The sequence below is a fragment of the Barbus barbus genome, assembly GCF_936440315.1.
Source record: "Barbus barbus genome assembly, chromosome: 28".
Taxonomy (NCBI): Eukaryota; Metazoa; Chordata; class Actinopteri; order Cypriniformes; family Cyprinidae; genus Barbus; species Barbus barbus.
In genome coordinates, this window is record NC_136756.1 from 25,902,406 (window position 1) to 26,024,301 (window position 121,896).

Sequence of the window (121,896 nt, forward strand, 5' to 3'; positions counted from 1 at the left end):
AAAATATAAAATATCATATATATATGAATTTTATTTATTTATATGTAATTAATATATTTTAATTTTCCCTGTTCCTAATAAGCACCAATTTCCCCCACACAGACATTTGTATTATTGTATATGTTGTATTTATGATATAATTTATATAGATATGTACAATTTATTATTTATTGAAATATATAGATTCTTTAGGAACAGCCAAAATTGCATTATATTATATTAATATTATATAATTACAGAATAAATAAATACATTGTAAATAAAATGTATTCATTCGTTTTTGTTTTTTTTTTGGTCAGGTGAATTTGTTTTTGACAGGTACCTTTAACCTATTCACCTGGTAGCTTAGCAGGCCTTGCTAACTAAACATATTGCTAAGCCTAGCATATACAGTGCCTAAAGTACCAGTATTTATTTGTGCTATTTATTATTTGTAGCTATTACTGCAAAAGCCTAACCAGAAAGGCTCTTTTAATTACACAGTATGAGTGAAGAAGGAGATCTTAATGGTTTATATTGTGTCCAATTCTAGTGTCATACTGCAAATGGATGTTCAGGACGAGTGCAGTGCATTGTGGTATCTCACTCACTCGCTCTGGTTGTTCATCTGATTGTTTTGTGCATACTGCAAAGAAGTGTGAGTAATACGCTATTCTCTACAAACCCATAATCTCTCAATTTTGGGGAAGTCGTGGCCTAATGGTTAGAGAGTCGGACTTGTAATCCAAAGGTTTCGAGTCTCAGGCCGGCAGGGATTGTAGGTGGGGGGAGTGAATATACAGTGCTCACTCCACCCTCAATTCCACGACTGAGGTGCCCTTCAGCAAGGCACCGAACCCCCAACTGCTCCCCGGGCGCCGCAGCATAAATGGCTGCCCACTGCTCCGGGGGTGTGTTCACAGTGTGTGTGTTCACTGCTGTGTGTGTGCACTTTGGATTGGTAAATGCAGAGCATGAATTCCGAGTATGGGTCACCATACTTGGCCGTATGTCACATCATACGGTGCATTTCCGGCCTAAATACACTCGAATCTGCCGTGTCTGCAATCCTTTAAGCGCCTGATTTATAAATGAAAACAATCACACTTAGAATGATGATGTGTGAAAACACTGGTGCTAGTCATTACTTATGTGTGCAATTACAGTTGGCTGTGTGATTTGTTTATTGTAGGTGTGATCTCCCACCGTGAACCTCTTCCAGTTACTGTCTCTCACTTTGATGTCCACTCCGTAGAGCGCCATCCGCTCAAATAACGTTCAGTGCTTATGAAATAAACAAATTTGTCCTCTGAATCACCTCTCTGCTCCATGTTTGTCTTAACACATCATTTTAAGATAATATTTATCCCAGAATGTTAACACATTCCATTACATTCTTAAAAGGACGGCATCCTTGAAAATGCATGACTTTGCTGTGTCCAGTAATCACAGAGGATATCAAATGAATCAGGAAGCAGTGTGTAACGTTCTGATTGTGGATTTGTGTCTCTGACAGGGCAGTTGAACAGTGGCAGCCCCTCCACCCCCCTCATCTCGGCCCCCCATACCCCCACTGATGGACCGCATGAGGAAGATCAAACGGCAGCTGTCCCTGACACTGCGAGGGGGTAACAGCGGGGACAAGACCTTGAGCGAGACCATCAGCTCTCAGGACACAGGAGCACACAGTGATTCCGGTACGGAAACATTCACTTTCTTGCAATACAATGCGAATACATAGAAGAGTGGCCATTAGGGCTGCACGATTTTGGGGGAAAAAACATTATTTCTGTTTTTCTAATAAAATTGCAATTTAAAATGCAATTTAAAAAATTACAGGGTTGAAAATGTTTAATAAATACAAATTTATATAAATAATGCAAGACAATAATAATAATTCTTAATAATGAAAGTTCCTAAAAATAAATAATAATTATTATTATTATTATCATTGACATTATTATAAAATAAAAAATACTAAATAATAATTAAATAAAAATTGTGATATTTCACTGTAAAATAAAAAAAATAGTATTTAAGAAAATGGTTTAATTTTATTTTACAACTGTAAAATTACAATACTAATAATGGTAATGGCTGTCTTAATTTCTTTCTCTCTTTTTTTATTTTATTTTAAACAATCAAACTTTTATTTCGACAAATTAAACACATGGAGCCCAAAAAGGGATAGTTCAGCCAAAATGAAAATTCTATAATAATTTAATTACTCTCCACCTGTTCCAAATCAGTTTTATTGTCTTTCTTCTGTTAAAAGAAAAAAATGTATATTTTGAAGAATGTTGGTAACCAGACAGTTGACGGTAGCCATTCACTTCCACAGTATTTCTTTCCTCACTATGGAGGTCAGTGGCTACTGTCAACTGTTTGGTTGCCAACATTCTTCAAAATATATATTTTTTTTGTGCTCAACAGAAGGAAGAAACTCATATGAGCTTGGACCACAGAGTGTGTAAATGATCACAGAACTCTTTTTTTTTTTTTTTTTTATAAGCGCTTCTATGTATGTGAAGGTGGTTGGCGGATTGTTAAAGTGACCTAAACTCAACCAGGCTGCTCTGAGATGCTACAAACACCTGTGTATAATGAGCCACTTGCGTGTAAGAATGCAGTGCCTATATTTATGTAGTTAAATATGATTATTTGATAATAGCACTAAGCCATATGGCAGTTTCAGTTTTATTTTGATTAATCGTGCAGCTCTAGTGCATATGGTGATTGCGTTATTAGCTTATCAGTAAACCTGCATGGAATCTGCATCTGCAGAATTCCACAGAACTCAAATGCTTGTCATGCATAAAATTATTTTCTTGCTTGTTTAATAAAAATTTAGGATATAATGCTACATTTAACACAATTTATCATGTTTAACTCCATTCCACAAGTACAATTGATGCAGAAATTGTACAAACTTGGCCGACTTATCTGTTTAATGATGACTAATCAAAGTTAGTGTGATTAAGCATATCTAACAAAACATTACAACATAATTATGTTTCATCTCTAGGTCGTCCCAGTCATTCTTTCTCAATATTGGGACGTGCATGTAATATTTCAGACGCTCATAACCAGAGTGTGTGTGTGTGTGTGTGTGTGTGTGTGTGTGAGAGCATTCTTACCGGAGGGGATAAAAACAGCTCAAATTCAGCGCCATCTGTACAATCTGTTCCAGGGTTTTTATATAATAGCAGCCAGAAAGTTGCCAGAATTGTTGCAAATGACCAGACTTCAAAAAGATCATTTAGTCTGTCAACAGACCACTTTAAGGGCAGTAATTCTCAGCATGTTGCGTGTGAAAGATGTAGTTTTAGTTAAATTGCTAATTTCCTCTTTTTTTTATCGGTTAATGTGAAATCTGTGGCTTTTACTTCAGCTGCTGTAAATTTGGAACAGAGTAGCTATGAATTCTAATACACTTAATTTTCAGCAGTGTTTCCTGTCACTGTTCAGTGGAGGTGCTGTATTTGAATCTACGGCGCCATGGCAAAAGAAATGACATTTTATCAGTTATGACATAAATGACATTTAGTTGTGAGCTTGCCGTCTGAATTGCGATAAGACAAAGACAAAAAAAGTGCATTTTCTATTGTTTTCTTTGCTGACAGCGTGCAACAGAAAATGCAATTCAATTTATAACCAAATGATGTTTATATAACATGTATATTTCAAAGGAGTTTTGTTATAAATGTTGTTTAAGGTAATTCTGAAAAAAAGTCACAAGAATTAGTGTTTTGTTTAGAAAAATGGATTTACAGGCATAAAATCTCTCTTAAAGGGATACTTCACCCTAAAATAAAAGTTCTGTCATAATTTTCTCACCTTGTATGCCTTTTGGTCTGCTGTGGAACACAAGGAAAGATATTTTGAGAACATTTAGTTTTTTCATTTTAGTCCATAATTTAATTTTGTCAATCAGAATTTGATTTGATGAGCTTATTATTATGTCTTCAGAAAATAAGTCGTTGTAGGTGGAAACTGTGCTATATTTAAAAAAATTCTGAAAACAAATTTGTATCTATGAGTAGATTACACTGAAGAGCATACAAGACATTTAAAAAGCAAGTAATTGGGGTTGATTTTTACTTTAAAAGTCCCGATACTCTCTAGAAACAAGTACAAAGCTCAAGGCTGTGCTTTAATCCATGTGGTTTCAAGAAAGTCTTTCAGCCATTCGTCATTGAATGCATATATATTCACCTCTGCCTCTCTTGGTGTTGCCTACCAGTGTGATACGGGTGTGCAGCATTAAAGCATTGCATTAAAACATCGAAATGAGTTTTAAAGCCAGTCTATTCGTTATACCCAAGGACTGGCTATGGCTCTGCGTGCGTTGAGCTAAGCTACTGTCTCCTGCCTGCTGTTACCCCCTCTGACCAATCAGCATGTGTCTTCTAGCATGGCTTCCCATCTCAAGCTAACTGCACTGACAGATCTTGCTTATCTCAGATCCGACAGTTTCAACGAAACAGTTTCAGTTTGACATCTATCTCCATAACCGTTTCACCCAAGTCGATAATATATATATATATGTACGTGTTATATATATTCTAATTACCATATGCAAATACATCATCATATTGACTCTGCAAACCCATCTCATTCTTTTGTAGTGTGTTTTGGCATTTCTCTAAACCCTGCACAAATTTGAAATGCATTTGGCTTTCATATGCTGATGAATCGATGCCCTTGTGTGCCGTTTTAATTGCCGCCACAGTGCAGAGCATCATTAGAAACAATTACCGGCAGCGAGAAAATGAATTTATCAGTGTCGTTGTTTAATAATTGTGACCCTTGTACGTCATTTACTAACACTGAAGATGTTCCTTGTAAATTGACCTCTTTATTTTTTAAATAACAGTTTTGGAAAAATGATTGCATGCTCTAAAATTGGACTTTTTCTGGTTTTAATTTAATATTTCCTCTTTTTTTTTTTTTCTTCTTGTCCTGTGAACCCCCCCCCCCCCCCCCCCCAACCTTGTTTTTCTCCTTTTTCCTTCTTCTCTGTTAATCACAAACACTTGCTACCCAACATTACCATTTCATCCGAACCATATCATTAATTCCCAACCACTTCTTTCCTTTTTATCTCTATAATACACTGTTCTTCTTTATTCACCCCTTTTCATTTCACTTCTGCTCCGTTTTCTTTTCCTTATCCATAACGCTCAAATCCATTATGTGTCCCGCCACATTTACATTCTCCTTCCCGGCTCCTTCTCTGCCCTTCCCCCCCTTCTCCTCGTCCTCATTTCCTCTGTGTCGTCCTCCTCCCCTCTCCTCCCTCCCAGAGGCCATGCCAGTTGGCGGCAGTGGTGGTCTGCGAGGTTCAGTGAGAGGTTCTGGGGGTTCCTTCAGCATGCACTCCCTCCTGCAGTCCTACAGCAGCGCCTTGCGCCGACCACGCAGCCTGGGCCGCAGTCTCAGCTCCTATCTCAACCACACCACGCACCTCGGTACATTCACATGCACGTATACGCATGCACACAGAGGACGAGAGTGTGATGTGTGAGAGGTTGCACAGTAGGGATGGGAATCGCAAAAGGATTTGAACAGTTTTGTTTCCGATTTCATGTTCCTTATCTCTTCAGTTAATGATTATTGCATTCACTTCCCTTGAAGGCCTGTTGTCAAACAATGAGATTTTAGCAGAACAGTAATGACAAAGCAACATCTCTGTATTTATTTGTCTTAAAGGAATAGTTCACCCAAAAATGAAATTCCTGTCCTCATTTACTCACCCTCAAGTTGTTCCAAACCTGTATGAATTTCTGTCGTCTGCTTCAAAAGACGATATATTGAAGAATGTGGGAATGTTGATAGTTGGACAAAAAGATCAGTCTTTAGGGACCAGAAACTGTTTGGTTACTTACATTCTTCAAAATATCATCTTTTGTGTTCAGCAGAAGAAAGAAATTGATACAGGTTTGGAATAACTTGAGGGTGAGTAAATGAGGACAGGAATTTGAATTTTTGGGTGAACTATTCCTTTAAACCCATAGTCATAGGGTTTAGGAGGGATAACGACAGCAAAGGTACAATAATATTAATAGAAATGTGAAAAATGTTCCTATTCAGTAGTTGTTATTAATTTTGCATTTCAGTATTTGGACATTTGTTTAATTTTGTGCTACTCGTGATTCTGGTTTGCCTGGGTCGCTTCTTGATGTCTAATGTAAAATCTGCATCCTGAAGCAAAATCAGTTGAGAACCACTGCACTATTATACATGGATAGACAGGCTGTGTGGGGTGGGGGGGTGGGGGGGTGTGGGAGGTTGTGTTATGGTTTAATGGGGGGGATGGGACAGTGAGTGAATAAATGAGAGTGGAAGATAATGACCTCTATTTTTTTTCCTTTTGTGTGGGTACGAGACGGATCTCCTTTCAGAGCAGCTAAGTAGTTCCTCAGCTGTAGTGTGGTATGAATCTCAGAGTCCTATAAATGCATCAGAGACAGACAGATAAATGTGTAAGAGATGCATTTGGAGAGTGTTGCAGGCTCACAGATGATACATCAGCATTACTTTGGTTTTAAAATAGAATAATGAAGTGGTGGAAAGACGTTTAGAAACATCAAATTTGATTTATTCAATACATTTTACCAGTATCATCTGAATCGTGACGCTGGCAAAGCATGCCAATGTGTGTGTGATTGTGTCTGTAAATGCAGAAATCGTCCATGAGGATGTAAAAATGGGTTCAGATGGAGAAAGCGATCAGGCTTCGGCCACTTCCTCTGATGAGGTGAACAGCCCTGTCCGAGTTCGTCTGAGAAACAACCCTGGTCGCAAAATTTCCACAGAGGTATGTTCACGTTTCTGACCATGCTTTACTTTTTTTCTAGTCAGTATTTTTAGAGTGGTAAACTGAATAATACATGACGTGTTTGGTTATAAAACATGCAATTTTTCATGGCTTAGCTTTGTTTTTGTTTTGTTTGCTTAAATTAAACCGTGTGCCATGTAATAACCATTAGCTTGTTTGTTGCTATTGAAGGTACATCAGTTGCGTGTGACTAATGGTGCATTGTGGGTACTGAAAATGCTCCCTGGCATGGTACCCATCAGTTAGATGACTAGCCTGCGGGCCAGATGGGTTATTACTGTTACGGAGTGTAACGAAAGCTTTAGGCCTTAACTAATAATGGTTTCCCCCCTCCTCCTCCTTCCCTTTCAGGACATAAACAAACGTCTGTCTCTGCCTGCCGATATCAGGCTTCCTGATGGCTACCTGGAGAAATTCAGCCTCAACAGCCCCCTGTTTGACAAACCGCTCAGCCGGAGATTACGCAGAGTATCGCTGGTAATGCCTCTCCGTTGGTTTTCTTTCTGTAAACCTCTTTCCTTTTTTCAGCTTCTGCTTGTGCCCGATTTTCTGCTCAAATCCAATTTGTGAGGTTGTTCACCTTTTCAGTGTGGCCCATGTCATATTAGTCTAAAATATTTCATAACAAAATTTAATATGATATAATGTATCCATAGCTAATCATACAAAGTGAATCCAGTTATAAATGAAAGATAGAACTAGAAATGACCAGAGTGTATATACAAGATGTAGAATTGTTCATATTTATTTAAAGGAGAAAATTACTTAAATTTAGACTTAAATTTTGTATATTTCTTTTAAATATGTTCTTGACTGTAAAACTTGTACAGGAAATGTTTTAACTCCGAGTTAGCATATACATTAATGGCCAAAAAAAAAAAAGTTTTCAGAAAATTTATATATTTTTTTAATATCAAATTGAAAGGTTGTATATTATTATTTGTATTTTTGTATCTGTTTTTATTTCTCTTTGTAAAAAAAAAAAATGCATAAAATAACTTACCAATATCATTACATTATTTTTATTGTAGTATTATTATTATTATTATTATTATTATTATTCTAAATGTTAAGGTTTTATTTAAAAAAAAAATATAGCCCTTGATCCTGGTGTAAAATCAAATAAAGATATTTATTTTATTTATTTAACATTTTAATTTGGACTTGCATTTTTAGACTCATGCCCTCCATTTTCTGTCTTTGTTTTCTTTTGCCACCAGTTCTTTTGCTCGATCTTTCATTCTGTCACTCTCTCTCTTTGAGTGTCTTTTCTCTTCTCCTTGACTTGTCTTGTTTGTTGAGGGGCACATTATCAGTGCTTTGAAATAGTTGTGAACGCACAGACAAGACAAACTTTAACGGCATGTCTCGCTGCTAAAACCTTCTCAAAATATTAGTGTCGCACAGTGTCACAGGAAAATGAGTGAGCCTGGTCAAGAAATGGCCAGGTCATATTTCACCCCAAAAATAAAAAGGAATACACCAACTCTATTTTTTTTTTTAAATAAAACTGAAGCCTAGTTTTATTATTTATTATAGAATTATTAGTTTTTTTGTTTATACATTTTATTTTTACATTATAACATTGTTATTCATGAAAATTAAGCACGTGAAGATATAAGCACATATAGACAGCAATACAAAATACATTAAACTAAATCAATAAATTAAATCACAAAAAAGATTAGGCTTTTAGTCCTTGCTTAATTGAATCATATGGATTTTTTTCCCACATTAATTTAGAATTTGAAAGGGAAATAACTGTAATTTTTCTATAAATAAAGGCACAATGCAAAATAGAGTCCTAAATAAGTCAAACTGAGGTGAGATATGATCCGGACATGTTCTGAACAGTATTCTTGACAAAATGTAAAAATCATGTTTTTAATTCATTATTGTGCTATACTACGAGTTCAGCTGCCCTTGATATGACACACAAACCCAGACCGTGATGTTTATTCAGTGTTGTTGACACATGCTTGATCTGTGATGCGTTTAAACGCTTCATTTGTTACACTTCAGTTGTTCCCTATTTATTTTGGGGAGGGATATTTTAGCTCATGTTGTCTGTGTGTTATATAAACCTCTACGACCAGCCCAGCCGTCTGAAATGGGAGCATTCTAATGAGTTCACATGAATGCCTTTGAAATGTTATGCCCTGTATCCCTGTGTTGTTTTAGTGATGCTTTTTAGGACCATGTTGTGACACTTTTTGTCTTTGTGTGTTTGCAGTCTGAGATTGGATTTGGGAAGTTGGAGACGTATGTAAAACTGGATAAACTAGGAGAGGTAACTTCATAGTCAGTTTATCATAGTACCTCTGTTCCAAAACAGCATTTTAATGCACCATAGTCACGTTACTGTGCATTGTCATCTTTTTCTCTCTCAGGGCACCTACGCTACAGTATATAAAGGCCGCAGTAAGTTGACGGATAACCTGGTGGCTCTGAAGGAGATCCGTTTGGAGCACGAGGAAGGAGCTCCATGCACTGCCATTAGAGAAGGTGAGTTACAAGTATGCCATAGTGGATCAGCTCTAAAAGTAGATCACCAAACTACTGCCCCAAATTTCCCACATGCTTGCGCAGTGACAGACATTTGTACTTCTATATGTAGGATGTTCTAAACTAGCCAGTGAATTTCTAAATGCACTATCGACGGCTTTTGTTACATGGTATTTCAGCTGGGTAAAAGGGTTTTATAATATGGAAAGGAGAGCTTATTTGCAACCAGCCACCCTGCAAACCGTAATTAAGATCATTTACATATCACGTCAGTCTCAAAGGTACAGTAGCAAAAGTCTAAGGTTGATTTTGTGTAGGAAAAAAATATTTTTTGCAGTAACGTTTGCTTCAGGCTAACTTTGTCTAGCTTGTCTTTCGTCCTTGCCATTTAGTGAATATTCATAAAAGTGTGTGAAGCACCAGAGGTCATGTGTTTGAGGAATAATCTGTCTCTTTCTGTGCCTCTCTAGTGTCTCTGCTGAAGGACCTAAAACACGCCAATATTGTGACTCTTCATGACATCATCCACACTCAGAAGTCTCTTACGCTCGTGTTCGAGTACTTGGTGAGTCACTCACATGTGTAGTATTTCACTGCACTCTGTACACTTTTTAACTGTACTTATAATCGCACACACACACGGTCATCTACACATCAGCGTTGGAGAAGCTATTTGGAAACCATAGCTTGCCAAGTTGCATGCCGCTCATAATTTGAATAGTTTGAAGTAGTACAGTCAAATTTCTCTTGTCCAAACAAACGTAGTTAATTAAATTGAAATGATTTATTGATGACATATCTGTCTACATAATAGCTTAAAATTAAGTTATCGAGCAGATTTATCTGGCACAAAAACAAGGATCTTAAAATGACAGCAATGTCATAGCTAAATGAAAAACTAATAAATAAATAAATACAATTCAGAATTAAAATAAAGTAAATCTAAATAAATAAATATTTTTGTTTACCTCCATGTCATGTAACAATTAACCAACATCAGAGAACATGTGAATGTGTTGTTAATTTAAAAAATATCAAGTAAATGTTTTAGGGGGTTTGGCTACAAAAAAAAGTTGCCCACGAGAGTATAAGTTTTATACAAGTTACACAAGTTTTATATAATATAAGTTCTGTTTATTCATCTATTACTCTAATGACTTCCTTTATCTCCTAGGATAAAGACCTGAAACAGTACCTAGATGACTGTGGAAACTGCATTCATATGCACAATGTCAAGGTAAGGCCTCTTTGACAAATGTCTTTCATTTCTGTTTCTCATAATCGTTCTTCTGCACATGGCAATCATAGATGGTGTTTTTTTTTTTTTTTATTATTCACCAGTGTGTTTTTTTTTCCATCTCAGCTGTTCCTGTTTCAGCTGCTGCGAGGTCTGAACTACTGTCACAAACGTAAAGTCCTTCACCGAGACCTCAAACCTCAAAATCTCCTGATCAATGACCGCGGGGAGCTAAAGCTGGCTGACTTTGGTCTGTAACATACAAACCTGCTGTAACTAACTCATCCTTGATCTTCCGATTTTCTCATGGTGTGGGTGGTGTAGCCTAGTGGTTAATGAAAACCAGCTGTCCACTTGAAAAATTAACCTCAGGTTGCTCCACTTGCACTGTCTCTGTAATCATTGTACTGTTGGTTTAGCTAAAAGCATCTAGTGTATTAAACGTCTGGTAGGGCTTAAGTGGATGTGTAATATCTTGTAAAGCTCTACTAAGCTTTCTGAAATAGGTTTTTAAATAATTTGTTTTTTGTTTGGTCTTCAGGTCTGGCACGAGCAAAATCGATTCCCACCAAGACCTACTCCAATGAGGTGGTGACGCTTTGGTACCGCCCCCCTGACATCCTGTTGGGCAGCACAGACTATTCCACTCCGATTGACATGTGGTGAGCATCCACCTGATGATTTATCTTACTTGGTTTATTTGTGGTATCAGTGTTGTTATAGTATTTTGATATACCATTATAGTATTTATTAATAATTTGTTTAGTAATTTTAAGTGCTTTTGTTATTTTTATTTTATATTTCTATTTAGCTTTTAATTAATTTTTTTGTTTTAGTTTTAATACTTCTGCTAAAAGTTTATTTCAGTTCGTTGCTAAAGTAACATTTCTGGTTTCCATCCAAGTATTTTAAGCTCAAGTTTTTCATCTAATGTTTGTTTTTTTTATTTAAACTTTATTTCAATTACTGAAAATGATTTTAATTTTTGTAGTTTTATTTAACAACACTGCTAATTATCACTTTTGAAAGTTTTATTTTTATTTTTTTTTATCAAATTGTTTTTATTTTTTATTTTATGATTTAATTTTTTAAATAGAAAATTCAAGGTTTCTTCAGGTTTTTTTTTATATTGCTATTGCTGCCATGTACGCCATGTTACAGCATGCGTTCTTGCATTCAAAAACAGCTAGATGTAGTGCAGCAGATGTCAAAGAAAACAGTTTGAACTTCTTTTAACTTGACACAGCCTCTGAAGAACGCAACAAGACATGATGCAATGGCCAAAGGCATCCATCTAACACATGACATACATGTCGGCAATAGCAAAATGAATTTTCCATAAAAAAAAAAAAACAATGAACTAACTGACAAGTAACTGAAATAAGTTTAAACTAAATTACTAAAACTGCAACTGAAATAAAAATGAATTAAAGCTAAATAGATCTGTAAAAAGGACAAGCACATAACAAAATTAAGAGTACAATTGTAATAAAAATTCTATTTTTATCTGTACCAAACACTTCTACCTTATTAATTCAGTTCAGACTGCAAGCTCACATCTCTGTAAAATTATTTCTTGTACCATGGTGTTGTGGATTCAAGTAGTGAGCTAATAATTGGACTCTTGTTTCTACTGTGGTAAAATCAGAGCACACTCTTCTTATGTCATAGCTTCTGTGTGGGTGAACTTGAATTGAGTTTTAATGACTCTCATTGCAGGGGTGTCGGCTGTATCTTCTACGAGATGTCTACAGGTCGACCCTTGTTCCCGGGCTCCACAGTGGAGGAGGAGCTGCACTTTATCTTCAAACTGCTCGGTACAGTTCTCTCACCCACACTCTCCTCCTCTCCCACTCTGCTCTCTCTGGCTGTAGATCTGACAGTTTGTCTCCGTGTGTGTCACTGTGATATTTATAAACCCTCCTGCGTCTTTTCATAGGTACGCCCACAGAGGAGACCTGGCCCGGAATAACCTCCAATGAGGAATTCATCTCCTATAACTACCCCCGGTATCGCGCCGACTGTCTCCACAACCACACTCCACGGTAACGACAGCTGTCCTCTGGGCCTGATGCCTGAAACGATCATCGCTCCTCCTGTAAAAAAAAAAAAAAACACGCTGTTGGAGGTCATTTACTGAAGTTGCATTCTTTTTTTTTTCTTGCAGATTGGACAATGATGGAGTTGAACTTCTGTCAAAACTGCTGCAGGTGATTTGTGTGTTATTTAGTCAACTAAAGTCACGTTAACTTATATCGCACTTAATACAGACGGTTCCAAAGCAGCTTCACAGGTAAAAATAACAGAAGCAATGTTTTAAATTTCAAATATGAGACAAATTCTGCTCTAAAGCCGCTGTAAAAAGACAAAAGTGGCATTATTCAGCTCAAGTCTTTTTTATTTAAATAGAAATGTTAAAGATGAAGATAGTCCCAAGCACCTCAAACTCACCCCACTGGTTGGGATGCTTGTGTTTGAGCCACAGAGTTTGCACTTTTCAGGAAATCACACCTATGCCATGCTTCCAGTATGATATCTTCATTAGACAATGATAAGAGGAAGTATTTTAATAATGACATTGAAACAAATGACACTTTTAATATATGAATGTTCTCTTTGCAGAGTTCAGCTGTCTGAATATTTATTTGTCTGTATACGGCGATAAATAGTGATGACAAATGTTTCTTTAAGTCGACATACAATCGAAATTCACTTCAGTACACATTCCTGATTAATTCATCAGCTTGTGCTAAACCAAAAAAAGTATTTGTCTTTGTTTTTGTTATTCAGCAACCAAATAGCTATTAGCATTGTTAGGCTACCATTGTCATTTCATGAATTATAAAAATGTGTTTTGGTAACTTGCCTTATATGGAATGTTTTTTTTTTTTTTTAAGAGAAATCTGTTTATTTTATCAAAATACAGTAAAAATGCTAATATTATGAAATATTTTTACTATTTAAAATAACTGTTTTCTATTTGAATATATGTTAAAATGTCATTTATTCCTGTGATGCAAAGCTGAATTTTCAGCATCATAACGCCAGTCTTCAGTGTCACATGATCCTTCAGAAATCATGCTAGTATGCATGAAACATTTCTTATAATTATCAATGTTGAAAACAGTTGTGCTGCTTAATATTTTTGTGGAAAAATTTTTTTTAAAGAATCTTTGATGAATATAAAGTTAATGAGAACAGATTTATTTGAAATGGAAATCTTTTGTAACAATGTCTTATAAACGTCTTTCACTTTCCCTTTTGATCCATTTTAATGTGCCAAAAAAAAGAAATTGAAATTTTATACTACCCTAAACTTTTGAATAATAGTGTATAATAATATTGTTTTTTAGTCAGTTGTTTAGTTATTTAGCGTTTTGCATATGTGCTTGATTAACACTGAACTTTGTCTTAGTTTGAGGGGAAGAAACGGATCGCCGCAGAGGAAGGCATGAGACACCCATACTTCCACTGCCTGGGAGAGAGAATTCTCACACTGCCAGACAGTGAGTTCACACACACACACACACACACATCTCCTTCTGCTGAGGAGATTTATGATGGTGCCAGATAACAGATTCATGTGCACACACCTCACGCTGACAGATAGAATTATTAAAGTGCCAGACAGAAGTCTCACACATACACACACTTTACTTTGAAAGACATTTAATTCCACCGAGCCGCTATTCTATTCTGTATTTGTATTACTGAATCAAGTCGGTGTGTGCTGAAATAAGCTTGCACAGATTTTCTGACCCTTAACATTATATATCAGCCCTAGTTTTAGTTCAGCGTTTTAACATAACTGTTCAATTTCTCCCTGCCAGCTACATCAATATTTGCACTTCAAGAAGTTCAGCTGGAGAAGGAGCCCGGAATGAGGACGAATTCCCTGTCAGAATCAGGTAAAACCACAAAACGCAAATGACGGATGAATGATGATTCATGATGATAGTTTTGAGCTTCATCCATCAGTGTACCGTGTGTTTCTGACCTCTCTGTATATGGCAGCACGTCAACTGGCATTACTCTCAATCAGTCAGAATTTTTATAGTCTTGTGGAAATTTTGCCGACATTTATCTCAATCTGGCCAAGAACCGTCCAGAGAAAGGCTATAAATTGAACAACCGTGTTTTTTTGGTGTGACATTTGAATGTAATTCTGCAAGATAAATCTGAAATCAGTCAAAGAATATTAACTTTTTGTCTCAAAAACAGCATTAGCATTGTAAGTAGTTGTCACAACTACGGAGTAGTTCTTCATAGCACTGATTTTAGCAGCTGAAGAATGGGAATGAAGGTGTTCAGATGTATCCACCTTGTTTTTTCCATAAGAGTGGGTGTGGCCATTGTAAAGTTAATGTGTCTGGCTTCCAGTGTCATTCGCTTCCAGCTATTTTTAGCTATACAAAACAGCTCGTTTTGCTGCTTGATATTGCAAATTGGTGTGTCTTGCAATGTTATTTTAATGTATCATCTTAATTATGAACACAACACACTGGTTTGTAGTGCAAACAGTTTTGCTGAACCGGATGTCTCGCACATTCACAGAAAATGGCTTACTAGTGCTGTTCAAATGTTTTTTTTTTTTGTTTTTTTTCAAAGAAATTATTACTTTTATTCAGTAAGGATACATTTAACTGATCAAAAGTAAGAGTAAAGACATTAATAATGTTACGAAAGATTTATTTTATTTCTATTTCCATTTCTATAAATGTTGTTCTTGTGAACCATCAGCTCTTTAAATACATTTTTAAATGTTTTGTGAGCAGCAAATCAGCAGATCAAAAAGGTAAAGAAATTCAAATTAATTTGAAATTCAACTGGTCATCAACCAAACTGCTTTTAAGTATAAGTCTGCATATATATATATATATATATATATGGCACGGTTCAAAAAGACATGATTGATTGAGTCAGTGTGGAAGAACTTGACTGGTCTGCAGAAAGCCAAGTCCTGATCCCAGCTGAACACCTCTGGTGTGACTTTATATGCAGACCTTGAGCCAAAAACTCATCACGCTGGTTTACTCCTCTTTCTCTTTCTCTCTCTTTTTTGTTTAATACATCCTTCATCTCTGACTGCCTCACATTGGTTTGGTTTACCCCTGGTATTAAGATCCCCAAAATGGATTTCAATATCATATCTAAACAGGATCTTTTTCTCTTCTTAACATCCATCCTTTTCTCTTTATTCTCTATCTGCAATTCTAAGTTTGTTTCTCATATAGGCTTGTTAAGGCACAGTTGCGATGATGCCGTTACGTTAGAAATTCTCATGAGGAAGTTCTTGTTAAGCTCCATGTATTATGCAGCTCATTCACTGCTAACTTTGTTTTCTCTTTTCGTCTTTCCCATGGTCTCTTTTCTCTCCCTGCCTATTTGTATGTGCTTTGTTTTTTTTTCTTCGATTTACACCACTGCTTCACCGCGCTTCAGAGCTTTTGCAAAGATGTCTAAGGTTCCGGCATACCTTAGGTACATATTTGTCGCCTTCCGCTCAAGGCAGGAGGTCACAAACAACAAAACAATATTGCTTCCCTTGAGTTTCCTGTTCATCTGTACTGTCCAGTTGTACCCTTCAGGAATTCATCACATCTGAATCACAATTCAGATATTTCAAAAAGACATGTTCTCTCTTAAAAGAGTGCGTAGGTAGACTTTAAGATGTAATGGACTCATGCACTGCTTGAAATTAGAAAAACATTATCTTAAATTATGATAGGGGCATCTGTCACATCATCACTGAAGTAAATAAGAACATACAGACAATACATTGCACCAGCAGATTACATCAATACATTAACACTCATAACTCATCTGTCATGTTTTTCCTTTTCTGTGTATGATATGATAAGGTCATTACAATTAAAGCGTGCACAGACTTCCACTGTCTGTTTTGGCAATCCGCATGATGTGCATGTCAAACCCAGGGTTGCCATGTTGGTTTTCAGCAACATTTGCAAAATTAGGGATTTTCATGTTTATTGTTAATTGTAAAATAAACTAAAACCAGAATGTTTTGGTGATCTAAAAATATCGGTAATTCATGGGCTGAGGTTATGTAATTCAGCTGAGAAACATTTAATGAGACATTCATCCTCATTACTCATCTATGTTCAGAGGCAGGTTCTCCTGTGAAAAACTCATCTTCCACTTAGACCTCATATGTATTCATTTCACGAATTGATGAAGCTGTCAGGCCAGAGCTTATAATTATTCAGTGTTTATACAGAGCACTAAAGTCAGTGCTAAATATGAATATTAATCCATGCTCTCAAAGTCTCAGTGTCGAAATCACTGATGAAATGCCAAAGGCTGGTGCCGTCCGATTGAAATCGTTCCACCTGTGTATAATAATACATTACGGTTGAAAAGATTGTTTTTATTGTAAGGAAATTAATATTTTTATTGAGCAAGGATGCATTAAATTGATTAAAAGTCACAGTAGAGACAAAAGATTTCTATTTCCATTCTTTCTATTCATCAAAGAATCTTGAAAAAATCTAAAAAGCTATTTTCAACATTGAAAATAATAAGAAATGTTACTTGTGCACCAAATCAGTTCAAAATGATTTCCGAAGGATCATGTGACACTGAAAATTCAGCTGTGCATCACAAGAATAAATTACATTTTACAATAAATTTAAATAAAAAAAAAAAAAATTTAATTGTAAGAATATTTCACAATATACTGTTAAATGAATAAGATAAGAGACTTGATTATGAGTAGTTCATTCATTATTTCATTAGACAGACTCTGATGTCTGTCTACTAGCAGGAAAAGTGTAGAGAGACATAAATCAGAGCCAGAGAGGGAAATAAAGGGATAGGGGTAATTTCTCTGCAATGGGTTTGCTCATATTTTCTTGAGCTTGACATCAAACAAAATGTCAAAAAGTTTGACTGTAAATCAGTCTTGCAGAGAAGCCATAATATGCAGAAACAGAGGAGAAGAGCTTGCTGTGAGAATACCCCTCTTCCCTCACCAAATAAGAAAACAGCCCTCTCTAGAGCTTTAAACTGAGCATGTGTGGGTGGCTGTGTGTTTGGGTGCACGTTGACGTGTGTTTGGGTTTGGTAATCTCGCCTACACTCATGCCCAGTTCTCTAAATGAAGTGAGCGCTGATTTTCTCTCTCTCTCTCTCCCTCTTGTGACCCTTCATACCCTCTGACGGTCCTTACGAGTGATTTATCGTGCACAATGTTGCATGCACCATTTAGCTGTCCATTTATGTAGCCTAAACTTCCTCTTTTTCTTTTCCTCCAGTCAACAGTATATCTCAACGGCAGAGTCTGCTCTTCTGAGGGCACGTGGGGCGGCTTGGAACGGGGAAGACGGAAAAGATAAACGGGGAGGACGCGTTGAGACGTTTCCTGTCGTGAAGATGAAGGGATCTGTTTTTCGTCATTGGCTAGTCCTGTGGCATGTGTTTAGAAGGAGTCACTGTAGTTGTTTACATGGAGAGGCTGAGGATGTTGATTTTGTGTATTGTTTATTTGTTTGGAATAATGCACTTCCCCTTCCCTGTTCACATTACAGACATGTTCTTCCTGTTTTGCTGTACCTTCTCGACACGGTTGCGTCAATCCAGCCGCTGTACTCAACTAATCAGACGCAGAATGTTATTGGATGACCTGACTCTTCATCCATTGACTGAAACAAATCAGCCTGGTTTCTTTGCAATACTTCTCAATTGTAATGTAAAAGGAAGGCCAGTTTATGAAGGAACGTGTCATGAATGCCGTTAATATCCAGAAGCCAAGTCACTCTAGTCTTCCAGAAAATGGTCCCCTTCATTAGTGTCATCAGCCCTCCCATCCAAAGACGAATATTTAGTACTATGCCAACACAATGGTTCATCGTAATCAAGCATAATGTGTTATTTGTATTCATCAGAACATTGACAACATGCTGTATGTCAACTTTTGTTTTTGTTTGCAAAAGCATTTCACTTTTAAGTTGTTGTTTACATGTTTTTTTGCCATGCAATACAGTTTGATAATCTAGAAAACGGTTTCACCAAAGACCCCCATGCCGTCTCTCTATACTTATTGGTTTGACTTATGAGCTTCCATTTCCATCATCACGTTCAAATGAATCCTCGATCAGCTACACTGTGTCAAGGACGAATTATTTGTGCAAAGCAACTTCGAACGTTTGAGTTGCATTGAGGAAAGCCTCGGATCATCTCGAAGGAGCCTTGTTGATAATTCTTCCATTACTTCAGCTCTTACGCCTGTCACTCTGTTTGAATACCGAGCTGATTTCTATGTCTGTTCAGTCAGAGCAATGAGAACTCATAATGGGATGCCCGGGTGCATGCGGAGAACCGGTCGAATTGTATAGGGCTCAGGTTTCTGTCACTCTGCAGAACAGCTGAGTGCGGTGGATAATGTTCTGCATCTCGGCCCGGTTCATACTCTGCAGGTTTTGGAGCGCATTGGTGTCGCGTAACACCGCAGAGTCAAAACGCTACCGTCCCCTGGCGTGTGAGATTCAGGGCCTCTCTGCACAATGTCTGCGATTTTATACAGTCCCACAAATGTGATAATTGGGTGAATCTCTGAAAGAAAAAAAAAAGTCAAGGTGACATTTCACCCCGAAATTACGAGAAAAATAATACATTTGATTTATTATTAAATAGTGTATTTTGTTTATATTTTTTTTAGGTCTATTAATTTTAATTGTATTTTTTTTTGCATTGTGACATCATCAGCAATTAGTCTCAATTTTTATTCCTGTAATAAAAAAATAATAATATTGAAATAGTATAAAACTTTTGTAAATTACTAAAATACAGTGTATTTAATATATTGTATTTTTTAAAGCATAAATGCATCGTAATATTTGTTATACTCTCTTTGCCGGTGCAAATCATTTTATAGTAACTTTTTCCTGTGATACAGCATAATTTTACTGTATTATGAGAAATAGTCAAAAGTAAAAAAAAATAAAAAAACTTCCAAGTGCATTACAGTAAGTAAGGAGGGAAATTTGCTTAGTATGTAACTGTTTAAAAAATTCACACCATACAAAAAACATTTATTTTAATGTAAAATATAATAATTTTTTGTCTCTTTATTTCTGGGTGGAATGTGACTAGATATTTTTTGCAAGATTCACCCCATTAGAGCTTGAATGCAGAGGCGATTAAGACTTGTTCTCAGTTTCCATCGGTGTTACTAGATGGATGATATTTTAGTAAATATCTAATTTTTTAAATGAATTCAAGCAATCCCAAAACGTTTGGTCTGGTGATGGATTGTGACTTCCCTTCCTCCCTGTTGGAGACGACCTGTGCTGCATATGTGTGTGTGTGAGAGACGCTCTCCACGAGGGCAATGCAGACTTGCATGGCAGTGTTTATATAGTTGAAGACTGTGGTACTTTGTAAATAGCCTTAGAATGTTTTTTGCAGATCAGAAGCGTGGAGAGTGCAATGAGAAGATCCCTCCTAACAATGTATAATTTTTAAAGCAAAGAAGAATATCATTTTTGTTATACTTATCATTCATTGTGTTCTTTTTTTTTCTTCTTTAATGAGATGTAGTAACCAGATGTTACTACCATTGGAGACTCATGTGGTGTAGATATTTGGTTTTGATGTTTGTTAGATGAAAACGGCTCGTCTAATTTAAAGCTTTCATCTGGAATGAGGATGGACTACGGTGAAAGGGCTTCAATGGATAAGCGTGGCCAACTGTTCATTACTGCGCAATAATTGCTAATTTACGCAATAACTTTTTCTTCGAAAACCCTCTTGATTTGAAATGAATTTGGTTCTGATTTTGGCATGCGTTGCATGTCATTAAATACAAAAGACACAAATAATGCCAGAAATTGTCATGCAAAAACTCAAGGCTGTTTTGCCCATTTTCTGTAAAATTTAATAAGTGTGGTTTTGATATGATTGCAGGTGAAATGCTTTTATACACAGACACTTTGAGACTTCATATACGGTTTTCAGTATGTTTCTTTTGTACAACTCGATCTTTTAGAATGGGCATTTTATGCGAAACACAACTTGATCATTGATCAGTACAGTATTATTTTTTTTGCTTTTATTATTTTGCAATTGTATACACTTAAAAAGCCCAAAGTTGCAGGATTTTCAGCCATTTTACTGCTCTTTTCCAGTTGGCGTTTGTCCATACGTGAATGCAAGAAGGGAGCGATGCGGTTTAAACATTAAGCAATACTCGCTGTTAATGTACGTTTCACATCTCATGGATATCTAATGCAGGAAATCCTCTCAGATGGCCATAGTATATTTTCAGTAAAATTAAGTGGTCATTTGTTCTGTTTGAGTTTAGGGATGCTAACCACGAATAACAGTTTGAAAAATGTTTGATTCCTTTTCTTCTGTTTATAATATTTGAGTTCTTGCAATTGCAATAGTCAATCTTTACACCCAAGAATATGTGGATCAGAAGAAGTATGTTGACATGGAGAATCTTACAATACACCAATAAGGCTGACTGTTACTTCCAGTTGCTTGTATGAATGCTGACTTGATCCATCTCTGTTAATTATGAAGCAGGAAGTGGACTCGTTTGAATATTGGCACGAACAAGCTGTAAAACATTCAGGTGGAGCAGAACAAATGTGAATAATATTTGCTGGCAATATAATCAATGTCCCAAACTTGAATTTTGTTCTATTTGTTGTATGTATTGTTTACATTTGGGTAACTCATATTTAAAGGTAATCATATATTTATAATTTTGCATATTCGTTACATATTAAAAATAATTCCCAATGTCTACGTAAACCCAAATCCACACACATTCGGGTCAGTCACCACAGTAACCTGTAAAGATTTGATCATATTGACCACATTACATTAATGACGCTTGCTATAACGAGTGCTTTGTCAGTTTGTGGTTTTAATATATCCAGTTGAGTTGGACTCATTCAGATTGCACTACTAAAGAAGGCTTAATATTGATTTTATAGTCGGAAAACTACAAGATTAATATGCGAATCCAAGAGGTTTAAACAAACATGGGTTTGGAGCAACATCTAAATGTTCCTTTAAGAATCAATAAAAAAAAAAAAAGTTTTGGTATTACAAATTTGTTCGCATTGTCAACACATTTGGACAGACTCCAATATGAAATCTGACCCATCATATCAACATTTACATATAAAACACAAGTTTGGGGAAGATTTATATTTTTAACAGTGAAGCAAATCATATTTTGTATCATACACACACGACTTTGGACACCAGAATGAAGCTGACAGAAGAACTGCTTTTATTTTACATTATTTCAAATCCATAATATTCCACTCATCACGCATTGACTATATTTTTGTGGCATTTTTAGCAGCTATATATTTAACATGAGGATTTCAAACTTGACGTGTTTTCCTTGATACAAATCAATGCGGTTCTTCTAAATATGCTCCTCAACATGTATAATACAGCAGCTTGGTTTGTCGACTGCTTTTCCGCTTTGCTATTGGTCAATGCCAAAGTTATCCGAAGCCTTGCATGGGTTGGTGTTTAATTTTTCCAAGGAATGTTATAATGCTGACACCTTGCTTTGTGTTTCTTACTGAGCCAGAATTACTGTTATGATAAAAAACCTCATACTTATAACCCCAGTATTATTATAACACACATCTTTAAACATGTTATAGAATTCTGTTCATTTATTGTATCAAAGATATACGATTCAATAAAGGTATGTACATTTCTGAATAAGTTGTATCTATCTTCTATGAATATATACAAGAGTATTTAAAAAATGAAAATGTATTTGTAAAATTGTTCTATTTACTATATATTGGGATTATAATGTAGTCATTTTGATCAATTTAATGCATCATATATATATAGTTACAAGTTATATATATATGCGTGTGTGTGTGTGTGTGTATACACACACTTCATACTATATACTTAACATTTTATCAAATATGTAAAAAAATTAAAATTCCCCCAAAAAGTGTACATTTCTGATCCTCGAGTAAGCAAACTCATCCAAAAGATTAGATAAAATCCATAAAATGTTAATGAATATATATTTACATTGCAAAGGCACCTTTCACCTTAAAAGTTAATACTCAAGTCAAGTTAGTTGTTTTTGCGATTTCTGTGATTGATTATTTTTCCTGGTGCATCTTCAGCTCTCGCTGTGAATTCTGTGATCGACTCTTCAGCTCTGTTGGTTTTCAAGATGGCGCCGCTCGCATCTTCCACACGTGAATTGTTTAGTGAAGCAGTTCGGGCTGTTTTGGAAACATGGCCGGTGCTACAAGTTAGTAAATTTAAAACATTATATTCTGAAAAATTTATATTTCGTAGAATAGTGTCATATATATTAAACAAGCTTTAGTTTGAATTCAGAAACCACACTGCTACCTGGTTAGCCAAGTGTAAACATGACGTTAATATACAATAAACAGCCATCTAACTCTTAAAGTTCTGCCTTGTCTTGTCGCGATATGTGTCCAGCTGCACAGCTCGGTTTGATGTTGTGATTTGTAGCTTTGAGTGTTTTCTCGCAGATCGCGGTGGATAATGGGTTCGGAGGCGCGTACAGTCAGCAGAAAGCGGAGTGGATGGTGGACGCGCTGCAGCAGTATTTCATGGATAACGGTCAGAGCCGGTGAATCATTCACTATAGCTGTGTAGATCTTCTGATGTTCACAGCAAACCCGTTTGTGCCTCCTCCTCACAGATGAGCTGCAGCAGGACGAGGTGGAGGGGTTCATCTCTGACCTGATGAACAACGAGTTTGACACGGTGGTGGATGACGGCAGCTTGCCGCAGGTTTGCTTTGTCTTTGAGTAGATATTAATTGGAGGTATTTACAGTTGGCGAGCTGAGTCTGTGTGTGTGTGACTGTCGCTCAGGTGGCGCAGAAGGTGTGTGAGATGTTCCAGCAGTGTCAGCAGGACAGACTGACGGAGGTCGGAGAGCAGATCAAGCAGCTGATTCAGAAGAAGAGCACTGGGAGAGCAAAGGTCACACCTGCTGCTGCTGCTGATGATGATGAGAGTGAAGATGAAGAGGTATAGTATATTAGTGTGTGTGTAATTATTAGTGCTGTCAAATGATTAATCGCATTCCAAAATAAGTTTTTGTTTACATAATATATGTGTGTGTACTGTGTATATTTATGTATGTATAAATAAACATGCATGCATGCATATATTTCAGAAATGTTATTTTTATATATTAAATATATTTAGAAATGTACTTATAAATTATATAAATATATGTAAATATTTAAATAAATATGTAATTAAAGCGACTTATAAAAACATCAATGCTTCCATTGTGCTCATTTGTATTAAATTACATTACAAATTTATATATACATAACAAATATACACAGAACACACACATTATGCAAAGAAAAAAGTTTGACAGCACTAGTATTTATGTATATGCCTGTATATATATGTATTTTTTAAATCAGTATTTAATATTTTAAGCGTTATTTAAATATAGAAATGTAATATAAAAATGTGTATGTATTATTTTTTAATACTTATATATGATATAAAGAAATAATAAAAATAATTATTAAATACAAAAATCCTCTTATGAATTAATGGTACAAAATATTTGTTACTTGTTGGCATGTTATGTTATTATGAATGTTGAAATATTTATATTTAACATTTTAGATAATATTATATAGTATGTAATATTTTTGTATTTTATACACACACACACAAAAGTATTGGAACACTAAAGACAAAATTGCTCTGTTGGCTGTGGAGTCGAGACATTTACAAATATGATTAAAAGATGAATATGAGACAAAACTACAGAATGTCATATTTTATTATTGGGTGATTCAACACATACATGTTTTACCAGCTAAGAAGTTCAGCACTTTTAGAGTTTCATCCCTCTATCTGATGTGAGCATAAGTATTGGAGCAGTTGCCTCACAGGTCTTTCTAAGTGATCAGCTGTGTCCTGTTGCATTAATTCTTCAGATATTAAAAGCAGGGAATGTGTCGTATCAGTTATATCCATTACTTCTGTATTCTGAATCTTGCATTCGATGATGACACACACAGACCAGGATGAAGATGAGGGAGCTGACTTTGAGAGAAAAGCAAGCAATTTAGATGCTAAAAGAAAAGAGGAAGTCAGTTAGAGCTCCAGCAAAAACAAAGGGCATGGAGAAATCAAGAGTTTGGAAACCACCAGCAACCAACAATTACCTGATCGGCTGAGAAAACAACAGTAGTTGATGACAGACAAATCATAAAAGCTGTGAAAATTAACCCTAAAAGACGTGTCTGTAAAATCACCATCAACTTCCAGAAAGCTGGGGTGATGCTCTGACAATCTGCTGTCCTCAGGAGACTTTGACACAGAATTACAGATGCTACACAGCAAGATGCAAACCTCTGACCAGCACCAAAAATAGAAAGGCAAGATTAGAGTTTGCAAAAAAAGCACAAAGGTGAGCCAGAAGAGTTTTGGAACTGTGTTTATGGACCGATGAGACAAAGATGAACCTTTATCTAAGTGATGGGAAAGCAAAAATGTGGAGAAAAAAAGGGAACTGCAAATGATCCCAAGCATACAGCCTCATCTGTAAAACATGGTGGAGGTGGTGTCATGGCATGGGCATGCATGGCTGTCTCTGGAACAGGCCCTCTCAACTTTACTGATGACTTAATGTATGATGACAGTAGCAGAATGAATTTGGAAGGGTACAAAACCATCTTGAACATGAATTTCACCAGCTGGAGAGGAGAGTAAAGGCAGAAACTCCCCAAAACAAGCAACAATTGGAATTGGCTGCATTAAAGGCTGGGAAAGTATTTCAAAGGAAGAGACCAAGAGTCTGGTGATGTCTATGGCTCACAGACTCACTGCTGGGATTGTGTGCAAGGGATCTGCAACTAAATAATAGCTTTTAATCTTTTATATCTGCCTTATGTTCAACTGTCCCAATACTTATGCTCTCATCAATGAGTGGGATGAACTCTAAAAGTGCTGAACTTCTTATTTGGTAAAACATGTAAGTGTTGAAACAGCTAATAATAAAATGTGACATTCTGTAGTTTTGTCTCATATTCATCTTTTAATCATATTTGTAAATGTCTTGACTCCACAGCCAACAGAGCAACTTTGTCTTTACTGTTCCAATACTTATAGAGGGCACTGTATATATTTAAGTAAATATATTCATCTAAAGTCAGTACAAAAAACTATAAAGGTACATATATTTAGGTATTTTCTTCATGTTTATTAATTATTGGTACAAAATATTTGGTACTGGCTGATGTTTTTGAATTTTAACAGTAATATTATGCAGCATTAGAAGCAAATGTCCCCTTTATGAATTCTGTCTGGTTGTTTTTCTCAGGCTATGGAGTGTGATGGAGGTGCAGTCGGAGCTTCTGTCAACGGTGCAGCAGTAAAGGAGCAGCATCTTCCTCCTCGGGCCGCGAATCATGAGGAAGAGGATGATGGCTGGACGGTTGTGCGCAGGAAGAAGTGACTGGACTTGCAGTATTAGGACTGATGAATTTCTTAATTTAAGACATTTTAAGGGCTTCTCTGTCTCTCCAGCTCTGAATACTTCTGTATTCGCAACCGTGACAAACTCATGAAACCCACAGAATGGTGCATCTGGCTAATGTTAAAACAGATGGATCTCCTCACTGGACCTCTTTCATAAATGCTTAGTTTGGAGTACACAGTCTAATGAAATCATCAATATGTGTATGCTTTGTAACTGGTCTGGTCTTTTGTGCATATACAAATATGTATATACATTTTCATGGTCTAGTTGTGGCCTAGCCATGACACTGGTCTTTGACTTCCTGTAACTCATTACTTGTAGGTTAATGCCTGCAATAGTCCTTTATCGCCCTCTTGTGTCACTATAGTGTCACAGCAACAGTAAAATGGTAAAATGCAGTGCTGGATTTTACAATTTAGTATTGTTTTTTTCAAACATAGCGTAAAGGTTTCGCTAGCCTTCTGTAGTCAGTGGAAGAAAAAAATAAAAAGTGCCAGAGTTGTCATAGTTTTTCTCATTATTATTGACAATGTTAAAACAGGCTCCATTGTTACAGTACATTATGGTGACCACATCAAGATTAAAAAAAAAACTCCATTATGACGTTTGTAAGTGATCCTTTATTCTTCCGTACACAGGGTTTAAGAGCTCAAGTCTTTATTGAATTCAGTCAAGTATTCATACAGTCTTCTGTATGTTCACAAACAAGCATTCCTCACACATATTCGCAGACAAATATAAAAAGGTGAGGGGCTTTTTTTTCTTTTTTTTGCAGACGGCATGTCAAGGCACTATTTTAACATAAATATGTGAACCTTCTACACAATTAAATGACCGTACAATGAAAACTTGACAGACTACAGACATATTCTCTCCATCCTGTTCCGAGATCATAGCTTCTTTAAATATATATATATATATAAAAAAACAACAGGTTTGAGGTTCTAGCTAGGTCTGTGCTCAGTCTCCAGTATGTTTTACCTTAGCAGTGAGTTTATGCTCTGAAAGGTGGATGTGTGCACCAAGTGATCAGACGGACCTAAATGACGCAGACCACACAAACGCAGTGAACACAAGGAAAACGGCGTGTTAGGAGTTGATCCAGGGGTGCTGTAGAGACTCGGCGGCTGTGGCGCGGTTCTCCGGGATGAACTCAAGCATGGTGAGCAGGAAGTCACTGAACTGAGCTGCTTGATCCAGTGGCCACTCGTACTTCTCTAGTAACACCTCGAACAGCCCCCACGGCTTCAGGTTGGCGATGTGCCTCAATTCACCTACATACAAATACACACACTCGGTCAAAACATTCTCATGCAAACTCAAGGACAAAACAGCATGCAAATATCAAGGTGGCCTGTTTTCTATGAAAGTAGTCCAGGACTATCTGAAGGAAAGTTGTGAATCCAGGTAAAGAAATTTTGAATAAATAAAATACATTTGTAGCAGTAGCCAACAATACATTGTATGGGTCAAATGATTGATTTTTCTATTGTGCCAAAAATCATTAGGATATTGAGTAAAGATCATGTTCCATGAAGATATTTTGTCAATTTCCTACTGTAAATGTAAAAAAAAAAAATTGATTAGTAATATGCATGGCTAAGAACTTCATTTGGACAACTTTAAAGGCGATTTTCTCAATATTTAGATTTTTTTTAACCCTCAGATTCCAGATTTTCAAATAGTTGCATCTCAGCCAAATATTGTTCTATCCTAACAAACCATACATCAATGGAAAGATTATTTACTCAGCTTTCAGATAGTGTATAAATCTCAGTCAACTTGACCGTTATGACTGGTTTTGTGGTCCATATGGTCACATATATAAGCATCTGCTGCTTTACTTTTCAACAAGTTTTGAAAATTTTATACACACACAAAAACAGATGCTTCCTACTATAGACCACATGGCATTTCAAATATCTTGTTACTGCAGTCATAGTCTCATGAGCATTTTAAGGGATTTTTATCTCAGGTCTAATGAGAGACGGTGGGATTTGTCGTTTTATAGCAGTGGACAAATGGAATTTATTCATTCAATTATACATTCAACACTATAAGAGCAGTCATGCTCTGTTGCTGGAGTTAGGAAACATTAGAGGCTCTCTCAGTGGATTAGAAATCAAGCGGAGCGAACTTTTTGAACGGGTTGATCTTCAGCAAGGATATTCTGAGCTAATAATATCCTGACTATTCATCACACGTCTGTGGAAAACCTTTTCAGAACAAGCACTAAATGAACGAACCTGCAAGTCACAATGATCTGGGGTTTGTCTCTGGGGGTTTGACACAACCTGTATTGTTAAAAGCGCTATATAAATAAAGGTGACTTGACTATGACCTGAATATGACTGAATCTCATCTTAATGGACCATATCCATGATCCCTCTTCATGCAAACCCTTTTTTCTTTTTTTTAAGGGGAAAGTGACTCAGGCTTTATATTCATCCTGACATTCACCTGTAATTTAATCATCCAGATTCACATTTTTTGAAGGAAATTTTTAAGAATAGTGTTTGCTGAGCTCTTACCTCTTCGGCTGAAGTACTCTCTGGAGTATCTGCCTGACAGGGCTAAGTGTGGAGGAATGGGACCCAGCAGCTCAATGATGTGAGCTATGTGATCTGGAAAACAACACAAAAGAATCACACAAACATATTTTTATGGACATTTTTTATTTTTTTGAACTTTTTACACTCACCAAGGCTGCATTTATGCATAAAATGCATTTGCTGCATTTAAATATACACACATACAGTATATATTTTGAAAATATAAAAATAATAGTATTACATATAAATATATTTAATATATAAACAACATATTTTTTCCGAAATATACATAGATGCCTGTGTGTGTATTTACATATACATGAAAAATATACACAGTATACAAACATATATTATATACTCAAAAACCTTTATTTTGGATGCGATTAATCATTTGACAGCACTAGTTTGAATATATTTTAAATACAATTTATTCCTGTGATCAAAGCATGATCCTTCAGAAATCATTCTAATATGCTGATTTGCTGCTCAACAAACATTTCTTTTTATTATCAATGTTGAAAACAGCTGTGCTGCTTCATTTTTTTGTAGAAACAGTGTTAGCTTTTTTTCAGGAGTCTTCGATAAATAGAAAGTTCAACAACTATTTATTTGAAGTGGAAATCTTTTGTAACATTCTAAATGTTTTTACTGTTACTTTTGATCAATTTAATGCATCCTTGCTGAATAAAATATTAATTTCTTAAAAAAATTAAATACAAATCTCAAACTTTTTGATTCATGAACCAAGCCTACAGTTCTGAGACTGATGCAAAGCAAAAAAAAAAAAAAAAAAAAGTATTTGAAAAGAGAAAAATAAGTACAAGTCTGTGTACTTTATTTTAAGAGGCTCATCCCATTAAAACAGTCTTTAAAAAATGACCTATTGTCACTGAATATAAGTAACCTGGGAGGAAGACCAAGAGAACGGACCTTCATCTCGAGTGTAGTCCTCTCCTGAGTGAGGCTCAAACAGATAGTCTCCAGTCGCCAACTCAAACGCCTGTGAAGACACATCATATTACTGCTCTCTCACATGACACACAAGCAGGAAGCTTGTACATCCTGACCATTTTTTTCAACGTCTTCATGGAAAAGTAGATGTTAGATCAACACTGAATGAGTTCATACCATACACGCCGTGCTCCATATGTCAGCAGGGGGTCCGTACTCGGCTCCAATCAGCACCTCCAGAGCTCGGTACTGACGCGTCTGGATGTCCTCGGTAAAGTGCTTGTGCTGATGTGGAGGAGAGGACATCAGTAAACATCACACATCACCAGCTCTTTGTGTTCAAACACCTGATGTGATCCATAATTCACTTTCTGAATGGCTGGAATCGACCCACTGTACTCACCACCCAGCATGCATTGCCTAGGTCTGCAATCTTGATCCGTATTTTATCTGCGTTCTGAGGTTCTAGAGGATTCACTAAGAAATCAGCAGCAGAGTACGCTGTGGGGGAAAAAAAACAGACCATTTTAACATTGATGTGAAATTTTCAGCAACATAATTACAGCCAATCAGAAGATATTTGACACTTAATTTAAGATAAAAAGCCTACAGAGAGCAGCGGTTGGATTCCAGAAGTAAGAATCCCATTTATTTTCTCCACAGGGGAACTGATTTTGAGCGATAACTTAAACAGACCTACTGTGAACTATGAGGTTGTTAATCAATGGTATGTGCTTTGGTTAAAGCCATCAGTCACATTATTTCAACTTTATTTTCAAAAACAGTTTTCAACATGGAATCCAAGTGAAAAAATATATAATATCCATAATTCTGCATCTTAATGATATGTCTCATTTACTAACATCATAAATCTTGAAAAGTTTGAATATTTCCATTTTTAAACTTTAATGCACATTTTTTAACACTACACGTTATATTACATCAAAATTACAAAAAATTTGTGACAGCTGCAGTATGTTTCTAATATAAACAGCTGATGGATTGACAGCTAATTTGACATCTTTCTCTTTTCTGATCACCACAATCAATCTCTCAGTATTTTTTTCTCTCAGTATGCTACTGTTGCAAAAAAAGATGTTGTAGTTTCCGTTCACCACTATAGAAGTTTACCGAACTAAGATGAATTCTCAGAACCTCGTAATGTTAAAAGGGACCTTTATATGATTTAAAATGCTTCTTTCTCTTATTAAACCTGTTAAGTACACAGTTTTACACCTTTGTCTTTTTGTCAGATTTTCAAACATTATTTTGCTTCAAATCAAAGTTTGTAATGCTGATTTAACTTATGGCTGGCTGGTTTTGTTCATGGTTTGTGATTCAAAGACTATAAAACAAAGACTGTATAATCCCTATGGGAATAATGAACGGGCAAAAATACTTCCAGAACCAAGGCCGCTGATAAAGCGGCCGGACACTCTATTTGTTGTTTTCCATCAGCTCAAAGCAGAGTACGTACTGTTGGGAGAGAGCAGTGAGCGCTCAGTGGAGTATCCGGACAGAGTGGACAGAGCCGACTCAGAGGTAGCTGACAGGATGGAGCCAGACATGCCGGACAGGCCCGATCCAGGGCTGGAGAAGCGCAGGGGTCCGAAGCCGTTACAGCCCTCCTCCAACCATGACGAGCCCGATTCTGGACTGTGTTTTTTCAGAGCTCCTATAGAGTGTCCGTTACCGTTCACTGTGACACACATAAAGAGAAAAACCTTCTGAATACTTCAGAGAAAGTCAAGTTTGATTTATTTATACAGCGTTTTCATAATACACGATTTCAAAGCAACTTTACAGAAATTCAGTGTCATGTCCAGAATGATTTGATGCTTTAACAGAACAATTTTTGTGCTGGGTGACATACAATGATTATATCAATTATCCTCTGGATTTAGATCTAGCTGTTATTATTTGTTATTCTGTGTTCAAATGTAATTAAGAGATTTACATATTAGTTTCGTATTAAGCGAGCATCTGTTTGTTCATAATTTAGCACCATGCCAGCTACCATGGTTTTATTAGTGATGAGAAAGAAGTGAAAAATATAACAAGTAAATAAATAAATCATCTATACATACATAAAAAACATTTTCTAAATGTTGCTTTTAAGTTTAGCCTATCTAAAATCTAAAACTTAATCTGGCCTCACTTAGTTAATTAATCTTTTCTTAATATTCTGCTGAATATTAAAGCATCTTGGAGGAGCTAAAACCATCACAGTCCATCAAAATACGCTTCAGACATATTGGACTCTGGATGAAAATATGATTGGTTGCCATAAGCGAAAATATCATTTGCTGAAAGAATTCTGATACAAGTTTTACATTTTTCAAATTTAATCAGCAGTTATTTAAGCAATGATGTTGAATTCAATTACCAACATCTTGTTAATAGATGGGTTTCCATCCAAATGTGAAGAGAATCTTTTCAAAGTTCGCAAAAAAGAAAAAAAAAAGAAAACAACAAAGAAATGCGATTAAAGTGCATTTCTATCAAATTGTTCCAATGGATGGCGGTGGTATTGGTAACCTAGTAACCAACAGTATATAAAACACCATCAGCAGACACATGGGTTTAATGTTCGCTACATCAGAATTTGTTCGGCAAATGCGTTTCCACCTCCCATCGATTTTTTGCAATTCTGAAATTTCAGACATAATTACTATATTGTGATGTCTGTCCTTACTATACTTGAAAATGGCTCATATCCTGGGAAAGACATTGGTAATATCGCCATATGGTCATAAGTTTAATCAGGGAGCTTTTATGAAACTGACTTTATAATGTTAAATCTAGAAGAATCTTAAATTTGTCAATATTTTAATTATAGCTTCATTCAGGAATGTTCTTGTGTTCAAAAACTGTCAGACTCAGCAGAATGAGGCCCGTTTACACTAATGTGTCTTCGTTTTAAAACGGCGTTTTAGAATGAAAACGATACCCGTTTACACTGCCGTTTCAGAAACGATCTCAGTTTACACTACACAACCGAAAACGCATGTCACGTGACCATTCATGCAGGTACAACCATAGATATATATAGGTAGATTCCCTATTATTTAAATGGTGGACGCGTCTGCGTGCTTGGAGCGGTCAAATGGGGGATCTACCCGTACATATCTATGGGTACAATAACGAGCATGTTACTGTTTACACGGTCGTCAAGGATACGCAGAGCGAATGTGGGCAGCCACGCCATCGTTTTCAAAAGTCTCCGTTTTGGTCCGTTTACACTGAAACACAACACCGGATTTTAAGGGATATATTTTGTTTTAACAAAATATATTGACTATAATCTTAAGTCATGACAATTTTCCATCTAGCCACTAAATTTTCAGAGAGCCTATTTTCCACATATACAACTAAAGCTAACTAAAATAAAAAAATAAATAAAATCTGAAGAAAGATTGATTCGGCTTCTGCTTTTTTACATAACTCGCACGTAGCTTCATTCTCTCTAAAATTCATCTTAATGTTCTACATGTCATTTTGCATGTGTAAATGGTTCATTAAGTCAGTTCATTAATTAGATTTCCATTTGATGGCCATTAATGCTGAGTAATACCGTTTACAGAAATGAAAACACTTTGGCACTTGAGTAAAAGATTTGTTGTTCGCTCTGGACATTGGAGTGATGTTTTCTTTACTCAGGAGCAAGAGGAGACGTGCATAATGGATGTCTCATTATTTTCTGCCTTGAAATATGCACAAAAATAAATTGAACTGATTTGACACATTAATCTTGTGTTTTTTCCTACATATATTGTACATAATCTTTCAATAGCTCACAGAATTCCCCACAAGGTATTTTACAAAGCCTCATTTTCGAAGTAATAATATATTTCAGTACCTAAGCTAACAAAGCCCTCCTTTATTTAAGTAAATCAACACTTTTTGCAAATTAGTTTAAAAGAATCATTAAAACATGATTCGAAAGAATGATTCAATTTAATTACATTCTCTTGTGCATGCTGAAAATATACATATAAATGTATCTCACTTTGTGCGTGTTTGTCATCATCCTCTCCATCCTCACTGAGCCTCCAGAGCGCTCGTGTGTTTCCAGAAGCATCCGGCGGCAAAACTCCATCCAAATCCTCCATCCTCTGCAGGTCCAATAGCCTCTCGTCCAACAGGCGCTGCTGCCGTTTGGCTTTCCTCTTCAACTTCTTCTTTTTATTCTTTGATAATTTACCCATCTAGACACAAACACACATGGGCAGAAAGTTAAGTTTACTTAACTTAGTCTACTTTCAAAAACGTCTTCTAAAACAAACATATGGTCTGATGTTAGCCGATCGACCCGTGAAATTATGATTATGTTTGCAAGAGCAAACTAATCGCACACACTTATAATGGTTAATATGTTCTCAAACAAGCAGAATGTGTCATAGTGGTTAATGGAACAGTTCACCCCAAAATGAAAATTCACTGAACATTTGCTCACTATCAGTCCATTTAATATGAAGGTGAGTTTGTTTCTTCATCAAAACAGCATTACATGACTTGCTTAAATGGGTGCCGTCAGAATGAGAGTCCAAACAGCTGATAAAAATATCACAATAATCCACAAGTACTCCATTATTAAGACGTTTTTAACTTCAACCCACTGCTTCTCACTTAAATATGAGTCTATAATCCATAACATTGCTTTTTCCAGTGAACAATTTACATTTTCTGAATCAGGACAGAAATATGCACAGATCAAGCATCATTTACAAGTGAAAACAGTACAAAACAAATATGTCAGAGGATGTGAGAGGACAAAAGTGGATGGACTTTTTCACTGAAGGAAGCATTATTATAGATTATGGACTAGTATTTTGGCCAGAATTACAGTTTGAAGTTAAACGTCTAAATGATGGGTTTGTTTCTTACAAACATGCAGCTTTTCACTTCACAAGACATAAAATGATGGATTGGAGTTGTGTGGATTACTTGTGGATTGTTGTAATGTTTCATACAGCTGTTTGGACTCTCATTCTGACGGCACCCATTCACTGGAGAGGATCCATTGGTCAGCAAGTGATGAAAAGCTAAACCTTTTCCCGATGCAGAAACAAACTCATCTACATCTTGGATGGCCTGAGGGTGAGAATATTTTTGGGTAACCTATTCCTTTAACAAGGTTGCTGGTTCAAACTCAGCAAAAAAGTAAATCACCACTGTGTCCTTGACCTAAACACTTCACCTCAATAAGTCCTTTCATGGCTAGCCAACTTTAGGCACAGTTGTCAGCAATGGCATGCAGAGGGGTTATTTTATTTAGTTACAGAAGCCAAACACTGTGCATTAATCATGATTTTCATGACATGTTGTCCAGGGATCCTTTCTAAACGATTTGCTCATTTTTGATACTCTAAGCTTACACTGATGCAGCATAAAGTGAATTCTGCCACAGGGGATATCTGACACCCCTGCGCCATTTCCAGCTCTGGGACTATTTTGGGATGGCAGCTCTGTTGCCGTGTCTGTTGTCTGGTCGAGCCGTGACACGTCCGCTCTACTGAGCCCAGTCTTACAGGACTGACCCGATGAACCTCTGCGTCTGGCGCTGTCTGTAAAACTACTGCACTTCCTGCTGTAGGTGCAGATATAAATTTATCAGAGGTACTCAAATGTATTCTAGGCCTTACGCTCTGGTTACTGTATAGCAAATAAACTGGGTCACTGTAACCTAAAGGGGTCAGAAAGGTGCATGCAATACCGTCTGTTACGGATACTGCTCACAGTCTGAAGAAATGCTTTCTATAATACAAACAGAGGATTCAATCACTCAGAAGTTACAAACCTTTTAAATCAGTTATGATATTAATTAGCAATTGTTGCACACATCAGAACATTTACAGGTGAAAAGATTAACAAGGTGGTGATGCACAGAAGGAATCACAATGACTAAGATTAACTAAATTAAAATATGCCATAATAAAGAAGGTGAAAAGCAGTTTAGCCGACCTAAAACATGTTGAGTTGAGTCATGCAGTAAAAACACTGGAGATAATTATTTTAGATAATTACTCTTTTTAAAAAGTAATTTCTTTAGGTAGCAGCCATTTATTCAAGAAATCTGTAGTCTAACAAAATGAAAAGGCATAAGAAGATTTTTTTTTTTTATTGTTTATCAATCATTTTCAATATATTTTGTTGTAATAATTAATAACAATAATAATAAGAAACTGAGATGAGACATGCAGAAAAAAATATTGTATTCTTAAACTACTATGTAACAGCCATTTATCAAGAATGAAATCAGTAGCCTAATATTTAAAATAGAGCAAAACAGATAAAAATGCAATCATTTTATTTTATCGCTGGACTGAATATTAGTATTATTATTATTAACAACATTAAAATATTTTTACATATGATACAACAAGAAATAAAACAATAATTAAAAGCCAGTTTGGCATATTGGTCATGGGGCTCTTTTAACATAAAACTCAATATCTGTTTTGGTCTTAATAATATAACACCGTCCCAAGCTAATAATTTTGAGATATCTTATTCTTTTCATCATTTCTTTTCTCATCTCAGCGGTGGAGACAGCCTTGCTTTTCGCCATTCATCTCATTTATATTCAGAAGAGAGGAAAATGTGACAGTAATTTGTGAAATCACTCTCAACCATGCAGAGGTGGTGGCTGAAATAAGAAAAGCAGAATACAGGCAGCGGGAACGCAGCGGATCTCTGTCTGGCTGTCAACACGTGAGAAAAGATAATGCTCCTGTCTGAGAACAGCTTACTGCATTGCTCTTTTCTCACTTCTAAAATAGTCACTTTAACTTTTCTTCTGAAGAATAAAAGAGGAAAATTAATCGAATTGCAGAATGATCAGATGAGGAAAGATAGCTAGCTGGTTTAATGCTCCAGCATGTAAACACCTCTGAAAGGTCTAATATTGTTAGTGAACAGTTAACCGTGTAAAATCAACACATCTGTGGGACGGCAAAGAGCGTCAAGACCAAATCCACTGACTTGGGCAAAAAGAAAGAAATGTTTTCTTCATGCACAGAGCATTTAAACGTATACTCTGTGTGTTTACACTTTTATAAAACCGCCAAAACGGTGCATTCTTTTGGAAATCAGAGCATATTTTGAGCATAGGTTGCATTGCCTTTTCCCAGATCAGTGGATCTGACCCCAGTCATGGAGATTCGCCCCTTTCCCAGAGATTTATGCCCATATATCTACATAGGCAAGGGTGGGTTAGGGTACAGCAGGCAGATTAAAACAGTCATGTGTCACCAGGACAAACTACATCCTCTCTGTATTTCAGCAGGCACAACTCTGAACGTACCTGTTTTTCCCTTGGGGCCGTGCTAACTGCCATCAGAACAGAAGAGGAAAGAGGGAAGGGACAGAAAACCACAATGATAATAATTATAATAATTTAAAATAAAAAGAAAACAGAGAAAGAAAAGATAGGACACCAGTTAGAAACCAAACAGACGACAGAATAAATGAGAAATGATTGGCATATTCACCACAGAAGCAGAGGAGAAATGACGACCAGCATGCAGATCAATTTAACAGCACATTTGTAGTTGATTCAAAGTTAAAAGCACACCCAAATGACTTCCTAATTTGCTTTCTTACCTTTGAAAGCTAAACAAAAAAAATTCACTTGAAAAGTAACCCCTAATTCTATGACCTGGACTCAATTACTGAGGATAAAACAACTGTGCTTCAGCTAAAATCCACAGCAAGGCAAATCTGTTTGAAAAAATACTGACACTCACTGCTATTGTAAAGCTGTATGTAGGGCTACAGCTACTAATCGTTAATAATCAATGATGAAATTCAGTTGTGGCTTGTTTTAAACCTGAAAAAGCAAAGCACAGCTGATCATTAGATGTCAATTAATTGTTAGGTCAAAATCACTGGCAAACAGCAGATTGTGTTGTTATCATTCACTCCAGGGATACTCAAATCATATCACTCATGGGACACTTTTAGAAAATTCAGGGTGTAGAGTGAATAAATAACCAGGCAATCCTTGATATTCATTTGGTCCAAGTATTGACTAAAGTTAAACCAAACCTATGTTAAACCAGCCTCAAATCTTTCATCAAAACTGTCATTAAGGGGAGAGTTCACCCCAAAATTAAAATTACCCAATGATTTACTGACCCTCAAGCCATCCTAGTTGTATATGACTTTCTTAGGGGTGTGCCCGAAGTGTGAATCCATATGCAGAAACACACGGAAAACAAATAACGCGTTCTACAGAGCTACTAAAGGGACATGGTTAGCCGCTTGCTAGCAGCCTGTTACATTACAGTACATGAAAGCTCACTTACCACATACACAGAGTAAGGAGAGATGACTGATAGGACAATGGCGAATGATTTGCAGATACTGAGCACCACTGACAAACATCTAATCTTGTAAAATGTATGGTACTGCTGCGCCGTAGTATGGAGTCCGTGTGATCGTGAATCTCGAAAGTAAAAGTAAAATAAGAGTGTGCATTCGAAAGCTGTTTCAGTTCCCTGCATATTTGTAACGGTTCCCTGATGCCTGCAATTTAGACGCAGTATAATTACCCAACAATATAATTGAGAGGGAAAGTATTTTTATCCTCCTATCTCGTAGGCTATTTATTCCCCTTAGGGATTCCGTTACCATAGTAAACAATTACTTGCGCCGGATTGCGGAAGAGGGGGTGGGGGAGAAGGAATCATCAGGATGCCGGTTCAACATCGTGATGTCTGTCAGTCATCGGCGATGGACGATGCCATCGTCAATCGGCCCAACCCTAGTTTTGTTTTGCTCTCTCCTCTGTGCTTCCACGTTCATCGCTTCTCACCGGAGCTTACACTACACCTACGTCATCCGCTGGAACGCCACTCTCTCATGAACAGTTATGAACAGCATGACAGTTAGCAGAAGCTAGAGATTACAATTGATAAAGTTTTAAATATGGATATGTTGTCGGCACCAATAGCCTCGTGGCAGTGTGCTGACATATAGTGCCATTGCACTTTAGATTTCCTAAGTTCTTTTGTTGCACGAGTTTGCATCCTAACTTGTGGACCTTTCCCGATCTCGCCCCCTCTCTCTCTCCCACTTCGCTTCCTGTCAATTCATGGGCTAATTTTCATTTTTGGGTGTACTATTCCTTTAATACTAGGCTGTCATTAAAAGGCATTTCTTAGCATAATGTCCAATGCCAGTGAATACTATTTTTTTTCTTATTTATGCATAATTATATTGAATGAAATGGATGAAATGTGATGAAATGGAATAAAATGAACAGTTTTTTTCTTCTGTATTGTGTGACATACATTCGAGTGAATTGGATTATCTAAAAAAAAAAAAAAAACTAGAGAAGAGACTTGGCTCTATCCATCGGATGTTGATTGGACACGGATTGTATACAGATCTGTAGGCAGATCTGAATGAGAGCTTGAAGTTGATTGTAAAAAAGGGTCTGGTTTTAAAAGGACTAAATTTCAGACAAGTCTGAGATGCTTCGCCAGACAGAAGCTTAACCAAAATTACAAGGTCAAAAGCATTTAAAAATTAAACATGCAAACAATTCACAGGAATATCAAAAACATCAATTTAGAAAATAGATGAGGTGAACTCTCATTTAATGCTGACTTAATTAAAATAAAATTCATAAATGAGCTTGCAACTATTTAATTCACATGTAAAGATATTCATATCAAATTCACTATAGCTCATGTGTAAAGTCAAGAACTATGCTTATTTTAGATTCAGAGGTTTACAAATACAATGAAACACAGATGAAGGCAAACTCAGTCCGGTGACACATTAAAGAAAACAAAAATATTAATAATAAGCAAATAATTAAAACAATTAATTGTAATCTAAAAGTATGTTTCACACTGTCTAAACTGCAAACAACAAAATGAACTGCATTACAACGATCAAGATTGGAAGAGAGCAGTAGTGAGATAAAACTAGAAAGCTCCCATTAAAAGCGTTCAGACAGCTTGATTATAGTGGGAGTGATGTAGTTTAGTCTGCACAGACACGCAAATGACTTTCTAAATAACTCTGGATTGCAGTGGCGGACCACTCATAAACCCTATTCACACGGGATTAGTATTATGTGGGGACCATGTGTGATTTTGAAATTACCCCCCCACATCTGAATTTCGTGTGGTGCATTCGCACGGGATAAGCGAAGCCTGTGATTTTACTCGAAATTACTGATTTATCTCCCGGATACCCGGATGTCAAGGCTTTGAGAGTCCCGTTCTATGGTCCAATTAGATGGATTAAAAAAAAAGAAACTAATAGTTTTATGCCCCGTGTCATTTACATTTCACCAGGTTAAAGTAATATCTCAAGCTTTATGCTTGATTTATTTGTAACACATTAAACCTTTTCAGCTTTCTCTTTCTGCAAATTGAATGGTGTAGTGATATAACAGCACCCAAAATACTATCAAGCACTCCAACACAGCTCCATTCTTTGCGAAAGATGGATAAAAAGGCACACAGGAAACAAAAACCTTGAAAAATGATATACGACCTGCCAAATGCTGGCCAAATTACAGACATGGCCGATTCGCACAGGATTAAGATCACAGACAACCGCCGCAATCATTACAAATGACTGGAGGTCACCAGGTAATACTAATCCCGTGCGAATAGGGCTATAGTCTCACTGATGTGCAGTAAACCTGACTTTGAGTATCCCTGGTTTATTTCAATGTATGCTGTTCATCATTTTATATGAAGATAATGTATGTTTCTTTATATATTGTCTATTTAATATTGAATGTATTTATTATGCAAGCATTAAATGAGTCATACATGAGTCTGAAGGAAGTGTTATGTAAGTCTCACGTGATACTAAGGTGAGTTTCAGGTGAGTCACACACTTAAAATAAAGAACAGTACCGGAGGAGCCAGAAGGGGGCGGAGCTCCTGCCTTCTGCCATAACGTGGCCTCTGCCGCCAGTCGTCTCACATACAACTCATTCACATCCAGCAGGATATTCTCTGGCTTTATGTCTGTGTGGATGATCTTGCATTTCGTGTGCAAGTAATCCAAGCCCTCGAGAACCTGAAGGAGAGAAATAAGACACGTATGAATCAGTCCCATGCTTTTGATGGAGGTGCAATGTGTATACCGTATACTGGTAAAAACAAGTCTGACCCACCTGTCTAAGAATGCTCTTCACACAGACCATAGGCAAACCCATGTAGTTGGATTTGATGATCCATTTCAACAGCTGGTGACCGAGCACCTCTAGTACCATACACACATCTGAGAGGTCAAGGAGTCAAGGACAGAATCTGTGATTAATAAACCATAAAAAGACAGCTACTGAAATATGATGTCAGCATGTTCTACATGTCCCAAAGCAAGTGAGCGACACAGTTTCGTCTAGCATAGATACTCAATCGGTGGTAATATTCATGGTGTTTTTAGGTGGTGTTTTTCACCATTTCATTTGATAAAAAAAACAATTGTATATACACACAGAAACTCACACTAAACCACCAAAATAAATATTCTTTAACCTGAAGAAATTATGATAGAAATATATCACTATATATAAAAAAGATACATTTTAAAAATACAATTTCTGCTGTACTTCATTTGACAAAAATAATAAACAAAATAATTTATAAAAATACAAATGTTTTGTGTAAAGATATTGATATAGTCACATTTGATTGAATTTTAAAAGATTGATTAAATTGTTAAAGTTGTATTAATTACATTCATTGGACAAGCTTTTTATGATTGAACTTAATGAACCCATTAAAATGGAAATGTAGAAAAAATAAATAATTTGAGCAAAAATAAAATAACATTTTTGGGGAGGAAAATGGGATGGAAATTCAAATTTGAACAACACACAACAGTACCATTCACCTAAAAATAGAGGTGGAGACTTGTTACATTCTGATGAAATATTTTTTAAATCACTAATTGTGCACAATAAGAACAAGAACATGTATTCAAATGTAAATGAGGGTCAACATTGACTTCACAGATGAAACATCAGATGTGACGTATAACAGGTGCAAAAACATGAGCATGTGATGCAAGCAGTAAAGGATACGAACACCATTGACACCAGAAATTTTAAAGTCATCAATGAGCTGAACTATCCTCTCTCGTTTGGGGTCTGTGGGGTCGCTGTCTCGCACCTGAGGAAAAATTCTGTCAGGATATATATATTTGTTTTAAAATTTTAAATCAAAAATGCTAATGTATTCAAGTAGGGCTCGCTGCATCCTGCGGTGGACATCCAACCCCGCCCACATCCAAGTGTGACATCATATTGGTAGGTTTAGGGGTGGAGATGGGTAGGTTTAGGGGTGGAGATGGGGTGGGTTTAGGGATCAGGGCGTGGAGATGGGGTAGGTTTAGGGATCAGGGCGTGGAGATGGGGTAGGTTTAGGGATCAGGGCGTGGAGATGGGTAGGTTTAGGTAAATGTGAGGTGGGAGGAGTTGGATCTGGATCCAACCACGCCCCCTGGACCTTATGGGCTGCAGCGAGACGCTCCTGAATGTAATCAGTCCTCAGACTTACACATCTCAGTAGTTTAATCTCGTCCAGTGCAGTCTCAGTGTAGTGCTGGGCACTTTTAACCACTTTCAGTGCCACAAACCGTTTCCGCCTACAGACAAATGTCATATAATGTTGAATTCATACGGTCCAATCCATACATGATTATCTGGCTGACTATCCATAATCAGCTTACATCTCAATATTTAGAGATTGTGCATCTAGTTCCAGCAGTTTAATCTCAGGGATTAGGATTCATGTACATCGCAGCATGTAAAGTACTCACTGTAGATCCCAGCACAGCCATACAGTGGAGAAATGACCCCATCCCAGTTTCCTGACCACATGATATCTGCCATTAAACAGGTCTCCAATCTTTACTGGATAATACCCTCCTGAAAAAATTTAATATTGTTACCATAACATACATTCAAACAGTCATTATCAGTCACTATTGCTGCATTAATGAAGCATGCAATGCAGCTATTTTACAGCAGCTTCAAATGTAGGTCATCAGATCAGAATTCAGAGACAGAACTATTAGTTTTATAATAACATACTGCTCGTATTTTAATTAAAACTAACACTTTTAAAAACATTTTCGTTAACTGAAATAAATATGAAACAAAATATCACTATTAGATGAAAAATGTAAACTAAAGGAATATATTTAAATGGTGCCTTGCACTGAAATTACTAATTGGAAATAATACTATAAAAATTAAAACTGAAATAAAAATAAATTAAACCAAAATAGTAATACTTAAAAATGACAAAATAATAACAAAATTACTAAAAACTACACTGAAATTAGTAAGATAACTGACAATACAAAATTAAATTCAAAATATTAATACAAGCTATAATAGTTTATAAATAATACTGTTTTGCAGTGATACCAGATGTATTTTTTGTTATGAATAATCTAATTTTTTGTGTCAATAATGTTCTAAATAAAAATCGAAAATTGTGAAATGATATAAAGGGCTTTTCATTTGGAAAGTAGTTAACAGGCATTATAAAACGGTTATGTAATATTTTTAACATTTTATTAATTCTTCAGCAAAATGAACTGTGATGAGATACACATCAATTACTGTGATTTATATCACAGTGTATATATTTTTCCACAGTAAGTATTGGTGATACCGCCTCTTCAAGTTGAACAACTTTATATTAAGGATAAATTAAAATCAGCTATAAAGCAAATATTAACTTAATTTCTTATGATCATAATTATACCTTTACAGTAATCTGATGGATTCTCTTGTTCCTCATCATCTGACCCGAGTAATTCTGCTGGAGGCGGGGAAAAGTCTGGAGGGGGAGGGCTCAGTGCTTGTGGTGGGGTCGTCTGATTGGCCGGGGCCTGTGGAGTGGGAGGAGTCGTGGAGAGATCTAAAGGTAGACCCAGTGAAGGTGCTGTGGAAGTGGAAGGTGTGTCTGGAGACGAGAGGATGCTGGGTGAGGGGACCACTGCGATGGGAATGGAGTGAGGGATGGGGGCCGGAGGCTGCAGGTCTGGAGGGCTCTGGGAGAGGTTTAACGGAGGTGTCGGGGGCGACTCTGGAGGTGTGGCGGATCTGTGGATGGTGAGGATGTGACACAGTTCATCGGAGGAGGGGATCTGGGGTCTGTAGAGCAGTAAATAAAAGAAAAAAAGAGATGTTTAAAAACAACATCTGCTGGTTGACATCCTGTGCGAAAGAACATTCTTCTACAAAACGCCACTTGTCTGTTGTCTATGGCAAATGCAGCTATGTTTAAAGGAGCAGAATGTTACTATTTTTATTCGCTGATGAGCTACTACTTTTCATAAGCAATCTCCAGCTGTGACTTTCATATCTAGGGCTTATGATTTCACTCAAAGCACACAGACTTCAACCATCTTTGCAATTCAAAACATCAATGAACCATCTTAATATAAAGCCGCTCTTGTGTCTCAGTCTATCTAGCTTTTATTAAACGGCCAATAAGTACATCTAAAAGGGATTTGCAACAGTGGCCAACCAATATGGGTTTTTCTTGACGCCGATATCTAGAGAGCAGGGTTGCCAATAGAATGGCTAACATAAACATATAATGTGTTATGCACACTGTAATGCACAAGAACATTCAGACATCTGGGAACACAGAATGCAGTTCATACCGATTGTGATTATATGTGACCCTGGAGCACAAAACCAGTCATAAGCAGCACAGATATATTTGAAGCAATAGCCAACAATACACTGTAAATGCCACTCTTTTATGCCAAAAATCATTAGGATATTAAGTAAAGATCATGTTCCATGAAGATATTTTGTAAATTTCCTTATGTTAAATTTTTGATTAGTAATATGCATTGCTAAGAACTTCATTTGAACAGCTTTAATGGCGATTTTCTCAATATTTTGTCCTATCCTAACAAACCATACATCAATGGAAAGCTTATTTATTCAGCTTTCAGATAGTGTATAAATCTCAATTTCACAAAATTGACCCTTATGACTGGTTTTGTGGTCCATGGTCACATATATAATAATAATATTTTTAAATATATAAAAAAAAAAAAAAAAAATTGGAAAAATTAAATTTTATTATAATGTAATATAAAACAATATAATAGACAATGTTTACATATAAAATGTAAATTTTCATGTTTTTTTCTAATCTAAGGGAAGAAATGATGCGTCATGGTCTGGCCTTAGCAAACAATGCATTTAGTCTCATTTATTTTTTATTATATTTTCTTTCACTAACTGGATTCCTTTGACTCACTATTGATTGAATGCTGCACATTTTACTGACACCTAATAATTTTTGGAAAATAAAAATGCATATTCACACAATATTTACAAAAACATTGTTGCATTTTCCACAAAAAATGGATAGATTGACTCACACAGCTATATCTTAAAATATCGTCTGAAAAATCAATCTGATACTTCTCTATCAGTAAAATAGTATAAAAACAATACATTATTATTCAATACACTAAAAATTTTAGTGCAACATTAAAAGCGTGTCATTTTCTGGCTGTGTTACATGACATAAACAGTAATGAAAGCTGATATTTATGCATGGGATATTTATGTAGGGGAAGCACATACACATCTTCATGCTATTCTGGCCTACTTCTGAAATTTTGTATCGCAGCACTGCTAATGTAATTTAATCACTTGCATTTCTCCTTATTTGACCATATTCGGTTTTTTACTTAAGTGTGGACTAAATGAATAAATGTGGGAAAATCAGAATTTAGGATAATATTTGTTTTTTTTATCCATGATGCAGGTATGTGCAATATGTACCTAATGTGTAGCTACAATTTTAAAATAGGTCCCACATGCATGGCCTGGGAGGGAGGGCCATGAGTCAATATGCTTATCTGGAGAAGTGACTCCCATGGCCACCCTCCTATATATTTTTAGCAGCATCTCACAGAGTAGAAACCCAGATCTGGATCCTGCCCAGTTAGACACACTCACCCCAGCTCCAAACTAGAGATCTCCACTGCTGCTGCTTTGCGGTGCTTCTTGTTTTTCTTCTTCTGCTTTTTGCCGTAGCTGTTCTGGGGAAGGCTGCTGTCGCTGCTGGGTACTGCCATGCATCAGAGAGAATATCATATAGCATAATACATATTAGACATGCTGTTATAGGCACCCCCACCCCCAATTCACTATACATGAGCAACTAATGGAGGACAATCCACCAACAAATCGAGGATTTCACATCGTTAACAGCCTATATGACTCTATGAATGCATTTCTTAATAACCACCCGAATAATTCAATAAATCATTGTGAATCCAAACATAAACGTGCTCACGCTTAGCTTTACCGCTAACACGGGCTCTAACGCTAGTCATCAAAACAAGCGTCATTTTAACCCTCCGACGAGCCGGCATTGTTGTATTTATCCTCAATACACATAATACATCCACAGACACTATCATGTTTAGGACTGTTTGGCTGTTTTTTAATGAAAACACTCTCACCGTTCATTGATATCATCGGGACAGCTGTCACCTCACGCACATTCGCTTCAGTTGTTCTGCGCATGCGCACTCCGACAGCAGCTCATGCGATTGAAACGGGACATTATATTTTATATTTATTAGGCATTAAAGTGTTATCTTATTTCAAATTAGTGAAACACAATACATGCAAATTGTCGTGTTTTATTTTTCATCTGAAGACAGAAATTGACACAATTTTCGTGAAAATTGTTCGGAATTGGAAAAAATTTGTTATTTCTGCTAATATGTCAGCTTGAATTTTTTATTTTCATTTTTGGGTGAACTGCAGCGAGCCTGACAATGTCAAAAAAAATAATAATAATTATAGATGTAGAGGATTTTGTTTCTTCATCAGAACAGATTTAGAGAAAATTATTAGTCTACATCACTTGCTCAACAATTAAGGGCATATCATTAAGTAGGGACACTAGGGACATGTCCCTACCAATATCCAGTGACTACTAAATTGTCTCTAGGAATAATTTTGATCAAACAATTAAATAGGCCTATATATGTAATCATTGTTGTAATTAAGGCCGCATCTGAAATAGGTCATATTACCTGAGAAGTTAAAGAAATATGCTAGAAAACTGTGTGCTTTCAAGAACCGTACATTTATGGGTGGAGTAAGAACTACTGAAGGGGATTAGGGATTACATTTTGAGAAAAAAGTCTAAATAAAAATTTGAGAAACTCATTAAATTACCAGAAAAAAAGTCATTACATTTCGAGGAAAAAAAGTCAAAATAAAAATTTGAGAATCAACTTTTCTAAATTACAAGAGAAAAGTCATTAAATTTTGAGAAAAACTCAAAATGGATACATCCTTGCCACCAGCTTCGGCAGATTTTTGAGTTTTCTCAACTTCTTGTATTCGGTTTATACAGGTAAAAAGTGAAAGTAATTTTTTGAGATAGGAATTTTGGGTTTTCATGAGCTGTATGCCAAAATCATCAATATTAAAACAATAAAAGGCTTGAACTACTTCAGTTGTGTTGTAATGAATCTAAAATATATGAAAGTCTAATGTTTATCAGTACATTACAGAAAATAATGAACTTTATCACAATATGCTAATTTTTTGAGAAGGACCTGTACAACAATAAGCTGCGAAAACTCAACAATCTGCTGAAGCTGATTACCTTATACTTTTAAGTTCTCAACTTTTTTTTTTTTTACAGTGTAGGATAGTTTCCCTTTAAATCAGGGGTGTCCAAACCCGGTCCTGGAGGGCCGGCGTCCTGCAGAGTTTAGCTCCAACCCCAATTAAACCCACCTGAACCAGACAATCAAGTTCTTACTAAGCATACTAGAATCTTTCAGGCAGGTGTGTTGAGGCAGCTGAGAGCTAAACTCTGCAGGACCAGGACCGAGTTTGGACACCTCTTTTTTAGATCAACTTTGAATAAAGAAAAGAGAGGTTTAGAGCCAGATTTTTGTTTGTGGGTGTGAAATTTTGTTCAAAATTGTTATATTTTTCTAGATTCTCTTGTGAATAGTAAAACACACCAAAGAAAACATCTTTAAAACAGAAAGAAAAGTCACAAAATGAGACCTGGATGAACAATAAAAAATATGACCAAAATTTGAATGACATCTACTCACTTTAATATCCGACTTATAATTATGTCCAAGCTTTTTGTGAAATTTGGATTAACTCAATCTGTTGCTTGCCCTCTTCATATTTAAGGAGAGAACTATATATTTAAGTCAGACATGATTTAGTAGGGATGCTATGCCAATCTTCAACGACTACTAAATTGTCCCTAATAATTTTAAACAAATAATTAAATGTCTGTTGTCTGTCGTTATGCCAGAATCACAACTATGCCCTAGGTTCTGAAGCAAAAAACTGTGGTATAATTTTCGTAAAAATGGTTCCGAATTTAAACAAAAATCATCCATTTTTGGTTTTGATGCCAACATGTCAGTGAAAGTTATTCAGACCACAGGAGACGTATCATCAGTTTAATACTCTTCTGGACACTTTTGTTGCGCTGTCTACAAATATACAAAATCTAAAATAGTAAACACGACATCTTCATTGTTAAAATTATAGCTTTATTTTTTCCAGATACAAATTTCCATTTCACTCATTTCAACATTTTGGCTCCCAATTTCTCCTGAATGGAGAGAGTAAGTCTGTTGAAAAACAAAAAAAGAACAAGTCCTCTTCACAATATGTACAGGCACATATACACAATTGTTAGCAAACTATACACAATACAAATACAAAAGAGTAAAGTCTTTAGACTGGGTTTAAGTTCTTTTTTAACCCCAACTTCATTAGAAAATTACCATATATTATATTTTTTTTACCCTTGTATAAAAGTTGTGTAAAACTCGGTGCCGGGCAAGGGCTCCATATACACCAAGAATTCTCTAAACAATGGTCTGAATTGTTTTTCTGCAAAGATACAAAGCCATATTCCACACAACTGGCAAAACAGGAAAATCGCAAGACTGTACAAAAAGAAGGTTTCGCAGGATTCTCTTAGAGAAAACTGTACATAACAGGAGATTCTCCAAAAAACCTCACCGTCATGTACGAAGCGCTACAATTACTTACAAACTCTCATGCATACACACACGCTTTCTTCTGTGTTCTTATGAGAGTCATGCACTCATAACGCAGAACCTCTCATAAAGCACCCCAATCAGAAAATCCAATCAAATCTCAAGCATGCATCAGCCTATAATAATCAAAAAAATACACCAAGAGGCCAAACACATTCAACAACAGGCTAATAAACATACACAGGATGAGCAAACTAATATGTTTCCCATTTTAAAAACACAACTCTGTGCATACATTAGTATGATGAAGCGTAATAGCTCAAAATCACATAAATGAATGCAGGAACAGGGAAGCCTTCAAAAATGCATTTGAGATGTCCAGATAGCATCGAATTCATTATTTTAAGTTCTATACAAAAAAGGGATTGTGTTAAAGCACATGACGTCAGCTTCATAATCAAACTACAAAAAAATGAGACATTGTGGGTGAGCCAAAATATAAACCCAAAGTGCTTCAGGCGAAAAACAAATCATGACCGTTTTGAGAAGCTAAAAAGTAAAAAATACAATTTAATTTACACCATCTTCACCTGTGACAACAATCGCTCCAGGAAATGAGCTGGTGGGGCAAACTAGGAATGATTGAGCTACACATGGATTTATACCGAATCCATTGAGATCGCTGGCTATAATCCTGAGACGCGCTGCAGTCCAGAGCCTAAAAGCCCTGTATGATCTTCACAACGGGCAACAGTTGTGCCGCAGTTCATCTTTTCCTCCATTTGGCAAGTAATGTCAAGCATGTTTACTTAAATCGGTAGACATTATAAAAAGTAACAAAGAAGGCACATTGGCGGTCATGTATAAATAAGCATTATTTACAATATAAGTTAGTTTCTATTCAGTGTCTGATGTACACAACTTTCAATCCGACTGGTGTTTTTCTAATCATTGGGACCAAGCGAATAAAGATGCTATTCTCCATTTGCCAACTCCAAATCCAATGACCCAAACTGTCCCAGTTTTGTGTCAATACCTCCCAAGAGACTGGCCAACCCAGCTGCATTGCGATTCCATTTGAGTCTCAAAACGCTTGAGATTGAATCTTGAATTGGTCTCACTTTTGCAATTAAATACAAAGCAGGCATTAGGAAATCAATGCCATTTACTGTAAGTGTGGGTGAATCTCACAAAGATCTGGCAGGTTTTGAATCAAAAATTAAATTTGAATTGAAAGATGTTGTGCATTACAAAGATTTAAGAAGCAATTCAAAAACCTATTACTGGGAAAAGAAACAAACAATGATATATTAGTTGAAGTTATATTGTGCAAAATATAATTTCTTAATTTTTTTATCTGTTGATTTGGGACTGAAATGTGACCCAGACCCATATTTTATAGGGATCTATCAGGAAGTAGTTAATCAGCTTATCAAATTCAGATGATCACATTTAACAACTAAATTACAGATATTTGAGAAACTATCAACAGCGGAAAACCTGAAAACTGTGACATTTTGTCTTTTTTTGCATGCACACCTAAAGCTACACAATAACGTGCACACAAATATTGTGCACTTATAACTTATGGCACTTGTGTGCATAGACTTACTCTACAGTCCCTGTAAAAGCTTAATACTTGTTTTGATCTGCAATACTAATGTAGAAATGTTAGTATAAAAGGTTAACACCACACAGCCAAGGACAGTCTATGAGTTTGGGCTTTGATTGTGGAGGAGTAGAACATTTCTAAACCTGGAACGAAATACTCCATGTACAGTAGAAGTAAAAAGTAAATGTAGGATTTGTCCGCAGTGCTGACATGACTGTACAGTTTCGTTGAATCAGTTCATGAAACGCCATACAGTGGATGTGATCACTTGAATGGAAAAAGAAATGGTATAAAATGTGTCTCAGCACATCACAATATGTGAGAGCTGCTTCAGTAGTGTAGTATCATTAAAATAGTCTAGTGTCAGAATTTGAATTAGGTAAACTTCATATATACAGCAGAGCCTTTCAGACAAACACATCACAATTAACCATGCACACACACACACACACACACACAAACACACTTCCCATCAGTCAATACTCCAATAATCATTCAGAGCCTCAGTCTGAAAAGCAATCCTTCTCCAATAAAATTCTCATTAAGGTTTTATCGGAAGAAAATGATCATGAGTGTTTGGCGTAGTGGTTGCATTTCATCAGCCGATCACATGAGCTTAGACGACAAGGTGAAAGGTCTAAGCCTAAAGGTCAGTGACTTTATTCTCCACCAGGGCGGCGACCTGCTGAAGCCGATACGCCAGCTGCATCTTCTGACCCGCAGCGTCTTCTTCCAGAGACATGATAATCTGCATACAACACAATATAAAGGAGTATTTTAATTTGCTCTAGCACAAACATCATAAGCTGCTTATATCAATCCCATACTGACCTGATCGTAGTATTTGTTGATATACTTGTACAGCTCATGTAACGCCACCAAACTGTTCATCTCGGATGCAAAGCTCTAAAAACAGACAGTCATCAGAATCTTAAAATAGAAGGTTTAAGTGTCCATGACAAAGAAAAGGAAAAGGAAAACCTTAATAAAAATGCAAAACCTGCATATTTTCCTTATACCTTACATACATGTACAAAAGTAAATATATTTTTCAAGGGAAGACGTTTTTTAATATTTTATAAATATCATGAATTATCAATTCCAAAAATATGCTTAATTCTTGACAATTATTCATTTTAATTGTCATATAACATTGACATGGTGTTTTTTACACTAATATGATTTATGAATTAAAAAAAATGTTTTTTATACTTTGCAATTATTAATTCAACCAGTTGTCATACCACATGACATTTTTTGAAATATAAAAATAAAAAATATACACATTTTACAAATTATTACCTTTAACATTATTTGGAAACCCCGACACAATTACTTTTTAACAAATACAATTAATTATTTATTAAAAATATATATTTAAAATATTTTAAAATGATTAATTAAAAAAAAAAACACGCCACAGGACTTTAATATCATGTACTTTTCGTTAATTCTTTTTTAAAATTTTATAATTAATAATTAAAAAATTGTCCCATGTTTTTTTTTTTTTTTTACAAAAATCATGTACTACTAATTAAATAATTTTTAATAATTTACAATTCAAATTAAAAACGTTACACACCACATTTTATAAACTGATCAATAAATAAATAAATAAAAAAAATTATTCTATTTCAGAAATGAAAAACACTCGTGATGAGGGCTAATCAAGTCGCCGCATGTGTGAATTGCAAATGTATGTTTGAATAAATTAATAAGACAATGAAGGAGTGTCAAGTCGTTGACCCTTGAACTAGACATTCAATCCCAGAATCTCAATGTAGTTAATACTTTTGGGCCCTGCTGTGTGTTAAAACGTAAAATCACAGTTAGAATTTCATTTCGAATAGAATAAATTCAGTCTCACCCCTGACAGCTCTGTGAGGGTTGAATTCATTTCCTGGTAACAGCCAGACACGGCGTTATGAATATCACTGTAGTACCTGCAGGAGAGGAAGAAGCCTTATAGCACTGAATATCATGAACCTCCACTATCCATTTCAGTGCTAATAGATGTGTTTGCAAAAGGCTGCGCTGCTATATAAGGTTCAGATTTTCTCACCTCTCTACCAGCTGCTTGTACCGTGGGATTTCGCGGGCATACAACAGCTTATTCACTGGAGAATCCTGAAGGACAAGACACACGACAATGAGCTCTTTCACTGCTACAGCATCTTTCAGATTTTTCTTATTTCCTTTTCTCCCTTTCCTGCCCTTGTTCATCTTCTTGCTCTACATGCACACTCTCACCATAATGAGGTCACAGCTAGAGAGGTCAAGAGGTTAATTGCTGTACTGACCCGGCCCACTTTGTGCTCAGATGTAGTGCAGGAATCAATGAAGGTCTGTGCGATAACGGAGAGGACGGCATCCACGCTATCCGTCACTTGCACATCAAAGACAAACTGAGGATTCTTCAAGATGTTGACCCAGAAACGCAAAGGTAAACTGTGGGCGGAGGAAAGACAAAAGTGCATTTAAATGAACATTCAATTTAATGAACAGAGAAACTCACACTTTCTGCCCAATGAATTTCCATGAACTTTCCAATCATTAGCAATTACCAAGTAAGGATTTCTAAAAATCAATTCAAATTCAGAATGATTCACTAATGAATCTTTCAGACCAATTTCTGAACCAGTTTGACCAATTGATTGGAGGAAAAAATGTATTTGCTCACTTTTTACACAAAAGCAATGACTAGTCATAGTAATATTACAAAATTGAAAGATGTATAAAAGTATACATTCACTATAGACATTTGCACATTTCACAGATTTCCTTATTTTATTATCTTATTATTATTTATGGTTTTCAAACATTTAATGCATTGAAATTCAGACTGACTGAGTAATGAAGAGTGAACAAGTTCAACCAATTGATTAGGGAAAAATAACTCAGAAGAATGAGTTGCTAGCTTAGTAAGTTTTACACAAGAGCAATAACTAGGATAAGGAAATATTGTCATGACTGTTTCATGACATTTGCAAATATGTGAAACTTTAAAAATCATTCAAATGTAGACAAATTTGGTAATGAATAATTCAGACCAATTTCTGAACCGCTTTGATTCACTGAAAATAAATTATTCAAAAGGAATAATTCACACAAATCAGACATCAATATGTTTCGCGAGAATGGTTTATTCTACAAAAGCAATAATTAACAAATTAAATATTTTAGTTTGCATTTGTACTGTTATTTGTACTGTTAATGACCAATGAATTTCTGTCATTTTATCAGGCATTTAAAAATATACAATATAAAAAAAATACAGAAATACAGCACAAAAAGCAATTCACTTAAAATGTTCTAATAACCTTGTAAAACTTAATTAAAATGCTTCATTAAAAAGTTTTTCAGAACTAAGATATGTGGGAAACAGCACTGACCTGTTTGTTTTCCATATGTGAACGGTCTCTGGGTCGTCAATCCCGTGTTTTTCTGCCATGTCGTCCAGGAAGTCAAAGAAGAATCTGACAGCGATGGGTGGAGGCCGTTTCGTACTCAGTATGGCTACAAAGACATCATCTACAAACTTCTGCAGAGTGCCCTGAAGATACACATTTGTAAACACAGAGCAGCTTTCAATCACACTGACAGTCAGCAGCAGAAGACAAATCTCAAACAAACATGAGAAACGGCAGGATTTGTTTTGATGCGGCGTGTGCTGTATTAAAGATGACATCTCACGTACCTTCATAGAAAGCAGTCGTGTAAGGTAGATCTCAGGAATGGCTTTTGCCCGCTCCCTCTCTCTCATGCTGCTCTTCCTGTGTTTGGGGATCTCGGGGTCCTCGCTCGGCTTCACCAGATGCCATAGGCGAAGACCTTCCTCCTCCTCTCCCTCCAGCATGGGAGTTTCTACAGCAAGACCAGATATCAAGGAGAAATTGATATTTTTTTGCTTTTTAATGGTTAGTAATGAAGTGAATAGAGTGTAAAAATGATGGGCATTTACTTTTGATAGAGCAAAAAGTATTAAACTTACTCTCTCCAGTCTGATAGAACTGATTTACTGCAAGAGAACTCTGGGAACGAGGGATGAGAGCCACAGTGGCCCCATCAGGCACCTGATCAGAGAAAAGAGAGAGAATTAGAGCTAAATCAATCAACCAAACAGTCAATGAATCAACTAACCAACCGACTCACAAAATCAATCTACTGACTCACAAAACGAATAGATTCACAAAATGAACCAAAAAATAATTTCATAAAATCAACCAACTAATCAACTCACAAAAATCAATCAAACAATAAATTCATAAAATCAACAAAACCATAAATCCATCAAATCAACCAATCAACTCCCAAAATCAGCTAACCAACTAACCATGCAATCAATCAACCAACCAACCAACCAGTCAATCTACTAATCAAACCCACAAATCAACTAACCAACCCATCAGTCAACCAATCAATCTGAATGAAATTGCATGCAAAATTGTAGACATAGTAAATGTCCAGCTGTACCTTGTAGTGCTGTAAAGTGTTGATCCGTTTCCAGCGACCCTGAACGATGGCGGTGACATCGTCATCAGAAAGAGTCAGGTGACCCGCCTGGCCCGATCGCCACTCTGAAGGAAAACAATATAAAAAAACAAAGCTTTAACAAAAAACTGTTTTCTTTAAAATTAATGTAGTTGTGACTAGTCTAGATATATCTAGCAAAACCGTACCAAGGTCCAGTGAGTCTGCGGCTGGTCTTTGGGAGTATGGTGCTCCTTTATAAATCTGGTCCAGGATTTTGTCTTTAACCTGAGTGATGGTGTCAGAGTCCAGAACTTTAACAGGACAGGGCTGGACCTCGACACCGCTCTTCACCAGCACAGTCAGAGTCTGAGAGAGAAACAAACACTCTGTCTTGTTAGATTTATTCATTTAGGAGTTGTGTTTTGATAGCATTGAGATGGAAGTATTACAGAGACGCACCACTGAGCAGTAGTCAATGTCCTCTCTGAGCAGGTGGCTGTCGTTGAGAGTGCGTTTGGCTTTTCCCGTCACTACATCCACTGGTCCTTTATCTACCTGGTATTTAATAGCCCTGTACAACTTGTAGAGAGGCTCACCAGCAACCTCCTGGTGAAAATACAGCAAAGATAAATAAATATTTAATCATTTTTAGATTGTTATTTAATTAAAATATTTTTAAGAAAATAATAATAATTATATTATTAAAATATATCTCGCAAATAATAAAATACATGATTGTTTTTCCAAGAAGTAATATATTTTAATTATTTAATTAAAACAATTTAATTAAAATATGTTTATTATGAAAAATATAATAATAATAACTTAAATCTATAAATACAAACACTGATTTATTCTCGTTATTCACTATTGGTCAAAGCAAAAGCATAGAATTGAAGTCATCACATGCTCTGATACCTTAAGAAAAGAGTAGAGACAGATGGACATCCAGTTGGTCAGCATCTTCTCCACAACAGTCTCTGTCCTACAGATGACGACATGTGTGGAATATGACTTCAGATTAGATTTACTATAATCAGATCAGACAGCTGCTTGTTTTTTACACAAACACATGATGCACTCATTTGAAATGTATTTATTTCAGATGAGTTAGAACCTTGTTACATTATTTCTGTCTGGCGTCTTTGAGACCCCAAGTAAAACATCAATAGAAGCAATTCATTTTCATAAGCTAGGAGTTTCTTATTAGTCTGCTTATCATCACTTATTGAACATTATTGAATACTGTGCTCTTGAAAACTACACAAAGTTACAATACAGCATAATTAAATCATATTTCTGAACTACCACCTGCTTTGTGGTAAACTAGAAAGTTAAAGAGTCAAAAATATATGTCTGTATATATGTCTATACAAGTGCTTGAATTAGGTTGTTTTGGGATAAAATAACAATAATAAATGTATGCCAAATAAGTAAAAATTGAATGTAAAATACCTGCGCAGCATGAGTTTGGGGTTTTTGGCCACATATTGCTGCACTAAATCCCCCAGCAGGGTCTTCATGACATCCGTGAAGTATTCCAGCTTATCATGAAGGGCCATCGTGAGAAGAGACGCGACATAACCTCTGTCCCTCTGCGAGAAACTCTGCTGCACCTCCAGAGTATGAATGAACTACAGAAACCCAGAGGAGAGTTTACCTGCATTGGTGCCATTAGATGTTGTCTAAAATCCACTACAAGAGCACACCAGTTTGACCAATTTCAATCAAACAGCTTGAGCTTTCAAAACACAGCAGGTGTAAAACATCTACAAAGCCTTAGACTGCGATGATGGATAAATACTTAAAATGCTGAAGTTTCTGCGCTGCTGCCTGACAGTTTGGCAGTTTAAATGCAGATAAAGCATGAAGAAAGAAGATAGCGACTGAGATTTCTCCAAAAAGGATAATAATAAAAAAAAAACTCACTGCTAAACAGGCATCCAGCTGCACTCAGTGCAAAATGAATATTACATTTGCTTTCTTTTTCATCTTTTGTTTACTCTTTGAGGTGAAATAACAGCTCCAAAAACAGCCACTGACGTGCTGAATACGCCAGCGGCATAAACACAGTAATTACACTTTTCCTCTACATGAAGCTAGTGCCCAACTGACAGCGAAAACAAGGCTCTTCACTGACCCGTATAAGGAAGAGTCTGTTGTTGAGCAGGTTGTTGAGCTGACCCAGGCCCTGCTCCACCGTCTGTCTGCGAGAATCAGGCAAATCCAGATTCTGACTCAGCGGCGCACCCTTCTGGCCGGGGAAGAAAACACGCTCTGCGTATGTGCGGTAATCCAGAAAGGGGATGCCAGGACCACCAACGTCACTGCTCAAATCCATCATCTCTGTCATCAGATCTGGAGGGCGGGAAGAAGTCAGTTTAATGGTGCATGTGATGGATATTGTTAATCGAAAAGTGTCTCTCAATTTGCATGAATAAAAAGTGCATGTCATTAGTGCAAGCTGTCATTTTCTTTTATTCTATTATATTATATCATAGATAGATGATAGATAGACAGAAATGACTGTTTTTTTAATATTCTAAAATATTTTAATATTATTAGACAATTTTAATTAATTTATTATTAGTTATCTATTTTATAATTATCATATAATTATTACATTTATTTTTATATATATGATAAAATAAATATAATAATGTGTGTGTGTGTATACATATACACACACACATATACATATACACACACATATAAACAGTGCCCTCCATAAGTATTGGAACAGTAAAGACAAAATTGCTCTGTTGACTGTGGAGTCAAGACATTAGCAAATATGATTAAAATATGAATATGAGACAAAACTACAGAATGTCACATTTTATTATTGGGTGATTCAACACATAGATGTTTTACCAGCTAAGAAGTTCAGCACACACACAAACACACATGTATACACACACACACACACACACATATACACAGACATTATAACTAACATACACATACATATATATATATATATATATATATATACACACACACAGACATTATAACTACTGTTTATCATGGTATATTATAGTTAAGACAAACTGTATGCATGAACAAAATGTTGCCATACCAGTGAACTCTTTCCTGCACTGGTCTCCAACATTAATCTCCAGAGTCTCCAGCTGCACCAGAACCTTTTTATAGTCTCTCAGAGCTTGTTTACTCTTCCGCCTTTACAAACAGACAGCGAGAGCAAACACAGGGTTAGAGCACTACCCTCCACAAATGGATACCATTAGAATTCTCTCTGAGTGCTAGATGTGAGTTCACGGCTCATCGTCATGACGACAAGCCCAGAAGGGTGAGGAATCTACTGTTTGAATTCACTCTACCTGTACATGAGAATGATAACCAGCACGATGAGAACGACCACTGCGGCCCCCGCTGCCAGGCCAATCTGAGCTGCCAGAGGCACCTGGGAGTGTAAATCATTGTCATACTGCACTGGACCCAAGTCAAACGCCAGGCTTCCCATTAACACCTGAGTGAGAGACACACACACACATAGATGTTAGCATGTGATCGCAAAATGAAGACACTCACAATTCTAAGAAGGTGTGATACAACACAGCACGAAGCAATAAATTACATCTTTTTAAAGAGACGGTTTCCAGGCCACAGTCGGTAGTAAAAACCTAATTTTCACCGCAGAGAAAATGATTTTAGCATAAACCATTCAAGACGGACCTACCATGAGCTCTGAGGCTGTTTAAGAGATGATAAATTCCTCTGAAGAGGACATAAGCCAATGCGATTTTAATTTATTTAAAAGTCATTATTTTCACATGTTATTTGCAATGCTTCATGGAAGGAGTTAGGGATGCACAATATTAAAATTATTTAATTATTTTATAATAATTATTTTCATGTTACTTTAAGGGAATATGGCTCTAATACTGAATCATTTATTTGAAATCCTTGGAAAATCCCTTTTAGTTATAAAAAAAAAAAAAAAAAAAACGTGCCATGTAACAACTAAAGATGACACTGGATTAAGACTGACCGTCAGTCTAGGTAAGTCACTGTCGTCCAGGGTGAGAGGCTGTTCCTCAGGAGGTTCGCAGTACAGGTGTGTGTTATCCAGAGTCTTGACGTCACACTCTTTGTCCCCTAGCCGGGCCACAACTTCCTCTCGGCTCATAGCCAGTGTCAGTCCCTTACCCTTCAGACACAAAACACACATCCTCAGTCACAGCAACCAACCTCTGTTTTTGGTGCACAAGTGGACTTTAAGTGGAACTAAAACTATAAAAATATTTACTAAACTGAAATACAGCTGCAATAAAATAAAATATAACATATATTAATATAATAAAATATAATACAAAAAAATATTAGATGAAAAACTAAATTTAGAAATGTTGCCTTGGCAGCTTAACTGAAATAAGTTTATTCTTTAAATAAACACTGAAATTACTAACTGGAAATAAATAAATATCAAAAAAAAAAAAATTGAAATATTTAATAGTCAAACAAATGGAACTGTCATCTAATGAAGAGTTGATAGCCAGAGATGTACAGTATATGCGTGTTTCAGTTAGGTGCCATTTAGTTTAATATAAAAAATATATAGCGCAACTAACTGGTACAGAAACTAAGTTTCTGTACTTTTTTCTTAGGTTTTGTTGTTCTTTTTTTAAGTTATATTTTCGGCCTTTTTATGCCTTTAATGGACAGGACAGTAGAGAGATGACAGGAAAGCATTGGGAAAAGAGAGGGGAGTGGGATCAGCAAAGGAGACGGGATTTGAACTCGGGTCGCGGTGAGCACAACAGCGCTATATGTCGGCGCACTAACCACAAGGATATCGGTGCCAACAGGTTGTTCTTTTATTATAGGAACTGTTCTTATTAAATAATTTTTGTTTATACAGACTGTAGTTTCTTTTTTTGCAATGGTACATCATCCCAATTGTAGAGAGTATAACAGGAATAGACTACATTGCTATCAACATGACTACATTATATCAACAGTGCAAGGGCATTATAGACAGCTTCATTTGCTGTACATGTGAGCGAAAGTCTTGCATTGAAGCATGCAGCTCACTTGCAGTGATGTGATGCCATTTGCACGTCATATTTAGAAAGAGACGCGGTAGCACTGATTCACTTGCACTGATTTACAGCCTAACAGAAAATTTCATCTGTTTGGATTAATTTACTCATTCAACCTATATGCTGTTTGTGTGAATTTCTATTTCTATGAACATTTATATAATAAAATATTGATACTTGCCATCCACGCTTGATACATTGTCATCAAGCAAAATATTTCGATGCTATGCTGTAGCATGTATATATGTATAAAAATAATACTAAAATTCCACTGGTGGACAATCAACAAAACAGAATTACACAAATGCAAGCACCTCTACTGCAAGGACTCCTCCAGGTTTGAATCGGATGGGTGTTCCTCGCGACTCACTGTTGAGCTGGAATAAGTCTGGATTCGGGTGGTACGTGAACGGCTTTTTCTTGATGGTGGGAAAGTCGATGTGCACATTGTCCATCTCGAACCACACTCGCACTATCCTGGATTTCGGCTCCACCGCTGGGCTCTTGCAAATCATCCTCTCCGAGGTCACGTTGGTGCACAACTCCTGAGTCTGAAGAAAGAAAGAAACATATGCACTACTGCACTGAGAACATTTCCTTTCACGTGCGTGGAGTGTGAACAAGTTCAAATTTAGTCAAGTAAATGATTAAACCGGCTCTGAATAAATATTTGAACCTGTGAGAATGAATCAAATGTATAAGTCCTGTTTGCATTCATTTTGAAAACCAATTCTGTGTTTGATATGTAAAATTGGTCAAAAAATGTGAAATGAGTTTTCTGACTGTTTTACCAAAACTAAGGGATTCCTGACAGGAACGTGGGTGTGTCGACGACTTCTGACTTCTGATCTCTCTCTAGGCTCATAAGAGACTGACATCTTCGGCTGCTGAACGACATTCAGGTTTTGGCCGGTCACGTTTATAAGACGGCCACCCCTAAATTTCAATGGAAATATTAGAGGAACATGATCTCATGATGTAGATAATAGATGAGATAACAATTTACATTTGTACGAGTTTCTTTCTTCTGTTGAACACAAAAGATGATGATTTGAAAAATGTTGGTAACCAAACAGTTGATGGTAGCCATTGACTTACATAGTATTTTTTCATATTATAGAAGTCAATGGCTACCAGTAACTGTTTGGTTACCAACATTTTTCAAAATATCTTCTTTTGTGCTCAAATAAAGAAACTCATACAGGGATGGAACAACATTATGGTGAGTAAATGATGACAGAATTGTCATTTTTAAGTGAACTGAGACTTGAGCGCACATACCCGTAGAAACTCTCCGTAGGTGTAACATCAGTAATCACTGGGTCTTCCATATAGCTGAAAAGAACAGTATCCAAAATCCTCTCTGCTTTTCCAAACACTACTTTCACTGGCACTCTTCCAGTTTGGTTGGAGTGACTGGTGCGACAAATCAGCCGTGTGTCACTCACTTCATTGCTAATAGAAAAAAAAATAATAAGAAAACTTAGACTTTTCAGTGAATTGCATTCACATTTTCTGTCAATAAACAGATGATATCAAGTGCAGCAAGGATGACATTTTTGTCGGCCAAACCCCATAAATTTGTTAACATTTTAGCACTTCCGGTTCCATCGTCAAAGTCAATGGATTTTGGAATAGGCTTTTAGTTAAATGCCTGAAAGAAGTCTGTGGTGAACACAAACTCAAGATATTTTTTTGTTTTATTCTACAACATAAAATACATCTATTATACCACACTTGTGTTTTTTTATAGCTTTAACTTTCTTGAAAAGGGCAGTTGCTAACAAGTGGGTAATTGTAATTGCAAAGTTTGTTGAGGACATTAAGAGTCATAACACTGAACAGGTAACTCATCTACTCACCAGTCCACTTTTACTGCTTTGTGTTTATAATTGCACTCTTGCTAAAAACTCAAATTTTCAGGAAAAATGTTTCAAAAACAGTGTGGTTTGTCTTTAGCATTTTTACGTCTGCCAATTGTATTTAGGCTTCAAAATTCAAAAGTTGTGTTAATTTGTAAAGATAACCATGATTTACAAAACATGTAAAAAAACATTTTCTACAATAATTCAAAATCCAATTGGGTTTTTGTCAAGGGAACCAAGGTGATGCTAACTTCTGGGTTGGCCTATAGAATTACGTCAACACTGCAGTTTTCTATTGACGCTTACATGCGACAGGGCTTTGAGCCCAAGAAGGCCTGCAGGCCAGTGATTTGGTCACTCCTTTGTTCTGTTCGTTGTCCCGTCAGGAGCTGCGACCCGTGGACCGTTAGCATCGTGCCGCCAGCTAAAGGCCCTTTTTCTGGCACAATCCTGCTCAGCTGTGGATTCTGATATGAGAACGTCTGCTGGGACTCTCCTTTCTCTGAACCTCTGACAGTGATGACGACCGGTCCGGCTGTGACATTTGGGCTGGCCTGGAGCTCACACACAATGCTGAAAACAAAACCAGAAATATGCACACATGAAATCTGATGCTAACTTATCTTATTTGGTGCACTAAAACAGTCAATTTAACAGAGCAGTTGTACCTGGTGGAAATGCGATAGGCCTCGGGCAGAGGTGTGCAGGTCACCCCTGCCACTGTCACTCCTGCCTCGATGTCCTGGAAGCTCTGGCCCAGATTCGATCCCTGGATAGTCAGCAGGATGCCGCCCTCCAGTGGCCCAGTCAGCGGCTCGACCTGCCCACAGATAAAAGTTTGAGAAAATGACTCTTTAACATTTAATTGACTGTTTTCTAATACAATCTGGCACATTGAACTTAACACAAATTGTAACATGTACAAAACACACAGAGTTTCTTTTATAAATATGTGTTTGAAGACCAAAATTAGCACCCGCCAAGCGTTGTATGTGACTAATGGTTAGTTTGCAAAGTAAGTGAAATGACCATTTTTCAGTAACAATAATAGGTTTAAATGGCAATGCAATAACAATAGTTTAAGCCTCACAGCTTTTAAATCTTTCAAAAGCTATGCGAGCGAATCAAATCAAAGAGACACTATGCCTAAATTTGTTTTGCAACTCCACACCAGGGATATTAGACCCAGTCTCTCCAGAAAATATCTGTTTGGTCTGATACCCAAAACCAGTTAACCTTGCATTTTGTCTGATACACATAACTGTATTAACTGTCTTATATCAAGTTGGCAGGGAAGAGTAGAAAGCAGGAAACAATATGATAAAAATAAACAGGGGTTAATGAATGATTTCTGTTATGTTTTTTTTTAATCCTTTGTTGGACTTGGCACAAATCGTTGTGTTGTTATATCAAATTGCTTCACATTACTCCATGAAACCCCAAAAAACAAAAATATTCCATTATTTCTAAAAAGAAAAAAATCTTAAGATTAAACGAGCACTGCAACAGAAATGAAAATAATAAATAATATAAAATTTAAAAAGTTATATAAATGTTATATACACATGTGTATATAAAAATGCAATATATAAAACAATAAATGTTGTTATATACATGTGTATAAAAAATACAGTATATAAAATTACAAATGATTTAAATGATCAATTATTTGAATAATTAAATCATTCAATATAAATCATTCAAAAATGGTTGACTATGAATGATAATTAAAGAAAGAAAGCAAATTGAGAAAATAAAATACAAAAGGTATGGTTGTGCATTTGAAGCTGCACACACAGACTGCTACTAAAAACACTCAAACTAGATCCTTCAACACAAACCGTACACTTATGAAAAGATCAGTGACTATTATGACAGCTGTTGCCTTCACACTGACATTGATACATTCGGGAGAAGCTTTTATCCAAAAGTATATGCTTTACCAATTCACGCATTCCCTAGGAATCAAACCCATGACTTTGATGTTTTGTGACAGCTGATACACTGACAGGTTTATGATTATGCAAATTAGAAATTAGCTGTACAGTTTACAACAAATACTCAAGAGAAAAACTAAACTAAATTAATTCTATTGACTTGCCAACAAACTAGATCTTTAAGGAAAAAACACAAAATACGTTTCATGACTGGTGATAAATTTTCTCAATTCACCCACACAATGTAATTTTGGACCATGCATATGTGTACCTCAGTAATTAGAGGAGGAGGACAGGTGTGCATGGTTCCACTGGTGCAGGATTGGTTATACACACAGCCGGGGGTGTCTTCGGCACACCACACACATCCGTAATTGGCCGCAACCGCACGACACTGACTGCAGTCGGACTGTCCCACTGAGCAGTTGTACAGCTGCACTGTTACACAGACACACACAGATCACAGTGAGCTCACAACCAACACAAAACTGTTACTAGCTGCTTCAATGATTCACTTGTTGTTGTGGGTGATTCACTGTTTGCTAGAAATGGTGGAAGTTTATCTGTCTGTCTTTAAAACCAATGACTAGTAAATACATATACATACACACTTTAAAAAAAAGGAAACTAATTATATACATATAGCATAAAAAGTGTTTAAAACAGTAATTTTAGTATTATTTATTTATATATACACCATATATAATTAATAATACTTTATTATATTTTAAATAATTAAATATTTGCTTTATGTTGGGGTCCTGATCATCCTCTGGGGGTTTATTCTGTGATCACAACCAGATGGATGTACATTATCCCTTAGATGTATTTTTTCAAAATATATATTTATTCACCATTTAATTTTTTCTAAATTATATATTTTACATGCATTTAAGTCAAGCAAATTAGTAAGTACATTGATAACAATAAGAGTAAATGTTACGATTTTTGAAGATGCTCACTGGACTGCCACTGAATGAAACATGCAGAAATGGTCACGGTACTCACAGCGGAGGTGTGGTGCTGAGTCTATACGCTGCGTCCCCCATTGCAGATATACAGGAGCGGAATATTCAAACTGCTTTCCTGAGTAACGAAACTAAACACACACACACACACAAAATCAATGTATAATCAGCCATGCAGACATATTATGTGTGGCACCACTAACAAATCCTTGTTTGAATTGCTGTGTTTTTCTGGCTGGTGTCATAAATTACAACTATTATCAGTGCAGACGTGACACGCACAAGTCTATATTAACTGCAGCGGCTGTGGTGTAATTTGATGCTGCAATGAATAAATGGATGCTATTAATATCACCTGATGAGCGGCACACTTGAACACATGTGTCCCCGTCTCTTTGCTGCGGTTCAACGTGGCCGGCAAGCGCAGCTCCTGGCCTTCGATGACCAGCATGCAAGCACAATCTTTCTCATCCTGTTTAAAATATCATACGGCATGTCACACAATCAAACGCTAATCACAAGCCGTTTCCAACCCCCTTCCCTATTCCACATGCATTATCATAAATGAGTTCATCCAGACCCTCCTGAACACCGGGGAGTAATGGCCTTTTAAAATGCACAGCCATGAAACGTCAAGGCCAACATATTGACTCAGGCACAATGGATGGGGTATAATGATAAGCAGCAGATGAGCATCACCTCAAATATGTCCAAGTTTTTGCCCTGCAGAGAGAGCTCGGTGTCAAAGCCAACAGGAACCAGAGGGGAGCTCTGCAGGGCCCAGACGCAGGGGCAAGAGTCAGACCCGCGGGGCGATGACTGCTCCTGTTCACACCCACACACAAAATGAGAATCTCAGTGAGGGCAAGGATTGGTCAGATAAGAAGAGAATTTTCAGTTTAATGCAAATGATCTGTGGAAGGTGCAGTGTGATTGAACAGACCAAATTTAGACATGAATGCACGATTTCTACCAGAGAGTTGTTACGCATGTATATTGTTTAAATATATGATGTAAAAATAAGTTATTTTTACCATAGTAAATATAAAAATATGGTGCATAATACAATAGTTTTGCTGTAGTAAAATAACTATAGTCCCCTACAAAAGAAGTACTATGCTAAACTGTTGAAAATACTATGGTGCATTCAAATAAATCATGGTTCAGAATACCATGGTAGCGTAACCCACTATTGAAAATGTTTTGGATTTATTCCCATTTTAGAAGAAAGAATTACTGATGACCTCCAAGTATAATAACAATCATTTATTTTGACCTTGAGAAAGAAATATCACTATACATATTATGATAGGTCGTGACCTCGTTGACTGTCTAAGACTGTCTGTAATGGTTGCATTTAGCGGTCAGGAGAGGGTAAAGCCCTGGGGGAGATAAGAGGGCGAACACTTACCCTGCTGTTATAGATGATGTGCTGACGAGGGCAGCTCTTATCATGAGTGCAGAGCTCATCCTTCACACACCAATGACACGGCCACATACTGCTAACACACGCCATGCACCTGCAGCAGATCACATATGATAAGATGAATGTGAAAATGTGTATTATTAGAGGACAGTCAATACATGGGGCCATATATAATTCTAGTCCATTTATAATTTTAGTCACAGTTGCTCCAAACATAGTCATATTGCAGCTTTTCACTAATTTTACGTCCTCTCGCTGAGACTCATTTAGAATTAAACAGGTCATGAAAGTATTTCACCCCAAAAGAAAAGGAAAAAAAAAATTATATTTTGCATAAAAAATAAGGACAACAAATGACTTGAATACAAATGTTTTTTATTTTAATTAGCATGAAATTAAATGCAGCACAAATACTATCACGACGTATAAGCACTATTACATTTAAATGTCATTATTTTTTAATGAGAATTAGATTTTTTTTTTTTACATTCATTTGCTTAATTTCCAAGAAAAAGTCAGTTTTATTTTCATAAAGGCAAGACACTACAGGCAACAGCATTGTTTTTTGTTTTTAGGTACTGGACAATTTAGAAATTTTTGGGATACTTTGCTTCCATAACATTCATAAGACTCTCACAGTCTTATGTCAGACTAGTGGAAAGAAAACATCCAAAATACACTTTTAAGTGTTTATTTTATTGCACTATTTGTGTCTGTAGATTGCAATTATAATACATATCTTTAAAGGTAGTTTGAGTTTTTTTCCTCCTGCACTGAGCCAGATATTTCCACTTCAGTAGCACTTACATACACCAAACTTCACACATTTTTATTCCTATCCATATTCTGAAGGTTTTCACAGAAGGGATTTTTATAGATCATTCACTTGATTTATATAGCATTTTATTCCTAAAAATATGGTAAATTGTGTTCTGGCTGTTGACAGTAATTTCTGATTTATGGAGTTATAAAGAGAGATATCCAAAATCCCCTCTGTAAAGATCTTTGACTGTAATATATCAACAAAATGAAACAAGAATTTTGAACCTGGCTTAATCCAATGTTCAGATTTTCGTTCTGCAAATTAGTGCTTACTTAATTAGATAATGCCTCATTTGCATATTTAAACAAAATCTCAAAACTTGTAATAGAAGAAAAAGTCTTAATGTACTGTGATTAATCAACTGACGAAAGTATGGTGATAGTATTAGTTAAATTAACCCTACTGACCTGTGGTGTCTTGCCTTGAGCAAAACACTTACTCAGTTCTTTATTACAGGCTGTATGAGATTCATCTAAACAGGTTGCTTTTGTTTGTAACCTCTGTTATGACTGGCTTTCCTTGCTCACTCTCATTCCACAGGACATTATTAAATTACCATCGATATGTGAACACTTTAATAAGCAAAAGTTATTACATCAAAGTAGGGCTGTGCAATTAATCAAATTCGATTATCATGCGCATCTAGTCAGTAAGGGGCTGTTTACACCCAGTCACTTCATGCATTTTTTCTGATCGGATAGCTATCCGATCGTGAAATGACCAGGTGTAAAAGAGCATTCGAGACGGATATAAATCCGATCGCTCAAACCTCTTCAGGAGGTGGTCTGGGCCGCATTCCAGACGAAACTGGACAAGTGTAAATGCATCTGGTTGTTGAAACCACATATGCCAATTTTACTCCTCCCAAAATATTAAAAAAAGAAACGTGTGAGAGCGTTTTATAGGCTATATGGTATGTTATAGTCAGATATGACAGCCCTAATGCAACAAGCATCACCGCGGATGAGTGGCTGAGTATCTTCAGCAAGCCGACGTGTAAACTGCCGCGAATGAAACTGAAAGTAAGTCACAGACGGTCAATCATCTTCATTTAAAGTAGTGAGACTTACCTATCTTTCAAGTGCTGACGCCACATTCTCTCTTGTTGCGGGCTCTGATATTGAAATTAGCTGATAATGAATAAAATGCAGCACATATCTATTGCTTTCATTGACGTGAACTCCGTTAAATTTGCATATAGCGCGTGAATTGAAGAACGGATTTATATCCGTTTTGCGAAGACTAATTTATGTGGCCAAGTGTAAATGGAAACGTTTGAACAAATCAGATAGATATCCGATCAGAGAAAACGCATGAAGTGACCAGGTGTAAACAGGCCCTAAAGCCGGTGTCGTGATTAGTAGTAAATTGCCATCACCTGCTTTCAGATGGACTGCTTTCAGACGAATCACCTTTGATTATGAACGCGATAATAGGCTTGTTTGAGATGCGCCTTGCCTCGCCTGTAATTTAGTCGAGAGTAGGCGGCTGCAGTGAGGGGAGGAGTGAAAAAAGTGCAGGCAAGCCGGACACTTCCTGAATCTCGTTGTGTTGTTGGACTGCAAACGTCAGCAATGGAAGATAAAGATTCTTTATCGCACTTTGTGGATGCCTTTTATAATCAAAGCCATAATGAGAAATGAGGAGCACACAGATGCTGCACTACATTTACACTGTTATCCCTAATTATGGGTTACACATTTCAGAGTGGGATATGGCACAGCTGATTAACCTAATTATGTGTATCCTACTTAAGGGACAGTTTACCCCCCCCCAAAAAAATCTTTGGGTGAACTATACCTTTTTTACATGAAACATATTCCATATAAATATATTACACAATTGTTTGACACCTTAATGTAAATTTGAATTTCATGTTTAATGATTAGGAAAAGTGTGTACAGCAAATTATTATTCAAAATTAATATGAAACAAAAACACATTTTAAATTAAGAAATTAGCATGCATGTGTGGGCTTTGTTTACTGCACTCCTGAAATAAGACATACCCAGATAAAGATCTCAGATAAAAACACACAAACATGAGGCCTAATTGCAAAACCGTCACATTAGATGTAGCCTATGCATGCATGTAGGATGGATTGACTAATTTAATGTAATAATGTTGTACAAAAATGTAAATGTACAAAATTAATACCAGCATACAATACATAAAGAGAAAATTACAACAAACAGGACTTCAAACCAAGAAAATAAAAATAAAAGGGTAAATTAATAAAGCACATGTCCTAATTACTAATAAATTACTATAGAAAAAGTAAATAGTATTAGGCTATAGCTAATGGACTTCTTAGGATTAAGGGGAAAAAGTATCAGATGACATTCGCAGCCAATGAGCATTAAGCTGTGTCGTCAGCAAGTCGTTTCCCATGATGCTTTTGATCAGCGCAGTTGGTGGAGAGCAACTGCGCTCGACTGCAGAATCCGACACGTGCGCCTTGCGCTCGCGAGAGATTTTTGACATACGTCAGCATGACATCAGAGCTAGGCGGACCGCACTCGGACACATTTCTAACCGGCATGCATCTCGCGCTGATCACCGGTGATCGGTTCTGCGCAGATTTTGCTCATCTCAAACAAGCCTATTGTGTAGCTTGTCAGTGAAGTACGGCTCTGTATAGTAAATGCCGCTCCATCTGAAAGCAGGTGATGGCGATTTACTACTAAAATCACAAAACCGGCTTTACTGAAGAGATGCGCATGATAATTGAATTTGATTAATTGCACAGCCCTACGTCAAAGCGCTAAAGATTTCAAAATGTTTTTGTAGGTTTGCTTCTGTAAAGGTGAACTGTTGTGTTGGAGCATGTTTACATAGTTCAACTGCTTAAACTTGTGTGCATATGTACTTACGGTGAGGTAGCATTGAGACGTCCGACTGCTTTACAGTCATAAAAAGTGATATTTGTATGCGAGATGGTCACGTCTCCAAACTTCAGCGCCATTCGAACAGATACGTGATCTACAAACAACAAATATCAGCAAAATGACACAACCAACGATATTCAAAACTTCCTCTGTTTGACTTAGATGTTCCACCTTGAAATGTGAGTACTCGCATTTAGTATTTAACATGGATTTAACCATCCCTGCAGTAAATACTGCACATCTACTGTATACGCTAGAGGGATGCACAACTCTTTTTTTTGTCAGGATCTCTAAAAGATTTAGTACATATTCCCCACGGATTGACATTTTCTAGTTGCACAGGAGATAAACTAATACCCTACGTCAAAATAATCCCTGTAACCCAGATTCAACATCAGTAAAACCAACAGAAGTATCTTTAAATATCTGCAAATCCATGCCATCGCACATTCACAACATGCATGCAATCATATTCTAAGAAACTAGTTATCGCTGCATGTGCTTGTACAGTTAGATAAAACCATGATAGCCAGTTTCAGATTACCAAGAATAAAAAAATGTATTGTGAGTGTAACAGAAGCATGTTCTTTTGAAAAGAAATGGTTTGAGTTTCATTCCCCTCAGCTCAACAGTTGGTTGCTGGGATAAAACCGTCTTGGCAGTGCGATGGTGTCAGCGTGGCTCACCGTTGCCTGGCGGACTCGGGGGGAGCTGCTCTGGAGCCGGTGATTGACATGTGATTCTGTTCTCCATGACAACCGCAGGCTGAGCAGCCAAACTCCCAAAAGCGCAAGATAGAGACTCATCCTTTGACAAGACCGGCAACTGTAGAACTGTGAAAGAGACCTTGAAAGCAGAGAAGAAAAAAACAGATCAGATTTAATGGCCATTTTAAGAATGTGCAAGGCCATGGTTGGTCTTGTGAATACTAATAAGAGATATTGTCGATACTTTTGTTTGGATGCTGGTGAGGATTTTGTGCTTTGCTTGTTAAGACCAAGGTTTTCATTGTATGTAACCGTCTCCTAGTGTTGCATAAGCTTAGATCTGCTGCTAACCGGTCAGTGCTGTAGAAAACCTACAATTCCTAACCCTTTACAAGAATGTTACCGTGCAGTTGAAGACTTTGAGCGCATAGCCAAGAGCCTTTTTGTTGGCAGTGCAACCTTAAACATTATTAGCTATTCACTATTTTTAGTCAGATACAAATGCACTCTATAGAGCATTTGATTCGAGAAACATTTGGATAGGTTGGTGCAAGATGAGGTATCAATATTTTGGTCCATTCTCAAAGAAGCAATACAATCTATATTTTCCCCATCAAAATGATAAGCTCTAATCTTAAAGGCTGGCTTTATGCATTTTCCAGGAGTCAGGATGCAACAAATATTTCTTAAGTAGTAGTTTGTCTATCCACACCAAAAGCAAAAATGCTCTGAAGAGGCACAATATGAGCTGAGCATATCTGATGTTTAAAACAGTTGAGGAGCAGGACTTGGTTCAATGAGATTTCACTATGAAACCCAGAAAAATGACAAACTGTTGCTTTTTGCAGGATTTTTAAGCATAAAAACTCTGATAAGAGATAGCTTTGATTGCTTTCTGCTTAGTCACATCATGCCCGGTTAGGCACTGTGTTACATGTCAGTCAGGGAGTCCTTTCCTGTCTAAGTGGGCGGCTCTTGGCTAAAATAAGCTGCAGTGAAGACCTCAGACAATAATGTGACAGCAGAGTGTGGGAGGTGATCTGGGACAAGGGTTTGTACCTGTGTCTGCTCTTCTCTGCTCTGGATGGAGGGGTGTAGACTCTCTATGGACACACACTGGTGGTCACGGCTGTAGCTCCAGATCCAGTGGTGAAGCTGAACGTGCCGTGCACAGTCCATCTTCCTTGTGCATCTGACACACAAGCAAACAATGAGATAAGGGTCTGCGCTGAAAGTTACAGCGGATATGAAAGGCAGGCCGTATTAAAAGAAAACACAAAAACAATGTTGTTTATGTTGTTCTGACCCTATTATTTTGTTAGAATGTCTGAGATTCTGTTTCTCATGTAACAAGAATGGATTGCCATGTATGCTAAAAAAAACAAACAAACATAAAAGCACTTTTAAAATATCAAAGTAAGCCCATATGACTCATGCGCTATATTCCAATGTAAGTACAGACCGAATTGATAGGATTCATGAGATATGAGAGCTACAGTAGAGAGGATGATTATTTGTGAATTACTTGTAGTTACTGTTCATCTGTTCCTCATAAAAAGTTTCCATATGCTATCAAAAAACTTGGAATATAGTGCACAGATGACTTTTATGGTGCCGTTTTGTACTTCTTTGATGCACTTTGGTGCTTATTGCAGTGTAAGTTACAATCCACTTTTGCTGTAGGGAAAACAGAAGCCTGCAGACTGAAACGAAAGAAAGAAAATAATCTAGTGTCAAAACTACATGGGGACTCTTTAAAAAGACAAATATACACCATTGTTCAAAGGTTTGTGGTCAGTAAGGTGTTTTAATGTTTTTGAAAGAGGTCTCTTATTGTTATCAAGGCTGCATTTAGTACATACAATAAAAACAGTAATACTGTGAAACAATTTAAAACAACCGTTTTCTGTAATAAATGTAATTTATTCCTGTTATGCGAAGCATCATTACTCCAGTCTTCAGTGTCACATGATCCTTCAGAAATCATTTTAATATGCAAATGTTTTCTCAAGAAACATTCCTTATTATTATCAATGTTGAAAACAGCTGTGCTGCTTAATATTTTGGTGGAAACTCTGATGCAGTTTTTTCAGGATTCTTTTAAGAATTGAATGTTCAAAACAACAATTTTGAAGTCGAATTCTTTTGTAAAATTATAAATATTCTTACTATCACTTTTAATCTATTTAATGCAACCTTGCTACATAAAATGATAAATTTCTTACCAACCCCAAACGGTAGTCTAGCATTAAATTATAGACTCATAATATTCCACAGAATAATCCCTAAAAAAAAGTGTTAATAAATAACCCAAAATAGTTGAACCGGTAATACAACTGCTGTTCTGTGGAAGCAGAAGTCGTTGAAGAAATTATGAATATCTAAAATGATCTATGTAAATGATCTCCATATGATTAAATGCAATGTTTATGTAAAGCGAGGGGTGCAGCCTGATGGGAAGGGAGTGTTGAAAGAGCAGGCGGTGATGCGTAACAGCAGTCAGGTGAGCTTAAGTACCTGCCTTCCAGCGAACACCAGCCACAGTAGGGATCTCTATTAGACAGACAGGAGTGGCAGTCTAAATGCTTCTCACACTGAACGACATGGAGCTTTGTAACCTGAAACACACACACACACACACAAATCAGAGGCTCTGAGCACCATTCTCGCATTGCAAAGTGATAAAACGCAAGAGGACACAACTTTTGCATGAGCGAACAGTGTGAAAACAATCTCTGATTCTGATTGGCTGCCAAGACAAATCCACCGGCAATTACTCGACAATGCAAAAAATAAAACCAGACATTCATCTCGAGAAAAAATCTGTCATTCAAATGATGATTGTCAAAGTAAACGTGTAATCTCTCCTTTGAGAGCATGCATGTAACAGATGTCGTTTGTTTCAGTTGCTGGCAGTTGAAAGGAAGTTGTTTGTCTCTCGTACCTTTCTCTCAGTTAATACGTAGACGTTCTGTTTGGTGGAGTCCAACAGCAGGTCAGCGTTAATGGGACTCTCAACATCCACCTCCACTGTGTCATATTTGGTACCGGTACCATTTGCATGCAAGAACACCTGCAATAAAAAAATAAAGGCACATGAACCACAACTTTCCAAAACAAAACACATGATTTAAGGTATCACTCATGTCTGTAGTAAAAACGCTGCAGGGCACATTCTACTCTTAAGCTGAATACTTACAATTAGCGGTTTATTCAAAAGCATGAACAAAAGCAAGCATCGCTAATCAACGCTTTCACATACATATGCAGATACAAAAGACACACACGTTGGCCACAAAGCTCCAGCAGGCCGGTGGGTTTTTCAGCATCTTGCAGGCAAGGGAAGCGATACCGTGGACCGTCTGTGATAAGTTCTGCCTGAGGAGAATTTTGGGCGGTAAACAAGCTGCTGTTTCAGAGTTTCGCCGTTAATATTTCATACAGCACCGGAGGGGATTGAAGGATGAAAAACTCCAAGTGTGGCTCCCACCACCCCTATCAGCCGACCCAGAGCGCACCGCATGTGACCGGCTCCCTTGGGATCGGTTCTCCCTAAGGCGCTTGCAATAAGCATTCAGAACATGTCCTCTCATGCTGATGAGGCAGCCGCTCGCACACACACGCACACACACACACACTCCTGTATGCACACACACACAATCACACCACCTCCGGGCCAAACTGGGCAAGCCATGAGCCGTAAATACCCCACATTCCCAGATTGAAAGTAGGCAAAATTGGCAGATCAAAATATATTCACCCCTAAAAATGCCAAAAATATACCGTGATAGAGCAAACTGAATGTGTTTCCCAAGTCTGAATGAATGTTGCACAAGGATCTTTTGCCTGAAGGATCTTAAAGGAATAGTTCATCCAAAAAATAACAACGCAAACTTTTTAGTCATTCAGTCATCCTTCTGTGGTTTAAGTCTTCTAAGGCCTATAGCTGTTATTTACTAAAACGTTGAACTGTATAATTTGGCATCACTTACTATTTCTGAACCTGAACTTCAACGCCATTTCAAAGCTTTGCAAAAAGATTTTCTGTAAATTATTACTTAAATTTGGGCTTATTTTGGTCATATGGACCACGTTTATTGCGCTCGACAGATCTGTAGTCATACAAAAAAAAAAAAACTATTAAAAAAACAACATACAAAAATTTTCTCCACAGAAGGAATAAAGTAATGCAGGTTTGATGGGTGATGGAATGATGGGTTAACTATTACTTTAACTGAAACCAAATCCTAGCGTGTCAAGTATAAGGGTTGCTCTTTATGCATTTTTCACCTTTCATGACTCATAATTTAATTCTACACTGTTCCACCTCTAAGATCACAGGAGCTTGAGTCATGCATGCACTCTCTTGTCCATTTTCCTTAAATAGCAGCTTAAATCCAACTTCAGGCTAACTGTGACGTCTTATGTTTTTCTGCTTTGAAAGGTGATCTTAAAATACACTGTCTCACTTCCAGTGGCCTTGAACCGTAGGCCTAAAAAAAAGGATACAAAAGTGTCCAAACTGCAATCCAATTTTGCCAGCAAAAACTTACTGTAATACCTTCCCAAAACTTTGTCCTGATAAATAATGTAACACACTATCTGAACTCTGACTGAACCAACCGATTTTAATAACATAATATTGCCATGCTGTAGGGTGGTTTGCTCATTACTAGAGAGTTAGTGCATAATGACAAATTATGATTACTCCATGTGTTTGCTTTTCAATAAAGGAGTCTTTAATGATGGTAAACAGCCTTTAAAATTCAGTTGTTCATGCTGATATTTCCCATTATGCTTTAATGATGGATGGTGGGTCTTTAATGGTTAAGGATTTGTGCTGCTAACACAAAAATTGCAGGTTTAGTGCCATTAAAGCATGATGCAAGATGAAAAAAACAGCATGCTTTGCATGGTCAATAATAGGTAACAGTAAGTCATACCTTGTGCAGCCTTCCATTTTTGTCTCCTAGCAGTACTATGGTGTGACCAACTTCAGTTGCTGTTGCGACAGCAGTGATGGGAGGAGTCCAGGTGAAAGCGGGCGTGGCCTCAAGAGCAATGGCGCTGGCGATGGGGCTGGGTGTGTGTTCACCTCCGCATGGGTACTCATTCAGAGAGTCCTGCACAACCCCAAAAACATTACATTACCTATATCCATCATCAAATATATTTATCACACAGTTCATGATTATAGCAGATGGAAAGTAATTAGGGATGGGAACAGTCTGGAATTCAACAGTTTTCCTCTCTCTCTTCATATTAAATTCAAGCTGCAACCTCCCAGCTTGGCTAAAACGTGATATTTTGGCACTTTAGAATCAATAGAGGTGCAGGAATGGTGCGTGAAAACACTGTCAGTACGGTTTTAGTACGGTGCTCTGTCTGCATTAGTGGAAGAATGCAGACTGTAAACGGAGTCGAATGTCATGAAAACCACTCAGTTCCAGAATATTTATACATACTGGTTCTGAATAAGAACCCATTCTCAATTCCCAACCCATAAACTGATTATATGCCTACGCTGACAACTTTATTTACTGCACAGAGGACTCAATTTCTGCCTACCTTTACTGACAGTGACAGTAGGGAGGAAATTATTGAGAGAGAGTTGCAGTACATTAAACCAAACTACCAGTCAAAAGTCTGGACACTTGAATCGTCAAAACCATCTCATTTAAATGCTTATGTTTGAATTCATGATATAGTTTTGAATATAAAACTGTACATTTATTAGACATGTTTGACTGTAAAGTGAAAGGAAAGCTGCCAGTAAATGCCCAGCACACATTACTCCTTCAAAAATTTAAAAAAGCATCCAAGGATGCACCTCATTAAGTTCGCTGAAAGAATTTCCGGAGTCTACAGAGCTGGAATAAAGACAGCAAGATGCTCAAATACAAGAGCTGATTTTTTTTCATATATAGTTTTAATAACTTGGAATATGGAATAAGATATGGAACCATAATAATAAATAACAAGTAGGTGTGTCCAAACTTTTGACTGTTAGTTTACATGCAATGGCATGAAAGTTTTTAATATATGCAACTTGGCTGTACTTGGAATTCAGTCAAATTATATATAAACAATTTAGGAATTAATGAATGTTAAATGTTTTGGAAATAATGAGGTTCGAGCTAATCACACAGACAGACAGACAGCTGTGTGCCCACATGCTTACAATACCGAGACAAAAACCCTGAGAGACGACACATTATGAACAATTAATATCCAAAATGCAAGTAGAATATTAAAACGGATTTCAAAAACTGGACGAGTACAAAGTTTCCAAAGTCAACTATGAACATTTGGATAGTGTCCAAACATCCTGTCCTTGCTGTGTGCATAAAAATCAATACTAAAAAAGCTAAGCTGCTTTTATTATGTGTCTGTCAAACCCAACCGATCATCTATCCATGGCTGGGAGTGATTTTTAAATGCACTCTCACTGAAGCCAGCCGTGGGTCTGTGTGTCCTGACCTGACGATATTCTGGAATTGCAGCTGTCAGTGGATGGACAAACACAATACCTCAGCTTACAGACCAAGGGGAGTGGCCACACAGAACAGTGGAACAGCGGCACACAATTGAAGTCAAAGGAGGTCAAATATACAAACACCATACACACCTACTGCTTTGGAAACAAGATAATAGCTATTCATTCTGCAGTACTTCCTATGAATTATTGAGATGACTATAACTGTTAAATTTGCAACAAGAACATCATGACATCATGACCATGAAGTCAAAATTAAATAAGAACTGACCCCCATTTACTTCTTTAGTACCCTTTCCAGGATATTTTGCACATAAGGAGAAATTGATCTTTTTCCATGCAATTAAATTAACTGAGAGTGGAGCATTCAAACTTTAAATTGACCATGAAAGTACAATAAAATTAATCAATATGAGTCCTGTGTTATATTCCAAGTCTTCTAAATATGATAATGTTGTGTGAGGATCAGACCAAAATTTAAGTCATTCCGGTCTGTTGTCCCCATAAATTTCAATGCTTGGGGAAAAAACAACAACTTTGGAATCTTTGGAACAATCACATCTTTGGAACAGTATAAAGTAAGTGTTTAAATTATGTACATGGTGACCTGGTCTAAAACTGATTTGCATATCAGCAACTGCAGATATTTTGTAACTTTTATGACAAGCTAACAGACAGAAGTCATATATTAGATACAGTGACACATACACATTAAAAGTGGTGACATTATTGTGTCTTTGAGGTCATAGGTTCAGTGGGCTTCTGTGTGTGTTGGTCACTGGGGCAGTGAGCCCAGAGAGGATGTGGGTCAGCAGAACTCAAACCAGCTGCGACGTTAAGCTGGATTTAACCACCTCCCAGAGGCTACACACACAGGCACCACTCCTTTTCATTCCCAAGCTCATACTAATACACAATACCCCCTTCCACACTGCAACAGACACATGAATAGAACATTACCCAATCTCCATTAGTACCTCCTTCCCTCCCCTTCCTTCACTCAAACAAAACCTCTTTAGATTTCGCTCTTAGAAATTCTCCAGTACTCATTTGTCACACTTAAAACAAACCATGAACTACACAAACCACAGTATACCCAGAATTACAGTATAAAAACCCTATTCGCTACTACTTGTTTGTTATGCTAAATGGCTATTACAGACAAATAAACTTTTGGTTGCATAAACGTAAAATGTAAATACTAGCAGAGCAGAGATTTAGAATCAGCCCTGTAACATGCAGAAATCTGGGAGCTACCGCTGCATTTGTTATGCCGTGCGGATTAGCACTGGCGCAGGCAGCTGGATGCTAATCTGTGTCAGCACTGAGGCAGCTGCCACTCTGCCAGACTTACACCCCTGTCGCAAAAAAGCCCCAGCTGACCCTGATCTATCGCCAAGAAACCACACACCATGCTGTCTTACACGACCCAGCTAATGGGCTGATATCTTGTGGCTTCCCCTATCTATATATTCCTACTTAGCGCTCTTTAGCTGTGGATTTAACCCTCATTAAAAAGCTGCTACATTCATGGAGCCACTCCCTCCTCCTGCTAAAGGAAAGTCTTTTGAAGCCATGTTGAGGTAGGTGGGTACGACTGCTTGAGACTGGCAATATAAGCGGATACCTAAGCCAAAAAAACCAGCATAAACCTCTCATTGGCTAATGTTGGAATTATGCTGTTATTGGGGGGGGGGGGGGGGGGGGGGGTCTAAAGCGGAACTGATTGTGAATGGTGGAAGGGGTTTAGGGAACTACAGCCTGGAAAAAAAAGCACAAAATTTAATTTTTGTTGGATCAGTTGGCACATCAAAGGCCCTTTGAGAACAACATGATGAATTTCAGTGGGTTGTAATCCTCTTTAAGGAATAACTACAAACACAGGCCAACAACTTACCTGCGGGAGCTTCAGACAACTGGAGGACACTTCGTACTCTATATACGCCTTCTCCTTGTTGTTGGCATCTTTGCCCTCCTGTGTATAACACAGTAGCTGGGCGCCATGCAGGGCTTTATCCAGCTCCTCCACCTTGTACACACAAAGAGCCGACCGGTCTGTGGGCGTGGGAGTCGATGCCTGCCCCATGGCCATAGCCACAAACAGCGTGGGTTGTTCGTGATGATAGCCAAGTACGGCCGCCTGTGCCAGATTGTATCCTCCACCGCAGGAAAGAGGCACCTCCACATAAGAGTAGAAATTGGGGTCGCCTGCACAGAGTCTTGAAACATACGTCCGATATTCTCGTTTGCCCCACACGTCACGCCGAGAGAACACAAAATAGACATATTTGTTGTAGGGAAAAGCCTTCACAAAGTGGTTGTTGTATTCGGAATAGCTACCGACAACCAGCTTTCCAAGTTCTTCATGGGAAAATGCTAGTGCAGAGTGTGGGGCGACTGAGGTTAAGCGTCGCATCGTGATTGGCGGGATCCCACCAGGTCCTTTACTGGTGTAGCCCCGCCCTACAAGCATAAGCAGATCACCTTTCTGTTCCACCACCACACCAACCGTGGACACTCGAGGGTCATTTGCTGCCACATACTGCGTGTCCACGGGGTTGTCGGTCTTGTATATCACCTGAGAGACGTTCTCCAAGCTTCGCTTCTCACAGATGCCCTGCAGGACCGTCCCGCACACGATCAGGCTGCGTTGTTTCCTTTCTTTGACCTCTTCCAGCAACAGAAGCTTGTTGGTGTTGTCTGTGGTTTCTGCCTGGGTGCAATCTGTGGGGTCAATGGGGGGTAGGCAGTCCGGGCTGTCCAGTTTAGGCCCCGTTTTGCCCCAGGAGAGCAGCTGCAAGTCTGGGGAGAGGTGATAGAGCACATTTACCGCTCCCACGTAGACGTGGCCCGAATGGGTGTCAAGCAGGAGGTGATTGAGGCGGGAGCCATTAAGGCTGATGAATGTAGGGGGGCTTTGAAGATGACCGGGGGCCAGAGGCAATACCAGAGGCCACCACACGATGGCGAGGAGCAGCAACAGAGGAGCAGCAGCTGGCATGGCACCCCCTCACCTGCTGAAAGAGATAGAGATCAAGAAGAGAGGGAGTACAGGTTGAAAAGAAGTATGCATAAAGAAAGAGAATTCAGAATGGAGGGACAGGGTGAGAACGTAAACAACAGGGAAAAAAAGTTAATCAGCAAAGTCAGAAAAGTGGAGGTAACGTGCATGAGGAGAGTTATGGGGAGGAAACGAATATCCGGGAAAAGACAGTAAGGAAGAGAGAGAAGGGCATGGAAAGTTGAGTAGCACATGAAAAGGAAGGAAGAGAGTCAGAAGGCAAAGCAAGATAGTCAGTGTTAGCGGAAACCAGAGAGAGGACGTGATTCAGATGGGTGATCGAGAGAGAAAGATAAAGATACAGAGAAAGAAAGGGAGTAAGAGAGGGGGGAAAAGAGAGAGAGAAGACAAATGTTAAGTTAACAGAAAAACACCACAGAGAATACCTACTGCTGCACATCACCATGCAGCACAAAGACTACAGGCTTCAAACACATTCTTTTGTTCTTCAAAGTCCTGCCACCTTCACACAGGCAGTGAATGATGCTTGAGTGAGACTGCCAGGCTTTGGTCCAGTGCAATAAAAGACATGCGTCTGAGACCAAGAAACAATAATACTGGAGTTTACTTCAGAAAAGTCAGAACGCCAGCGTACGAGCGGCATACACAAGAACGGCGGCTGATAAAACATACCAAAGTGTGCCAGATGTGGGTTCCTGTTATCATTAAAATCCTTTGCTGGTGTTTGTGTCAGGCTCTGGGTGTCTGACTCACTGTTTACTGGCCAAACCTGACTGCCGCAAGATGACATGAGAACACATGGGTCAAAGAGAGTTGAGAGTGAGATAGAAGGAAAGAGAGGGAGAGGGCAAGTGGAGAAACAGAAAGAGAGAGAGAGAGTGTGTGTGTGTGAAAATATGAGAGCGCTGATAAAAAGTAATAGAGATGTGAAGAAGTTAGGTGCTAAATTATGCATGATGCCTGTAGCTGTTGCCTTTCTGGTTTTACTGATGAAACTGAGAAAACCGACACCGCTTTAATCAACCACTCGAAAGTCACGAGCGTCAGCTGTTACATTCAGTTATCAACCTCTGAACAAAACCGAGAGAAAATAAAGAATCATCTGATGCAATAACACCTAGATTTTCATTTTCTTCAGAAAACGTGTGGTGCATCCCATGCAGAACTCAATGTCATGATGCGTTACTATTGCATTATGCATTGCTATTTCTACATGGTCAGTTCTAAAGTTTTTTTTTTTTTTACTTGTTGGCATGCTAGGATATTCTGGGTGGTTGCAAGGGTGTTAATATGCAATTGCTAAAGTTTTCACAGTTTTTTGCTTAATGTTATATGGCTGCTAGGTGGCCCAAGACAAAAATATACCCCAAAAATATATACTTTCTAAAGAAAAAAAAAACATCTTAAACCAGGATATAGGATTACTAGTTTTGTGGTTTGATCGGAGCTGGTCTTAGCTGGTTTAACTGACCAGGAAATGTACATTGATCCAATTCTGCAACGACTTCCTCTATAACTTACAAATATTAATTTGCTCTCTTTTCAGAACTAAATTGAACTCCACAGCACAACTCTTCTCAACAAGACACACAATTTGAGCCATCGTTCACATCCGTAGCACAAGTAGTGCGAGATGAGTTACACGCCAAGGTGTAATATTTAGGGTTAGGAGTTCATTCAAATCCCTAAGCCCAAGTATGAGCAATAGTAATAGTTATGCTTGCCTTCAAGTCAAGTCTAGATAGAGGCTTGACTAATTTCTGCCAGTACGCCAAACACGATTCCATTTTTGAAGGAGAAAAAGTATCAGAGGACACTGAGTATCTGAGCAAGAAAGTTATAGAGGGAAAAGAAAGATTCATCTTTAATTCATATCACAGCAGCCAAGAAGTCTTGAGGGCCTAGTATATGAGAGATGAAGAGAAGGAGCAAAGAGAGGAGGGGGAAAAAAATTCCAGAGAAGCTAGAGTCTATCAGTATGCATAACATTTTACCTCGTCTCCACCTTCAAAGGGATGGTGGGTAAGAAAAGGACAGTTTGACATGCTGCTGAGATTAGCCACTTCTTTTCAATTAGGCTTTGGATTGGCGAGTTCACGCGCCACCTTGTTTATGAAGCCTGAAAGCTGAACATCACTTTGTACGGTGTCTCTTGTCTACCTAGCTTAAGGACACATGCTATCCACGTTTAATGAACATGATCAAAAGGAACGAGCTCAGAGAGCCTACGGACCGCCAGATGATTTTTCTTATCCTCAGTCATGACCTGTTCCGTCAAGGTCTTGCACAACAGGATCTGGAAAAGCTAAATGATGCTGACTTGCATTCAGAGTAGAAAAAAACACTTTGATAATAAGCTGACATGCTTTAGATATTCCGCAGTCAGCAAAAAAGATTCTAGAGCACATTTTCAAGTGGTCATATTTGAACATTTTAATTTCCCTTGATCTTTTATGAAAAAATAAGTTAAATATAGGCTATGACACATTTTGATGTTAGGCAAACCAAAGTAGATACGAAAAGTCATGTTTGTGATTTTTCCTCATTTTTGATTTACTTTTCTCATTTATTTTCTAAGACTACACACAACCAGCCAAGTTCAAAACTATTGTTTTAGTTCAACGGTTAATTGACCGTTCTTTGCAGTTTTCCACATTTGTTTCTGACTACCTCTAAATGTAGTATGGCATGTGCAGAATTCATCATGGCTACGATGTCAGTCTATATAAATATCAACCCCTATTCAGTTTTGAATGACCATGTGAACAAAGCCAGTAAACAAAGTCTAGCAAATCTCTATATTTACATTTACGCCTGATGCTTTCTCCCAAACTGATGTGCACTGCATTCAAGGTAGTAGTTGATGCATTGCCTGGGAATCGAAATCCTGCTGTTGTCATTGCTAGCACTCATGCTCCATTGTTTGACCTACAGGAACGCCTGTAAATCATAACAGAGGTCATTTATATATAGCAGTCTTAAAGGTACAGTTGCGAAAGTAGTCTGATGAGCTCTACAGTCAGAAAAAAGGTGGGAAATGCTTATGAAATTCCAAAGTCAGACTATTTTTGCACACTTTGTTTAAAATTGAGATAAAAAGTAGGATATCATACTGATATCGAAAAGACAATGTGTAAATGCTACATGTATCAGTCTTACATTAATAAATCAGTGAGGCGTTCACAGCCCTAGAGCGTTTTAATAGCGAGAGGGTGTGTCGCCACCACTGTATCCTCACCGAAAATCTAACCGAGAGTGGCAAACAGAAGCGGAACGGAGAGCTTGCGATCGAATCCCACCCATAGTGCAACCATTCCTACACAGATCCACCTAAGTGCAGCAGACAGGGTGAGAATGGCACAGAACAAAAGCATGCTAAAATGGAGCATGCAGGAGGTCTCTTATACTGTCAAAACAGGCAATTTCACAGCTTGAATTAGGTCGAGCTTTTGCAGCATCAGCATTCATCTCCATTTTTTTGACTTAAATGGTAATAACTGTTTCGGGGCATCATGGGAGCAAGTGAGAACACACTCCCTATTCACTAGGAAAGAGGAATAGCTTACTGCCTTTGTGATGAGCAATGGAAAAAGCTTGGGATATATATTGGAGACAAGCTCTTCCTTACACATGCACACACAAAGAACTGAGATTTGACAAAGGGAGGAAATAAATAGAGGTTGGTTTTGCAGCAAACTATTGTAAAACCAGACAAATAGCTATTATACGTAATGCGTATCGCTAATAACAGCTTTTGCAATATGTAAATATGTTTTAAATAGGGGGTAGCATAGTTTATCACTCTGAAAGGTGCAACCAATTTAGGGAGAGCCATTTCGATTGCAGGCTGACCTCTGACCCTTGCTGGAAGCGCTTGTGCCACCCTTTTCTTTAGTGTGTGTAGATTCAGAATCTCTGTAAACTTCCTCTCCTGCACAGCAGCATATTAAAACAAAGCACATACTTACTAGGCTGCTACGCTCACTCAACACTCATTACCTCCAGAAACAGACACGCTAGTAATTATAGCATGCATGTGTGTCTAATTTCTTTGCCGAGCGCATAATACACAAAACACAATATCAGACACAAAGCTTACTAGTACATACAATTCTTCCAGACAGACACACTTTCCACACACGCAAACCCCACAAAAAATGAAGGGCATCACACAAAGCATACAACTGGCACATTCAAAAAAAGTGAGCCTCTGTGCGTGTTAAAAAATGAGACGAGCTTCAGAGGCCAAGACTCCTCAATGGGGGTGAGCCAACAGACAGACATGCAAACCCCACCCATGCTGTGTGCTTGTGCTACCAGAGGAAGGAATCGCTTCAGCAGGCTTGACAGCTTTAAAGCACTGTCTGAGCTGATGGAACAATATAGTCTGGCTACAATTCTTAGGTTTTGGTCGGCGCAACTACCATGATCTTAAGGATGCATCCCTAAAAAATGTTGACTGATCAATATTGATTTTTAAGTGACTTCACAATTTTCCCCCAAAACCGAACCCTTGGTTACATCCTTCAGTTTAATGTAGCTTTGATGCAAAATTCTCCATGTACAAGCAGATGCATGTAAATTCATGAATGCTAATCACGCCCTTCTAGCAAAAGCTCGATAAAAATAAGCAAGTCATGACATTTTTGCCTAATTGGATCACTTTCTCAAGGTGTGAACTTCCCAGATGAGATGTTTGCTTCACATTCAAGTCTGTACGTTCCACACAAAGAGGGCGTAGGTCGGGTGAGCTGTCACAGCAGGTGGGGGCAGCAAGATTTTGAGTGGAAATTAACCTGGAAATCTGATGTGACACAAAGCATCTTGCGATATGCACCACTGCGTCTCGTCAAAACATCCCTCGTCATTTAAATGCATCTGAATTCATAAAGCATCTGAAGAGTGTCTGAATTCACAAGACAATGCAAGACCCAGCATGTAGTAAATTAATTGGATAGTCCACCCCAAAATATAAATTCTGTCAGCATTTACTCACCTTTATGTCGCACTAAACCTGCATGACTGATTTTATATTGCGGAACACAAAAGAAGACAAGGTAACACTTTACATTAAAGGAACACTCCACTTTTTTGGAAATAGGCTCATTTTCCAACTCCCCAAGAGTTAAACAGTTGAGTTTTACCATTTTTGAATCCATTCAGCTGATCTCCAGGTCTGGCGGTAGCACTTTTAGCTTAGTTTAGCATAGATCATTGAATCGGATTAGACCATTAGCATCTCGCTCAAAAATGACCAAAGAGTTTCGATATTTTTCCCATTTAAAACTTGACTCTTCTGTAGTTACATCGTGTACTAAGACTGACGGAAAATGAAAAGTTGCGATTTTCTAGGCTGATACACAATACACAAGGTTACCGCTCCATTGACAGCTTTTATACCTTTTGTCTGTGCATACTATCTGTGCATACCAAAAATGACACTTTTTAAAATATCTTCCATGTTCTACAGAAAGAACGAAAGTCATGAGAGTTATTAAATGCTGACAGAAGTATCATATATCCCTTTAATTACCACATCCTTGCAAAAGCTTGATTAAAAAAGCAAGTCATTTTTTACTTAAGTTCTCATAAAGTAAGATTCACATTTGCGTCACGTCACACAAAGCAGATCGGGCGCAGATTGGTGGGGTTGTCGCAGCAGGTGAAACTGTGCCATGCTAACGCAGGTGTCAGGGTGGAAATAAACCTGGAAATTCGGTGCGAGACAAAGACAAAGCATCTCGCAACACGCATCATGTCTGGTGGAGATGGGCACATCGCGGAGCTGCTGCTGATTATTACAGAGCTGGCTCTTTGAATGCGTACCGAAAGTGAGAGTGACTGGGATTTACAAGTCTCTTTGATGCCAGCCATGAAAGTGTCAGCACACCAAGTGTGTGTGTGTGTGTGAGCGTGCAAGAGAGAGAGTTTGTGAGAGTATGTGTGCCTGGGGTGTGCAGTGGTTAATCACCACCTCTGTGCGGAGGGAGGGTGGGCAAGTTCTCATTTCCATACTCTACGCCCAAGCAGGAGGGGGTGATACTTTGGGAAATATGGAACTAGAGAGAGAGAAGGTGGGGAAAATTAAAAAAAAGGACAGAAAGGCAAAAAACAACAGAGAACGCGTCTGGCTGTTTGAAGAACACAAAGCGGGAGTGTGATAAAATACGCCGATTAGTAAAGTAACCTCGTGCATATTTCATCGCTGACAGCTGTATGCTACTCAGGCTCCTAATATTTTATAGAAAAGACTCGCCGCTTCGTATTTACTCAATTTTTTCTCCCTCCTGCCGCGCCAACTCAACTATCTTTAGATCTCTGTTGCAATCTGTCCTCTGTTACCAGCAAAGCCTCTTCTCCTCAACGCTGCTTTATACTCTCCAACTGAGCTCATGAATATTTTGCGCATATTTCACGCACGCTGCTAGACATCTGATATCATAAGGGTGTTTCGGCAAGAAGAGCAAGAGGTTAGCGGTGCCGTTTACGTCCTGCAGGAATTTTTGCTGGAGAAAACACGGCTGCGGTCAAACTAAGTGAGTCAGGCAACCAATCATCTAAGGCTCCCTGTAATTATCACCTCTCTGAACAAACAAATATGATGACATCTTATTTTGATGGTAATGAGCCGTAATGGCCACAATGGGAGATATAATGATGCTCAAACAAGCTTTTATCACAGACGAACTCTGTGAATCTGCAGGAAAATGACACGGAGTGGCTCTTTTGAATGCAACCTACAGGTGATCACAGTAAACCTTTTTTTTAAAAAGTGCCATTTAAATTTTACACTGATTGAATTCAACAGTTCTGGCAGGTTAGAAAGGTGCACATCTATATTCATAAGCTGGATGAGTGTGAGAAGTGCGTCTACTCTCTGTGAATTTTAAAAACAGTTCTGGAACCATCAACCGTATGATGATGATTATTAGGTTTCACCCTCGGCTCTCATTTTCACACCGGCAGACTCTCTCACTTCGTGAGCGGCCCACACTGCTTTCATCACCACCTTGACAAGCATCTGCGTGCATAAAAATGCAACATTAATTATTTGATGGGGGCAGATAAACACGCTCACTCCAGTGAAACCGACAGGAAGGGAGCTGCCAGGCTACTTCGTACATTACACACCCTATTTAATAGCTGTTTTAGAGGCTGAAAACAACAACAACGAAAAAACACAGCTGTATGTTTTGTCTGCCCAGCTCGGGAAGCATAATAATGACTTTGAATGAAGGTTCCCTAAAGCGTTTACAAGCCAAATATTTTACAGGATAAGGGCCGTCTTTGAAGAGGGAAAGAAAATGCAAATTCGCAGGAGTGCAATTTCAAATTAGAGACTAAAGGGAGGAAAAACTTGTTTGTGGGTACCGGGTGCACGAAACAATAAAAGAATGTCAACACGAGCAGCAAATTACACCCCCCATATGCTGAACACAAGGTGAAAACCCACCACTCCTCAGGGACTGAAAGGGAGGAGGCGTTTAGAAAGGAGACAATGGAGTCAACAACGGGGGGGAGCGCGTGAAAAAAGAAAGAGAGGGTGAAAAGAGATGTTCGGGTTTCATGAAACTTGGTACGGCTCGCTGAAAAGACACAATCCCGAACGCGACTCCTAGAGTGGCACGCCACACCTCTCGGAGGAATAGTACAATAACCGCAAGCTGCTGATACAGAGGCTGGAAAACCACTGAGTAAATGTGTGATTAAACATCTAGTTATCTTCCAATTAAGCCTGAATACATTAGATCCACTCCACAACAGGTTAGCGTGGCATTTGAGGTCTTTGACTAGTCACCTTGGACTAATTGGAGTCTTGTGAATAGGATGTCAACGCAGCTGTCTGATAATGTTGTTTCAGATGCATTGGCATTCATGTGATGTTATTTATCTACAGTGATGGACTAAATATAGTTTTATAAACAGAGCTGAATAAAAAGGATTTAAAAATTGAAAAGCATTAAAGAACAAATGTAATTTAGATAGCAATTCTCAGTTTAAAAATGTTTGCAAACTATATTTCAATAGCAGGCACTTAAAAAAGATGAAAGCCATTTTGCTATTCATGTTTCTTTTTTTCTTTTCTATCAAAGTGAAGCTTGTTAGAGCTTGAAATAGAATGCAAGAGCAAAAATCAATGAATACTCTCAGAGGTCTGTCCCAGACTGCAGGCAACCTTCTGAAAGGTTATAAAATATAAACGGAACATACTGAACAACGAGCTGAACACAAAGATGCATTATGTTCAGTGCTCTGATGGTAAGTTATGAAATACTAAATGAGATTCCTGTCAGGTAAATGAAACAATACATTACTTAATGAACCCAAAATCAAATAACTTCTCCACTGACATTCACAATAACTTAACGTAACATAACCCCATTTTTTTTTCCTGAAATGCACTTATTTGAATCTTTAAACAGCAAAAGATGAGCACCGCGTGGTTTTGAAAGCATCTACAGATGAACTAATTCAGCGCTCAATATCCAAAAACACCCAAAAGTTTCTCAGCGAACTGTGCTACTCACTTCATTCAGCGACACTGCGTTTCATCCCCTTTGAAGTCAAAGCGAAAAAGTCTTATTAATTTTTAAAACAACAAAACAAGCGTTTGAAAGTGAACCCGGTAAATCCCATTATGCGTGTGCTACATTGTAGTGAAGCAGCTCAGACTCCAGCGAGCAGCGCGAGCGGCTCTGTGGGGGAGTGGGCGGGGCTTTCCGAACGTCATGAAACAGTTTCAATGAAGCGCTTATGGAGTGGGCGGGGCTTGCCCTTACGTAGGGGAGGTACTACAGGTGAACAGACAGACATATTTTATATTAGCATTTTAGTTTTCAGACATGACTGCCTTTTTGTTGATGATGAAGCAATAAAAAGCATTTTGTTTTATTATCTTATTTATGATTAATACATATAATTATTATTTGTATCTACATTACTGACTTTCCCCCCTCAGTTTTTATTGTGCTTATTGATATTCAGTATTAATGCATTTTCCTTTTAATTAAAGGTGCTCTAATCGAATTTTTAGGAGTAGCACACATAATGACACCTTATTATCTGTCAGATATCACTGAAATTATTATAATAATGAGTGATATTTAGCCAGTTAGAAAATGTAATCAATCAAAAACACTGTGCCTGTCAATCAATTCGAGGGCAGGAGGGAGAGGGCTTTTGTCTCATGTTAGCAAAATGGCTGAAATTAAATCATTAACAGTTTCTTTAATGAAAATTTAACTTTTTAAGAAAGTGCAAATATAACTTTTTTTTTTTTTGCATTCTGATTTAATCTTAAAATATGCAAATTGGGAAAATAAGTAAATAATAATACAAATCAAAAGTGATGTAGATCCCACAGAAACCATCACAACGTTTTCCAACATATTTAGTAAAACATTTGCATATGAACATGCATTTTTTCAAAAACTCATTTAAGAATTATGAGAATTATCTTTAAAGAAGCAATATTTAAAATTAGTGGTGCATGTGAAAATATATATGGAACATCAGCTTTCAGGCTGCTAACCAATTCTAATGTAATTAATTTTCTACATGTCGTAGAGAATCCAAATGAAATCCAACAAAAATGTTTCATTCACCCAAAATCATCACTTAAGCCTGCAGTACCTCCCCTTAATATTTAATGGTGACATTCGGGCATGCTGCATTTAAAGCTGCATGTCGGGTGGATTTGGGGTGTTGTGGGGGGAGGCAGAGACACGCCTGTCTGGAGAGAGCAGATGGGGTTTGACACCCGTGTGTTTCTGTTGCACCGGGTTTTGACACGGATACTGTCGGGTTCACACAATACAAACTGAAACGAATGCAGATCTCTCAAACACACCGCCTTTAATAGATTCTTCACCATCCGCTGGGCTTCATTTGTCAAATGTCACCCAGCTGTGACATTTCCCACGATGTCAACCTACAAGTGCATTAAAATAGGCATGCATTTTAAAGATACCAAGGGGAAAATCATAAGTGCAACATACACACATGCACCTTTCTACAAATTGCTTTAGTACCTTCTTTCCATTGTGATTCGAAACCGGGCCTTTTATAATTTTGTATTACATAACTTTAGTGCAATACTCTATGTATTTATGTATGTATGTGTATGTATATATGTATATGTATGTATGTCTACAACATGTGTCACTGTAATTCCCTGAAAGAACTGGGTTTTGTCTTTATCCATTGCTATGAAATGTGCTAAAATTACATTAAAGTTGACTTACCAGTGTTATTTTGTATCACTGATGTAAATACAGTCTTTATTAATATTTTTGAATTAAAATTTTAGTCAAGTTTTAGTAATTTTAATATTATTTACATGAGTTTTTATTTTTTAATATCTACATAATTTTAATTCATTTTTATCTAAGATATAGTTTGTTATTTTAGTATGTCAATTTAGTAAACTAAATAAAAATGAGAAATGTCTGATATAAAATAAAATATTCTTTTATTTATGCATTTACATTGTTTTTCTTTCATTACTATTTTAAAGTTTTACTAATTTTATTGTCATTTATATTATTATTATTTTTGAAACATCTATCTGTTTGTTGTTGTTGTTTATTATTAAGTTATTTTAGTACATTGAGTTAAACTAAATAAATTTCACCTTGGCCAAGCTGAAATGCAATACGTTTAAATTTTTTTTATTTTCTTATTATATTAATATAATTAATATCTTAATAATATCTTCATATTTTATATATTCTTCTTATTATTATTTATGTCTATATAGTTAGTTTTTATTAATTAGTTTTTTAGCACACGTTAAAATAAATGAACATAAGAAATGTTGCCATGGCAACCGGCTCAAATAAAATAAGTTATTTACATTTTATTTAATGTTTTTTTTGTATTTATGGTTTTAGTTTTCGTTAACTATAACAACCCTGCCTCACACAAAAGCACAAAATCTCCTTGACACAGCAAAGAAATGATGACGGCTCATTGTATTTAGTCAGTGCCGGAGAAGAAAGCGATAGAAAGAGCGAGAGAGTCAGTGAAGGGGAGAGAGTTGAGAGAGAAGGGCTCCCCAGCGGGTTTACTGATGAGAAGGCATGCGGGGAGACTGGGGGGGCTCAGCTGGGGCTGTTTGCCCAGCAGTGAACACCCGTCATCAAGGAGCTCATAAAATATTAATCCAGCACACAAAGAGAAGAAGATGGACAGAGTGACCAGAGAAAGACGGAGCGAGAGGGAGAGAGACTGATGCAGGCTGAACGTAATGAATGGACCGAAAGGGAGGGAGGGAGGGGGCCATGGGGTGAAAGTGTGACATGCAGTAATTGGGGGGAAATCTGTGCGGCGGTGGGTGGAAACCATTATTGGCAGGTGGAACAAAAATGGACGCATCCCTGAAATAACGCAGCGAGGGGGAGGAGAGCAAGGAGGAGATGCGGCGAGCAATAAGATGAGAATTGGCACTCATTTAATTACAATTGCTTTAAAATAAAACGGTTCTCATGACAATGGCACGGAATTAGAAATAGCGGCGCGCTTCCGACTGCGGAGGGCCGAGTTTGGAGGAATGGGCTCGGAGCGTATGTTCACATAAGAAGATTTGGCAGGAAGCGCAGCGCCCAACAGTTGTCTCTTTACACTCCTGGAGCCAAGGACTGGGCCCACAACAGAACAATGCTGATTTGTTAGGAGGACTCTAAGCGGCTCTTCATGTCCAAATACACGCTGGCACACAAGGACAGGCGGTGAATAGAGAGCGCACGCACACATCCAGACACACACACATGCGCATCCACACCGGATCAGACATCAATACATATCCAGAGTGTTAATATTCCGGAACAGAGGGAAAAGCTCTTAGGGATGCCTGAAAGCAATAATCAATTTTATTCAGATAGCTGCCTGCGGGATGCGTGTCACACTAGGGACGGTGTTTAAAGTTAAAAGAGAGGCCAATGGCTAGAGCAAACAAACAAGGTTTATCCAGAAACGGGTGATCTAATGTGCTGGTTATGCTCTTATTAAATTAAAAGGATTAGGTTACCTAAAAATAAAACTTCTGTCATCGTTTACTCACCCTCATGTCGGCCCGATCCCGTATGCTGATATTTTTAACACAGCAGATGTGTTAAAAATATGACGAGTCTAAACACTGACCTTCTTTAGAGTGAGCACATCATACAAACTCCAAAAAGGACCAGAGAAAACATCGGAAAACCTCATAAAAGTAGCTCATACGATTCATAAAGTCATGCAGTGGGTTTGTGTGAGGTACTACAGGCAGAAATTTCAGAGTTATTTGTAAAAGAAAAAGAAAAAAATACTCAAATACTCATAAAAGGTGAGTTAGCCAGTTGCAATATTCTGAAGGGCGATGAAATTAGACCGCTGCAGTGGAGGGCAATTTTATTTACATTGATGCATTTGGCAGATGCTTTTATCCAAAGTGTACATTTTAAGTTCATGCTTATGAACTGAACCCTTGACCTTGATGTTGCAAGCATCATGCTACATTGTTTGAGATACATGCAATTATAAATGAAAGAATGAATGAATGAATAAGGGTTTCCCCCTTACACAAAGTCATACGGACAACTTTGTGTGTTTTATTTATTTTATTTAAAAAAAAATTGCCCTTTTCAGCAATGGAAGTGTTTATGTGTGGAGTGAAACTTCCAAATTTCTCCTGTCCACAGAAAAATATCAGCAAAATTGACTTTCATTTGTTTCAGTTTTTCCCCCCATATGTGCATTTTCATTTTTGAGTAAACTACAATGTTAAGAACACCAATGCTTCTGAAAAGTTAGAAAGAGGAAATCCACAGCAGATAAATGAGAACACAGTCTTGGCCGGACACACATTTACCCCGTTGTCTCTAAATAAAGACCTTGTCAGCAAGTTTGTAAACTTTGTGGTTTGCCTGGTGATGCCAATGACTCAAAAAATGAGTTCAGTTCATACCCCATGCACTTTGCAGAACCTGAGGCTGAATCAAAAACAAAACACTGACATTTACTTGCAAAGCAAAACCACACAGAACGAGCATCAGAGAGAAAAGACAAGCAACGGAGTGATTGAACAACAGTGTTACTTTAGCATCATTGATATACTACTATAATTTTAGATTCATTAAAATAATAATAATAAAAAATTATTATATATAATTAAATATAAATATAAATTTAAATATAGCTTAAATAAAATAAGTTTAAGGAGAGATATAGGTTAAAAAAAATCACTAATAGATTTCCCATATTTCCCCGGCTGATTGATTACATTAAGTAGGCTACTATAAACATTTTTGCTTGACAAGTTTTCTCAAATGTCATGTTTGAATATGCAAATGAGCCATTGTCTAATTAAATATGCACTCATTTGCATACACTAGCACCGCAAAAGCCAGAAAAAATACATTGTCAACATATTTTTAAGAATACAATGTTGTATACAATTAGGAAAATGAAAAAAACCTTCAGAATATAGGAATAAAACTGTCAAGTTTGGTGAATGGAAATTCTGTGGAGATTTCTGGCTCAGTGCAGGAGAAAAAATAATAATTTTGAGAAAATGGCCTTTAAAGATATGCACTGACATAGAAATCTACAGATGCAATAAATTAAACACTTAAAAGTCTATTTTGCATGTTTTCTTTTCACTTGTCGAGTCACAAAAAGTTCTTTACGGCTTTAGTTACTGTTAATAACCCTGTTGAAACGAGTGAAAGCAAGAATGCCGAAGAAAGCGTGCATGCATGTGCCCCTCTCTATTGCTGCATGCCTGGCACTGCCAGAAAAGAGTCTCTCTCACAATCAAGGGCACCCAAACTTCAGTCCACATTCCTTCCTCTCCCTCTCTGGTTTGACTTCTTTTTCCATCATTCCCAACACAGAACGTTCCAGTCACGGAAAGCCGCTTAAATGCGCAAATCGCATGCCTATTACAATATCAAAGCAAGACTTGATAAAGATGACAGTGTGTGTGTTAACGGAAGCGCCGTGACCTCCCCGCGTGTTGGACGCCTCTCGTCATGGCCTGAATGGCGCTTCTGTGGCTGAACATGACCGCTGACCTCTTTCTGCTGCAGAGTTTCCTTTTTACATGACGAGCCAAATATCCAGCTCTCTCTGCGCTCTGAGTGGAATAATAAGTCGTCGCTGGATTCCCGAGGATGTTTCGTTTGCGTTTCATTGCCAGAAGCCCCCGAGGCTACAGCAGACGAGAAATAAGTTTTCCTGCACCTCACACACTCTATTAAAGTGTCCTCTTCGGAACGCTTCGTCACAGCAGTTGGGATACGTTAATTGACTATGAATTGAATATATGAATAATTGATGTGTTGTAGCAAATTTGAGCGGTAGGAGAAAAACAGCAGAAAATGGGACTAAAAAAAATAATAAATTAGGCGACTTTGTGAAGTATGAAACACAATAGTGCTTTGAAAAAGCCAGATTAAAACAAGGGGAATATGTGCAACTACATTATAACGTCTTCTGATGAAAATGTGTGCTTTGCATGAGCAAAATGTATTCTGGGTGGTTGCTAGGGTGGTTACTAGGCAAGTTCACCCTCAGGTTTCTAAGATATTCTGGTCTCTAGATATGATTTGGGTGAACTTATGGGATTTTTTTCACAGTTTTATTGTTCACCAGGCAAAAATCAAAGTTTTATTGCTTAGGAAAGTACTGGCACATCTTTCCTCAACGCAAGGCATGATTTGAGGTATCAATCATGTCTGCAGCACAAACTGTGTGGGACAAACGGCACCAATTTTTAGGGATTTAAACAAATGATGTTAGCCTTAGCAAGCACATGATATTCTCCAATAATAACTTGGCTTAACCTGATTAAACTGACTATAGTTTCACATTTTAGAAATGGGTTTTCTTAAAATAAATTTAGCATGTAGACCAAACTCAAATACCTTGTTTGTTGCATGAATTGAGAACTGAACTGAATTGAGTCCAAATGTCTCCAAATGAAATTAGATGTGTCGAAAAAAAAAAAAAAAAATAGAATAAGCCTCAGGTTAACGGTACTAGCTACCAATAATGCAAGATAGCAAGCTATGTAACTTTTTGTAATGCATTGGATAAACAAGGTACAAGAGACCGGTCAATGTATTGGTTTGTGCAGGCATCATATACATTTAAAAAAATGATTTTTCATTTTGCAGTTTAATTTATTAAGCAAGTTAAAGCAGCAATTCTGTTTTCATGACATTTGAATTCAATTTCTTTACATGCAACCCACTTAAATTTGTAAAATGGAGGTTGACTTAATCTGAGAATCACTCTTTTTTTCATTAACTAAAACTAGACAGTGGAGAGTAAATGTGTTCTTTTAAGCATTTGTAAGTAGGAATACCTGTTAGTGTTTAGTGTTAAGTTATATTAGATTTTGAAGAGTTTCTGTTGACCTGCTGTGGTTGTCATAGAGCTGTAAATAGCTTGAGGTTAGTTTGTGGGATGAATACACAGATGCATGATACTTTATGTAATCAACAATAGCTTGTAGCTTCTTACTTTTTCATTGCATTTGCATGCAAAACGTTCTCTGCTAACTGTTCATCTTAACTAGATAAGATGAATTACTGTCAGGGCCACCGCTTCCTATATATAGAATAATCTGCAAAGTGTATACGGTCATCGGCTCATCCTCCTTGTCAGACAATCAAAAAACACTTGCATGCAACATCCTCCCACAACATGAGCACAAGCTCCACGCTTCACCACAGTGAGAACCTCTGGAAACTGTTTACAACTTAACACTGAACAAGTGTTTACATTTACTCAAAAACACTTGAATATACTGGATTCGACTCAAAATAATTGAGCTGATATAACTAAACTAAACTATAAATATAACAGGTGCTGGGTTATTTTTTTAATCCAAATGCTGGGTTCAGCTTGTTGGGTCATTTTATTGGGTTATTTTTAATATTTTTACCCAGGTGCTGGGTCATTTTAATGCTGGGTTGTTTTTTTTGTACATAGCCTCTGGGTTGACCCTGTCTCCAGTGAAACTTCACAACGCAGATGCTGAGAACGCAGGCTTTTTAAGTCCACAAGAGACAGTGGTTCTCACCACCACTGCCGCCGATTTGGTGCACGCTTTCTGGGAAATAAAGGTTTGTATACATTATTTCTTTCATAAAGTTTTAATGTGGTGTAAATTATACAGTATTATTTTAAGCAACGCAACATAAGGACGAGATATTAGTCAGCTGCATTGGTTTCGCGCTGGAAACGCCGTTGCCTTGCATAAATGGATTTTATCCGCTATAATACTGAGTGTAATTTAATTTGATGTTAAAATGTGTTCTCTAATCTCAGTATTGTTTGTTTTTGGGTGGGTCTTGGAGAGGTCATGCCATCGCTCAACTACGAATGAAATACGAGGCTGAGGTCTAAAGTTCGCAGTTCCCCCGCGAACAGCAGCCCTTCACCGCCTCAGATTTCGGCGACGCATCGGAACGAGAATCAGCATTATTTAAATGCTACTTTTAAATGTGCCCTTTTTATTTCTAAAATGCTTGTTAAACGAGTTTAAGTGTATGTAATATTGTAAACTATGCTGTATTCACCCAAATAAATTCAATTTGTCTTGTATTTTGTCCATGGGTGTTCTTGCTTAATAATAAATGTTCATCTTTTGATTATTGCTGTTGCCTCTAGCAATTCTGTGTGTGATTTTTTTGTGAGCCAGCAATATAATAATTTTTAAACAATAGATGACTTAAATTAAACAACCCAGCATGGTGGCTAAAAACGTTTAGCCCAACCAGCTGGGTCAAAATAACCCAGCATGTGTTCTATCCAATATTTACAAAGTGCTGGGTTGCCAAATAACACAAGTTTAATCCAGCATTTTAACAGTGTAGCATCATAAATGTCAATTATGATCAACTTAATACAGTACATCCATGCTGAATAAAAGTATTCATTTCTTACTGGGCCCAAACTTTAATAGCATATCACCGTAACATTAACACAAAAACAACAAGAAAAGAATCAGAAAGTCATCTAAATATCTAAATACTACATTAAACACTAACAATTTTCCTCTTTCTTCATCCATCTCAGAAACACATAAAACAACACTTAAATTTACACTCCCAATCCAGTCCCTTGCAAAGCATGCTGGGAACTGGAAATTCACTGCCCAGTTTCAGGTAATGCAACAAAAATTAATAATGAAGAGGTACACAAATGACTTTCAGTGCAACAAAATCTTGACTAAAAGAATTGTGTAGCTCATTTATTTCTGACCAAGCAGCAAAAAAAAAATATATATATATATATTTCTCGAGTGCACCACTAATGAGTTCGGTTCTGTTTTTTTCCATGCTGGTTATCAGTGTCTCTCTTTACCCAAAACAACAACATTGCCATGCTAGTGCTCACTTGAGCTCAACTTCTACAGACGTAGCCCTGAAGGGCAGGCCCACACAATCTAATGCTGTTGTCTTGCTGTAGTAGTTGTGGCCCGTCCCCAATCCCCTCTCAATCCAAAAAGGAATCTGAAACCCTGTAATGTTGACCCTCAGTACAGTATCCAAACGCCCGAGGCAACATACACAGTGAAAGAATGACGGGGGGCTGGTGAGTAACTGCGGCTGACAGCTCACCTCAACGCCATCAATGTGGCAAAACAGATTTGACAACGAAGGCAAACAACATGGCAGTGGAACAAGAGAACATATTTGATCCAGGAAAACTCTCAATTACTTGGAAACAGCTGTTATTGCACCACAATCCCCATCTCTAAAAAAAAAAAAAAAAAAAATCTTCTTTTATTACCACAACCTACAGTGCGCCACGAGACCCTGGCAGCATCATCATAAATCAAAAGAGATTCAATTATAGAGAAACACATTGGAACGCAATCGTATCAGAACTGCAAAATGGGAGCAGAAGACAATTTTTGGGCTTTATAGTGGGGAAGAATAAGCAATCACTCATCTCAACATGAGGTGATCAAGACAGAAGAAAAGAGACATTCGTTTATGCACAACTACTTCCAGCAGATGTCTGGTCACATTTGCATTCAGCAGCAAAACGTTTTGATTTCAAAGGATGTGTGTGCACACAAGATAATGTTTTTGTAGAATATCCAAATAACCAATTTATCTATCATCCACTGTTTTTGAGCAATATTTGAGGATAAACACTATTTAAACTCTATCAGCAGCATCTGTGGCATATTCTGTCAACCGCTAAAAATACTTTTGTCTTGTTCCTCAGTGTGAAAAGCAGAGATGTGAAGCTGTTCGGAACACATTCATTCTGTAGTTAACAAAACAAATGAATGAACTGCAAAATGTCCAAAGCTGTATCATTTTCTTTCTTCATTGATGCTGCTCTTTTCCACACAATGACAGAACGCAGGGGCTGTCAAGCTCCAAAAAGGCCAAAAAAGCAATATAAATGTAGTACAAACAACTTATTTTAAATCATATGATAGCTTTATATAAGGAACTGTCCAAAATATAAGTCATTAATTGCTGAAAATCCCCTTTGTAGCTTAAAAATCCATGCACACATTTAAATTTGAGATGTTAAAATGCATAGCACCCCGTTTGACACCAACACCGCCATTGGTTCTCATGAGTCTCGTGACATAATCCCAGTGTAAATATGTGGCAGTGTGAAGGAGATTTGAGAATCATTCTAAAAAAGTTTCACCTTTTTGATTAATTTAACTGTTTAGCAGATGGGGTCAACATATTTTGGGGTGTAGCCCAAAATGATAAATTGGCCTATACCTTTTGAGCACAATATCTAACCTGTACAGAACTTGGCATGCAAGGAAAACAGGACATTCTGAGTAAACATGCCAAATTTCAAGAATTTCTGATGCTTGATGGGCTAACGGCATTTGATAACACCAAAGATATCACTCATTCATCTCAAAGTAAATGACAGACGAGGGCTATAACGATAAACATTGTCCACATAAGAAATCATATTAGGTCTAATCTTTTTTTAATTAGTTTGAATCGCTCAATACAGTACTTCCTGATTTCCTTTTTGATGTCAGTTCTTTCTTTTGGTACTTTCACATATTTTTTTAAGCTAAATTCCTTAACTTATACTAATCACATTCAAGACTGCTGACTTTGTGGTAAAAACACATAAAATTAATATAACATAACATAAAATAACATAAAAATAGGTATTGTGTAGGATCTAGAATATGATCATGGAGAATAAGGCATTAATACGTGCTTTATTAGTACTTATACACAGTATAATAGTTAGTAGTGAATAGTGTTACTTAACCAAAAATTTGATAAGTTTTTCTGTCGAATTGTACAGTATGTTTGAGTTCAACAAATGTGGGGAAAAGCTTACAGAAACTGACAATGTAGACACAAATGCTCCAGCCAAACACAATTTGGAGATGACACCTGAAGAACCAGAAGAACAAAATGCTTCAGAAGAACAAAAATAACAACTTCTCCTTTTAATAATAGACAAAGTGAATGATATAGTTTTCAGTGATATGCAACCTGTACATTTCGATGAACATTCCAAAAATATGTTTTAAAGTGCACAAGTGATATGGTTCACAAGTCATACACATTCAAGAAGCATCTGAGACACTCTGCTAAAGAAAAAAGGTAATGAATTTAGAAAGGCATGAGAGTGAACGAATAATATTTTTAAGGAAATTATATTTTTGTTAACGCTTGAGGGTTATAAATAGTTACAGTCGCATCTTTTTAAATATTATCTGCGGTGCTCTATACATGCCTGCAGTGCAAGTGCATTACTCTAAACAAGTTTCCATGTTTCTTTTTTTCCAAAAGGAGGCCAAAATTGTTTACTGTGGTAGTTGATGGCATGCCACAGATGCTGTCCATACTTAAGACTTCAGTGACACACATAGCTGAGATTCTTCTACTTAAGAAAAATCAATAACCCGAAGCACGCTATAGATGCTCTGGTGGGTTCACCCGCTCGACGAGTCGCATGTATGTGCGTGATCAGTGAAACAGATGCTGCTGGGCTCAGACAGCTGTGGAGTAAAGGCACCAATTACAGTGGCAGCCCTGCCTCTGACACACACTATTACACACTCTATAATCTACCCTGCAAATCTCACTCCCACACAGTGTCAAAGGGGAACGAGAGAGAGCGCGAAGCGAAGAGAAAAACAGGCATAGAGAGCGAGAGGGGGGAAGCTTAGAGACATGCAGAGAGTAAATGAGAGAAACGATGGACAGAAGAGGGCTGAAGGACAGGAGAATGAGTATGTATGTAAGATGATGGTGTCATATTTGAACATATACTGATAGGGAAGTCAGATTGCTGGCCTGGGAAAACACTGCCCATAATTGCTGCACTAGGATCAGTTTCCTCTTCTCAAATCCAGCCCATAATTACTTACTGGTCAGAAAAGAAAAACTGAATCTAGAAAAAGTTGGAGCAGAAAAAATTAAGCCCGCATTGTTCGGGTGGAACAATGGTTTTATTTCTGAGGTCACCATATTTTAAAACAATAAAAAAAAAAAAAAAGTGTAATTCTTGGACTAAAAGGTTTTTTAAATACTCAAAGTTTTTTAAGGCTCAAAACAGATATAGATAGATCGTTTATTTATTTTTATAATCATTTATATATTTTTTTCTTTGCATTTTTTTTTTTTTTACGTTTTGGTTTAAGCTTTTTAAAGCTGCAGTCCGTACCTTTTTTTGGTTAAAATGATCCGAAATCAATATTTGAGCAAGTACATAACTAGCCAGTGTTCAAAACTATCGCCTTACTTTAGCCCGATTCACAACGGTTAGCTTATAATAATGTTTTCTAATTTGAGTGGTATGTGGTTGGTTTGAGTGGTTTTCGCTGGAAATTCGAGCATGGCACTGCGAACGTTACGTCACATCTGTAAACATAAAGAAGTTGTCCCGGCTAGCATGCTATCACATGTGAGGATCCTGCAGGTGGCGGATCAATTTTCTCACAGCAGCTGGAATAATGTATCATTTTGATGGTGAATTGCAGGGGCGGACTGGGGCTAAAAAGTGGCCCTGGACTTTCTGGCACAGAGTGGCCCACCACACCCGATCCGCAACACACCACACCATACCATAAACCCACCAGCTCATTATGCACATAGCATTTTTAACATCACTTACTAACATAAAAATATAACACAAATCAGAAATAAAAATGATATATATTTTTCTTAAATTGAAATTCTTATCATTAACATTAATGAATGACTGATTTATTTCTTTACATTATAAGTTGTCTTTCCTGGTGTATATGACAAATAGTAAATAATTTAGAAGACTTTTTACACTTCTCTTTTAAAGAGGGACAGTTTAAGATCACTAAAGTTCAATGCCTACCATAATATCAGTCCATATGACACAATGCTCTGCTCTAAAAGACTTGGAATGTAGTGCAAAATGTGTACTGCTTTTATGATGCCTTTCTATAGGACCTTCAGAAATCATTCTAATATGCTGATTTGCTGTTCAAGAAACATTTATGATTATTATCAATGTTGAAAACAGTTGTGCTGCTTCATATTTTTGTGGAAACATTACCATTCAGTCTAGGGCAGGATTAAAATAATAATAATAATAATATATTATATATATATATATATATATATATATATACACATTAATACTTTTATTCAACGGTTGCATTAAATTTAGTTAAGTGACAGTAAAGATATTTATACTTATTACAAATGATTTATGTTTCAAAAAAATGCTGTTCTTTACGTTTGTATTCATCAAATAATCCTGAAAAAGTTCAAGTATCACAGTTTCCACAAATATATTAAGCAAACACAAACACTTTTCAGTATTGATAATAATAAGAACTATTAGTAATAATTGATCACAAATAATAAGTGATAATAATTAAGCACCAAATCAGCATATTAGAACGATTTCTGAAGGATCATGTGACACTGAAGACTGGAGTAATGATGCTGAAAATTCAGCTTTACGCTCAGAAATAAATTAAATTTAAAAATAATTTATTGTAATGCTTTTTTCCTCAGTTGGTCAGAACAAACGTGGCAGACTTGTTACTTCCTTGTTCAGATGACAATATATACGGTGAAAATTCTTATTTGGGTCATATATTCCAAGACATAGGCTAGAATCTGTGATTGCGAAGTACAGTAAACATCCACACCGGTGTGTGACTGGCAGCTACACATTCACCTCAAAACATTAGATTCATCCGCGCTGGAGCCGTGCCGACTCACAACCCACGCAAGCAAGATAAATCCGCAAGTAACTGCAATTCCAGGTTTTCAAACAGAGATGGCGACAAAGAGGCAAAACTTACGGACTGCAGCTTTAACTTTAAAGTGCCCCTATTATGCCATTTTTAAGGTTGTTAATATTGTTTGAGTTTCCTAAAACAGGTTTACATGCCTCCAAGGTCAAAAACACTTTAGTTTTCTCAAAATATAGCTTAAATTTTACCTCATTTGTAAATGATTCCTAAACGACTCAGGCGAAGCATTTCAAAGAATCAGTCTCTCTAAACCCCTCCTTTCCGTGAGCCCTCGCTGCTGTGATTGGTCAGATGGCTCAGTCCTTTGTGATCGGTCTACTGCGTACAGCACGAATGACAGCCCGTGGGCGGACATTATACAAATGTGTTAATTTGTGATGTACAGTTGTAACAGAATAAGATTCGAATTCCTGACGCCTCGTTTAGGCGATTGAGAGCCGACTCTTTTTTTTGATAGACAATAACTTTATATATCGTGCACTTTCGGCTTCACAACTTTACAGAACGTTTATGTTCACGTACTGCTACATGACACACTGCATGAAAGGTAATATTAGAAAAGGCATAACAGGGGCACTTTAAGTTTAAAATTTTTGATTTTTTAAATTATTACATTTTTTCAAAATTTTTATTTTATTATTGTGTGTGTGTGTATATGATATACACGATATATGATATAAAATTAAAATTTTGAGTGTATATATTATTTTATATCATTTGTGTGCTTGTGAATTTAATCTGATTTGTTTGTATGTGGGTACACTATACACTAATATATGCATTGCTAAGCATATGCGCCCTCAGATTCTAGTTTTTCAAATAGTTGTATCTCGGCCAAATATTGTCCTATTCTAACAAACCATACATCAATGGAAAGCTTATTTATTTTAGCTGCTTTCAGATGATGTACAATTCTCTTATGACTATTTTAGTTTATTTTGTGGTCCAGGGTCACATGAAACACAAGACAAACAGGAAGTGGAGAACAGAGAGCAGAACAGAATTAAAGGAAGTACAGGGGAAGAGTAGAAAGTAAGGACAACCGTGGAGCGAGAGAAAGGAAGAGGGTGTTCACAGAGATAGCGGCATGTGGAGAAGCAGATTTTGGCTTGAATAAGCGATCCTGTCTGGACGTCCCTCTCGGCAGAGATCACTGTCATTAAAGTGCTACATGAGAAGACGCTCAGGATGTGTGCGCAGAGGCCTGGAGCGAGAGAGAGTGGGCTACATCCTCCCAAAACCCAGCCAGGGAGGACCCTCTGCTGTAAACAGAACCCAACACAGATACACACACACAGCTCTAGTGAACACTCCCTCACCAACCAGCCGCAGGCACGCCTCCTTATTAGCTAGAAGAGTAAATCAGCACAGAGAAACTGGAGATCTCCAGGGAGAGAGCGAGCAAGCGAGTGAGCTCTGTCACGGGTGCTAATTTTACAATCTAAATGACTCTTGTCTACACACTATGGTAGTTCTGTTCCAAAACCTAGTGACCCAGCAAGTACAAAACGCTTTTACACTGCTTTCACAGCACTGCATTTTGGTTGCCGTTATTCGGTGCATTAGAACATTTTAAAAACTTTCTGGAAACTTAGAATTGAGAAAAAAAGAAAAAAAATTAAACATAATGTGCAGTTTATGGACTTGAAGCACCAAAATTATTAGTAGCAAAGTGCAACTTTAAAGAAATGTTGCATTGTATTTACAAAAATGTCAGATTTTTTTTTTACAAAGTTTGGGAGACGTTTTATATCACATTTGTTTTCTTAAAGCACAAGCAAAATGTCAATATAACTTGTTTTTACTGCAGATGAAAAATTTAACTGCAACATTTATGGGACATGATGCTCTCCAAGGCTGCATTTATTTAATAAAAAGAAATACAGTCAAAACAGAAATATTGTGAAATATTATTACAATTTAAAATAACTATTTCTATTCAAATATATTTTAAAATGAAATTTATTCCTGTGATAATATGTAAAAAATACAACCACATTACAATATACTGCTTTCTAATGTTTTTTATTTATAAATTCTAATATAATATTAGATTAATATATACTAATTGAATATAATATCAAATGATAAATAATATAAAAATAAATGTAATATTTCAATTTCAAGAGACTTTCAACCAGCATAACAAAAATGTTTTTGAACCAAATCAACTGCACTGCATTTAAAGTATTGTTCAATTGCACTTCCCAAAAAAGGAAGTTGGCAACTCAGACTTTCCGAGCCGAAGCAGTCACTTATGACATTCCATTCGCGTTAGGATGCTCCCTACGTGGGCAGCAGAGAGCAGGGCAGCTCACTAGGCTGTACAATAGAACTGTTGAGTGAGTTGTTAAAGGGGTTCACTTGAACTTTATAGACAGAAACACAAAAGGCAAATTGGTTTTGCAACCATGTGCCCTCTTGACCCTCGTTTTGTAGTTAACAAGCCAAATTGCATTTCGCACCTCAAAGACAAACAGCCCTAACCACATGCTCGAAAGCAGGATGGAGAGAGAGAACGAGTGAGCGAGTGAGACACAGACAGAACGGAGGGAAAACAGGAGCAGACAATTGCAGGAAAACAACTCAGAGGCCCAAAGAGGAAGAGACCGGGAGACAAACAAAAGACAGACATACAGAGAGAGAGAGAGAGAGAGAGAGACAGCATGATGAAGGACAGAGTTCTGCGTGGCACACACACACACACACACACACACCCAGCCGCCGACCTTTCCCGTTTTACACAGTGGTTTCATTGTAAGCATTCATGTGGCCGCTGTAACCCAAACAAATAAAAAGACTTCAAAACAGCTGCGAAATCTATTTGCCAGAGACCGTGTCCATAAACAGTGGCTAAACGAGTGTGGGAGAGATGGAGATTATGGGCGTGTGGATTCGAATGCGTTTCTGTGTGATAAAAACAGCTCTGGGATTAGACTGCAGTGCAGTTATGGGAGACGGAGCTTTGTTAAACATTCAGAGTGGAAAAGCCCAGCCTTACCATCAGATAATAACGTGGGATGGGAAGAAAGAAAGAGAAACAGACAGTATACAGTATGTTGTGTGTTAGTATAATTATGAAACCTCAAGTGCCCCAATCAGATTGAATCGCCACCCAAAGGGCATTTTAATTGCTCTGAGATGACCTTATATAACTCAAGAGACTTCAGTGACTTCTTAGCTAAAGTCAATGTGAAGCAGCATTTCATAAATGTGACATTTTTATGATTCTATCCATCAGGAATTGAGTGGATAGTGAAAGGTGGGCATTATATACTAGAATGGAGCCAGACGGGTCACCTAAATGTGCCATCCCATTCTGAAACACCTCCTGCAGCTACTTTTGAGGAGACTGGCAGTAGCCTGAAACCATATATACCTCTGGTGTGACTTTATATGCAGACCTTGAGCCAAAAGCTCATCACCAAACACCAATGACTTGTACATAAGGGTACTGTCATTTTAGACACGTCCAAAACTGTTGCAACAGAGATGGAAATACAATTTTTAAATACATTAATTGTTTCTATCTTTGTTGCCACAGTTTTGTTAGTGCTTTTTTCTGTTCTAAAGAAGGGGGTGTCCCAACACTTTTGTCCTTATAGTGTCTATACAAGTCATTGGTGTTTGGTGATGAGTTTTTGGCTCAAGGTCTGCATTTAAAGTCACACCAGAGGTGTTCAGCTGGGATCAGGACTTGGCTTTCTGCAGACCAGTCAAGTTCTTCCACACTGACTCAATCAATCATGTCTTTTTGAACCGTGTCTTTTACACAGAGGCACTGTCATGTTAGAATAGAAAAGGGTCCTGTCCAAACTGTTGCTATAAAATTAGAAGCACACAATTCCCTAGAATATCATTATATGCTTCAACATTAAGATTTGTACTCATAGAAATTACTAAAGTAGTCAAACATGCTCATTAGAAGGGGGTGACCCAATACTTTTGGCAATATAGTGTATTTGCTTAGAACTGTTTTTGTTTGTAAATGATGCTTGATCTGTGAATATTTTCATTCTGATTCAAACCAGTTGACGTCTTACCTGGAGAAAGCAATATTATGGAAAGAGGACTTGTATTTTAGCCAGAAACAGTTTGAAGTTAAAAATGTCTTAATGATGGATTTGTTTCTTACAAACATGCAGCTTTTGGCTTCGTAACATGTTAATTGATGGAGTGGTGTGGATTACTTGTGAATTATTGTGATGTTTTTATCAACTGTTTGGACTCTCATTGTGACGGCACCCATTCACTGCAGAGGATCCATTGGTGAGCAAATGATGTAATGTTAAACTCATCTACTTCTTGGATGGCCTGAGGGTAAATTTTCAGCAAATTTACATTTTTAGGTAACCTAGTGCTTTAACTGATTGTTTATTTATTTATTTTTAGCTTATTTACTGTTTGTTTTTGTTGTTGTTTTCTCTTTTTATCTACCCTATAAACCTCTAATCAGAACATACTATTACATGGTATTATTTTAGCCAGTTTATGGCATGTGCGACCAAACTACATTTCCCATGATTCTACGGGGCATCACAAAAAACGATAAAAGCATCATTTTAACTCCTATAACAAATCCCGTGCTCTTCGATTTAGGCCACAAAAGCATCCTGCCTTTGTCAGGAAGCGTAAAAGAGAGCGTGAAATATGAACTCGCCCAACACATTCATTTTGTTCCAACTAAAACCACTCGAACACCCATCATGTCGTAATTACTCCCATGTAGAAACTCCTCAGGAGGACCTGAAGGGAGCAAAAGCCCCCCACTGCAAAACCAAGAAACTCAGTTAGCGTGCTTCCCAAATGGAGGAAAATGTGTCTGTGTGCCTTTGGTGAGTCAATGAGAGTAAATAAAGAGCCGCAGTCGGTAATGTGATGTTACAGCAGGACTGGAGAGCATTTAAAGCGGTTTAAGTTTGAAGAGCTCTTTTCATGTGAAGAGCGCTGCCATATTTCAAAAGCACACAGAGACGGAGAAAAAGAGAAGCTGCAGCCGAACGCCTCCGCCAACTTCTACCGTAACCGCATCGCAGCTATTTTGGCGACAGTCGGGAAACAGCGACGATCCAGAAGCCCATCGGGGGGATAAGTACCTCGTTTTCGCTTAAATGTGTGCTAGATTATTTCTGACTAAATCCTCAAACGGTGTGGTATCTGCCATCCTCAGATGCATGAGGGATTTAGGACAAAGCAGCTATGGGTCAATGCGACTGTTTCTTATGTATAAAGCATAAAAACAAAAACACTAAGCTGCTTGTTATGAATAGAACCTAAATAAAACTAGTGCCCTACTCAAACAAAGACAAACTGGTATTCATCATAATTACATTACAATTGTGAATGTCTAAAATATAGTGTTTGTATGGTTAATGGGGAATAGGGAGTTATTTTCCTGCAAAATGTGAAAGAAGCGCATCTACAACTGTTTTCCAATGTTTGTACATTTTAGTGGTTTACTTTCATGTATGAACAGATTGATTGATATCCTCCTTTTTGTTCAAAATATATTTATTTAAATAAATGTATTATTGTTTCTTTTCATCCACCTTGAATACTTCATTAAAAATTATTTATAAATCACAAATAATAATAAAAAAAATAATTTATTAACTGGTCATTAATTTATATTTATCTATTTATTTATAATTTCTTTGTTTAATCATTACCTTTTACTTTAAATGTAAATATTTACAATGTATATATTTACTTATTTTTTGTATTGTTTTTCATTTTTCCTCCATGAAACAAATCATAAAAATATAAAAATAATAAAAATTAATTTCAGTATTAACGGATTGATTGTTTATTCATTTAAAATTATTTTAATTATTTTATCATTACCTCCTATAGTTCATTATTTATTTAGTCATTCATTCTGTTATTTTTTCTGTTTCCTCCATGCTGTAAACCTTATAAAAATTACAAATAATATATATATAAAGAATAAAAAAGAATCTGTATTCTTTTTACATAATAATAAACAAAAAAAAGAATAGCGTAGCTACTGGGCTTCAAAGAAATCGAGATTCCTGATTCTAGAACAAAAAAATTAATTACAGCTTATATGGAGATTTTGCTATTGTTTGGAAAGGAAGAGGTGCCCTCCCGGAAACCCTGTTGGGAAAATGCACGGGATATCAAAAAAAGTCATGCATTTTTAATGGCACTTTCAGCACATCCTCGACAGAAGTTCTGCGATTGTGCTGGGTGCATGATGACAGGCAATTGGGAAAGTAACACAGCGGTTGGCGTGATCAAGAGCCCTTCACGCAAACACACACACACTCTGTCACCACACTTGACGCCATCCGTGTCTGAGCTGGGAGCTTCCTAATCTGTCTGCACCCAGCGAGGAGGCCCGTCCTCTGCCTTAATCTCTCAGGGAGAAAATCCGGGTGTCCCTTTGCCTCTGAAAGACACTCCCACCGCACTGCCACACCTCAAACACAACCGACACACACACACCGTGCTTTGATCGGCGCTAAAACACGCCACAGTTGATCCGTGCAAATAGCAAATGACCCATTATGACATCACAAAAACTGGCAGCAAAACAAACTAAGACCCGAGAGCCGCCACAATGACCCGTCGCGGCGTTATCAGAGAGGGGTCTGTAAATATGATCCAGAGGATCTTCATCTGAAATTCATGAGCCGTCGAGTGTCGACTTGTTCACAGGGGTTTTGTTTGTTGTCGAATTCCCATCAAATGAAAGTGTTTTGCAAAGAAGGGGATAGAGAGGATGTTATCGTCTGTTCACCCTCATGTAACCTAAAACAGAATGGGACACAAAAGTACTTACACTACCATTTTGAAAGAAAGTAATACATTTATTCAGCAAGGATGCATTAAATTGATCAAAAGTGACGGTCAAGACTTATACAATGTTACAAAAAGATTTCTATTTCAAATAAATGCTGTTCTTTTGAACATTCCATTCATCACAGAATCCTGAAAAATAAAAGTATCAAGGTTTCCAACAAAATACTCAACAGCACGACTGTTTTCATAACTACAGAGCAGCAAATCATGTGACACTGAAGACTGGAGTAATGATGCTGAATATTCAGCTTTGATCACTGGAATAAATTAGATTTTACAGCATATTAAAATAGAAAATACTTCATTTAAATGTTAATAATATTTCAAAATATTACAGTTTTTACTGTATTTTTATCAAATAAATGCATAAAAGACAAAATTCTTACCAACCCAAAACTTTTGAATGTCACTCTATTGGAGACGGGCCAGGCTGCTCCATATAATAAAAGTCAAGCTCCTAAAACTACCATAAAAGTAGTTCATATGACTAATTTTCTATATACTAAATCTGTTAAAGTTATACATGTAACTCGGTGTAAGGAACAGACTGAAAGTGTAAGTCATGTACGTCGCAGCTCTGATTCATGCTGATATTCAAACATGTGAAGTTCACAATATACACGAGGATATGCAATGATAATGAATGTTTTATTTATATAGGAGTCCACATGAAAAATGTGCAAATTGCATACCTTCCCCAACCCTTGCATGTTTGTTTATTAAACATTTTTGGCTAATCTGATAATGCATTCAGCTACCAACAAAAGTGCAGTAATCTTTTCTCAATATAACACACTTTTCCATGCACCATTGCACATTTACCACCAAAAATGACTGCTGATTTAATCTGGGCCTAATTACCAGCTGCATGGGAAGTTAACCGCTACAAAAGCAGGGCGTAACTGTGCTACTCAACTAAACTGTGACCAATTATCTGCGAAACTCCCTGGACATCACAGAGGAGATTGGCTTATTTGCGAAACCAAGTGATCAATGCGCACTTTCAGCGGGTCATGCTGTGCGGTTGCACTCATGCTCAATGCAATGATGCAGTTTGGTCTGCTTTTATGGTTCTTTTTGCTCTCAGAGCAATACTTTGTGAAAATGAGGGGATATTACTGCAAACAATGATTTGAAAAGGGAATTGTGCATATAATAACTGTTTTAAGGGGTTTGATTTGGCATAGTGGAAAATGGCAAAAAGCTCTTTGTGTCGACCTCTGCCATAGACAGAAGGAGAACACAAAACAGATTTACTGGTTCTCACTCATATCTGTAAACTTGCCAGGTTTCAATATGATCATCAATGACATCTCAGAGCAACAATGGCGCTTTAAATTGTATCTATACATGCAATTTATCTATACTTTTGTTTCTATTTAATTATATTTAGTTATATATTTAATATAGTTTATTAATATATATGAATATTTTACATATTTAAATAAATATTTTAATATTTAAATAAATATTATATTTTTAAATTATTCTAAAATAATAATTTTATATTATTATTTTATAATATGACTATAATATCACACCACTGGAAAAGTCTCTCAGCTTCGAGGTGTGTGTGTGTGTATGTATATATATATATATCAGGGCTCGCAAAATTTCAAAATCTCTGGTAGCCCTTCGGGCAGGTACTCTTCATATTTTGGTAGCCCGAAAATTAATTTAACTAGCCCAAATAAAATAAAGACCATAAATGTCAATCAAAAACATTTTCAATACACAAATATCAACGAATATCAAGGAAAGATTTTTATTTTACTATTTACAAGGTATCTGCAGAATTCTTAAAAATCTATTTAAGGCAATTTGAAAAATTATTTCTAATACCATTTAACATATTTAAAACTGTCTAAGGCCTTAAAAACTCTTCAGTTTAGTTGAATCAAATTTAAGGACCCGTGGGAGCAATGTTCCCTCTAATTGTTTTTCTTGCTGAGCAAAAGCATTCTTTATACCAGACCTGTACAGCATGCACACAAATAAAGTGTGTAAAGTGTTTGATTTGACCCTTGATGTAACTAAATGATGTACATTTTAGGTTACCTGAGAAAACATTTTTACTGTACAATACACTGCAGTTCAAAAGTTTGGATAAATAACGTTTTTTAAAGAAGTTTCTTATGCTCATCAAGGCTGTATCTATTTGCTAAAAAATATTTAATATTATTTCACAAAATAATATTGTGAAATATTATTGCAATTTAAAATAAATGTTTTCTATTTTAATATACTTTAAAATGTATTTAATTCCTGTGAAGCAAAGCAGTATTTTCAGAGTCACATGATCCTTTAGAAATCATTCTAATATGCAGATTTTTAATCAATATTGGAAGCAGTTGTACTGCTTTTTTATTATTTTTATACTGTATTTTTTGGGACCTGTGATATTTAAAAAAAAAAAAAAAAAAGTTAAAAAGAACAGTGATTAATCAAAATAGAGATTTTGTTACAATATAAACTATTCAAAATAATTTTTTTTTTCTTTTTTAAAGATACTTCAAAAAAGTTTAACGAAAGTTAAATAAACTTTATTCAGCAAGGATGTGTTAAATGGATCAAACAGATAGGAAAGACTTCTATTTTTAGAAAATATTTCTATTTTGAATAAATGCTGTTCTTTTAAACTTTTTATTAATCAAAGAATCAAAGAAAAAAGAAACAGGTTCCAAATAAGTATTAAGCAGCACAACAGTTTCAACACTGATAATAAATCAGCATATTAGGATGATTTCTGAAGGATCATGGGACACTGCTGGAGTAATGATGCTGAAAATTCAGCTTTGATCTCAGGAATAAATGCTATTTTAAAGTATAGGTATTAAAATTGGAAACCAATATTAGAAATTGCAATATTTCACTATATCACAGTTTTTTTCTGTATTTTTGAAATGAATACAGCCTTGATGAGCAAGAGACTCAAAGTCAAAGACTCAAAAACAAGGTCAATTATTTATCAGGTTTATAATATAGCCCTAACATAATATATTATCAAAACAAGCTGTTTAAGCTGATAGAATAGAATAGAATAGAATAGAATAGAATAGAATACCAACTGAAGCAAAACTTAAGCTGAGATCTGTAAGTTAAATATAAAAAAACCGTGAACATATGAATTCTTCTATAGCTGTCTAAACATCGTTATTTGTACAATACTCTTGTGTGTGACTGTACATGTTTCAGAGTTTTGTTACCCATCCTTTGCTATTTCCAGCATTTAATCAAGCCACTCTTCTTTAATACATGCGGACGTTTTATTTCACGTCATTGCGTTTGCTCTCGTGTTGAGCGCACCACAACCATTGAAGTATTCAGTTTCTACAGCGACTCATTTGGTGCATATCGTTCTCTTTCTATAAACCTGTAAACCGCATTCACCGGCTCTAACTCTGTCGTGACATCAGCTCTATAGCGGTTTGCCCGAGCATTGCTATTCTTTCCCTTTTACAAGGCTTCCCAACTCATTTTTGTGTGCGCGAGGCACATTATTTCTTCTGCGCGGCCGCGGTGGAAGAAGAGCGTGGTCGCGCGCACGCTCAGCTTAGAGGGAACACTGCGTGGGAGCCCTGTATTTTAAGGTAGCCCGTCGGGCAGGGCAGTGATACATTTTGGTAGCCCGACTGGAAAACACAGTAGCCCCGGGACGTTTTAGTATATAATTACTAATATTATATACTAATATAAATAATTATTTTTTTATATAATTGATCTTTTTTATAATTATATATTTATATATATACAGTGCCCTCCATAAGTATTGGAACAGTAAAGACAAAATTGCTCTGTTGGCTGTGGAGTCAAGAAATTTGCAAATATGATTAAAAGATGAATATGAGACAAAACTACAGAATGTCACATTTTATTATTAGCCGTTTCAACACATATATGTTTTACCAAATAAAAAGAACAGCACTTTTAGAGTTCATCCCACTCATTGATGTGAGCATAAGTATTGGGACAGCGCCTGAAAGTAGTCCCCAGCTATATCATAACTAGTTACCTAGCTGGGGACTACTTTCAGGCACTGCGTAATATCATTGCGCCTGCTGCACCCATGGTACGGCAGCAAAATTCCTTGATTATTACGCCGGAATGAGAGTATAGTTCTTAGCCGTATCAGCGTAGAAAATCGCAAGTTTTCATTTTCCGTCGGTCTTAGACGGAAGTGCACGATGCAACTACAGAAGAGTCACGTTTTAAATAGGGAAATATCGAAACTCATTTTTGATGACCAAATGCTAATGGTCTAATCCGATTCAATGATCTACGCTAAGCTAAGCTAAAAGTGCTACCGTCAGACACGGATATCGACTGAATGGATTAAAAAACGGTAAAACTCAACTGTTTAAGTCTAGGGGAGTTGTAAAATGAGCCTATTTCCAAAAAAAGTGGAGTGTTCCTTTAATATCTGAAGAATTAATGCAACAGGACTAGGGCTGAACGATTAATTGCTTTTGCGATAATATCACGATATGAAAAAACGCAATTTTTCAACCGCAGAGGCTGCGATTACACACTGTCACGTGACACGCGAGAGTAAAGAGGTGTGTTCGACTTGAAGATCGATCGGTGAATGATATCAAAGTACGGCGAGAGAAAGCATAATATATTAATATTAAGACCCTTTCACACGGGACGCGGCAGTCGAGTGTCTAGTTCATTTTCAATGGGAGACATGCGGAAGTTCAACAAATCAGTCAACATACTACATGTGATAATGTAATTCATATAAATTCATGCATCACCTAATTTCATTGTTAACATATAGGCCTGGCCCACAGAAAAGAACAACGTTCAATCTATCTAATATTGTGTTGGTCATACTATACAATGATTTAAAGAGCTTTAAAAAATGATTGCATATTAAATCGCAATCGCAATATTGGTAAAAAAAAAAAAATCGCAATTAGATTATTTTCCAAAATCGTTCAGCCCTAAACAGGACACAGCTGATCACTTAGAAAGACCTGTGAGGCAACTGCTCCAATAGGGATGAAACTCTAAAAGTGCTGAACTTCTTAGCTGGTAAAACATATATGTGTTGAATCACCCAAAAATAAAACGTGACATTCTGTAGTTTAGTCTCATATTCATCTTTTAATCATATTTGTAAATGTCTTGACTCCACAGCCAACAGAGCACTTTTGTCTTTACTGTTCCAATCCTGTTGGAGGGCACTGTATATATGTGTGTGTGTGTGATAAAAAAAAATGAAAATATATATACAGGTATAGATAAATCATAAATATACGGTTTCTATAAATATATAAAAGCACAGTGTATAGGCCTGTATTATATGAACTTTTTTCTTCATGCAATGGACAAGAAAATATTGAGCAACTCGAGTGCAGCAGATGATGACAGAATTTGCATCTTTCAGCGAATCAATTCTCAAAGCTCCAGCAGACGATAACATCAAAAGCAGCTCCTTCAACGCTTAACCTGCTAGATTCAAAAAGGATTTTAAACTCCTGTGTGGTGGCTGCGATTAGTGTCTTGTCTTTGTGAGGGTGCCCTGGGAAGTTTCAAACATGTGACATTAGTGCGCACACACACACACAACACATGGTTTCCAGTAGCGCTAATCTCTAAACAGACAAACAAATACAAAACGGCTCACATATGCTAGCGTGTTTCTAGGGATAAGACACTCAATAGTGAGGGTGAGTTAATCTTGTTCTGGAGCAGGTGTAGCAACGCAAGCATGCCAAAATCTGCCCTCTCCTCCCTCCTCTTGCCCTTTGGCCGCTTGCTGAGTCTCGGCCGTGCGTTTTCTCTTGTGTTTGATGCACGCGACCCCATCCCCCTTCCCCGCCTGTCATTCCCGACCTCTCTTAGCACACACACACCCATTTGCAACATAAACACTGACAAACACACAAACCGTTTGGCTGATCAAACCTGTATTCCTACTTCTCTCCTAATTTACATTCTTTATCATTACGATGGGATTTTGCATACCTGTATGAATGCATAGTGGAATACTTCCCAAACAAACACAGTAACCTAAAGCTAGAAGCAACACAAAAAGACAACAATGGCAGTTAAAGACTCATTTAGCTCATCGGAAAATCAAGTTATAGTCAATAAACACCCCATATCATATGGGTCTTCCTTAATTTAATTTCACAGAGTCAATTTCTGTGCCTGTGATCCCTGGGATAACCCTGAGTTCGTACATGACTGATAAACAATGCACTAACAGATGTCTTCTTTGTGTCGATACGACGTGTGTGTGTGTGTGTGTGTATGTATGCGTTCGAGCGGGGGGTTGGTAGGTACACTGGTGTGTGTAAGCGTGAGAGTGTGTTCGTCTCATCCTTTTGAAAGGAAATCCCATTATAATCCAGATTGAATGCTGAGGGCAGTCAATGTCAAACTCGTGACCTCTTCAGAATCTCCAGGTTTGGGCATTTTGAATGAAAGTAAAGCCAAATCTGAACGCAAAATCAAGGCTAAGGACACAATAGCGGCTTAATTGGATGTAGTTCAAATACATCACACTCCAAATGGGTGTAATTCATTTAGCACATCATAATCACCAATTTTGTATGTAAATCATTGCAGTGATTAGCACAATTATATTCCAAGTCTTTTCTTACTCGAGTATCTTGTTACGGCTTTCTGTGTAGATCAATAAATTCGGTTAGGGCCGTTGCAGAGATACACCACTCAACCAATCTGTAAGTTACTTTTGTGTTGAATAACAATGTTTTGCAATTATTTTAGAATCTTTAAATTGTGTGAATTTCTTGTATTGATTAAAGAACGAACAATGGCAAGAGCAACCAGGCTAATCCATCAGCACAGACACATGAGGGTTTCTACATGCAGGATGGGGCGAACAAAAGGATTTCAGTGCTTATGTAACACCCATATGGGCCTGAACTATGATAGAATCTGCATGGAGTAAAAAAAAATAGATTGTATCTTATCAAAACTCCACAGAGTAGCGCTGCAAGAATTACACTTCCCATGTGCTTATAAAACAGCTTATGGATTACATTTTTTTTTTTTTTTACAGAGCACAGAGTTACTAAACTACACATGTCAGAATTGAAATGCTCTCAGGAAGCCTTTTAATATCAACAAAAGACCAAGCAATATAATATCTGTTCTATTAAACCAGCTGATCCTTAGTCAATAACTCAGTCCACATTTTTGATTAACAAAAATGTTATTTCCTGTATCATTTGCAAAATCTGACAGCCTTGTAAACTAATAATAAAAAAGTGCTGTATAAAGCACTGCATGAATGAGTCCTAGCATTTTTAAACTTCTGGTTCATTCTCCCTATAAGCAAGGTTTTTGGTTAAATGTCTGAAATAATGTCTTAATAGAAGCTTAAGATATTTTCACATTTTATTCTATAACATAAAATTCACCAGTAATACTTTCTTGTGATTTTATATGTCTTGAAAGAGGCAGTTGTTAACAAGTGGCTAAAAGGGAAACTTAAACTTTCAAATTAAATTTTCGAATTTAAGATTTTAAGAGTTTTTGGAAGCTTAATGGTGATGATGTTAAAGTCATGTGACCGTGGTGTAGTTCACTTATATATATGTGTACTTATGGCGATTATATTTAGGCTTCCAAAATTCATAAATGATTATCACGATGAACAAAATGTGTTTGAATCATAGTAATCCAAAAGCCAACGGAAAAATCCCATTGGGTTTTTGTCAAGGAAATCAGGTTGATGCTAAATTCCAGGTTAGCCTAAATATAAGGCTATTTCATCCCTGCAGCGCTCCATTTAACACATTCACTTAGTCCAATTAATAATCAAAAAACTAATTTAATCATGCCGCCTGATCGACAGTTTTTAACAACAGGACAACAGAATCAAACACAATAGAGGGGTCAAAGTTGAAAACGCTTTTGTTCCTGTTTTTTAAGCCACTTTGAATAAAAGCACCTGCTAGATGCATTAATGTGAATGTAAAATGAGAAGTTTTAACTTGACTTGTTGGGGTACACTGAGATGTACATACATTACCATTTCAAAATTACTACAGATAGTATGTACACTGTGAATAATACTTGGATGAATAAGCATTCAGCATTACGGCCACGGCTGACCCTGCCCTGTAGATATCGGCCATTAAAAAACCTATATTGGTCGACCACTAGTATATAGTACACATGGGACACGCCAGCATCATTACTCAGTATTGCAGCGCTAAGCACATGAGAGAGGGGCAGAGGGATGTAGATTAGAGATTATTAACACGAAACACAGACTAATCAGTTCAACAGAAAATCCCCTGAACCACAAGAAGAACCACGGAAATGAGAAGACGAAAGAGAAACGACAGAAGGAGAGAGATTATTTGAAGAACTAGAATGTTTGCAAAGAGAAAAGAAAGAGAGAAAAAGAAAGAAAGAAAGAAAGAAAGAAAGAAAGAAAGAAAGAAAGAAAGAAAGAAGCAAGCTGGGCAGCTATTGAGACAAAAAGAGAATCATTTCAGTGGAACAAAACAGCAATTATTCTGTTATTATGCCGTTGTCAGTTTTCATAGGCAGTCATGTGTGGATGCATAATGTGCTGAAGGATGCAACGCAAAAGAGAGCGAGAGGGAGTGTTTCTGGCATTGATGAACTCTACCCGTGTTCATGCACGCTTGCGGAGTGTGAAGGACCGACCACCGTGTTGATTTGGTGAAAATGAGCCAAAATGCTTCAAGACATCCCTGCTTGATACAGCAGCACATCTGCTCAGCGATCTCGAAGCCTGCTGAAATCATCCCTTAGTCTGCTACCAAGACACTATCATTAATATCTTTTGTCTGAGATGAAGACTATTAAAACCTCACAGATTACAAGCTACTACTAACTAACTAACTAGTCATTCAGCAGATGCTTTTATTTAAAGTGACAGTGCACTTATTACAGGTTCAATCCCACTCATAATGTATGCATTAACCTTTAGACCTGCTTCTCTTATATAAAGTAGTACTCAAGCGGTAATGCTATAGCACTTTAATATGTACCACGGTACTGAATGATTACAATATTCCATTGTATTTACATCAGCCAACTACTTCAAAGAAAACCATGGTACAGTTAGAAAAAGTACTAAGTTTAGGACATGGTACTCAAAGTCAAACAGCATACTGTTGTCAGTCCTGTATTTGAGTCATTAAAATGGTTGCTTTCTCAAACACTTTGGATATGACAGTTACATATGTGTCTAGCACGTTGCGGGTTTTGTGGTCTGCGTGCGACTGAAATGCTCTGATCTTTACTCTGGCATAAATAAAAGTCGCGGAAATGTAACAGATGAAATCACACCACAGTTGAACCATTGTTGTGTCAAATGTGACAAGACTTTGCAGTTTTGGATGATGCCATCTTTTATATTTACTTTAGTCACTACTGCTATTGATACAGGTAATTGTCAAAAACAGAATACGGCCTTGACTTCAGTTGCACGATCAAAGCCTTTTCTTTTTGTAAGCTGCTGTGTGATGAGGACATTTCGAGACTCAAATTTCTAAATAAATGTGGCTGTCAATCCCAAACACTGACAGACAACTGTTGATGTGTCAATAAAACTTATTTTTACTTTAACCTGGTGATTTCTTCATGCTATAATAAATGTTATGAAAGCAAATTTTTACATTAGCTTTGTTTAAATAGCAACAAATTAGAGTAGAAACTTAATTTTACTATTAAAAAGTTGATATCAAATCTGCCTTATGTGCATTTTAAATATGTGACCCTGGACCACAAAACCAGTCATCATTTTTTGAAATTGAGATTTATACATTATCTGAAAGCTGAATAAATAAGCTTTAAGCTTTGTTATGATAGGACAATATTTGGCCGAGATACAGCTATTTGAAAATCTGGAATCTGAGGGTGCAAAAAAATCTAAATATTGAGAAAATCACCTTTAAAGTTGTCCAAATGAAGTTCTTAGCAATGCATATTACTAATCAGAAATGAAGTTTTGATATATTTACAGTAGGAGATTTACTACATATCTTCATGAAACATGATCTTTACTTAATATCCTAATGATTTTTGGCATAAAATAATATAATTTTGACCCAAACAATGTATTTTTGGCTATTGCTATAAATACACCCCAGCGACTTACGACTGGTTTTGTGGTCCAGGGTCACATATTTATGTTTGTGTTAAATTTGATTAATATATTGATTATTAAATTAACCTTATTTTTAGTTTCAGCTTTTGCTAAACGAATAAAAAATAATAATAATTTTGGTGCATCATAGGTGCTATGCTGTTCTTGGAAGTAGTATGAAGTACCATAAATACCAGGGTACATCAGTTTTATTACAACAAAATAAATCTGTTGTAGAAACAACAGAGAAATTGCTCGTAAACTCAGAAACTGCTAGTAAATTTCACAAAGAATTACAAAGAAATGGCAAAAACACATTGAATTAAACATAAAACTTTGAAATAAAAAGAATGAAATTGTATTTTCTTGTAAAAGGTGCTATGTTTACAATTTTGAAAAATCTTTTTTTTTTTTTTTTTTTAAGTTTACCAACCTGGCAACCCTCTAGCATCATGAGTTCTGCACTGGTAAATTTTCCCCCAAAAATGGAAAAATGTGTTTTATTCTGTACGGTAGCTAACAGACCACATAAGTATGACAAATGTACACATCTCCCACTCCATTTTTGCATTCTCTCTCAACTAAATCTCAACTTTCCTTATAAGGGACTCAACTTTGTTAACTGCAGTAACGCACAGACAGGTGGAGAGAGTCAAACGCTGACACACCAAAGCTCACGTCTGGCTCAAATTCAGAGGTTTAAAATAACAAGATCTCTTTGGCTTTGATGCTGCCTAATTACTTCCACGAGAAAAGCCATTTTATCATGAACGAATGAACCAGAGCTTGAAAAAACACTTGGAGCCACCGGCCATGTAAGAATGCAAACTATTCCTAATACAGGAGCCTTAGAGAGCAGCCGATCGAGCATGACATATTCAATACAGCTCTTCATCTGAGAGGCTGTACATGTAACATTGACATGAACTAACATGCACATGGACGTATAAATGAAAGTCTATATTGCAACTCACTTTTAATTGCTTTTTAAATACGTAATGAGGTTCTTAGTCAGTCCTGTGGTCATTTTGAACCATCTGATGTGGTTTCCACTACAGCAGACAGCAGTTTTAACCATTCAGGGTGTAATATTACATCTAAACCACCATGGGTGATGACCCTTGACCATAATTCTATTTGACAGTCTTCTTATGACTTCTTATACTCAAAAATGGATAAAAATGGCAAATCACTATGTACTTGTGGAATATTTACTCTTAGGTGTCTCTATTTTACATAAGCATCTGGAAATACATCAGTTTGAATATCTATCTATCTATCTATCTATCTATCTATCTATCTATCTATCTATCTGTCTGTCTGTCTGTCTGTCTATCCATCTATCTATCTAGTTGTCTGTCTGTGTGTTTATCTATCTACCCAGTTGTCTGTCTATCTATCTATCTATCTATCTATCTATCTATCTATCTATCTATCTATCTATCTATCTATCTATCTATCTATCTATCCAGTTGTCTGTCTGTGTGTTTATCTATCTACCCAGTTGTCTGTCTGTCTGTCTGTCTGTCTGTCTATCTATCTATCTATCTATCTATCTATCTATCTATCTATCTGTCTATCTGTCTGTCTGTCTATCTATCTATCTATCTATCTATCTATCAACCCAGTTGTCTGTCTGTCTTTGTGTGTGTGTGTGTGTGTGTGTGTAAATCTCCTTAAACTCCATAACAGTAGTTTTAAATGTATAGTCTCATTTGCAAGTTTTAACAGAAAAGTAGCCTAACTCGGCGCAAAAGCACGTAAGGTGTTTGAGGAAAAACTGCTCGCATCCTAAATGACCTGCAGTCTTTTGTGTTGAGCTCTCTTTGGTTGGTTAATCTGTGTTAAACTGGTTCAACTGAACAAACATCAAACAACAAATATCACAACCATATATACGTCTTACCTTCCGCAGTTTACAGCGTTCCGTCACTCTACCTGCCTCAGAAACACTTCAGCTCAATCTGTGTCAGACATGGAGAAGTCCGGACTGCTGTCAGGCTCTGGTTCAGCACGCGAGACGCGACGCGCAGCGCAACACGTGGATGACTGACAGACACTGAAACACTGAAACACTGAAGCTGAAAGTCATTTCTCTCGGGAATGAAACTGAAGCAGGGAGCGGTGCGGTGACACCTTATACAGAGCCACAGCGACACCCTTCGGTCAGAGATGGACACATGTCTGCTACTTCACTCATCCGATTAAAATATCCATCCATCTCTTTATTGAACAGCTCTTCAATCATATACTTATCTGTCTGTCTGTATCTACAATTGTGTCCATCTTTCTCCATTTATCTATCTGGGACATTCTACCAGAAACGTACATTATCTGTCCTTGACTTCTTACAGCGAATAAAAAGTATTTTATCCAAAGATTTTATAAAACTGACTGATGGTTGATTTCTGTGAGTTCTTCTGTCATTCGTTAGGTTCTCAGATGTTTTTTCTTTATTAAAAACACTTTTGAAAATTACAAATCCCGTCTCTGTCCTTGTCCTCAGCCAAAGTAGACCTACAGCTTTCATAGTTTTGTTATTAAGAAAAAAATCTCCATCAATAACAAGTTTAAGTTGTTATCTTTCACATCAACTGATTAAAAACATGAAATTAAACATAAATTCTAGAAATTAATGCTATTTTACATGTTTTCGGTCAGTCCTGTCACGTTTACATAAAACTCAACATAAAATGTGTGCAATAAGTCTTTAAGGGGTATGACTCAGAGGAAATGACATCATTTGACTGAGGTGAAGCTGACACTGATAAAGGATGAGTTCTGTATTTGATTTTTTTATTTTAAGCGTGTTTTTGTATGGTTTTTT

The 121,896-nt window shown here is 37.0% G+C and overlaps 4 protein-coding genes across 6 annotated transcripts in view; 2 read left to right on the forward strand and 2 right to left on the reverse strand.

The window, feature by feature from the left end:
• Positions 1-19,506, forward strand: part of LOC306847953 (cyclin-dependent kinase 16-like) — a 24,210-nt gene extending 4,704 nt beyond the window's left edge. Inside the window, exons 2-17 of one of the 2 annotated variants that reach the window (XM_079382216.1) lie at positions 1,496-1,676; positions 5,286-5,450; positions 6,666-6,799; positions 7,172-7,297; positions 9,054-9,110; positions 9,211-9,325; positions 9,796-9,890; positions 10,500-10,562; positions 10,689-10,812; positions 11,104-11,224; positions 12,282-12,379; positions 12,502-12,607; positions 12,730-12,772; positions 13,978-14,068; positions 14,393-14,470; positions 17,837-19,506. In XM_079382216.1, the coding sequence (XP_079238342.1) occupies positions 1,556-1,676; positions 5,286-5,450; positions 6,666-6,799; positions 7,172-7,297; positions 9,054-9,110; positions 9,211-9,325; positions 9,796-9,890; positions 10,500-10,562; positions 10,689-10,812; positions 11,104-11,224; positions 12,282-12,379; positions 12,502-12,607; positions 12,730-12,772; positions 13,978-14,068; positions 14,393-14,470; positions 17,837-17,874 (1,575 nt within the window). In that variant the 5' untranslated portion in view covers positions 1,496-1,555 and the 3' untranslated portion in view covers positions 17,875-19,506. The remainder of the gene's footprint in view (positions 1-1,495; positions 1,677-5,285; positions 5,451-6,665; positions 6,800-7,171; positions 7,298-9,053; positions 9,111-9,210; positions 9,326-9,795; positions 9,891-10,499; positions 10,563-10,688; positions 10,813-11,103; positions 11,225-12,281; positions 12,380-12,501; positions 12,608-12,729; positions 12,773-13,977; positions 14,069-14,392; positions 14,471-17,836) is intronic. The other variant, XM_079382217.1, reaches the window with a different exon arrangement.
• A 2,961-nt stretch (positions 19,507-22,467) lies between these two features.
• On the forward strand, positions 22,468-26,678 carry tsr2 (TSR2 ribosome maturation factor). Its single transcript, XM_079382218.1, has 5 exons — positions 22,468-22,836; positions 23,087-23,177; positions 23,260-23,351; positions 23,435-23,593; positions 25,920-26,678. The coding sequence occupies exons 1-5, from the start codon at positions 22,756-22,758 to the stop codon at positions 26,052-26,054; spliced, it is 558 nt and encodes a 185-aa protein (XP_079238344.1). The 5' UTR covers positions 22,468-22,755; the 3' UTR covers positions 26,055-26,678.
• Position 26,679: 1 nt separating this feature from the next.
• Positions 26,680-46,145, reverse strand: srpk3 (SRSF protein kinase 3). The gene is made up of 16 exons (XM_079382219.1): positions 46,073-46,145; positions 45,564-45,675; positions 43,336-43,727; positions 42,380-42,488; positions 42,118-42,205; positions 41,643-41,730; positions 40,731-40,837; positions 40,468-40,633; positions 36,888-36,913; positions 33,591-33,789; positions 31,059-31,280; positions 29,985-30,082; positions 29,759-29,866; positions 29,561-29,630; positions 28,610-28,702; positions 26,680-27,352 (listed from the first exon to the last, which is right to left on the reverse strand). Exons 1-16 carry the CDS (start codon positions 46,134-46,136, stop codon positions 27,168-27,170), a joined length of 2,127 nt encoding a protein of 708 aa, XP_079238345.1. The 5' UTR covers positions 46,137-46,145; the 3' UTR covers positions 26,680-27,167.
• A 1,990-nt stretch (positions 46,146-48,135) lies between these two features.
• plxnb3 (plexin B3) lies at positions 48,136-121,065 on the reverse strand. Of its 2 annotated transcripts, none has more exons than XM_079383011.1 (35): positions 120,976-121,065; positions 78,763-79,882; positions 75,313-75,492; positions 73,314-73,442; positions 72,887-72,987; positions 71,429-71,561; positions 70,349-70,508; positions 69,648-69,756; positions 65,937-66,045; positions 65,225-65,350; positions 64,881-64,997; positions 64,566-64,656; positions 63,829-63,995; positions 62,289-62,440; positions 61,927-62,193; positions 61,037-61,210; positions 60,547-60,691; positions 60,070-60,306; positions 58,705-58,863; positions 58,034-58,182; positions 57,772-57,872; positions 56,836-57,053; positions 56,151-56,329; positions 55,614-55,680; positions 55,155-55,301; positions 54,902-55,061; positions 54,696-54,799; positions 54,214-54,295; positions 53,920-54,086; positions 53,615-53,775; positions 52,523-52,670; positions 52,285-52,349; positions 52,090-52,165; positions 51,054-51,128; positions 48,136-50,970 (listed from the first exon to the last, which is right to left on the reverse strand). In XM_079383011.1, exons 2-35 carry the CDS (start codon positions 79,864-79,866, stop codon positions 50,866-50,868), a joined length of 5,664 nt encoding a protein of 1,887 aa, XP_079239137.1. In that variant the 5' UTR covers positions 79,867-79,882; positions 120,976-121,065; the 3' UTR covers positions 48,136-50,865. The 2 variants fall into 2 exon arrangements, with proteins under 2 accessions (XP_079239137.1, XP_079239136.1); XM_079383010.1 differs by lacking the exon at positions 120,976-121,065 and adding an exon at positions 88,416-88,545.
• Between the last annotated feature and the right edge of the window lie 831 nt (positions 121,066-121,896).

Coding starts and splice junctions, on each gene's coding strand:
- plxnb3 (XM_079383011.1), bottom strand. CDS start 79,866: ATGCCAGCTGCTGCTCCTCTGTTGCTGCTCCTCGCCATCGTGTGGTGG. Junction 69,757..70,348: donor CCCGAGTCCGCCAGGCAACG/GTGAGCCACGCT, acceptor TGTTGTTTGTAG/ATCACGTATCTGTTCGAATG. Junction 55,681..56,150: donor CCCAAACTCATGCTGCGCAG/GTATTTTACATT, acceptor CGTCATCTGTAG/GACAGAGACTGTTGTGGAGA.
- srpk3 (XM_079382219.1), bottom strand. CDS start 46,136: ATGCGCAGAACAACTGAAGCGAATGTGCGTGAGGTGACAGCTGTCCCG. Junction 45,676..46,072: donor CCCGATGATATCAATGAACG/GTGAGAGTGTTT, acceptor GATGCATGGCAG/TACCCAGCAGCGACAGCAGC. Junction 33,790..36,887: donor CGGCCCCAAGGGAAAAACAG/GTACGTTCAGAG, acceptor GTTTGTGTCTAG/ATGGGTAAATTATCAAAGAA.
- tsr2 (XM_079382218.1), top strand. CDS start 22,756: ATGGCGCCGCTCGCATCTTCCACACGTGAATTGTTTAGTGAAGCAGTT. Junction 22,837..23,086: donor AAACATGGCCGGTGCTACAA/GTTAGTAAATTT, acceptor GTTTTCTCGCAG/ATCGCGGTGGATAATGGGTT. Junction 23,594..25,919: donor ATGAGAGTGAAGATGAAGAG/GTATAGTATATT, acceptor TGTTTTTCTCAG/GCTATGGAGTGTGATGGAGG.